The sequence below is a fragment of the Aulonocara sp. 'chitande type north' Nkhata Bay genome, linkage group LG16 (assembly GCF_057382095.1).
Source record: "Aulonocara sp. 'chitande type north' Nkhata Bay isolate Kocher_YH1m ecotype deep benthic linkage group LG16, A_spYH_male_GT1.1, whole genome shotgun sequence".
Classification (NCBI taxonomy): domain Eukaryota; kingdom Metazoa; phylum Chordata; class Actinopteri; order Cichliformes; family Cichlidae; genus Aulonocara; species Aulonocara sp. 'chitande type north' Nkhata Bay.
This window is the reverse complement of record NC_141359.1, coordinates 33,225,831-33,368,298: the sequence shown is the minus strand read 5'-3', so window position 1 is coordinate 33,368,298 and position 142,468 is coordinate 33,225,831. Positions and strand designations below refer to the sequence as shown.

The window sequence follows — 142,468 nt, the reverse complement described above, 5'->3', positions numbered from 1 at the left end:
ATTTTTAAAAATGCAATATTTATTCATCTTGAGGGCTGTATACAGAGAGAGCAGCTACTCCTGAAATATTAGATCTGTTCACTCTCCTGGACAGAATGACTCCAATTTTCCTAGAGACTCTCTGGATTTCAGCAGAGGTAGTTTGGGGGAAAAAAGCTTTAAAGGGAGATCTAGCAGAAAACTTTTAAATGTAGGAAAATCCATCACAGTACACGAAGCTTGAATCTGTACTGAAAGAGAGCTGAGGCCGTCTGGCACGTGGCGAGAGACTGGGACTTTCAAACTGGGCTGTAATGGAATTAAATTACACACAATGGTGCAAAATAAGAACCAGAGTTAAGTGTTTTTGCCTGATTCAGTGCTGTGTGATTGTATTCTTCAACTTAATCTTCTTTTTCCAACACTCAGTATGATTTGAAAAAGAAATGTGGAGACATTTTAAAGCAATAAAAATGTTATTTTTTTCCCCTATCGGTCAGTAACCAAGTGTCAGCTGTACTTCACAAATGAGATCCTTGAATTAATCTTGAGATCTGACCACACAAACTGAAATATTTGGAATCGCGTTAGAAAAACACGCACTGAAACATCAAATCCAAAGACCTCTCTGAAGTCTGTCACACTAAAAATGTGACAGGGCAAAGATCAGGATGCATTCCTAAAGCATTAAGTGTTCACAGGAACACGGTGGCTTCAGTAACTGTGAACTGAAAAACTCTGAAGGCCTCAAGACTCTTCAGAGTCTGATGCTGCCCCTAACATCAGCAATCCAGCTAATCAGTCACACGTTGATGGGACTCGCTAAATCAGTCGGGGGTTTCCCAGTCTGGCACTTTCACATCAAAGAGGCAGAGCTGCATATTTTACAAAGGAATAGAAATTATGATGTTAGAAAAACGAGGTTAACCAGGCGCGCGCGCGTGTGTGTGTGTGTGTGTGTGTGTGTGTGTGTGTGTGTGTGTGTGAGAGACCAAAAATTTACTGTGTTACTATACTTGTTGGGATCAGGGCCCATAAGTTTGAAGGCATTTTTGAGGCTCAAAATTTGGTTTTAGTGTCAGCGTTACAGTAAAGTTATGGTTTAGGTTTAGGCATTAATTTTTGATGGCTAGGTTTAGGGTAAGCAGCCAAGGGAAAGCATTATGACAATTAGATGTCCTCACAAGGATATAAAAGGCAAGTATGTGTGTGTGTGAGAGAGAGAGAGAGGAAAGAAATAAGTGCTAATATTGAAAAACACTGTATAAATGTGTGTGTGCACTTTAACCATTTGGAGAAACACCAAAGTCAGTTTAAAGGTACCTTTAGTACTGACACGAATTCTGCAGAATTCAACTAAACTTCTCACCACCAGAGGGCAGTGTTTTACCAGTGGGTCTGTTGAGATGTTTTCAGATACGCACTTTTAACTTTTGATATTTATTTTTGGTCTTAAGGTTTTTACACACTGGACACATAAAATTCATACAAATATTTCTTATGTTAAAAATATTTTTGTGACTCATTATTCTAAATACAACCTTCACACTGCCTCACAGTCTACTTATATGTCAAGTTGCGTAATTTCGCAGGATGAATTTGCGATTTTTTTTTTAACCAAACTCAATTTTTTGGATCTGAAAAAACAGATATGACCAATCAGGTCAGTGCATTTTTGGCAACAAGTTCACTGGTAGTGAATGTACAATGATATGGAAACAGTAAAATGATAACATTTTAGTGCATTTTAGCGCAGAAGCACAGCTGCTCTCAGTCAAACGTTTCTCTGAAATTCCCTGAAATTATTTCTCTGCCTCCGCAGATGTGATCGCAACTCTTCTCACTCCCCACTGACATCTTGAAATATGTACGAAAGCATCCGTGATACATCTTTAAGTCCCAGATCAAACCATGAAGTTCTCCCTGCTGCTGCCTTCTTCTGACAGATGAACTCAGAAACTCCTTTTCTTCCTTTTGCTGGTCTGGAAACATCTGGACCAGCTCTTCGTGGCTTGATTTAAATTTCATCTTTTTTCGAGGATTAATTTTCTGTAACAAAGCAACGATTTCAGTGTCTGTATATGTAACACAACTAGTTTAACATTTGCATCTGAAAAGTTCTGAATTTCCTTTCACTTTTTTCCAACACCATCGGTGTGTAAAGGCCTTTAACCTCTTTGCAGTGTGAAACAGTCTAATTTAAGCAGGCTTAGGTCTCAGTTACACAGACCTAGGGACCAGTCAGCGACTATCAGAAAATCCAATGCTCACTAGTAAGAACATGACCGGCAGGCGAGTGGTTGCTGGAGCTGCTGCACTGTTCCACTGGTCGCTCGGACATTAGCTTGGTCACCCATAGTTTGCAGTGAAGATATTGACTTGTCCAATTCAATTCAATTCAATTCAATTCAATTCAATTTTATTTATATAGCGCCAAATCACAACAAACGTCGCCTCAAGGCGCTTTATATTGTACAGTAGATACAGAGAAAAGCCCAACAATCATATGACCCCCTATGAGCAAGCACTTTGGCGACAGTGGGAAGGAAAAACTCCCTTTTAAGAGGAAGAAACCTCCGGCAGAACCAGGCTCAGGGAGGGGCGGGGCCATCTGCTGCGACCGGTTGGGGTGGGAGAAGGAAAACAGGATAAAGACATGCCGTGGAAGAGAGACATAGATTAATAACGTCCACAAATATTCACCATTTGCTCTGAGTTGAAGTGAAACTTGAAAAAGTGGGACGCAACAGAAACATGTAATATTGTCCTTCAAAGTAAAAGCTGTTCATTATTGCTCCCCCCAAGAAATTTCAAAAGGCACAACCTTTACTTTGAAGGAGAACGCTCTATCGCAGTGATTTGTATGTGTTTATCTACCTCAAACATACCCTCATCCAGAGCAGACTAAGTGTGCAGCATTAAGTTACCACGGCAATGAATCCTGGTAAGAAACCTAAAGTTACCTTAAATTCTGCTTCATAGTTGAAACTTGTGATGTCGGTCCTCCTGCATTTATAATGTTTTTTCAACAAGACAGTAACCATCAGGGCCAAAATCACCCCTGACTCTGGATTGAGTACGTTAATTTCTAAGGATGTGTTCAAACAACACTCTGAGGATTAATCTGACCTTTCCACTGACAGTCACTGACTCTCCTGATTTGCCAAATTAGACAGGAAAGCTGTGCAGTATCACCCCACTTCTTTGTTGCCGTTTAGCCAGTAGGTATTGTAATGAAACTCTGCTCTGATATTACTCTGAAGGACGCTATCATTCCTGTCATGATGACAGTAATAACTATAAAACATCCGCTGCAGAGCTGCACAGCTCTCCTGCACCTTCTTGCTGATGCAGGCTACAGTGACCAACCAGCTGTCACCTACATGATGTCTGATTTCATATTACGGTGTGAGGTCTGTCAGCCTTCATCCTGTGATTGGCACTCACTCAAGAGAGCCAACATCTGATTTCTGGCCAGTTATTGAAGATAAACGGATATTACTTTCTTTTATGAAGCAAAGAGACCGGCAATCACTGCAGTGCGTGTGTCATTAGCCCTCAAATGAATCAGGACAATGGCCGTGCCAAGTGAGAGCGGCGGCAATTTAGGCTGCAAAGAGGAAATGCCCTGTCAAATCGATCTGCCTGCTGTGACATATCAGTATTTAACCTTCCTGCAGTCTCTATCTGAATGGTGTCGGCACATGATTTTGCACACCGGGCTGCTGTGGAGAATTGTTCCTCCCACTCCTCAGACCTTTCACCTGCTGCAAAGGAAAAAAAGTTGCTCAAAGCATGTCTTTACTGAGCAGGGTCTTCATTTTGCAGCGTACGTGGAGCATTTAGACCCAAATGGATTGCATGTTCATGCAAAGGCATACAAGAACAGTTAGGAAGGAAAAGAGCAACCCCCGGGATGCAGGGAGAGTGACATCTGTTGGGCACATGGGGAACTACGTCTCTGTATGTTATTTAATGTTCCTGAAAGAAAGACTGACACCACTCAAAAAGCTCAACTTCTCCAAAGACATTTTTTCCCAACTCCAAACACAGTAAAACACTGCATATTTTATCACACAAGAATTCATTTAAACTTTGCCTTAGGTGATGTGCACTGTAAACAAAAACCCTGTCCGGTTAATGCAGATGTCAGAAGCTTGATGCGTCCTTGCCTGCTAACAACAATGCCACACAAAAACCATTGCAAAGCTCTTTTTTTTTTACAAATTGACTTCCTGTCAGGGGGATTAGTCCATTTAAATGCAGATTTCTACCTGGTGTTGTGCCGTATTGTCTGACTCTCAGTGAGAAACGATTAAGTGCATGGGCGGGGTGCGACACCCCCCCTCCATTTAGATGAAGCTTTTGCCTCCAAGTTTATTTGTCATTCGCACAGAAGAGATCCAAATGCTGAAGACAAGACTTTAATAAGTGGTTCCCAAGGACCAAAGTGACAGCTGAGAAAAACCGCTGAGCCGTCTGGAGAAATAATAGAGGCTGTTGCGTTATGCGTAGATTTCACACATTTTTTTGGAATTTGAAGAGGACAGATTTACAGCTCCGGTACACAGTTAAAAGTGCCCAGACACCTGAGCACAACACACTGACACTGATGTACCAAAACATTAAAAACACTCAGAAATGAAACCAGTATTGTTGGTTATTTTGGCAAGTGAGCAGTCAGTTTTTAAAGTCAGTGTGCTGGCTGCAGGGAGAATGGCCTTGTGCAAAGATACTGGGGATTTTAACAAAGGTCAGATTTTAAAAAAGCTGAAAACCATGAACCCAAAATACGCCCGTAACCTTTTGAAGGTTTGCTAAAAGAAGATGGTACATTTGAAAATCCATCCATCCATCCTCTTCTACTTATGTGTCAAGTTGCAGCAAGCTAAACAGGCATCCAGACATCATTTTTCACAGCAAAATGGAAGCGATAAAGTGCTGTGAAAAGTATGTGCCCCTTCCCTGCTTTCCTAGCTTTTTGCTTATGTCACACTTTCATGTTTCAGAATATCAAACAAGTTTCAACACTGACATATTTACTGTGGTTATCTTTGTCTTATGTAGTCTTTAAATGATGATTTCATTTTTTAAGAAGTGTGTGAAAAATTAAACACCCTCTAAACCCAACACCTGGTTGTGCCATTCTTGGCAGCAAGAACTGCAATCAGACATTTGCAATGGTTGCGAGAGAGTAATCTCCTGTTTGAGGTCACACTAAAGAATTCAACTGGATTTAAGTTTAGGCAATGACTAGGCCGCTCCAAAACCTTCATTTATTTATTTATTTATTTATTGAGTCATTCAGAGGTGGACCTGCTGGTGTGTTTCTGATGATTGTCCAGCCACCAGTTTATGTCCTGAAGCAAAATAATCTCCTTCAGGATTTTCTGGTAGAGAGCAGAATTAACGATTCCACCATTTACAACAATTCATCTATATCCTGAAGCAGCAAAGCACCTTCAGACCATCACACTACCACCACCATGTTTGACTGTTGCTATAATCTTCTTTTTATGAATTGCTGAGTTACTTTTACGCCACATATAATGAGATTCAAACCTTCCAAAAGTTTCAGCTTTTGTTCCATCAGTCCGGAGAATATTTCCCCAAAAGTCTCATCTCACATTCCATCAAGCAAATGTGAGATGAAACTTTTCTCTTTGGAAAATACCTCAACAAAACAAAAAGCGCAAACTGTTGCTGACTAAAAAGAACACAAACTAAAATTGAAGAGGCATGATAAATAACAAGAGAGATGCAACTCAAAACAAACTTGACTAGTTTAAAAGCAGCAAATGTGATTAACTTTATGAGGTGTGCTAGCACTTTATCAGTGCGTCAGCAGCAGTTGGTTAAATGTCAGCTGTACAGGGTTGTGGAAAGTAAAAATCTAAATAACCAGCCCAAAGCCAACCAAATGAAAACATGGTGCTGGGAGTGCCTAGCCAAAGACAATGACCAGTTGCACTAACTAACTCCGCCTACCAGGAAACTGCAAGACAACACAAATCTTATGACCATAAGTGAGGACTGGGATGTAGCTGGACTGGTAAAACAAAAGCTTTGCCTTTTTTACCACAACCCTCCAGTACAATGCCCACATTCCTGCTGATGCTCCACCAATCTGCCAGTCATCCAGCATCACTCACCATCAATCCACAACATTTAAACTCCTTTGCTCGGGGTAGCCTCACCCCCACAACCTACAGGAGACAGAACACCATTTTCCAGCAGAGAACCATAAATAGCCTCAGGCTTGAAGGTGCTGGCCTTCGAAACATTTCTGGTAAATGTCGCCCCCTGGTGGTGACTGTAAGTTTTACTTAGTTTGTGCAGAGGGTAAATACAACAAACACCTTTAAGATGTTCTTTTAAAATGAATAATTTAAATAAAATCTTTTGCTTTTTACTTTTTAAATGTATTTACTGAAAGTTATCTTCTCGTCATCAGGTATCGATAAATGTGTGCAGTGGGCTGCTGAGGCAGGCGTGTGATTTTTTTTTTTTATAATCATCATGATCATCATGAAAGAAAAAGGCAAAGAGTTACTTGGGTGTCCATCTTGTGGACTGATGAGGGATGTTGCACACAATCAATTTTTGATGCCGTTTCAGCGACTCCGTAATCCCTCTGCATACCCCCGGCAGGGGGCTCGTTGCCCTGTTGGGAATTCTTGCTGTGCAGGTCTGCAGGAGGCCAGAGTCTATTCCACCTAAAATTGGCTGATAGGAAGGATGTGTCAGTAGTCAATCTTGGAGGCAGCAGACTGCCACTGACAGACATTAACCACGTGTCACGTTTTATAAACTTTTATAAACTGCTGCAGTTTCCTCATCACGCGCCGCTCTGTGGGATTCGTGCTTGGAACAACTGCAGAGTGAACCTGACTTTTTCTGCCAAAGGAAGTTTTGAAGGTCAGAAGTTCAGAGCGATTTTTTTAAGGATATTTTCTGGGGTGTGATTTACTGAACTTTCTATTTCCTGATGTTTGATGGTAATAAAACCCTCAGACTCTGAGGTGGTTTGTTCTTATCATGAGAGTCATTACTTCTTATAGGCCTCAAAATGGAAAATCAGATCCTGGATTTTATGATCAGGTGAGGTCTTTACTTAATCTTTTGGCTTATAATAATTCCATTTCCATCTCTTTCCATCCTACCTGATGGGATGCTGCTGAACAGTCACTTTTAGGCTTTATTTTCTTCTTAGAAAAAGACTTGACACTTGGTCAAAGACTGACACCATCACTGATTCTCATATTGCCGCCTTCATTAGAGGTGCTAGGACATGGGGCATATATGTGGACTCCATTTACATATAGGGGATTTTCACATGTCACCCTCCCTAGTCCTCCCTTGCCCCCCCCATGTAAGATTTTATAGATCCACTACTGGATTTAAGGAACCTCACCTAGACCATCCTGGAGCTGAGCCTGGGGAGGGGCCTGTTTGGGCCCACAGATGGAAAGCCTTGGGGGACTGTTGCTAGTTGGATTGAGCAGTGATTGAAGGCGGGTGACTAAAAGACTCCAAAACCTGAGAAGACTGTGGTCAGTCGAGGGTTTGTTTCTATTACCACTCTATTTCGACCGATCTGGGATTAAAAATAGTTTAACATAGTCACCTCTTAATCTTGAGATGGATACTTGAGCTTTACTCTAATAAGGAGTCACAAAGACGACAGCGGGGCTTAGAAACAAATTTGAGCCTTTATTGGAATGTTGCATTAAATACACAAATCCCATTCTTTTCATAATTTGGTATTTAATAATAAAAAAAAAAAAAGACTTCTAGTCTAACAATACTGATCTGACAGTCATCCTTATTCAGTTTCACTTCTCTTTCCTGGAAACCTGACGTGGTCTGTGTGTGAAGAATGAGAGGGCAGACAGCGAGGACGCGGGGAATAAAAGAACAATGCCTACTCGAATTCAGTAAATACTGCGTATCAAAGCTGCACTGAGGATTAAAACAGTCTCTCGCTGGCACTGATATTCGTAACATTATTTCAACCCCTGATTTCCCCAAGTTTTACATATAAAAACTTTAGTATGAAATATAAACAAGCTCTTCCCAGGATGCAAACAGACAGGCAGATGCTGAAGCTGAAAGAAAAAAGGACAAAAATATGTTCTAAGCGTGATCTCAGAGAGTCACCAGATCTCGCCTGGGCTCGCGTTTTATTCGCATAAATAATGTTCTGGTGTCAGGAAAATACCATCCCACCAACATCCACCAACACCGTCATCATCATCGCCACTCAACAGATCCAGAAATTGTCTTAAAATCATTTTGGCTTACAGACTGTTTTCCCTCATTATGAAAAGAACAAAAAGAAAAGAAACAAGAAAACGGAAAAACATTCACAACACGTTTTCCAGCCCGTCTGTTTGGTCTGGGCTCTTTTTTTTTTTTTTCTTTCCTCCTTTTCCTGGATTCTTGCACACACCTCCACATGCCACCAAACGCTGCCTAACATCACTGCCTCAGACCCACCCGCACCCCACCCCACCCTCCTACTGCCAGCAAAACTCCAGAAAGTTAGGACATGACTCCGAACACGGGGTTGTGGCGGCAGATGCTCGGCCCGATCTCTTCGTAGTCCTTTTTGGTGTGGCACACCTGGTAGAACTCCGGCTGAGGAAACACAAAACAGGAGCTTGTCAACATTTAAAATACTGCAAACAATCAGCAGCCAAAGATCTGAAACAGGAGGCGTGGTGGAAAACTAAACAGTTATCGCTGAAAACATGGATGAAACACGGTGCTGAACTCATGTGAAACATCCAGTAGCACAAAACACAAAGCTTCCAAGATCTAAAAGTAGCTTATCGTGACAAAAGTATGAGATTTTGGGGGCTTATTTCTATAACAGGGAAGTACAGAGAGTTGACAGGAAATGACACGGTGACCTGCTCAACCAGGCGAGTTATGGTACCGTCCATTCTCCTTTAACTGAAAAACCATTAGCCAACTCTATGGATGATCTTCGCAGACTGTAATAAATGACCATACTACTACTACTACTACTACTACTACTACTACTACTACTACTACTACTACTACATCTGCTGGAGCAAACATTTCCTAAATTTGGGATGAATAAAACTGTATTTTTATTCTCTTACACAACTGGAAATCTTTATGCAAACAGAAGTGTCGCCCCCTGCTGGTCATTATAAAGAATGCTGTTGTAATAACAATATAGCAGACGTGTAATAAATACACAGAGGCTGATGGAGGACTTTACTATGTTTGGCAGAAAGATTCAAACTTTTCAGGGAGAGATCAGAGTGCAAATTATTTTAAAGTTCAAAACTCAGGTTTCACTTTACAAACCTGAAAAGTACTTCCATCTTTTACATACAGTCTGTGGCTTTATCTTAGTTTAGTTTTTCTTTAATTAACTGTTTGAGGTTTGAACTGTACGTGTGCTGGAGTGGGTTTGAATTGGAGTGTATTTATTAAAAGCACGACTCCTTTGTGATGTTTGATTGATTGACTGATCGATATATTGGTTCTAAATTTAGACCAAACCGCGGGGGTAAACAGGGGTCGAGGTACAAACTCAAGATGTTTGCGATTATCCGACAAAACTTTCTTTAACTGTGAATCCTGAGACATGAAAAGGATTGTTATTCTTATCGGATTATTCGATTTTTAACATCAATTAGCCTTTGGTGAATCAGCTGTCAGACCTCCGCTCCCACTCACGTTTCCTGCTGATAAAATTATCCGCCTCACTCACACAAATAACTCATCAAGAGACAGGGGAGGAAAAAGAATAATGAAATGTCACAACCACCCACAGCACTCACTTCCACTCAGAGGGACTAAAAGAAACGACACAATAAATGAGGGCTTAACTAAAGTGCGTGTGGCCTTAAATGCCACACGGGAGCAAAGCCGACATGCGGGTGAATCTAAAAGCAGATTTCCTTCTCCTGCAATAAAGTTTAACCACATGATGATGATGATAACATGAGAAATACTTACAGTTGATGCTAACATTGATCCACCAAACCACACTGCGTATCTCTGCATGTGATGAGTGATGACCTGGACATCGATCGGTTTGGGCTGCGGAGGAAACACAGAGGAAAGATTATTTCAGAAGTTGAGAGAGCTACAGAGTGAATGCAGCCAGGGGAGGACTCTGTAGTAGTGACATTACAAGAATTAGTCACTTTGATCACCACAGATTATATTTGAAACCGTGCAACCGTGCACGAACCCTGACTGACAGTTTCTCAATGTTTTCAAAATCTAAATCAGTGTTTAAGACTTTGTTTTTGGAGCTTAATAAACCAAAGAAAGTGCCGCCTTATATTCAGACCTTTATGAATTAGCCAAAGTTACTAGTACTTAAAAGTTACTATACTTAAAAGTAACTGATGCTTTACTTGTGAATATTTTCACATTTACTGGGCTTTTCTGAGCAGAACAGGAATCCATCAATAACATACGGGTGTGGTTTCTACGGTGCGTCCACCACTAATCAACCCATGTAACAAATAAACCAGGTGATGACAACATCTACATACAACCTGTGATTGCTGGTGCCCCCTAGTGTGTCAACTATATCTTAATATAAATAAATGTGGGATAACGACATCGAGCAAGTGACATCAAACTGAAACAACTTCACAAAATCAAGGCCAAGAAGATCCTATCCTGTTTTCCTTGAATGTAATTGTAATTCCACCTTTTAATGACAAATAGCTGTGAGGGTTCACAGGAGAGGAGAAGAACAGAGTCCAGCTGAGGCGGGGTGGATGGAGAAGAGAGTCAGGAGTACCTTGTCACAGATGAGTAAAAGGAAGAGTTTGCTGATCTGATATCTCTCTAATCCTGACTCACAAAGCCTGATCCCACCAGCTGTCCAGGACGGTGCAAAATTATACTTAACAAGTTTGCAACCGTGTGGCCTGGAAGGGTTTCAGTGTAAAGACGTTAAAATTAGGGACGGATCGCTCTGATATCAGCACATTTATTCACTTAAGTGTAGACTGTGGTCACGTGAGCTGGCATGACTGAAAAACTCCATTTCCAACAGTTATTGGAAAGCTTTTAGTACAGTAAGAGAAACCTGAATCAACAGTTAGGAGGTTGGTATTACTTAAAACTTAAAAGTTTATCTGCATGTGATTTAAATAAGTGTTTCAAGAAGGTTCTGGACATTTCTGCTAAACCTGAACCTGCTCCTGCTCTACTTACGCACACCGAGGAGATTTATTCTGAGGTTCAGAACATTCTGGTCCGCCTTAAATTAGCTGCAGTCGCTGCTTGCTGCTCCTCTACCGTCTGAGGTAGATTTACAGCTGCAGGTCCGCTCGTAACGAATCACCTTTATGACCTGAGCATCTATGGAGCTATAAAAAACTGTGCCCTGCATACCTGAGCCTGAAATATTTCTAATCTTTTTAAGCCTCATTAGATTTTTATAGGGAGAAATTTGCTGTTGAAATCAGTTCATCTACTTTCAATAAACCTGTGTGCCGTTTTGTAATTCAGCTGATTGAGAACTATCGATCCGTGCCCAGTGTAAATTCATTTTTTCTGCTCACCTTGAGCTTGCCTCCGCTCAGCTCCTCACTCATCTTCAGGCGGGCATCGACCGTCCTCTTCAAGTCTCTCTGCAGACGGCGCCCAAAGTCCCTGAACATGGTGGAGCCTCCCGACAGGACGACGTTCTGTGGAAGAAAAAGGACGCCGCTATTACAGAGCTACGAAAAATCACACAAATGCTTAACACCAGTGACCTGCAGCCGACCAGCGGCCTGTATGACTCTTACAAACTAAACTCAAAATGCATTAAAACCCAACAAATGATCACGTCACATGATTTTGTTTTAATAAAAGCTTTAAAAAAGAAAAAAGAAAAAAAACATTTCAAGACTTGTGATTCTTACTTTTTCACTCCTGTCTCTTTCAAACTAAACAAACATTCCCATGAGACCCTTAAAAAGACTGAGTAATACTGGCTTTCTAAGAGATATACCTGTACTCATGCCAATGTTGATATTTAAAGATTAAACATGGATATGGTGTTAATGAAGACGATGATCCTATAAACAGTTGCGTAACTGAACTTTTTGGAAACTCTCCACCTTAATTTACGTCATTTTAGAGCGATTTACCAAAAAGAAAACACACACATGCTGAACAAAGATGATTTTTACTAATAAAAAAAATAAACATTAATCACACTGTTGCTCAATTTTCTATAAATATACAAGAAACTATTTATTGGATAATTTTTTGGCTATGATAAAATGGAGTGAAAATGTAATGTGACAGCTGTGAGTCTGCTAAAGCTGTGCCGTGCTCCTGTTACCTCGATGGTTTGGTGTCAAATGGTCGTGTTAAGTCTGTCTTTTTCCCACTATGGGGTTGGGATAATATCAAACATGTTTTATTCCATGGGCTCATGAAAACAGTCGAGCTCAGCATGGTGAACACCATCTGTTCTGTCAGCCAGTGTCATGTCCACCTGTTGTAATCTTTTTATTTTGACCTGTTTTTTTTGTTGTTGTTGTTGTTTTTTTTTACCTGAACAATCCATCAAACGCACAAACAGGAGCGTGTGCTTCAGTTCTCCCCCCAACAGCAGCATGATGTGAATAAGTCTTACAAAAATGCAGATTTTTTCACTCTTTGAGATGTTTGGTCTTCATGCGTGTCAGCTCACCTTATAGAGAGGACGCCTGACATCGATGGGGCAGTTCTGGATGACCTCGTCCACCACCTCGGAGATGGGCTGGGTGAAGTCCGGGTTGGCAAACTAGGAGGAAGAAACAAGGTTGACATGTCGTCGGGTGCAGCGTGGAGGTAGATACTAAATGTAGCCTTCAAACAGCAAAGTATAAAACAAAGATGTGCAGTTAATTACCACGGGTGGTTCACTGAGGTAACAGCAGAGCCACCTAATCAGCATTTATGAGCAGCAGAAAACATTCACAAGCCACCCTAATTCAGCCATAACAAAATATCAGAGCTTTGTGCATGCCTAATAATGTCGTGGGACTGGGGGCGTGTGTTCATTTGTTTAATTTTTGGGCTCTTTAATAGTTTATCCAGCAGAACACCTCAGACTTGTTTCTTTACAGTCCTGCAAGTTTGCAGCAGAGCAGCATAACAGCAGGACACACACTGGTTTCCCCACAGCTTTGTGTGTCAAACTAGCTGCTTACTAACTTGCAAAGTAAAGTAAACAAACTCACAAATTCCCTTTAATTTAACATTTTGTCTTTAAGTGCATGTGTAAACAATCCTGATAAACTCCTATATTGACACCACAATTTCCCACATGTCTCAGCACCCAATTGCGACAAACAGCAGGTCAAATTTGCGTTTCATGATTTGCACGGCACAGACAGACCTCTGGGTGGAAGAAGATCTCGGGTCCCAGGAAGCGCTCGTAGCCCACGTCGATGGTGAACTCCTTCTTGCTAATTGCGTTGATGCCGGTGTACTGCTTGATCCACTTGGAGCCGTCCGTGTCGTACTTCTGGAACTCTTTGACTAGATCCGGGCACACGTAGCTGAACCGCTCCTGGTGGTCAGAGCAACAGGAAAAAGTTGTGTTATATCAGGTCACAGAAAGCAGAATCTGCCAACTTAATCATCGCGGCTCTATTTGTGTCACAGCTTCTATTATCATGGGTTGTAATGCCGGAGTGATAGGAACATTAGGCACCGACACATTTGAATCGTGCAGCACTAACAGCGCCCCATACTCATTATTTTGATTTGCAGGGACTGGGGTACACAGTGCCAGCACACCAGGAGGCACCGGAATTAACATTTCCAGACACGATAGGCAATATGCACGACAGACAGTGCTAATGTTAATTATTTCAGTTCACTTCATTTCTTGTTTTCTGTTTCGGGGTAATGAAGAATGGCCCCTGACATCCAGAACAAAGTCCTGGATAACAAGCTGTTTAATAAACATGGAGGAAACATGGAGAAATGGGGCAAATCAAGAAAATATAGTGACTGACAGAGGGAGGAAAAATAAAAGAAAGAGCATTAACATAAAAGTCACATCAATCCGTGACCGGGAAAGTTAATTAATTGGAGGAAAAAATAATGAATTCTTGAGACACGAATTTAGCTGCAAAAAACAGAGAAAATATTGAAGTGTGCCGTCTGTGTCCCACAAGGAATCGTCTCAGGCTGAGTTTCAGGGAAACTGTGTGTGAAGGACGCCTGCTGCCTGAGACAGACTGATGGCGCCACCTGCTGTCACTGTGAGATAAATGCAGTGCAGTCCCACTTTGTTCCCTGATTTAAAAAATAATTCAGCGGAGTCCGGTGCTGTCACTGCAGCAAACGGAGCTCGAGTGCCCCGGCTCTTTTTCAGCTGAAGCATTTTAATCTAAGGAGTGAAATTAGTCTCATACTGTTGTTTTTTTTTTTTTTTTAAACAGCGTTCAGCTTCTGTTGTGCACAGAAACAGAAAATTCGGGCTATACAGATATAACACTGCCGATCCTTTTACACTAAAACACAATATTGCATTTGAATGCTGCAGTTTGTCTTTGTTGTAGCTATTCAGCAGTATGACAATGATATTTTAATGACTGTCAGTAGAACATTCTTCAATAACATTATCACCACACTGAGCGTGTTGTTGTGTGTGAGAGCAAAGAGAGAGCAAGGGGATGCTTTCAGCCTCTACAGCCACAGGAGACCAACATGTTGCATGCCACTGCTGACACATTGAATAACTATAATAACAGCCTCCCCCGCAGAGGCGGCGGTGGGAGCTGGAGCTGTACCTTCACTGCCTTGGCCGTCTCCAGCGACTGCTCCGGCGGGATGCCGATCTCTCTCTCCCTCAGGAGCTGCTGGGTGAAGTAGGTGATGTCTCGCCCTGCGATGGGAATGTGCTTTATACAGCTGCCAATTACATAACCTTCAGCCTAAGAGAAAGAGACAGGTGGAGAAAGAAAGACAGAGGATGTCATACAATCTGCAACCAAACAGAGATTCCAGCGGCTAAAGCTGGATGTGTTTTTCCATCACATCTGCGAGGCCCCACGGAGACGTGAGCGTGCTCAGCAGACTCGCTGATTCAGCCTCAGAACGAATTCTGCAAGCACATTTCCTCAAACTGAGTAATTTCTTCCAGCCTCCGAGACACTCTGCCCTACTTTTTAAAATCGGCACTATCCGGTTACTCAGCAAAATGGAAAAATATATAAACACTGCACACGGTCTATAAGACTTCAAAGAAACATACACTGCTGCTCTGCATCACAGGTAAATGAAAGCCATCTGTTTTTATTAACAGTTACAAATGACCATAATGAAAACAGCAATCAATTAAAACGCTGTAGAAATAATTGATTAAAATTAGCACAGGAGCATTTTTTAATGAACAAAAACAGTGTACTTGCTTCCTGTACACATGACATTAAACTCCATTTAACTCCTAAAGCACACACTAGAAAACATTTGGTTTGGTTAGTCATTGAACCAGGAAGTAGATGCATGTGAGTGGTTAGTTTCTCCAAAGGTTTAAAAACGCATTTCCGAAACTGTTTGCTTTTTTAAGATATCAGATTAAATTCTGGACTTTTGTTTTCTGATTTATATTAGAAACTCGACATTTCACGTCTCATATACACATCAAGATGGATCGTTTCAATAAAAGAGGTTCTGCAATAAGGTAGTAGTTCAATTCAATTTCAATTTTATTTATATAGCGCCAAATCACAACAAAAGTCGCCTCAAGGCGCTTCATAGATAGTAGTGCACACTGAAGGCAGAAAGGGGAAAAAAACAGTTAAGGAGCCTGGTGAAAAGGGGAAAACAGGGAAAAGCTACGAGGAAATGCAAAAAAATATGTTTAATTTTCACATAAACAGTAAATTACAGAACAAAAAAAATGATAAAAGGTACATTTATAAGAAAAGAGCAGAGCTTTCAGGCACGACTTCAGTAATGAAAGCCACATGTCGAAACACACCAATCATATAAACTCGGTCTATAAACAAAAGTGTTGCTGGTTCTTCGTGCACATTGGAAGTTATACTAGAACTCTGCTCTGTTCCCATTTTACCTTCACTGAGCAAAAAAGAAACACCAGACCCTCCACTGCTTGATTTTTAAATGTTTTTTAAATGATTGTCTTTACTTCAAATGAACTGAGGTGGGTAAACAGATCAGAAATGAATCAGAAATGTTTTAATTTTAAGCTTTCAAACCATCACTTTCATTTCATGTTTCACAAAACATTTCTCGGTTGCCTTGTCGATTCTTCCCCTCTGAAACTTTCTATTTTCTTCTAATGAACAGAAAACAAAAATAAGTGCAGCTCAGGGATGAGTGTCCTTCAATGGCGTGATCTGTATACTCACCACAGGGATGACGTGGGTGACGCCGTCTCCGCTGTCGATGACGGTACCCGTCAGCGTCCTCTCCCCGACCTGTCTGGATGTCCAGGAGGCAGCTAGAGCGAGCACAGCCTGTCGCGCACACATACACACGGGAATGTCACACACTTCACAGTATGTTCACACTTCAGCAGTGCTAGTGATCGTGACACACTGCTGTGAACTAAACATGGTCACATGATCACATGATATGAAAAGTTATTCACAACAGACATGCTATAACTGAACCTTTCAAATTCCTCCATATACATTCATATTCTGTTCACACACGGAGGCTCGTTTGTGTCTTTATAATAGAACATACAAAACAAACGCTACATTAAAAGTATTTTAAGTAAAATCCATTTCAGAATCTCAAGTTTTGCTTTATGTTGAACTGAATCTCACACTGAGATATCAGTATCAGTATGGGCGCGTCACACAGGAACAGATACCTGCTAATTAGTGCAAATAAAACTCCAGAATTTCACTCAGTAATCTGAAGCACAGACTTTTTATACGGTCTGTTAGTACAATTAACCCCACAGCGGCCTTTTTGTTGATGAATAACATCATTAAAAATGTTCCAAATGGTTCCAACAGCACACAGAGGCCAACTAGCTGACAGCTACCAGCTAGAGCCACCTGCCCTATAAAGTTTCCAGGACCCTATTATTGCAAACTTTACACTCCTATATAAAGTTACCCCCTGTGCAGTTGAATTAATTCTAGTCTTCACTGCAAAATAAAGACACAAACATGCCTCCACAGTTAAACAAACAAACTAGAGCTCTAGGGTAAGGGAGCCTGACCTGCACAGCGATGTAGAGCCCCGGTACGTTGAAGGACTCGAACATGATCTCGGCAGTGTACTCTCGGTTTTCTGGTGTGTTCAGTGGAGGCTCCGTCTGCAAACACAGGATGTGGTACAGTTAGACTCAAGTCTGGACCTAACAGTAAAACTCTGCAGATCAAAAACACTAACACAGATCTACAAATACTCAAACATATTCATGGCAGAGCATTAAATTCATTTATCTTTATCTTTCTAAGAAGTGACTGTTGCAGTTAAACTGAATGTTTAACATCACTGGAGAGGCCCTGTGTTTAAGACTCTTACCAACAGGAAGTAGTGGTCCTCAGGTTCGGCCCTCAGGTACTTAAAGATGATCTGCTCCATGAAGCGCTCCATTAGATCCCAGTCCTCCACAATGCCGTGACGGATGGGCCACTGTTGCAACAAAGCTCAGTTTAATGAGTGACATTAGTGACTTTACAGAAACCTATTCTGGGAAGCTAAAGATGGCAGCTCTCCTTCCTCAGCCTCCAAACACTCAACAGCTGAACCCTCAGCAAAGTCACAGACCATCCACTAAATTTAGATACTCCTACAGTCTCATCTATCCCACTTTTTAGCTCTGGGAGTCCAGCTCAGCCTGCAGTTCTCACAAATTAAAAATAGAAGGGAGCGCTGCCTGAGTCTGCCTCTTCACAAGCTGTTAGTCTGTCTCGGGTACAGAGAAACATCTACACGATGCACCCCAAAACCAAGTAGCCCAGCTTGAGCCTTGATAAAATATCCAATCTCTCCTTGTTTAGATGAAATTCACATCGACCGGGATTCTCTGTATTCCTCTAAAGGTCTCGTACCTTAGTGGAATACGTGGGTTTGTCTATGGCTTCATCTCCGATGTAGAAGTCCAAATCATCCACCCCCTTCATCATCCTACGCTGGGCCTGGTCCCCGACCTTGGCCGACTCTTTGATGGCGATACCTGACGAGAAAAGAGAGAATTAAACAGAGAAAGAAAATAAACTGATAAAATCTGGTGCATTTTATGACTAAAGACATTAGAAAAGTGGAATAATGTCAAACATTTGCAGAGGCCCGTTGGCGGAATTGGTTTAAATACGTAGGATGCAAAATACTCACATGATGGAATGATGAACTGTGGCTCTGTGTTCCCTGCATACCCCAGTTTGGTGTAACTGCAACAGACAACAATCAGTTTCACTACAGGGAAACAGGCTGCACGTCATGGACATCGAGTCTGTTGGAACTGCATTTGTATGCGAGGCCTTTTCCTTCAGTAAAGATTATTTCTGGCCCTATCGTTTTGATCAATGGCGTCACTGTCCCTCAGGCGCACTGGGTGGGTGCCAAAAGCAGCAGCGACTCTGGGGATTGCTAATGGGAGCCCCCTGAAAGAGCCATTCATGCTGTATTGGTCAACTATGTTCGTCTATGTTTGTCAAGGAAATCAAGCGTCTTTCATATAACTCGGGCAGCTGCATTTGCAGCGTTGCTGCAGTACGAGAGAATCTGTAAGCATGATAAATGACTTAAGATGTTTAAGATTTAAGAATGGCTGATCCTGAGAGAGCACACCTTCAGATTTAACATCAAAGAACTGAGTTTACAACTGTCTCTCCTCTGTTTGAACAATGTTTCGCAGGCACATGTGAACCAGATGTGATCCCGGCTCAGGGCTCCTGTACTTCCTGCACACAAGGCCCGAGGGACCGATAGAGGACCCTGCTGACGAATGCCAGAGCACCGCGGGCAAAACAAACCACATCCTGGTCACAACAGTGGCTGCTTTGAATTCATCTTTGCAAAACGAGGAGCCGGAAGGACATCAGCAGTATCTCAAAGACGCTGAAGTTATGGCACAACAAATGTGCTAAAAATACGACTCAAATACCAACTTTAAAGATAAGATTCATATGAGGCTGCTCGCTTTTGATCTTCTTCATAAGAAATCAGGAACAAATATTATTAAAATATAAAAAATATTTAAATGTAAATAAACATTTAACTAAATGCTAATCAGATGATACCCACCTATATTTACCTACGAGACCAGTTTACATTAATAAATTAGTTTAACTACAGACACCTCTTACAGACATAATGGCCTAATTTTCTACTTCTAAACACCATTGCTAATCATACTGACTCTGGATGGCATGACCTTGGAATCCAGCAATACTGTGAGGAATCTTTTAGTCATTTTGGACCAGTATATGTTCTTCAATGTGTAGATTAATTAAAAATGTAGGACTGCTTTCTTTCATTTGATGATTATTGTTAGAAAAATTAGAAACATCCCCGTCTCAGAGTGATGTTGAAAAATTAGTTTATGTACTTTTTACTTCTAGACTGGAATTCATTCATTCAAACTCTTAAAGACCTCACAGTATCTTATTATCGTAACAGAGCATTTCTCTCTCAGACTGCTGTCTTACTTCTACAGTTTCCAAAAGTAAAATGGGAACTTGCTAAAACAGCCCGAAGCTTATGGCTGCCCCTCTCTGAGCCTGGTTCTATCTGAGGTTTTGTGCTCTTTGTGAAGTTCATCCTCCCCACAGTCACCAGAAGCTACTCACAGCCGATCATCTGATTGTACCGTCTATACCTTACAATATAAAACACCTTTAAGCAACTGTTGTTCTGAACTATGGCTATAAAAATAAAAATTGAACTGTGAACAAAATATGTTCAATGATGTCATCACTTCTCCTCCCATATTTTCTAAATTTTTTCACCTACAGATGAATTCATTAGATTTGTTTGACCTCAAGCTGCTGTAATATTTCACTGAAACTCCTTAAAATGAGACGATGAACCTCAGGAGATTTATCCAGGAACAAACATCTATTTAGAATATTTACCCTGTAAGACAGTTATGATGGCTTTTGAGTTTCCTTTCCAATCACAGGTTTCTTTTTCCTGCACAGCACCTTCTGATGCACAGGAAACGCTGCAGTTTGTGTAGAGTAAATACAGACAGGAAGCAGAGATGTACGATTAAGAAGAAACCGGCTGGGATGGTGAACATAGAAATAAAAAAACCCGCTTTTAACCGCTTGTTTTGTCTGATCTCATTGCCAAAGCCTGTGAGAAAACATCAGCTTTTACATAAACATAACTAAATCGTCCTGATAACTTGTGAAAAATGTGCAAGAAAAATGTAAAAAATAAAAATCCCCGTTAGAAAGCCCACATGTTCTGCAGATCTACGCATGTCTGTGTAGCTGGGAGACAAAAAGGGAAACTCTGCTTCACAGCTAGGCAGATGTGCTCCACCATCTGATTTATGTTTCTGGGGTCAAATAAAGTTAAAGTCCTCTGACAGCAAGAGGTACGAGCTGACAGGCAAGAGTGAAAACACCACCCAGTTCTCTCTTTTCCGCTTCAGCTCAACAACTTTTGGTTATACGGTAAAATCTTATCTGGCATCTTCACACTTTATCTGTACAGCACATTGAAATATTAACAGAGCTCTGGCCAGCACAGATTTTTATTTGTTTTAAGGTGCAGCCAGAAAAAAACAGCACAGCAGAAACTCGGAGGGAAACCCACCAAACCTGTGCTCCTGGAGCCTGGAGACCTACTGTATGATGTCACCATGTCTGCTGTGTCTCTTTTTACTGAATTGTCAGGTGAGACTCAGCAGACTCAATATTTTTACTTAACATGAGCTCAGATTTTTGTACTTTAGACACTCACAGCGACAAACTGAGGCAGAGTTATTAAGAGACCATGCAGCTTATCGCATGAATTTTGGTTTAGTCAAAGTTATTTTAAGCCACACAGAACAGATAACTGCACCCACCAGCCACAGCATTAAAACCACAGCCTGAAACTGAGGGCTGCTTTGCAGACAGCTTCACCTGCACCAACAGCACACAAAGCTAGCAACGAGTTTCTCGGCTGGTGGAGCCCAAACAGAGAAGAAGTGTGAACAGGCGCGGTGAACGCACAGTTTCTTTCTTCGTGATGAAATGTAAGTGTGGTGCTTTCAGTTTGTTTTACATCCTAAATGGCTCCTTTCACAAAAAAAAAATAAATAAAAAAAACAAACAAAAACATAACAATGAATGAAAATTTCAAAATATATTTTTTGCCTTTATTGCATTGTGAAAGTTTATCTCAAAGTCAAAAACAGTGACGTGAGTCTGTGGGAAATCACCTCATGTGAGCTATGACCTCAGTGAATTTGAATCTATAAATAGGATGTTTGTGTTGTAAATTAGAATCATCAGGGTCACAAAGGATGATAAAGCAGGATTTGATTTACCGTGTCGTTGTGAGTGAGCAGCATCCCTCTGGACCTCAGTCAGGCCAAGAAGGAGCAGCAGAAACGCTCATGGAAAGCACTGCTGACATATGAGTGACTGTGAATCAGGCAGCAATGTATCCCATAGCTGCTATGACATCACCCACTGACATCCCGTTACGAAAACTTGAGCTAAGCAGTTTCGTCGTCACCATCTTGGTGTTTTAACATTGGACATGACGTCACAACAGTCACTAGTCAGGCAAGTGTTTACAGAGGTCTTCAGACTTTTCTAGGACTGGAAGTCCTTTTGCAAACACATTTCTCGCCCCCTAGTGGCCATTAAAAAGTGATCGTTTAAGATACCTGGAAGCTAGGTTCATCTTTTCCAGAGTGTATGCTTCAGACAGCGAGAGGAGAAGGCAAACGGTCTTCAGCAATGCAGTAAATTTGAATATCATTCATTACTTTTTGTGTGCTTACAGTGATAATATTTAACTGACACAAAATCCCAAGGGTCGCCATTTGGAAAGCACTGGAGCTGTTTGTCTCTGAGGAAACCTTAAAGATTTATGCTGCTTGATTAAGGAAAAGAGTGAGCTGACAAAAGTTGCCATAAAAAATGTTGTGCAACTTAATTTCCTTCATCAGTGCATAATTAGTCACATTCATGTTGTTAAAGTCACAGCTACAGAGTTATTAATGATGATGATCTGACACATGCTACAAGTGATGGCTTCAAACTTTGAATGGTAAACAGACTCTGTTAATACTGCATTTCTCTAGTTTTTCAAGCACTCAAAGCACTTTATGATACGAGTAACACTCACACAAACATTATTCTGCGACACAAAGAGCTGTTTAAAACTATAAGTGTGTGAATAAACACTAGAAAACTAAACTTCTGAGAAAAATGAGAACCAATAAAACCACTAACCTGATCCACCTCCTAAACCTCAACTTCCCATTTATTTAAAGAAAATAAACTTTCAAAATTTCATCACAAAAATGACCACGATTCAGGGTTTTATTGCCTTGGACACAGCTAAAAATGAAAAACCCTGTGCTGGCAATCGTAAAAACAAACAGCTGTATCACATGTGTAACAACAACAGTCCTCTGAAAACCTTCATTCCACAGAGCCGTCCTAGCTTGCCTACTTTGACCTGCCCGGACACGCTTTTAAATTTAAAAAAAAAGAAAGAAAAAAGCACGTCACCCAGCACGACAGCGGACACATCGTTGCACAGGACAACACGAGCTGCAGGTTTTATGCTGCCTTTAGCTAAATTATCCTTTATTTTTATTGGAAAACACAGTTTTTAAGTCCAGCATGAGCTTTATTTATGACACCGCTGAACTCATGTCAGGAGACCCCCACAGGTTGCTTCAGACAGAAGACTCCACCCAAACTTCAGCTGCAACACCTGCGATTGTTTTTTTTAAGGAAGCTTTGGTGTCCAAAAAAACCAAAAAACAAGTATGACTGTGACTGAGCTTCTTTCAGTCTAATCTGATAATATCATCTTGGCCACTCAGAGGCCTGATGATGTGTAAAAGGATGTGAAGCGGTCACTGTATTAGTCAGAGGCAGCTGCTGAGCCCCATCAGAGCTGTAAAACATCTGCCCACAGCTGGCACTGTGTGCCTCCGCCGCAAAGTTTCTACTTGGAAAAATAGAAAACTCTTCTTTCTTCTGGTCAGAGGTTTGCATGGGTATAAAAGTGGAACCTGAGGGTTATTATGAAGCAGTCTGCTCGCTGAGGAGAAATTAGCTCACAGATTTCGCTGCAGTAGATTGGTTAACAACCTGAGGGGATAGGCAGGCTGCTGATACGAGCTGTATACACTGTGACGAGTTCAAGCCTCCACATGCAAGCAATGCATGGCACGTTTAGCCCAGATTAACAGAGCAAGCACACCTATCACACCGGCACCACCTTTTAGCCAGGGCTGCAGGTAGTTAGGATAAAAAAAACACCTCCCTCTGTTTGTTACTGTTCACGTTCTTGCAGCGTTTGAGCCTCTGAAAATGGCTGCACAGTCAATTTTAATATTTCAAACAAGCCATTACATAAAGCTGCACTCCTATCACGACTCAGTTGGTGCATTTTGAATGCACTGTGGTGCCCACCAAAGATCTTTTAACCTTTCACCAGTTTGTAATCATTTTCTTTTCACATTTAGATTCATTTTGTTCATCAAATGACCAGAAACATTAGATCAACTGTTGTGTGTATAATCACACACACAAGATGCTTCCAACAACCAAAACCTTCACCTCAGAAAACCATCCTAATTTCTTTTTTTATTTTCCCCCCTAAACACTTTTGTGTATTTTTTCTATCACCTTTAACTGTAAACCTGCAGCATGTCCTAAACAGGAATATTAAAGAACATCTGCCCTTAAATGCATCATGCAGCATTTATGAAGCAGCATTATGGAAATGATGTCAGCTGTAATGTTGTAAACATGTTTTTAGGGCACAAAAAAAGCAAAGGTTTAAAAATATAATTCACAGAAAGACTTTTTAACGCCTTCCTTCCTCATTCATAAAAAAGAAAACAGTCCTGCTCATCTTTACAACTCATCGCGTGGTTCAATCATTAAAAACAATCCTTTCATTTATAGTTTTTGCAGCGTGTGAAAGGGGCAGCAGTTCCAAGGGAGTTAATGCAATAATTTCTTCAGATTTGTAGAACTTTCAGCACATCCTGACTGCTTCATTTCACATGAACTGGAGTGGCAACAGTAACAACGTTTTTAATAAAAACTTTCTCCAAAGTGTCCTTTCAGGGTGGCCATGCACATGAGTATGACTTCAGCTTGCGTAAAAAGGCTACATTTTTCTCACAGTCTTGGTGATTTTCCTTCTGTGAAGAGCCAGCATTTATTTGGTGGATGTCAACATTTTTTTAAAGCAGGAAAAAACCCTGAAGTTGTTTTACTGTCCAAATACTTATGGACTGACCTCATTTCCCCCCCAAAGTCCCCAAAAGGGAACAGTACAGCTGAACAATATCTTTCAGAATCATCCCTTTCCAAAACTTCAGCTAATTGTTAACATTTTATTTTATTTCCAATTACCTATGAGCCTGGAAAATGACAAAACATTCTCATATCCCACAAGACTAAAATAAATTTGACCATGTTTCAATACTGACTCTAACTCTTTCCTTCCTCCTTCATAGAAAAGGAAACAGCATTTTTCAAATGTCATGCATGGTTTAATGCATCATCTAACAGAAAGTCTGCACCCAAAATTAGGCTGTTGACACCTAACACAGCATTTCCATTAAAACCACGCATACAAAATCATTTCCATCATGGCAGCGTTGAGCTACAAATTCACAAAAAAAACTATGTCGCTGTCCAAATATTTATAGACATGGCTGTAATACTTAGATAGCATGTGAGAAAAATCTGTTAGCTTCAACCAAATTAAAAAATAAATAAATAAATCAGAGAGTGATTGCAGGATAGGGGAGAAAGGTGTGTTTTGTTCTGTTGTAGCTAGTTATTGTGTAAAGTAAAAATGACAGTGATTTGGTGGTGATTAAAATACGTTCAGAATTTGCAAATTAATGATTCATCTCATAATGGATGACAGACTGCTCTCCTCTACATAACCTGGCTTTATAAGTTAAAAGTATCGGCATTAATATTTGCAAAGCTAGCCCTGTATTTACTTTATGGGATTGATACCAAAATTCCAAGAGCATTGCACAGCAGTACTCTGATCAATGCAAGGAGCTGCAGGAGGAGCTCAGATTGTCTTTCTCTGTTTTTTTCCCCTCTGTCCTCTAACACAACATCCGATGCCAAAGTTTTAGATGTTTTTATCTGCGAGATCAAGTCGTTATGAGAAGAATCGTCGGACCGGTAAAAGAGGCGAAATTAGAGAAGTTAATAAAAAAAAAACCACGCTCGGATGCCGAGAGACGACCATATATGGACTAAAAAACGTGAATGAGGAAGTGTAGGCTGTGTAGGAAGTAGTACCGCGCATGCTCAATCCCAAATTAGTGAGCAAAGAGATTTATGAATTACACTCGTTTTTACAATCTTTTTTTTTTTTTTAAAGTGGGAGCAAACACAAGCAAAGAAAATTTTATCTTATTAGCATCAGATATTATCATGAGAGCGGAGGTGCAGATTTTCCAGCTCCAGATGAATGAGGGGAACCCTTCCTGCCTCAGGTCTGCACCAGAAAACACCACCTGAGCGGCAGGAAGGAGAACCAGAACAGGAAGGCGTTTAAACTAACCCTGAAGCTCCCGATAATAAGCAGTAATAAGTCGCTGTTAGCATGTTCGCTCGCTGCCCAGCTGTGAGTGTACACAGACACACACCCATGGCTGCTGCCCCTGCTGACACTGACAGCCCCCTCAGCCCCCGGGCTGCCCGTCTGCCTGCACGGCGGTCCGAACTAAACAGCTTACCCTGTGCCGCAGTCGACAACACACGCCGGTAACCGTCCAGCCATCTCTGCCCCCCGGGTCTCTGGCGCGCTACGAAACCGTTAAGATATGATGGAAAGCTGGCTGTGTCGGCTGGAGGATCTGGCTGGCCGTCCACAGGCGGAACCCTAAGCCCCGCACACTGCCGTTTTCCACTTCCGCACTCGGCTTCTGGCAGGCAGGGAGAGGCAAGATGGCGGAGGCCGGGCAGAGCGACGCAGGCAGGGACGCGGAGCTGTCAATCACCGAGATAGGGCGGGGCCACAGTGTGGCGGACCAAAAGTGCCAAAATCAATCAGCAATCAATCAAAAAATAAAATAAAATAAAATGAATGAATTATGTTTAAGGGAATTTTAAAAATAAAATTGCGAGTAACAAATGAAAACTAATATTTCTATGAACCTAAAATTTACTTAGTTAAAAAAGGTAAAGTTAACTTATTTTAAGGTTTTATACATATAAATATATATAGTCAGGTTTGAAAAAAAAACTGAAATTAAAGTTGCAAAAAAGCTATAAAAATCTCAAAATTAAAAGAGAAAACAAAAAAAAATAATTTTCTCATCAATAAAAGAATATTTACTGCATCAGTTTGTCTTCATTTTATCTGAAACACACAAGGATCAAATCTCTGACTTTATTTTGGGGATATTGTCCTTAAATATAACTAAAGCTTTCACACAGGAGTCATAAATGATATGAAATAGAAATAAATACCATCCATCCATCCATCCATCTTCATCCGCTTATCCGAGGTCGGGTCGCGGGGGTAGCAGCCTAAGCAAAGAGGTCCAGACCTCCCTCTCCCCAGCCACCTCCTCCAGCTTGTCCGGGGGAATACCAAGGCGTTCCCAGGCCAGCCGAGAGATATAATCTCTCCAGCGTGTCCTGGGTCTGCCCCGGGGCCTCCTCCCGGTGGGACATGCCTGGAACACCTCGCCCAGGAGGCGCCCAGGGGGCATCCTTGCCAGATGCCCGAACCACCTCAGCTGGCTCCTTTCGATGTGGAGCAGCAGCTGCTCTACTCTAAGCCCCTCCCGGATGGCCGAACTTCTCACCCTATCTCTAAGGGAGAGGCCAGCCACCCTTCGGAGGAAGCTCATTTCCGCCGCTTGTATCCGCGATCTCGTTCTTTCGGTCACTACCCACAGCTCGTGGCCATAGGTGAGGGTAGGGACGTAGATCGACCGGTAAATTGAGAGCTTCGCTTTTACACTCAGCTCCCTCTTCACCACGACTGACCGGTGCAGCGTCCGCATTACTGCAGCCGCAGCCCCAATCCGTCTGTCGATCTCCAGCTCCCTTCTCCCATCACTCGCGAACAAGACCCCGAGATACTTGAACTCCTCCACTTGGGGCAGGAACTCATCCCCGACCCGGAGTGGGCACTCCACCCTTTTCCGGCTGAGAACCATGGCCTCAGATTTGGAGGTGCTGATCCTCATTCCCGCTGCGTTACACTCGGCTGCGAACCGCTCCAGTGCGAGCTGGAGGCCCTCACCCGATGAAGCCAACAGAACCACATCATCCGCAAAAATCAGAGATGAGATTCTGAGGCCACCAAAGCGAAAGCCCTCCGCCACTTGGCTGCGCCTAGAAATCCTGTCCATAAAAATTATGAACAGAACCGGAGACAAAGGGCAGCCTTGGCGGAGCCCATCACCCACCAGGAACGAGTCCGACTTATTGCCGGCAATGCGAACCAAGCTCTTGCAACGGTTGTATAGGGATTGAATGGCCCGTAGCAATGGGCCAGACACCCCATACTCGCGCAACACCTCCCACAGGACGCCCCGAGGGACACGGTCGAATGCCTTCTCCAGGTCCACAAAACACATGTAGACTGGTTGGGCAAACTCCCATGCACCCTCAAGTATCCTCGAGAGGACAAAGAGCTGGTCCAGTGTTCCGCGACCAGGACGAAAACCGCATTGTTCCTCCTGTATCCGAGGTTCGACTAGCGGACGAACCCTCCTCTCCAGCACCCTGGCATAGACTTTCCCGGGGAGGCTGAGGAGTGTGATCCCCCTGTAGTTGGAACACACCCTCCGGTCCCCCTTCTTGAAGATGGGGACCACCACCCCGGTCTGCCAGTCCACAGGTACTGCCCCTGATCTCCACGCAACATTGCAGAGACGTGTCAACCAAGACAGCCCTACAACGTCCAGAGCCTTCAGGAACTCGGGGCGGACCTCATCGACACCAGGGGCTCTGCCACCAAGGAGTTGTTTAACTGCCTCAGTGACCTCGCCCCCGGAAATCGGTGGGTCACACCCCTCATCCCCAGACTCTGCTTCCTCCCCGGAAGACGTGTCAGTGGGATTAAGGAGGTCCTCGAAGTATTCCTTCCACCGCCCGACAATTTTCTCAGTCGACGTCAACAGCGCTCCGCCAGCACTATACACAGTGCAGGTAGAGCACCGCTTTCCCCTCCTGAGACGCCTGACGGTTTGCCAGAATCTCTTCGAGGCAGTCCGAAAGTCTTTTTCCATGGCCTCTCCGAACTCCTCCCACACCCGAGTTTTTGCTTCAGCCACTGCCCGAGCCGCATTCCGCTTGGCCTGTCGATACCTGTCGGCTGCCTCCGGAGTCCCACAGGCTAACCAAGCCCGATAGGCCTCCTTCTTCAGCCTGGTGGCTCCCTTCACCTCTGGTGTCCACCATTTGGTTCGGGGATTACCACCACGGCAGGCACCAACCACCTTGCGGCCGCAGCTCAATGCAGCAGCTTCGGCAATGGAGACGCTGAACATGGTCCATTCGGACTCAATGTCCCCAGTCTCCCTCGGAATGCTGTTGAAGCTCTGCCGGAGGTGTGCGTTGAAGATCTCGCGGACTGGGGCCTCTGCTAGACGTTCCCAGCACACCCTCACTACGCGTTTAGGTGCACCAGGTCTGTCCAGCGTCCTCCCCCGCCACCTGATCCAACTCACCACCAGGTGGTGATCAGTTGACAGCTCAGCCCCTCTCTTTACCCGAGTGTCCAGAACATATGGTCGCAGGTCTGGTGATACGATTACAAAATCGATCATCGACCTACGGCCTAGAGCATCCTGGTGCCACGTGCACTTATGGACACTCTTATGTTCGAACAGGGTGTTCGTTATGGCCAAACTGTGATTAGCACAGAAGTCCAATAACAAAGCACCGCTCGGGTTCAGATCAGGGAGGCCGTTCCTCCCAATCACGCCCCTCCAGGTCTCGCTGGAGGGGCGTGACCTGGAGGGGCTTAAATAAATACCTTGGACTGAAATGTCATATTTGATTCCACCACTGAGCTTTCTTTTTTCCAAAATAGTGTGTATATAGTAAAATATCAATAATGTCACTCCTGTTACGTTTGTACCATCAAACTGAAATGAGACTAGTGTCAGCAGCTACACTAGCAAACTGTTTTACTAGCTAAACTTAGCATCATTGTTGTCTATGGGACTCAGTTCACAGTACATGATTGCCTTTAAGTGTTGCTCCACAGCTTATAAATAAAGTGTTGTTATCACATTCATAAGTGTCTCAGTCTGCATTTGCATCCGTTTTCCTGATTCGGCCGTGACAAGTTCCTCCCAACCTCTCTCTCACACCGAGTCAGGCTCTGACTGACGAGAAGTTTAAAGTGTTGCTCGAGAATCTTCCTCCAGGATATCCACTAACCGCCCGCTCCCTCCATCACTCCGAGGACAAGGATGGCCGGGAGGCTTACGGACACTACGTCAGCGAGCCGTGGTGTCAGGTGGGCTTCTCTGTTCCTTTTTCACTTATAAAAACAAGAAAAATGAAGGAAACCAATGAACAGATGCCCAAGAAGCTGTTTAAAGTTATACATTCAGGCACAGTCGGTATAATCAAAGTCATGACTGTTTGCATAATCAGCAGGAAACACTTTGAGTCCATTCCAGCTCCTTTGGTGCAACTCAAAGTGACGACAGGTAACCTGGATACCTGCAGCTCATTCAGGTCGTCCAGCTGAAGGTTTCCTGTGTCTGACATAGTGCAGCAGATCTACTCCAGCCTGATTCTTTTTTCTACGTTATCTTTAAATTCCACCAAATACTTAGATGTTATTGTTTAAGTAAAACCAGTGAGCGTACTTGAAAAAAGCGTGGTTGTTACACACGTTCTGTTACTGAACTCTTTCAATTTCTATTTCAAATGTAATAAAGCAAATAAAATGGCATAAATTGGCTTGTTTCTCTCGGCTCTTCCGGCTTCCGGCTCTTTTTAGAGAACCGGTTCTTTTGGCTTGGCTCACTAAAAAGAGCCGGATCTTTCGGCTCCTAACCGGCTCTTCAGGTTGTTTTGTTGCTTTAATTAATTTATTATCAATAAAAATATGAAATTATGCACAAAAGGAATTACTAATGTAAAAAACATCGTGGTTTTATTTATCTATGTTTACATATAAATATATACAGTGGCCCCTCGTAAAAAAAAAAAGTGCGTCGATGCGTCATCACTTTCAAAACAGACATGGCGGCAGTGAGTAGTGGCAAAATGAGTGAGGCAGCCACAGTTGACTTAAATCACTCCACCCGAACACACAGTTCTACATTATGGGGATATTTTAACAGAAAAGGAAGTGATTCAGTCGTTTGCCGGCTTTGTAAGGTGGAAATGGCCTATCATAAAAGCACGACGGCTATGCACCAGCACCTCAAACAACGGCATCCAGGAGCAGCTTCTGCAAAGGATTAAATGTTTTAAATGTTTTGTTAACTTTTCCTTAATTATATATATGTTTGCACATTTCATTTCTTGTTAAATGCTATCTGTAATATAAGATTGTACTACTACTACAACTTTATTTTGCAATTTTTTTATTAAAAGGTGTTCAAATGAAGAAATCTGTGCTTTTCATTGAGATATATAAATTAGTAAATGTGAAATTGCTATACAAGTCAAATAATGGGGAATTAATCGAATCAAATCAAAATAGAATCAGATTGAAAAATTAACTCATTCACTGCCATTGACGTCTATAGACGTCAATTGAAAAACTTACGTTGACTGCCATTGACGTCTATAGACGTCAATTTCGTTTTTCAATGGGAGGGGCTAGAATACAACCTCAGGCAGCTTGTCAGTGAATTTTATTTTTTCATATATTTGTAAATAAATTGTTTTGATAAAACATAACCTTTCTCAGTGTTATTTCTGTTTTATAGAAGTGAAAAACTATTTTATATGTTAGAGGTGTCACAAAGCAAGAAATATTAGTGTCAAAGGCACTTTTCTGCTTGAAATGTATTTTTCACAAAAAGCTCATTTTCTCCCTTTTTTTGGTCAAAACAGGCATTTTTGGTGGAACCCACCTCTCTTCTACAGCTGATTACTAACGAATGGAAAATGGTAGAAACAAGCTTTTTTTTTTGGATGAAAGAAGAGAGTCTGTTCTTCATTTTGGTAGGTTCAGCGTTTATATGATCATAACACACAGTTTTCTGTGGCTCTTCAAAAATGAGTAAAAATGCTCAAAAACCCTGGCAGTGGGGAGTTACCTGATTTGAAAATGGCTGGCAGTGAATGAGTTAATCGCTAGATTCATTGATTAGGAAAAGCCCAGCCCTAGCCCCTAGAGACAAATCATGTACAAAGCTCAACACTGCGCCTAGCATCCTGGAGTACTTCCGTTGTGTTTTGTACGTGTTTTGGAGTTTGTAGGTGTTTTGTCTCTAGGAGTCACCGTAAATATACTTTTATTTATTCACTCCACATAAAATGTAATAAATAAATAATATAATACAAAAACCAACTATTTACATTTCAACTTTTAACTAATTAAATTTTCAACTTTTTCTTTTAAACAAATGTAAAGGGAAACAACACAAAACACTGCAAACCACAACACAATGAAATATAAATTAAAATATGAAAACAAAAAGAACATGCATATTCTCTGTCATATGGACCTGCATGAATAAACTTTCTGAATCCTTTATCATCTGCAACTGAAAATAGTTGTGGATGATTACTATACCTTTCTAATGTGACGTTGTTGTCCCTGGCTCTCTTTCTCTGTCTCTCCCTCCGGCTGTGTTCCTGTGCTACTGCGAGTGTAACTACCGCCCCTCCCCCCCTTCCCTCGCGTGCAGAGTGAAGCGGAAAAGTGCGAGAGAGAGGGTGTCGTTCACTTCAAAGAGTCGGCTCTAAGAGCCGTTTCGTTCGCAACCGACACATCACTATTTGAAAAGACCAAAAATCATTATTTCCATACTGGGACAATATTAGGACATGGAGGGATTTCCATAAATTCTGGACTGTCACACACCCATAAAACATGTGCTCTGTTGTTTCCAAAGTTGTTTTACAAATATAACAGTTGTCTGACACAAATTTAAATCTTTCTCTCATAAATTCATTGGAGGGGTAAATATTTTTTTTATTTTTAAAATTGACTTCTTTAAGTTTGGGGGGGATTGGAAATTTCAAATATTAATATCATCAACGAGATCTCAGATTTGTTATAATCTTTAAAGATGAGTGAGTGTTTTGACCTACTTTGATATAAAGTGTTAACCAAATACCTCCTCAAAAAGTGATTATTGCATTTTTCATTAACCAAGTCAAGACCATCTAGTTTAATTGTATGTAAATTTGGAGTCGGTGTATTTGAAAAATTGTTCTTTATCGTATTGACAAGGTCTGTTGGGATATTCTGTGAAACCTTTTTATAGAGCTCGAACGAGCAACTCCTGTCACATTTCTCATTAAACCTGTTTAATTCAAGTATATCTCCATTTTCATCCATTATATGTGTCACAGACCAAATTTGTTTTGTCATCCATTCTTCCACAAACGTAGATTTCCCCCGATTCAATATCACCCTATTATTCCACAATGGACCGTTGTGGGGACTAAAGTTATTGAGATCCCTTCCCAGACGCCTTAACGCCCACTCACATCCTGGGCCATCTGACCTCAGGAATTCGCATGATAAGGTGGGGCCAGGTTTCACAATGAACACACCCGAAACTCTGGCTGATTGGGACCCACGCCCAGTTTCCCACCTTGGCTCAGGCGATTAGAGGATCATCAGGGGGTCCTTTTGTCCCTCTGTGGGGGGTTACTCCCACTAGGTTTATATCTGGGACTCTCCACCATTTGACCTTAGAACTGAAGAAGCTTCTCGGATGAGAGGTGAAACGTCTTCAAGCAACTTAAAGAAGTCCAGACGCTTTTCTTTGCAAGCTCCTTTGACTACGATGACCTGGATGACTGAGAACCTTCACAGACAGACTAAAGTTATGTTTAAACATTAATTTCCAATTTAACAAAACTTTGTGATGAAATTTGGAGAGTTTTATGGGCAGTTTAGAAATTTCAAAATCGCATACTAATAGGAATTGGATCCCCCCAACTCTGTTGAAAATAAGAGATGGTATCAAGAACCAGATCTCATTATCATTTTTTAAGAAAGATCAAGCCAATAAATCTTTAACATGCCATTCATTATTTCAAAATCTATTGCTCTTAAACCCCCCTCTTCATAGTCTTTTATCAAGTCCCTGTTACTTATATAGTGATGTTTATTTTTCTATATGAAATTAAAATTCACCTTATTGATGTCTTTTATAATCCTTGGTGGGATGGCTAGGGAATAAGCTGGATAGATTAATCTGGACAAAGATTCAACCTTGGTTAACATTATCCTGCCGAACAACGTTAAATCTCTCTGTAGCCAATGGTTTAGAGTTTATTTTGCATTTGCCAATTGTATTCTGAATATTCTTTTCTTCACTATCAGCCATGCATTTAGTTAACCAAATTCCAAGATATTTGATTTCATTTTTGACAGGTATATCGTACAAAGAAGAGTGAGAACAATTGTGGATACTCATGAGTTCACATTTGTCCAGGTTCAGGCGTAGTCCAGAAGCATCAGAAAAGATCTTTATTGTATCTAAGGCCAATGGAATTTGTTCTTTATTTTTTAGAAATATTGTTGTATCATCTGAAAGCTGACTTATTATTAATTTGTGGTTATTTATGTCTAATCCTTTGATGTTTGAGTTTATGACAGTAATAGCAAGTAGTTCAGTGGCTACAATGAATAAAAGAGGTGAGATGCTGCAGCCCTGCCTGATACTTCTCTCCACCCTGAACCTGGAACATGTGCCTTCTGGAAGAGAAACACAACTATTAATATCAGTGTATAACATAGTGATCATATGCAGAAATGCATCTCCAAACCCAAAATGGTTAAATGTCTTAATAATAAAAGTGTGTTCGATAGAATCAAATGCTTTATGGAAGTCCAAGAACAACATAAAATCATCATCCTCAATTAGGTAATTGTAATCGATAAGGTCCGAAACCAAGCGGATATTATTTTGGATCAACTGTCCTTTGAGAAATCCTGATTGTGTTGGGCTAATTATTTCAGAAATACCCGTTTTTAGTCTGGTTGCTAAAACTTTTGTAGTCCCTATTTAAGAGTGTTATAGGTCTTAGATTACTTAGTTTTTTCTTATCTTTTCCTGGTTTTGGAATTAATTTTATAACTCCTTCTTTCATTGTTGTCATAAGCTCCTTTTGATTAATACACACTGAATAATAGTAATTTTAAATCTTCCCAAAAGTGCTTATAGAAATTAGTTGTTATTCCATCTGGTCCCAGTGAGCGATCAGATGCCAAGCTCTTGATAGCAAAATCAAATTCTTCTATAGTTAGGTCTTCATCACAAATTTCTCTAAAATTATCATCAATTACTGAAATCCAAATACTGATTTTGTCAAAAAAGGAGGTGATAATTTGTTCTGAGTATGAAGACTTATAAAGGTTACTGTAAAAAGTAAATACTTCATTTGAAATGCTTTTAGGGTCTGTACATTCCTCTCCGTTGATTATTAGGTTACATACTGAATTATATTCTTGTTTACGTTTTTCTAGATTGCAAAAATAGGCAGTGTTCTTTTCACCCTCTTCTATCCACTTGGCTTTGGATCGCAAATAAGTGCCGTTGGCTCTATGAAGGTATATTTTGTCCAATTTAGATTGTAAGTTGTTAATTTTTCCTTTTTTTTCCTCAGTCCAGTTCAATTTGCCATAAAGATTCATAAGTTCTTTTACTACGTTTGATTCCCCTTCTTTCCTTTGTCTGTTTAACTTTTTACCGAATGTGACTGAGGTTTTTCTGATTCTAAATTTAAGATATTCCCATTTGAGTATCGGTGTATTGATGGCTTCGTCATTCTGGATATCTAAAATTATTATTTTTTAATAGAATTACAATACTCCTCATTTCTCAGCATCTGAGACTTAAATTTCCAATAATCCTTAAATGTGTTGTTTTGGTCTTTGCTTTATAATCTTAGCATAATGGTGCAATGGTCACTTATGGGGCCATTAGAGATAACTGTTTCCTTAACCTATTGTAAAATTGAGTTGGATACCAACCAATAATCAATACGTGACCTGCTTTGACCATTAGGTTTGTGCCAGGTGAATTGTTTGACATCTTTGTTTAAGTATCTCCATACATCTATTAATTTAGTATCATTAGCGAAAATTTCAAATATTGGGTTTTTATGTTCTCTTGAAAATTTTGAAGGCCATCTATCCAACCATTCATTCGGGAGTCACATTGAAATCACCTCCAACTACAATATAATCAGTGGGGAATTTGGTATTAAGTTCCTTTATAACTGTAGAAATTTGATACAAAAGGTTCTTATTCTCTTGATCATTGTTGAATCCATAAACATTGATCAAAATAATCAGAGTATTATCAGTATTTAACACACAGGCAACCCAATGTCCATCTTTGTCTGCCATATTGCACAAAAACCTACCAGGACATCTGTTGAAACAACCCCAGCAGACCTGTTTGTACCATGATTAAAAAATTTTTTTATCTCCCCATTATTGTGACCAAAACTTCACATCAGATTCCTCAGAATGAGTTTCCTGGAGGAAAAAAAAAACAATTTGCCTGTCGCCCCTTGCAGAACAGAAAACAGCTTTATGCTTAATTGAGTCTTTAAGTTCCCTTGTGTTAAAGGGAAAAAAAGAAATGTTAGTTTTCAATTGGAACACGGAACACATGAACAGCTTTAAAGAACAGGTTTAGGAGGTGGAGTAGGAAAGTCTTGAGGTAAAAGTCCCATCATCCGAAATGTTCCACTGTGTATTCCTTTTTTAGTCAGATGTCAGCCCGTACCTGGGTTTCTACCATTGACTGTAGAAAACACTCACTGGTTCAGACAGATGCCACTGCTCAGTCCGCCATCTCGCGAGCCTCCGTCAAGAAGAAGAAGAGCTTCTGGTTTACATGTAAAGTCAACTGAGGACACTCCACACCAGTTGGTGGTGGTAATGCACCGTTTTGCTGTTTGCCAACCGCCAATAAACCCTATACAGAAAAAGAAGAAGTAACTGGAGGAGCGCGAGGAGCGCGACTGGGGGTCCCGCTAAACTTCACAAGTAGATTTGCATTGCGAAATCGCTTTCTGCCTGATTCGCGCGACCAAGTATCGCGACTGACGCAAAATAAAATACACGCTGCATTTTATGCATTCGTGCTTATCGCATCTGCCGCTCAAGTTGGAAAAAACCGGACCCCAGCTTCAAGTCGCGCCACGACAACCAATCAGGAACCTGGTGACGCGACGCTCTGGCCTAGTTCAAAGGGGCAGGTCCAGCCAAAGTCATTTGTTCTTCATTCAATATGTGGGAAAGGCTCATCAAGGCAGTAGCCAGCCACCCAGAGCTGTATGACATCAACTGTGCTTTCTACCGAGACAGGAATAAAAAGGACCTAGCTTGGAGAAAGATATGTAAAGATATAGGGCAACCTGGTAAGTTCATTAATTTCTCTTTTTAAATTTTTTCACTGACCCGGGGAAGCCGCGTCAAAGCTAGCAAGCCCGCCTACTGTCCCACTATTTCCCACTGATGTACAAATACCTTTCCGCTAACAAGAGAATGTGTTTATTCAGAGGACATCTGCAGGAGAAAGTGGAAGAGCCTCAGGGACACATACTCCAAGGAGAAGAGGGTAGTTAAGGAGAAGAGTAGTGGGTCTGCAGCAGTAAAGGGGAGGAAATGGAGGTTCTACACGGTCATGGGGTTTCTGGACCCCTTCCTCACCCCGCGGGAGACTAGCTGCAATATGGTGCGGACCCTGGAGAACATCCTTCCCGAGGACCAGAGACAGCCCGAAGAGGCAGCAGCGAAGTCCCAGTCAGAAGGTATGTTTACAATGAATTAATGTAGGCAGTTAATTTATGCATGTTCTCATATAGGTATATATAAATAATTTCCCCCAGGGATCAATAAAGTATTCTGATTCTGATGCTTCTGTCGCGTTCGGTGTGTGTGCTCTAGTGATGTGCGAATCATGAACGAATCGTTCAATACTCGAGAAGCACTTTACTGACTCGTGAATCATGATTCACAAACCCAACTGACTCATTCACTGACTCATCCCTGTTGCTGTTAGCAAACTAATTTCATTAATACAAATATATCTAGCTTATAATAAAAATTGCGGGGGGGAAACAACTGCCAGTTTCTTAACAAAAACATTTCTGCTCTGAATTGTAAGAACAAACTCTGAGTAGAAGCATCGCTCTGCTAACATGCTAACAGAACATTTGAGTCACTCAGGCCCCCCCCCTTTCCTGTGCTGAATCTTAGCATGAACAAATCGATGGCTGTGTCCCAATTCAGGGTCTGCATGCTTGAAGCATGCACACTATAAGTAGGAGAAGTGCGGAAGTGAGAGGCCTGTGAAATGGGCCGGTCTAGCCCTCTTTGCGCTGCTCAGGTTGCCTAGCAACCATGATACTAACTGCGAGAAACGTTACATACAGCATTGTGTGTCCTAAATGAAGGAGAAAAAATGTTTTGTTGGTCATTCATTTTTGTCATGACATCACTTTGATTAGTTGAATATCTGAGGCTAAGACCACAGGACTGTAAAACATGATAGTTGGGTTTCATTTCTGTACTGAACAGTCATTTCAAGATTAGTTAGTAAATAACAATTAGCTAATGTTGGTCATGAGACTAAAGTCATCTCACTGTGGTAATGTAAAAATAAAATATACAGGATATATTACAGCAGTGAGCTTGAACTCTGGGTCAAAGATTCAAGTTGCAGTTATTTATATTTCCTATCACCTTAAATCTTCACTCAAAGACAAGTATCTTTGACAGTGTATATATAGATGTGTTATACATAAGAGACAAATATTGTTCATTTAATATGTTGGCATTATTACATTTGGCTCAATGCTCACATATATGTGTAAAAAGGAAAATGTACAAGCTGTGAAAACTGTTTCTGATAGAATGAAGAGTAGACTGATATATTAAATATTCCTTTATTGGGTGAGAAAATCACACCTCGTCATAACTGCTTAAGTCATACAGAATAGATATCAGAGCCTTAAACAGGCTGACTTCTGCTAAATGGGTCAAACTGGGCAGAAAGTATACAAACACATAACATCCATATAGAATATGATGTAACACTATAGATCAACTTACCTCAGAATATATAAAGCATATAAACAATTACAACAATATGATGCAACAAACACAGCAGTGCTACTAATCCAAAATACTCAAAGCTTCATAGAACTGAAACAAACATTTATTTTTAGGTCCATTCTGCTGCTGATACATACTTTAGGTTTCTGAATATTAAACTTGTTTCAGTCGGTCTATTCTCTCCGTCTGTCAGCTGCTGCTGGCTCTTCCTCCTCCTCTTCCTCACACACTGCTGAGTTTATCCTGGTGGATCATCAGGGGTGCAAAGCCTCACAGATGATGTGCTTAACGAGTAAACCGTCAGCTCGTTCAAACACACGTTAAAGTCCGTTTGGCTCGACACCACCGAACAGAGGCAGCAATATAACATAGCTAACATTAACAGTGCGGTGAATCCTGCTTGTGCTGTGATATTCAGGACTGCAAACCGAGCAGCATCACTGACTTTCAGCTTGTTGTGTTTGTGGATACATGACTGACTTTAATTATCCATAAAATCATCACATTCTCTGTAAGATTAAGGTCAACTGTATGTGTGTATGTATGTGTGTGTGTGTGTAGAGGCTTTAAAACCAAGTAAACGCTGAAAGTACAAACATCACTAATGTCACATAACTTTGCCGACCTGTGGCCAACAGTAATGTTTTAATGTTCTTCATTATTAAACATTTGCACATATATAAGTGACATGATATTCTGTACTTACTTTTGACAGTTCACTCTTCGGCCGCTCCCTTCTGCCGTATTTTGCGGCAAAATTATCCACACCCACCGCCGTGCTATGAATTGTGGGATATATGGGACCACGAAGCGTGCACCGGACCACGCTTGATATTTGGGGAAATCGATGGTGCATTTGGAGTATGCATTTGAAGTACACTTCAAATTGGGACAGCCGTCGTCGCGTGGCGGTGATATAATCGCACTCAAAATGCGTACTTCAAGCGTGCGGTCCCTTAATTGGGACACAGCCATTCACTCACCCTCTCCCTTGTGGCTCACAGCTTCTTCTTCTTGGTTGGCCACCAATGTTAAGGCGCATTACCGCCCCCTGGCTCACAGCTCTGTGGACATTTAGATGAGAAAATATATATTTGACACATCTGAGGAAAATACTAATAATATAAAAATACATGTTCCCTTTAGAAATCTTAATTTTTTTTAATGCTTTATAAAAATAGTTGCTTATGGATATATATGAAAAGAGAAACAAATTAAGTTTGAGTGAAAATGTAAAAACTTTTGCACTCTCTAGGCAACTGACTCAAAAAATCCGATTCATCTTGGTGAGTGACTCATTCAAACTCGATTCAGTAAGAAGAATCGCATTTATCGCATTTGCACTACTATTCTTATTGTGTATATCTTATTTATCTGTTCCTCTGGCTCTCCTGCTACTTTGAGCATGTACATGACAAAAGAATTTCACTCGGGATAAATAAAGTTATTCTTATTTACCATAACAAGTATGCACCGTTAGGCACTCTCACGACTGCATGTGTCTCGTGTTTTCTCCAGTGTCTGATGTGGAGAGGAGGACCAGGTCTCTGCGGACACAGTACAGGAGGGTGCTGTATCACCCGGAGAAGCTGAGCGCTGGAGAGCAGGAGAAGCTGTGCGCTGGAGAGCAGGAGAAGCTGTGTGCTGGAGAGCAGGAGAAGCTGTGCGCTGGAGAGCAGGAGAAGCTGTGCGCTGGAGAGCAGGAGAAGCTGTGCGCTGGAGAGCAGGAGAAGCTGTGCGCTGGAGAGCAGGAGAAGCTGTGCGCTGGAGAGCAGGAGAAGCTGTGCGCTGGAGAGCAGGAGAAGCTGTGCGCTGGAGAGCAGGAGAAGCTGTGCGCTGGAGAGCAGGAGAAGCTGTGCGCTGGAGAGCAGGAGAAGCTGTGCGCTGGAGAGCAGGAGAAGCTGAGCACTGGACAGCAGGAGAAGCTGAGGGAGAAACTCTGTTTCTTGAGGCCTTACATAGTTCGCAGGAAAGGATATTCATCTCTGGTAAGTCTGCAAAGAGAAAAATACATTTCCTAAATATTAAAGAAGGTCCTTATCACAGTTTAAAGAAATAACAACATCAATCGGTGAGAAAATTGGGGGGGGGAGACGTTAAAGTTGCAGCAGCAAGTCCTTTATATTTAGAATAACTCAGAGGGCTGTGTCTAATGTGAAATTTTTGGAAGACTTCATGAGAATGATCAAGCATTTTTTTAGCATTTTACATTTTTGCCTTTAAATGTTTTAATATAGTTTTAAGGACTTTAACTGAAACATAGTCAACAGCAAAACTGATAAATGCAGCAGACGACCTCCCGCTGCATTGAACAGCAAATGAACATCGAAACCGGATAGTTTCTCAGATGGTGGAGCGCAAATATTCAATTCAAAATAAGTACTTAAGTTGTTCTGGGTCTGATGTGTTTGCAAAGCCATTTTATTTCTTTTAATATTAGAAAGAAACAACAAGATTCAGACTACCCTCTATGAGCAAGCACTTGGTGACAGTGGGGAGGAAATTGTCCTTTTTAACTGGAAGAACTAGGCTAAGGGAGGGGAGAGGGAGCTGGCTGAGGAGAAGGAGACAGGACAAAAGACGCACTGTGAAAGAGTGCCAGATATTAATAATAATTAATGATTAAATTCAAGGAGTTTTGAGGACATCCTGATAATAATGAGTCAAAATAGTAATGCCTGTAAGAATTAAATAATTGAACTAGTTTTTCAGGGTCAGATATAAAAACAATTTTGCAGCTTGTTCTTCTTCTCTCAAACGACTCATTTTCTGAAAGGCTGCTTGCAGGTAGGAAGAGGAAATTCTTTTCAACAAATCTGGCAGAAGAACGCTACCCAGGAGGGTTCGTTCCCAGTAGGCAGATGCTAGCAAGTATACACGGCTTTGAATCATGAAACTTTGTGCAGAGGTTTTCACACAAGTCTCAGTTAGAGGTAATCAATGGTGCTGGGTATCGTCACTGATTTCTAGAATCAATCCGATTCACAAGGTCTCGAATCGAGGAATCGGGGGAAATTTTGCCCCAGTCAGAAATATTACAATTCAGATCATGCATCTGTACATTTCCATATTTTTATTTCTGTAAAAAGAAAGATGACACTTGCGAGACTTTATCAAAGGTGTAAGCATCATAGAAGATGCCTTTGTGTCAAAGTAACTGAGGATAAAACACAGAAAAACGTGAAGGCGACTTTCCTGGCCTGGGATTTTATAAAAATATTCTGTGTGCAGTAGATCAAAAACGAAAGAAAACCATTAATCAACATATGAACATTGCCTGATGCTGCTGAAGTGAAACAGAGCAAAGTTACAGAGGTTTTATTAGAGACATAGCTAAGAGTTTTGCAATTTTGCATAATTTTAAAAAGTTTAAACTTGTTCAGTAGCCTATTGAACAGCATAAAAGGAGGATACAGCTGGACAGCTCGGACTGATAGCCTGCTCCATAGCGACTGACGCTGTCATCATCACAGGGTAGCTTTATCTATATATCTATAAATCCTCTAAACTGCATGTTTTTTTTTGTTTGTTTGTTTTGTTTGCAGGCGGACAACTTTGTGGATCATAATGAGAAGGATGAAGAGGAGTTGAAGACTGAGGGGAACATTGATCAGGAGATGGGCAGCTCAGTAAGCAGCCAGCTGGATGCAGATGGAGGTGGCCAAGACTTGGATGAGCCCCAGTCTATGGACTCTGCCCCGAGCTTCGCCCCACTTCAGTGTCCACAGCCTCGGGTCACAGAGGTCGTGTCTCTGAGTTGTCCGCATCATCGCGATGAAGACAATCAACCTGTTAAAACGGCACCCAAACACGACGTCCTCAACCAGTTTGCTGAGGTCATGCTGGCTGACATGCGGCAGGTTGAAGACCCTGTGCTGCTTATGAGGCTCCGCAGAGACATCACTGACCTGGTGTTCAAAGCGGTGGAGGAGGACATGCGGAGGCGGTGTGTTCAAGCGCCATCCTCAGTGACTGGGAATGGCACGCAAAGCTGCTGCAATCCTCTGCAGCTGTATTCAAACATCTCCTGGAGCCAGAGGCTTCTGAGGAAGAGGAGGAACAAAGGGCATAGGACTGGAAGCAGGTCGCAGAGGCGGGAGGAGAATAGGAGGGTGTCCAGGAGTCAGTTAGCACCACCTGTCGATCCAGGGCAGTCAGCAGAGGGGTTGAGCGCAAACGGGCCTCAGGTTATTCTTCAGGTGTTTGAGATTAAAAAAGATGGGGAGCCAGATTTAGTAAAGATTGAAGATGAGCCTTTAGCCATGGACTGACTTGAGAGTCTGTCGGGGCAAGATGAGCAGGGTTTGGAGGGATGGAAGAGAAGGCTGTCATTTTTTTTCTAGTTTTTCTTTTATTTTTGGATCTTTCACCTCAGGGCCACCATAGCTAGAATTTAAACTAAAGACACATCTCTGCCTTTGCAAAGTAAATGTTTATAAGCCTGTAGTTGAACTTTTGGATGGTCTTCATTCAGAAAACTGAATAAGATGAGGAAATTAGCTTTAAACACAAGGCAGCTCTCTTTGTTACCCAGCTAAAAGAAGAAAAAAAAACTTGTCTGAATCTTGTTTGGATTTTCTGTTGTGAATAAAGAATCTCTTGTTTTCAGCCTTGTTGGCCCTTTTCTTTATGGATTAGTAACCTGTCCAGCTCTAAACACAGCTGTGATGGATTTATGAGGAAATATTTGCAGTTTCCCCCCCTGTCCTGCAGATGGAAGCATGGAAACCCACCACAGACCCTTTCCCAAAAATTCAAATATCATGGAAAAGTTTATTTCCATAATTCTATTCAAAACATTAAACTTTCATAGATTATAGATTCAGAGCCCACAACTTAAATGATTTCAAGTACTTCAAGTAGTGTTTATTTGTACATAATTTGGGCTTCCAGCTCATAAAACCCACGAAAACAGGATTTCAAAAAATTTGAATGCTGTGAAGACCTCACCATTAACGTCTCATTTTTTGCAGGAAAAAAAAAAGTGACTGAGTGAAGCGATTTAATGACACCTGGGGAAACCTGTGCAGGTGCTTTCAGGTTAGTAGATGAGTTATGTGTGAAACTCCGTTTAAAACATTCATGCCCTGTAAAATTTGGGCTGATGTCTTCACAGTATTCTAATTTTTTGAAATCCTGTTTTTTGTGGGTTTTATGAGCTGGAAGCCCAAATTATGTACAAATAAGCACTTGAAATCGTTTAAGTTGTGGGCCCTGAATCTATAATCTATGAAAGTTTATTGTTTTGAATAGAATTATGGAAATAACCAAACTCTTCCATGATATCCTAATTATTTGGAAAGGATCTGTAAGTCACAGCTCCTCCTGAACTAACAGGACTGCAAATTAAACCCCAAATTTATGCTTATACTTTTTAAAAAGGCAAATTTCTACCTTAATCCTAAAACAGTATTTCAAGACTAATTTATTATTCCAGCATTTCCACCCTGCAAAATTAACATTAAAGAAATTTAATTTTTAAAATGTATTTATTTATTTTTTCTTAATAGCGTCTTCAGTCATTTGTGCATACATTCATTTCCATCAATGTATGCAAACTTCCTGCCACAAAAGAATATATCTTATTTGTTTATTTAAAAATAAATAATAAAATCAATTAAAAATTGTAAAAACAAAAAAAAAACGGGGAAAAAAGTTTTTGGTGATTTATAAGTAAAGCTTGCTGATAATGTGTTTTAGTACCCTAACTGTAGTGCCTTAAATGTTTCATATTATTTAATGATTATTACTCCACACTTCAGTGTTGATTATCTTTATTTCATTATTTTTCCCGTGTTCAGGTGTCTTTTCTTTTAGGCATTATCTCGGTTGTTTTCACAGCACGCGGGGTCCTTTTTGATTTTCAGTCAGGCGCTGCGGGCCGCTATCTGTCTCTGTTCCACTGAGGGGTCCTGAGCGTCATTCACATACACACGTGTGCGCCGTGTTCTCGGTAACCATGGCGGACCTCCAGATGAAGCTTCTCCGAAAGAAGATCCAGAAGCGAAACGAGAAGGACAGAGAGCGCAAATTGCAGAAGAAGAAGCGGGAAGACGAAGTAACAGGAGAAGATGGGGAAGAAGGAGAAGATGGTGAGTGTTTGATGGCTAGGTAAACGCTGATGTCGCAGGCTAAGCTAACAGGTAGCGCTCTTCCCTGATCCGTTTCTAACTTTTTTTACTCTTCTAAGGTTTAAATCTGAGTTTGGGTTCACTGTAGCTGCGCATGCAGGTATATTTTCTCTGCTACACAACTGCATGCGCATTTCGCCGCATACTAGCTCAAAAGATTAGTATACAAAACAATTTAGCTAGCACTGTGCTAACCAGGCTTCCAGAGTTTTCCTTTGGGGTTTATTAGCAACAAACTTTGATCATACTTCCAGTGAGTCTGACGGTGAGCTCAAACGGCCTCCAGGAGGAGGTACCCAGAGAGCTAAAGAAGAAACAGAAGAAGAAGAAGAATCAGGAGGAGGAAGAGGGACCAGTGGAAGGGACCAGCACAGAGGAAACTCAGATGAAGAAGAAAGCGAAAAGGAAGCAGCTGGCTGAGGGTGCTGAACCTCCAGGTAAAAACAGAGCCCTTTATACGGGTAACACACTCAAGTTTGCTTTGTTGGTGCTTCGGTTAATGTCCGTGTTCTGATTGAAGCCGTGAAAAAGAGCAAAACTGCAAAAGAAGAAGAAAATGGGGAGGAGGACACGGAGGAGGAAGAAGTAGCAGATGACAATGGAGATGCAGCTGCTGACAAACCACAAGAAGAGGAGGAAGATGAGCCTGAGCTGCCGTGTGGACTCACAGGTACTGAGTGAATCAGGTTAATTGCATATGAGGCGGTTAACAGGAGAGGCCGGCTCTGCCGTGCTGCCTTCATGTGTTGCCCGGTCGCTGCTTCCATCATGAGCCGGGTGTCAGCTGAGGCATACAGAAACTCTTACGGTGGTCTTTGTGGGCGGCGTTTTTAGTGACGCCTCTGACAGGAACGACTGTAAGGACACGCTGAATCAAACCGTATCTCTGCTCTGTTTATAATACACACTGGACACTTCCTTACACCTGTTCAGCTTGGGCTTGCTGATATGGAAGAAAAATTGTATCACAATTTTTACATCTTAGTCAATAACTATATCACAATATTATAATATAATAATATAATAATTCAAATCACTAAAACCACTGTCAAGCTTAAAGATTCCTTTTTGCTCCCAAGTGAAGTTGAGGTTACTCTTGACTTGAATATTATTTATTTTCTACTGGAAAATGATAAATGTACTGTAAATGTGTTTTCAAATAAAATAAACAGTATTTATAAGAAACTAAAATCTTAATTCTGACCAGTCAAAAGCTTCAAGATTTATAGAAGAACACAAACAGAAGAGAAAATAATTTTTTCTTTGGTCAGTTTCAAGTGAATAGTAAATGGCCTGCATTTGTATAGCGCTTTACTCAGTCCCTAAGGACCCCAAAGCGCTTTACACTACATTCAGTCATTCACCCATTCACACACACATTCACACACTGGCAATGGCAAGCTACATTGTAGCCACAGCTGCCCTGGGGCGCACTGACAGAGGCGAGGCTGCCGGACACTGGCGCCACCGGGCCCTCTGACCACCACCAGTAGGCAAACATGGGGTTAGTATCTTGCCCAAGGATAATAATAGAGATATTAATTATTAAATGATAATAAAAAAAAATCTGCAAGGTCTTTCATTCGTACAGGGTAAAACAGCTTTAACTTGTTGGGAAACAATTTAAATCATTAGGCGGCAAACATTGTGTATTTGTAAATAAACAGATCAGCTCCTGGTGGAGATCCACTCCTGCCTTGTTCTGCATGTCAATCTGTTTTTTAAGGACTGAGCGTAGATTCTGGATCAGACTATGTTAATCTAATGACCTCTGAGTCACTTTGCCTTGTGACATGGGGCACCGTAATGCTGGAAATTGCACAGAATGTCACCAAATTGCTCCTGGATCACTGGAAGAAGTTGATCTTTGAGACTGTTTCTAGTCTGGTCAGTCAGCAAAACCTCACAACTGCTTTTATCTTATGTCTTTTTATGATGACATTCAAGTATTGTACTAAATACATTCATGGCAGAAGCACTATAAACCTGTGCATAATCAAACCATGATGTAATATGAAAAATCCACAATTCTCCGTCTGTTTCAGGGGCGTTCGAGGACACATCCTTTGCCTCTCTCGCCAGTATAGTTAGCGAGAACACGCTGAAGGGAGTGAAGGGCATGGGCTTCGAGCACATGACCGAGATCCAGCACAAAAGCATCCGCCCTCTGCTGGAGGGAAGGTGGGTTGGTTGTCCACTTAGACTCTGAGCTGCTCAGCCGAGGCGGCGGAATAACATGAAATCGTTTGCTCCACTCTGCAGGGATGTCCTGGCTGCGGCAAAGACAGGCAGCGGTAAAACTCTGGCCTTCCTCATTCCGTGCATCGAGCTCATCTACAAACTCAAGTTCATGCCCAGGAATGGTGAGCTGCCGTCTGAGTCTCCTCGTCTCCTGCTTAGCTTCATCCTCCTCTTTCTCACTCGCTAACTCTGTAACTGCTCTCTTTCATCTCAGGCACCGGCGTCATCATCCTGTCTCCTACACGCGAGCTGGCCATGCAGACCTACGGCGTGCTGAAGGAGCTGATGACGCACCACGTGCACACTTACGGTCTGATCATGGGAGGGAGCAACCGCTCAGCTGAGGCCCAGAAGCTCGCCAACGGCGTCAACATCGTGGTAGCCACACCCGGACGCCTGCTGGACCACCTGCAGGTGAGCAGAAACAAAGTTCTCTGTTCTTCATTCTCATTTTTAATACTTTAAGAAGAACACCGTCTGAGTGGCTTGTTCCACATCTACAGAACACGTCCGGCTTCATGTACAAGAACCTGCAGTGTCTGATTATCGACGAGGCCGACCGGATCCTGGAGGTGGGCTTCGAGGAGGAGCTAAAGCAGATCATCAAACTGCTGCCGAGTATGTATCAGTGAAAGTATCAATAAACCCAATAGTGAGAAATTTATGAACATTGATTTAGTTGATGATTTGGCACAAAAAACTTTTAGTTCTTTGAAGAAGCGTTTTGATTTCCAAAGCAGCAAAGTAAAACCAACTCATGAGCATTTTTGTTCAGTCTAAACGTATTTAAATCATGGACCTTAGTGACATCAAACACTGTGGAATCAGTCCAGTTAAAAAAAAATGTTTCAGGTAGAGCCAATAATGTGTCATCGTGACCTTTTGGCGTAACACCAATCGTAGTTTTGAGAGAGAGGTGCTGCTTCTTTTTACTCTGACTCTAAAAGAGGAAGTGAATCACATGTAAATAAAGAGAAATGTGGGGTTTCCTGTTTTTGTATTTAAAAAACTGACCACTAACCTGTGACATGAAGCAGCTTCCTGTTTTATAAAGACTTGTATTGTAAATGTTTTATTCTCATTTCTTTGATGTGCCTTGGCTTTCTCTGAAACAGTAAATGAGCTCTCCACTGCCCTAAGCGCGTGCTTTTAGTTTAATTCATTTTTAATTCAGCAAAAAAATTCCGAACATCGTCACAACCCTCAAACATCTGTCATTGGCTTTGAAGAGCTGAAAAAACCTGACCAGTGTTACCAGGATTAGCTGATCTTGGATCAAATCCTAACCCTGAGTGTAAAATATCCTGAGAGAGTCCTTAAAACTCCAGATGTTGTTAAACCCTCTCACCTGTTCTGTTTACTTTCTCTCTTTGATGTTTCTCAGAGCGGAGGCAGACGATGCTGTTTTCAGCCACTCAGACAAGGAAGGTGGAGGACTTGGCTCGCATCTCCCTGAAAAAGGAGCCCTTGTATGTCGGGGTGGACGACAACAAAGACAAGGCCACAGTTGACGGCCTCGAGCAGGTACTCAGTCATAAACTGTTGCATACAGGCCAAATCCAAAGAAGCCAGTTTCCCTTTCATCCTTTTTACTGAAATCCTTTCAGTATTTCATGAAATCACATCAGTTTTACTAGATGGTCTGAAATCACAGAAACAGCTAGAACTCAGTCTTCTTTCTCGTTGCTGATGCAGTGATCTCTCTCTCTCTCTCCTGTTTCAGGGCTATGTGGTGTGTCCATCAGAGAAGCGCTTCCTGCTGCTTTTCACCTTCCTGAAGAAGAACCGCAAGAAGAAGCTGATGGTCTTCTTCTCTTCCTGCATGTCTGTGAAATTCCACTATGAACTGCTCAACTACATCGACCTGCCCGTCATGGCCATCCACGTAAGTTCTCCAGACGCAGCTTACATGAATCTTATCTAAATATACAAGTGGTCAAAAAAACTGAGCCTCTAAAAGTTAAAGTTCTTTGGTTGTACCTGTGAAAAATAAGTTGGCTGATGTTAGAAGCAAATGGTTTTTCTTTTGTTTTATTTTATCCTTTGATATTTGAAGGGTGACGGTGAGCAGATGTTGACCTGCAGCTGCAGCTGTTCTGAGCGTTCCTTTGCTTTGTATCATTTCGCAGGGCAAACAAAAGCAGACCAAACGTACCACCACCTTCTTCCAGTTCTGCAACGCTGACTCCGGCATCCTGCTGTGCACAGACGTGGCAGCTCGAGGGCTGGACATCCCCGAGGTGGACTGGATCGTGCAGTACGACCCTCCAGATGACCCCAAGGTCAATAAGTTTTTGGGGTTTTTTTTATTGCATATGCAGCATTAGTTTGTCATGTTAAATTATTGAGTTTGATCAAAAATTCCCAGAACAGGACTAATCTTAAGGTTGATTTTTCTCCCACAGGAGTACATCCACAGGGTGGGTCGGACTGCCAGAGGCATCGATGGTCGAGGCCACGCCCTCCTCATCCTGCGCCCAGAAGAACTCGGCTTCCTGCGGTTCCTCAAACAGGCCAAGGTGAGCTGACCACCTGCCTGGTCATTTCAGTTGTACGAACACATACAGACTTTTAAGCAGGATTTGCCTTTAAATTTTACATCACATATAGTTTTATAGTCACTGTTGAAGGTTTTGTATCTAAATCCTCCCACTGTGCTGTGGTGTCCCACAGGGCTCTGATTTGGGGACCTCCTGTTTTAATGTTTTTAATGGAAAAAATAGGACATGCCAATGAAAAGATATTCATAGACACTGATTGTCCCTTTTTTGTGTTGATTAGTTTTCTTTAAAGTCTGCATTATCTGCTTTATCTCATCTAGGTCCCACTGAGTGAGTTTGAATTTTCCTGGAGTAAAATCTCCGACATCCAGTCTCAGGTGAGAATTAACGTGCGGTTTACACTCAGCAATGCCTCAGATAGCAAAGGCAGTTTTGTGACTTGAACTCTGTCCTCCCTCAGCTGGAGAAACTTATCGAAAAGAACTACTACCTCCACAAGTCTGCTCAGGAGGCCTACAAGTCCTACGTGAGGGCTTATGATTCCCACTCGCTCAAACAGATCTACAACATCAACACCCTGAACCTCCCCATGGTGGCGCTCTCATTTGGATTCAAAGTTCCTCCATATGTTGATCTCAGTATCCTTTGCTGCTTGTTTTTATTCATTATGCTTGAAAACATCTGAATGTTACAGAATTGCACGTTCATGTAAAAGGTTGTAGCTCTCCAATAGAGAGGATCATTTTTAAAAAGAAAGATGTTCTCCTTAATTAAATGTTTCTCTTCAGACGTGCACAGCAGTAAAGGAGCCAAGCTGCAGAAGCGAGGTGGCGGCGGTGGTTTTGGATACCAGAAGTCCAAAAACGTGCAGAAATCGAAAATTTTCAAACACGTGAACAAAGGAAAGAGCGACCGAAGGCAGTTCTCCCGCTGAGCCTTGGATCCTCCCCCTCCTACTTTAATCCCATGAACTTCCTGCTTCAGAGCAGTCGGACTAACCCTTCTCCCTCAGATGTCTTTTATCAGTTTTCATGCTGAAACATTGTTTAAAGATATTTTTGTAAATGTTCACATTTAATCCCTGTATCGGCTATCAATTGTCCTTTCTTTCTTGTATTTGCAGCAAATTAAACCTCTAACAGATTAGTGTGTTTTGCTCATATCATTCTTTTTGTTAGTGCAAAAAAGCACCCGGCTGCAGGTTGATCAACCCAAACGTCCCAGAAAGACACATGAACTGAAATTTCTGCAGGATAAAAACCTGTCACTCCTGCTGTTCCTAAAGATCTACAAGAGTTTAGTCTTTAAGAGTTCTTCCTGCTGTGTGTTCAGAAAAGACATGAAAAGTACATTTTGTGTTTATTCTGACTTGGACAACTTTTTGAGGCATCCTGGTAATATGAAGGGTTCAAACAGCAGTAATAAATCAGCAGGATTTAACAGTCGCCACGTTTTCCCCCTTTCACAGACAAGCTTAAGTCTCATGGAAAATGATCCTCCAGGTATTTATGGCTCGTGCCACAGCTCAGATCTTCAAAGGTCATCAAGTGTTATAATTAATTATAAAGGAGTCAAAGTCCTGTTTCTTCAAAACATCAATTGATTAAAAAAAAATGTTTTCCACAAACAGGATAAATTATAAAGTGCTGTTAAGAATTGGCTGGCTTTCAGATTGTAGTTAATGAAGTGCAGTAAATTACAATGAATTTTCTTTTTTAAAAGGACTGTTTTCTGACTTAAAAGTACTCGTCCCCTCCATGAGTGATTTCTGTTCCGTGTTTGGGGGTTAAACATCAACATCATGTACAGAACACATTCAAAATAAAGTCCAGTGTTCCCTTTGGGTGCAGTGAGGAGTTACAGCAGTCTCTGTGTTGAAGGCATGTTTGTTTTAACTGGACGGTGTAGAAACTGTTCCTGGCTGCATGTGGTGTCGTTCTTCGTGAAAAGCTCGCTGGATGTTCAGAGCATTTGAGAGGCTGCACGTCACTGCAGATGACCGCAGGCTGGATCGAGCAGTCGCCAGTCCCGTCTTCACCGTACTCCACAATCATGTTCCCCCCAAAATGTGGCTCCACACAGTTTAAAGTTACTGCGAGTGACCTGTGAGGCGAACAGAAACGAGTCTAAGAGAGCAAACAAACACTGACAGACTTTTGTTTTCTGGAAGCAAAGCAGTTAGTTTAAAGAAAAGGATTAAAACTAAACGTGGACTCAAAGGAGCTCTGTGGGACACTTAGCATCTTAGCTGCAGATTTAGAAGTTAAAGCACAAACCTCTTAGCGATCTGCAATCTCCTGATTTCCACACGTTTTAAAAAGTCATAGAAACAATTGCGGTTTACCAGCAGGAAAAACAGAGCATTGTGAGAATGTATACCTCCATCAAGGCTAAAGCTGGGACAGGAAGTGAGTTCCTGAATACCACCTGAAAGTATATGTAGATCTATCTGTAAACAAATGAAGCCAGCGTTTTAACTTTGACCTATCTTGTTTTAGAAAAGAATCCTAAAAGACTTCCTTGGTAGAGGCATACAAGAATAACTACAGTCGCATGCCCACACACAACCAGGCTGGTCTGACTCAGATTTAATTTATCTGAAATGTAGGTTTTGCAAAAAAAAAACCCCAACTTTGTCAAAGACTCTAAAACCTTCTAACACAAATAAAAAAAACAACAGAATGTGAAGAATTAACCGCTAAGACATTACGTACGAGACGACTGTGGTGTTGTATTGCAAGAATATCAGGTGAAATTGAAATGTACTGTCATGTAATACCACTAAGAACCACAGGGTGGTGCAGTGAGCCAGTGTAGCACGTAATTCCTGTTAACATGACAGAAAAAGATTTATGGAAATTCAGTTGTAGCGTTGTTTCCTCACATTCTGTTTACAACTTTAGGAAGGATTCAAAGTATCATTAATTTGACCTATTTTGCTTCAACTTATTTCATGTTATGCAGGCTGTTTTAAACAGTCAGTGTCACACAGTTTTTTCTATTCTTTGATCTCTATGATGTCAGAGAGATGGAAAATCAGAAGCTCTGCTCACTTGTTGTTCAACCATTCTGCTTATAAGGACAGCCAGTAGGAAGGCAGCTGGCTTAAAGGGGGAGGGGCTAAAACAGCTTGTTGTCCAAGCATGAGCTAGAGAAGGATTACTTTGAACCAAGAATCATGCAAAGCTGCTCTAGCAGAATAAATATGAACAGAACAGTTCCGCCTTAAATTAGTTTCTAACGAGTGAGGACATCTGCGTCGGTTAAAGCCGTGAACACACCGTGTTAGTAAAGCCTTTAATATGTAAACATGCCCCAAGTCGAAACTCAAGTGTCACACACGGCATGCAGCGGCAAATGTCGGACCTTAGTGGTCCACTCTGCTGGGGGGAGGGCTGGGATGGACCCCCCAGGGTGCGCCGTTCATATTCTTTCCTAAACCTGTTGTCAGTAAGTGAGGAGATTGTGAGTGAGTGAGGGGGAAATTCTCCAACAATGAAACAGTTAACAGCTGAAGTCACTTCCTGCATGCAGTGGCTTACCGCTGCAGTTGTAGCAGGGCTCTGTGGTCTCCCAGTTCATGGCTTTCTGGACGGCCTTCTTCCAGCGAGCGAAGCGGTACTCGCTCTCTGTTTGTGACGAGGAAACAAGTGTAAGTCATGTCGTCATAGTAACATCCACCAAATGCAGCAAATTACACCTAAAAGTCACTGAGTGGAAAACACTGAGATTACAGATTCAGTCAAAACTGATTTAAAGCTGAAGCTGTGTAAAAATAATAAGCTACACAAATATTTCTAAGATATTCACATTTGATGCCATTGCAAAGCAAAGACCACAAAACAGCACAGAGAGACACTGTTTTGAATTTTACTGCCCAGCAAATAACAAAAGAACATTTACATTACTTGAAAAATAAACACATCTGAATATATCTGCTAATTTTAAAGCTGATGGTAAAATAAGGAACATTTTCTCTGCACAAAGAAAAACACCATCATGCGCCTGAAGGGGGGAGGAGCCAGCCAATCAACCATCAGTTATGTTGACTCTTGCAGCATGTTGCTGTCACAGGATAAAAAACAACTTTAAGTTCACTTTAATCTATTAAATGGGAAATTAATGTTTTACACAGTGTTTTATTTCACTGTAAATGTTTAACAGCATCTGGACAAACAGAAACAACGGCTGACACTGTAAATTCTAAATTACATAGTGCTGCATAACATTAACCAAAACTCGAGGCCATCCTGCTCTGTGTTCTATTATCTGCTGTATGTCCTGTGTCATGTATGTCATATGATCCCATTGCAAGCTTTTCACTCTCACAGTCTTACCCTCAGGGTTTATCTGAGGCTCGTATCTCTCAGATGTGACATGTGGGAGCTGACCGGGACTCAGGCTCCATACGCCTACGCCCTCTGCTGCCCCCGCCGCCATGGCTACACCAAGAGCTGTGGTCTCGGACATGGTGGGTCGAACTGGAGCAACGTAAGACGGACGGTTAGAGAGTGACAGAGAGACATGTTCCCCCTGAGAGCGATCAGGCTCATCACTTCCTGTATTCTGGTTGCTATTTAAATGCAAAAATTCTTCATTTTCATAATATTTTTGGTGAAATCTTCAAGTCAGTGATTTGTTTTTTAAATTTCTTTAAAAGTTAGTTGCAGGAAGTCATCAGGTTGACATCAGCCATGTTGTATTTTCAAAATAAAAGCTTCCATGTAGTTTGAGGACTTCAGCCAGACTTTTTAAAGAGTCATTTTCTTTAAAATAAAATCTTCTAGTCAGCTATTGGAAATTAACTAGGTACTTTGACACCTAAGTTACAGAAATTAAAGCAGAACATAGGCAAATGTTCAAACAAAACCAAAAAACCTTTAGTGCTACACTGGTTTTTAATATATCTTCAGTTCATGAGGTCATGTTGTGGTTTTGTAAAATGTCCAAACTACTCAGGGGAGTAGTGCTGCTGTTTTTGTTTTTTTGTGTGTTACTAGTCAGATCTATCATCCAGATAGTGCCTGATTGTTTTTTCAAAAGTGCAGACTGTGAGTAAAGAATAATCTTTACCATCAGACAGTGAGGACATTTTGTCATTTCTACATGTGACTAAACTTGTCACAGTGAACCAAACGGTCATTAGAGTCTCTAGTAAAGTCTCTAACAATCAAAAGGAGCAGCTGTTCAGCTTTGATGGGAAACATCTTACAGGTGATAAAATCATCCACTTACACAATGCTGGCAAAGTATTCTAATGAACAGGAAGATATGTGCGTGTAAAGTCAATTCATGTTTAACTGGTTAGCACAGGTACATTTCTGCCTTTACCTTCGACCTGTATATCAAAGTGTTTGTTTTAAATGGGTCAAATATCAGAATGGACAGTTTAGGGTTAAGGTTCAGCCTCGTGTCACCAGTTCCTCGATTTTAAAACACAGAGTTACTCTGAGTGTGTGTGCGTTTAGTAGTCGTACCTACAGGGATGCAGAGGATGTCGGCCTGCAGCTGCATCAGTAATCTGTTTGACGTCATCCCTCCGTCCACCTTAAGCTGCGTCAGAGGGACCCCGCTGTCCTGATTCATTGCATCAAGAATCTAACACACACACACGCACACACACTTCAATTCAACTACGATGAAACCCGTCTCTAACCCCTCTTTATTAACTCTTGTTGCATCTGAAATTCAGCCTAGCTGAAATACTACCATGCTCTGATATAGTGTTCAGTAAGCAAACCTGTATGTATCATAAACTCACGTTACACCTATGTGATCAATGCTTAGTGATAGCCCGGTTACACTCTTGTGTATCTTCTCGTTCTAGAGATGAGAAGAGGAGGCTCACCTCTCTGGTCTGGAAGCAGACGGCCTCCAGAGCAGCGAATGCCAAGTGGTTCCTGTTGGTGAACTGTGTGAGCCCACAGATGATGCTGCAAAACAGAGAAAGCAAAACTTTAATACTTTAATACAGAGACCAAACATTAAACTGTTCCACATTTACTACTGTGTTATTGGGCAGCACAGCAGAGCTCTGTTATGTTTTTGTGGCCTTGTGTTTTGTGTTTTTTTGTCATTGAATAGATATAGAATCACATGATCTTAAAACAACCTCTCCCCACATGTTCATACTTTGACACAGATTTTAAAAAAGTAAGAAGCAGACTGCTAATCTGATTGCTAAACACCGGATTTACATCAGAAGGAGGAAAAGCTTCATTTAAGGTTTTAAAAAGAGTCCAAATGTGCATCCTCCAAACTCTGTTAATGTGTCTTTTGAGGAACTGAAATTGAATGTGAATATACTAAATGTCTTTAAATATCGAGCAGCTGAGATGTTTTGTAGAAGCTCATCTCCATAAGTCACTTAACAGATCCTGACAAAAAAGCCCACCTGTTCGATTACCAGTGAGGGTGTCATCTCAGAGTTTATAATCAGCTTCCATCCTGTTTATTATTAATGCTGAGTGCACAAAATGTGGGTTTGGATTTTCCTACATTAGCTTTGGGGTTCCTCAGGGCTCAGCACCAGGCTCATAGCTGATCTTTTAACACATGCACTGTTATACATAGAAATATAGCCATTTCAACAAGCGTTCAAGCATAAAGGATTTCCTCAGTTTAGAATGAGCCTGGGCCGACTCGCTCACCCTCTTGCGCTGGGCTCCCAGTAGGGGGCGTAGAGCCCCGAAAAAGCTGGCACGAAGTAACAGCCGTACGACGTTCCTACTGCCGCTGCCAGTTTCTCTGAAAGAGAGGACAACAGGAGACGGAAGCAGACGTGATATTCAAGCACAAACCCCAGCGCCGAGTCCTGAATGTAATCAGTGGTGAAGTGCACGTACCGATCTCTGAGGACGACTGCACCATCCCCATGTTGTCCTTCAACCACCGTACCACTGCTCCTGCTATGGCCACCGATCCCTGCAGGAAACAAGAAAAAAATAAGCAGATCCCAAAAATCAGACCAGAGCACAGACAGCCGTCACCGATCATAGTTATTTAATAGAGGCCACCACACACCTCGAGGGCATAGCAGGCCGGCTCGTCTTTTCCCAGTTTGTAGGCAACTGTGGTGAGCAGGCCGTGGTCTGAGATCACAGGCTGACAGATCACATGAAAATTATTACTGAGAGGGTGAAATATTTCTCACTAAAATTGTTATAGCAATAACTACTGTATATATTTTAAAAACAACATCTTACCTTGGTGCCTGTGTTTCTGAGCAGGAAGCAGCCAGTCCCATACCTTTACATGAGAATAAAACAGAAGCGTTAGACACGCGATTGGTTTATTGGTGACGTTAACTCATCTACAGTGTGGGTGCGCTGGTGTTTTGATTTTTGATATTCGCCACACTTAACAGATTTGCATAGTCCTCATGAGGAGGACAGAGAGCCTGTAGTGTCACATTTTAGCAGGTTTACAGCCAACCTGGGTATATTTGTTTTACGTTTCATGTCCACTTCCACTCGCTGGTTAGATTTAGAGAAAGCAGGTGGTTTGGGTTAAAACACACCTTAGCAACAGGAACAGAAATCGGGGGACAAAAATAAAGAAATGAGTACTCTTTCTGACTCCAATCAAGCACCTTTCTTGGGTTAGTTACTGTGACTTCTATCTCACAGAGTTGGTGAATCAGGAGGTGGGGAGATTACTCAGTTGATTGAGCAGGCACTGAGCGATGATTAAATCCACTGACTTAGCGTTTTGTTATAAACTGATAGATTTGTATGTTAACTGCTACAGTTTACTAAGTACTACCTTTCTTTAGAGTGAAAATAGCGACTTTACAATTTACTGAAACACAGTAGAGACACATTTGAAGAGAACTCAATCGTATCAGTGTAGTGCAATTTAACCCAGTCCACATATCCCTATGATGATATTTATTAACAGCCTCAAATGTCATGTAATGTATTTTGTCAAGTTGAAAAAACACAATCTCTGTATTGAACATAGAAAAACAATGAATTGACGTCACCGTGATAAAGAAGGGAGCAGAGTGCTTACGTGTTTTTGGCCTGGCCTTCGTTGAAGCACATCTGACCAACCAGAGCAGCCGACTGGTCACCGAGACACTGACAGATCAAGTAGGACGTGTAAACAGTCATAGATGAGTGGATACAACCGCAAACATATCTGCTTCACCCTGGAAGCTCCAACCCAGCAGTTAACATAATTTTAAACCCACAGCCAGAAAATGACCTTTTGAAAAGGGGACCTTCCATATGCTACAGTGTGTTTCTGATCTACCCCACTAAACTACATAGTGATATGACCATTAAAATGTACCCAGGATGCACTTTTTAAGTTTCAAGGGAATTATGAGAAAACAGATCAAACAACCAGGATACCAATGCTTGTTTCTGTTCCTCTACTCTACAGAGATGAAACTGCTGCAGCTCATTCAAACTACGACAGACCTCAGATGATGCTGATGCTCAGAGACGGTTATTTTCCTTTTAAATTGATTTGGTTGCAGCTTAAATGTGTTTTGCAGCCCTGAACTGGTCTTGCTGACGTCTCCTGTACTTATGCAGCTAGTTCAGACCCGCCCACGTGTACTTGGCGGGCCTGAACTGTGAAAGAGAGTGTGAAGATACCGCTTTTGCTTGGCTTCATTACATACAAAACAAATCAGCTGATTCTGAGGTGTCACAGGGCAGATTTTTCATTGGTCGAGCGAAATGGTCTCTACTCAGAAAAAAAAAAGTGGGAGGGAGCCATGCGTTGCTCCAGCACAGCGACAGCCTCGCAGCGGAACACAGACAGATGTGACTCATTAAACAAAGTTGCATAAGAGGGAAAAGCTCTTACCCCTGAAATTGGAACTCCTGCAAGTGAGCCGGATTTCTGGTTAGGAGACAGAAATGTGGACATGTTTAGATTCTGGATAAATGACCGCTGAGCTCAGTGCGACACAAAGAATGATATGAAAACCTTTAGGATGAAGCAGGAGGCCGTTTGCTGTGCAGGGAATCAGACTCGTGGCCCTGTAGCCAAGTATGCATCACACTGAGTTATCAGTGGTAATTACAGTTTAATAAAAGCTCCACAAGCGTCAAAGTGAGCATAGGATACTTTTATTATTTTAACCTAACTGAACCCTTTCTAGTTTTATCAGAACTGATTATTTATTCATTAATTCCAGTCATTAAAGAGGTCGGTCCTGCATGGAAAGATACATGTAGAGGCAAAAAAAGAAAAAGAAAAATGATCCGATCAATGAGGCAGAGAGAGAGAAACAAACAGCTGCTTCAGCTGATCTCTGGACCTCAGTCCATAGAGCACGTTGCATAAAAAAGCTTCGACATTAAAGTCAATGATGTTGTCGGGAGATGAGATAAGAGCCGCACGGCTTCTTATCAGGATGTTTATCAGGGAGAGGCCACAGAATGGGATTTTAAACAACTCAATGAACTCCTACCTACACTCCACAAATATACTATATACACACACACGCAGAAAATATTTCTGTGTTGTGATTCACAACACACATGTAACACGTGCATTTGCACAGAAAAAAAAACTATTACTGATGAGGAGTCCATGGGCCATGGACGAGGTGCCTGCACCCCTGAAGGGCCATGGACAGGGTTTAAAATGGACCTCTGCAAGTGTGTAATTACACAAGCGGTCCAAATATATAGAAGAAATACTGCGTTACCTTATCTAAACAGTTTGTGCTCTGGGAGCTTTTTGGAGTATTTTATTCCAACTTTGTTTTATTGATTTCAGCAATGACATACAAAGTTAGCAACAGCAAAGTCAATCTTGATTTCAGAACAGTGGTATGTCCATTATACCCTCCAACCCCCCAACCCGAATTCTCCCCCTACCAGGTCCACACTAGACAAGACACCGCAGAGAACCAGTCTCTGCCCACACACACAAAAAAAACAACAAAAAAACCAAAACAACAACATCTCAGGACCCATACACATAACACGCATAACCCCCAAAAAACAACAACAACCACAACCCCCCCGCCCCGCAACCAAACAAACAAACAAAAACAAACAAAGCAAAAACAGAGAAAACAAAAGCAGAGAAAGGACCAAACAAAAGGAAAAACAAATAGATAAGGTATAAATAAGATAAAAAAAAAAAAAAAAAACACATTATAATGTAGCTTCGCTCAGTTCACTTCAGACTCAGGAAGTAAAGTAATGGTGTCCACCAGCAAGAGAAATGATTTCCAGATTTTGTTAAATTCCCTAATAGAACCTTTTAGAGAGAATCTAAGTTTTTCCAGCTTTAAGTTAAAGAGTACATCTCTCACCCAATGATCATGAGTTGGGGGGTGGGGAAGCTTCCACTTCAACAGAATAAGCCTCCGAGCCAGTAAAGCGGTAAAGGCTAGGGCCTGTTTGAGGGGACCAGATAAGTTCAAGTCGGGAGGAATGCCAAAAATTGCGGAGAGTGGGTTAGGAGGGACAGTCTGGCCATATGCTTGGCTAAGTGTGTGTCGAATATATTCCTCCAAAATGCACTCAGTTTCGAACAAGACCAAAACATGTGGACATGGTTGGCAGGCGATAGTCCGCATCTGCTACAGGCATCACTAATGGTTGGATAGATTTTAGATAATTCTGCGTTTGTATAGTGTACTTTATAGACCACCTTGCACTGAATCAAAGCATGACAAGCACAAATTGAGGACGAGTGAATCAATTTCAAAGCAGAATCCCACTGCTGTTCTGGCAGGGTTGTCTGTAGCTTTTCCTCCTATCTCAGCTTAATATGAGAAATGGATTTGGGGACCAAAGCATCTAGTATTTTATACAAGGCTGATATCAGTCTGTTTTGATGAGGGTTCGTCTGCAGGATGATATCCAGATTTGTTTCTGGAGGCCGATTGGGAAAGTGAGGGAACTGCGTTTTTACAAAATTTCTAGCCTGAAGATAACGAAAAAAGTTGGAATTAGGCAGGTTGTATTTAGACGATAGGTCAGCAAAAGATAGAAAGGTGTCCTGACTGTACAAGTCCTTAACAGTCCTAAGTCCGTTATCTTTCTAACTCCTAAAGGCCGCATCAGTGTTTGAAGGTGCAAAATTACAATTTTTTGATAAAGGCGTTAGCAAAGACGGTCCAAGTAGCCCAAAGTATTTTCTGAACTGTCGCCAAATAGTTACCGTTTCCTTAGCTATTGGATTATCCCCAACAAGGGTTGGAGAAAAAGGGAGTGGTGAGCTGAGTATTGATGATAATGAGTAACAGCTAGATGCAGTTTCCATTTGTACCCAGGCTGGTGCAGGGGGGTCGTTATGAACCCAATGTAAAAGTTTTTGTATGTTAGCTGCCCAATAGTAGTGTCTAAAATTGGGCAGACCAAGACCGCCGTCAGTTTTAGAGGACTGAAGAATAGACTTGCGAATTCTAGCTTGTTTCCCTCCCCATATGAAATGTGACAGAATCTTTTCTAACTTGTCAAAAAATGTAGGTAAGAAGAATCGGGACATGTTGAAAAAGATACAAGAATTTTGGGAGGACACTCATCTTTATCAGGTTAACTCTCCCTGCCACTGACAATGGTAGAGAAGTCCAACAGTCACAATCTTTCCCAACATTTTCTAGTAGGGATAGAAAATTCTCCCTCATCATTTTACATATAGAAGAGGAAATAAAAACCCCCAAATATCTAAATCCGGTTTCTGTCCACTTAAAAGGCACTATTGAGTGGGGAAGAGCTCTGGCCAGGGAATTGAGGGGTTGCAACTCGCTTTTTTGATAATTGAGCTTATATCCTGACAGTGTACCATATTGGTCCAGTATGTCAAAAAGTACTGGGAATGAGTTTAGAGGGTCAGAAATGTACAGGAGCAAATCATCTGCATAAAGGGAGAGATTGTGGGTCACACTGAACCTTGTAATGCCTTTAAATCTATCCTCTGAACGCAGCCATATTGCAAGAGGCTCGATAGCAATGGCGAATAGGAGGGGTGAGAGAGGGCACCCTTGCCTAGTGCCCCTCTCAAGTGGAAAAGGCAAAGACAAGTTGTTGTTAGTACGAATACAGGTGGATGGCGAGGAATATAGTAGCTTAACCCAGAGAATAAAGTCAGCCCCTAAGCCAAACCTATCCATCACCTCATAGAGGAAGCTCCACTCAACGCGGTCGAAAGCTTTCTCCGCGTCAAGAGATACCACAACCTCTGGAATTGAGTTGCACGATGTATGGATAATATTCAAGAGGCGTCTTGAATTGTCATATGAGTGCCTGCCGGCCATAAATCCCGTCTGGTCAGAGGCGATAATTTGTGGCAGAACACGTTGTAGCCTAAGTGCGAGGATTTTAGATAGTATTTTAAAATCAATATTTAAAAGAGAAATTGGTCTGTAACTGCTGCACAACAGAGGATCCTTGTCCTTTTTCAAGATTAAACAAATAGTAGCTTCGGACAAAGTCTTGGGTAATTGACATTTTGAAAAGGCTTCATTATACATATCTTTCAACAACGGTGCCATAAGATCAGAATTGGCTTTATAGTATTCTGCAGAGTAACCGTCAGGGCCCGGCGATTTACCTGTGTTTAAGGATTTAATGGCTTCTTGTACCTCTACTACAGTAATAGGTCCCCCTAATCCCTTCGTCAGATCACTATCTATTCTTGAAAAATGTATATTTTGGAGAGTTTCTTCTGATAGAGGGGGAGAGCTTGAAGTGTACAGATTGGAATAGAAACTTACAAATACTTCATTAATTCCCTCTTTTTTGGAGTATTTTAAATACAATTATCTGAACAACAATAATACGACTGCAGTGCATTGATTTGTACTTCCAGACTGTCCAAGGAGGTTAAGCTCCAGTTTTGGTGAAATTCTAGGCATACACTGTACCCACACAGTTTGTGGCTGTAGGTTGCTAACCAAGCCATATAGGTTTAGTTGGAAATGTAGGAATGCACCTTCAGAAGTCCAGCATGGTGACATTTATCCTTTATATGGAAAGAGGTTAAAAACACTAATTAATATGATTTATGTAGGAAAAATATCTACTGAATTAATTTAAATGTAATTAATTTAAAAAATGTAGGATTGGATGAAGTCATGCATGCATCTGGATGTATGGAAAAAACTGTGCAGCATAAATCCATCAGAATAATAAACGTTCAGCTGGAAATCTTCAGCAGACCTTCACTATCTACACTGTCTGTACATTATCACCTCTCCTGATGCTTCTTATCAAGTTTTATAGCCATTACAGTAATAACAACATTTTAACGAGACCATTCACCAGAAATATTTATGGTTCGTGTCGGTATCAGGTTGCACAGATTTCACATATCTCTTCTTTGAGTTGTAGAGGGAAAAAAAAGGTTGTTTCAGGTTTGTGACCTCAAAACACAAATGGTGTCACAGAAACAAACACACAGCGTGCTGTGAGGCGTATCTGAGCTCACCATCCAGCCGTATATCTCAGACGAGCTTCTGACGCTGGGCAGGATTTCCATCGGGATGTCAAAGTACCTGAAAGGAGCATAGCAGGAGTCTGTCATGAGGTTGTAGGTTCATAATAAAAACAAATACAAAGGCACTTATAGTTTTTCTTTTTTTTTGATGAGGTCTTTGTTCTATTTTCTGTCCTGTTGTTCTGTGTTTTAATCCCCAGATTGCTGCAGATGAGGAAGAACAGACAACAAAGGAGAAAGTGGCAACAATGTGACTTTAAAAATGTAGCTTTTCACACGAGGTTTCTTTAAACTTTAAATATAAATCAAATCAATTAAAAACAAGGCAGACATTGATCGGATGCCAAGTTAAGCCCGTCCAGCCCGTCTCCAAGGGCAACCTGCAGCCTCAATGTAGGGGGCAACGAGGATTGGCCTGGGCAAACCACAAGCAATCAAAAGCAAACTACATGAGAGCTCCTCACCAGTACAGGAAGGATGTCCGGTGTAAAATCTTTTACAATCGAATATATGACTCCGATTATTTCGATACTGGGATGGTTAAGTCTGCATGAAGGCACGTGAGCCACTTTAGCAACCTCTAAGCAGAGCAGCAAGATGAAGAAGAAGAAGAATCATGACTGAAATTAAATCTGGAGGAGTTCGACAAAACGGAGCTAAAACAGAGTGTTTGTTTCTCTCTCACTAAAGCTGGGGAGCTGACTCTGAATAATCAGGTGAAGACCAGTCCATTCTTTCTGTGCTTTTATGACTCAAAAGAAATAAAATGTATTGGTGCAGCATTTTTTCCACTGCTTCAAAGCTCAGCCAACTGCATAAAACAAAAGATGGCTCATTAACTCCCTGAATGGGAAGTGAATGAGCTTTTACTGGAGTGTGCAAACAGATACGCAGACGATAACCTTAAATGCTTTATTCTGTGTGTGACAATTAAGCAGCAACCTCCATGGCTAAAACATGAAACCAAAAACTGCAGTTCCTTTAGCCGCCACTTGAGACTGCATTAAAAACGTAGTCCATCCCCAAAACATCCAATTTTACAGCAGAAATAAAGACATAACATATGCATCACTCATCTGTTTAAGTTGCAATAAAGTTTGCATTATTAGGGGTGTGGCGTCTCTGACTGACAGATTTATGGCGACACAGGTAGCTGTAGCTGCTAGCTCTTTGCTAGGCTTCACCCGGCCTGAACTAGACCTCTGTTCTGTGTTTGTGCTGTTGGAGCCTTTTATTACCTAATATTTAATTCAGATGAATTCAGTTGTTATTTAATGTTATTAACACTAATTGGTTGGCTCTCTGATGCTCTTATATAGTTTGTTTGCTAACCTAGCTAGCTAGCATTAGCCAATAACACAGCTTTTCAGGCCCTTCGTGCAAATATGGTCACTCTGGCTCCACAATCCAACATGGCAGTGGCCAAAACATTTGGATAGGCTGTGGCACCCATCCTTTATATACAGTCTATAGTGTACAGGGTATAGTGTGAATCACCTGCAGAGTTCAGGATCCCAGTCCATGGTGTGAATGTTGAAGAGCATGGTGCGACTGGCGTTTGAAACGTCTGTACAGTGGACCCCGCCGTTCTTTCCCCCTGTTAGACACTGGGGGGTGGAGGGGTGGGGGTGTTAAAAGAACAAATCACACACTCATGACAGAAGTAGAGGTACAGGTTCAGGTCTTACCCAGATGATCCAGGAGTCCACCGTGCCAAACATGGCACGCTGGCTCAGGAAAGCCTCATGCACCTCGTCCACGTTGTCCAGCAGCCATCGCAGCTTCACTGCACTGAAGTAAGTGCTGATGGGAAGGCCTGTTTTATGCTGTGGAGATTAAGACAATAGAAACAGAGATCAGAAAGATATTTCAACAAAGAAAGCAAGAGTCCTGCCTTCTTTCAGATTTCTGATTCAAAGTAGATAACAAAGTCACTACTACACCCCCAAGTGTTCCTCTGACCCACACAACTTGCCCTGATTAAGTTGTTACCAATTTCTTATCAATCATCTCTCACCCTGAGGTGGTTCTTGTTTCTTCCCGGAGCTTTGTTAATGAGCCTCTCTACCGTCGACTGAGTACGAAGGTCCAGCCAAACTAAACACAAAGCAGGAGAGGAGAAAGATTCAAACATGGGAACCCAAAACATTGGCATTAGTTTTGTGAGAAAACAGCAACCTCAATATGTAGTTGTAGATCTAAGCTTCATAAAGACTAACTCTTTAATCAGAGGCCAGGCGGTCTCAGCGTAATGAATAAAAACTGAGTAATCAGGAAACATTTTCCTCAGTTTCTAAAGAAATGGCAGGAATGACGAGGACCAGCTGAAGTTTGAGACAACACAAGAACTTTGTTTAACTAATCACGCTCCTTACAGCCCTCTGACCTGATCTTCATTTAAATTCTGTGGTTAAACCTCAAAGAGGATCCAAGGCAACAGAGCTCCAGGTCTTTTTCAGGATGGATGAGAAATGAGACTCACAGCTCAGCGTTCCCAGGGTTTGTTTGAATGGGCATGGGCATAATCCCAACTCTAATTTTACCTTCTTTATTTTTCATCTTTCTGGAAGAACAAGGCCATCCACAATGTATTAGTGAACAATGTCCTTGCTTTTATTTTGAAAGATTGGTCACTATTAACCAGCTAAACTTGAGTCCTTCCTGTCTAAGGTTTCAATGTGTGATATTTTATTATATATACTTCTACTAGCCAGGCTGCTGGTGCAGCTGTGTGGTCGTTTTCACACATGAACTCTGGAGCACGCTGTGGAACCAGGTCGGGATTTTCCCCAGTTGAGCTTCATCACACAAAGCACAGCAGGAAAGTAAAATGCCGCTTTGAAAATACAACTTTTGCTAGAGTGAATCCCGCAGGAGGCAAAACAGGAGACCGTGTGGACTTTGTATGAGCAAACCAGCACGTTAACTTCTGTTTAATTTTCAACCTAACTTGGATATGGGAGTTCTGCACCTCTGTCTGATAATGCTGTGGTGCATTTTTTGAAAATGGCTAACATTAATCTGAGAGCCCGACTTAAACTTCAAATTATTGCAAACTGCAAATAGATAGTAAATTATCCCAAACAGAGCATATCAATAAGATAGCTGCTAAAAACAGTTTGAAATCAGGTTATATCATCAGACCCACTAATAACACCAAAAACCAGGAAAACTGGATTTAACAACATCTGTCTGTCAGCTTCTGGTCACAGCGACAAACTGACACAATGAATTTGGACTTATTTTTACTACCATTCTACACATTGTCATTGTTGTCATGGCAAAAAGTGATTGCTGGTATTTAGATTGAAGAGATTTGTTCCTGTTAAAAGGGAGTTTTCCCTCCCCACTGTTACCATGTGCGTGCTCACAGCGGGTGGTATGATTGTAGGGGGTTTCTCTGTGAGGTCTTTACCTCACAATATAGAGAGATTGAGGCAACTCCTGTGGTGATTTGGTGTTATATGAAGAAAAGTGAACTGAATTTATTTTATATATGACTCCATTGTAAATCCTGTTAACTGCAGGTTATTTTCCAGCATGAACGGGGATATTAGACATAAAAAAGCCACATAAAAACATCTGCGTTCACTTTTTGGCCCAAAACCTGATTAAATAATATGAAGGTGACACACCTTTTGAAGAAAATTGCTTTGCGGTGCCTTTTCTCCTGCTGTGAGAAGTTAAGCACTAACATTTTGTTAAAAAAAAAAAAACTTTGCTAGCTTTTGTTGGCTGTTCATAGCTCAAGCAGTGCTCTGATCAGTGAACAGCTGACACAACACCCCCCAGTCGAATCAGGGGACTGAAGAGCTCGCTGATAAACTGGCTTTTTAAACTGAAAGCCTGTGTGAGTGGGAGTGGCTGCTGCTGGATCACAGCTCTGATGGTTTTTGGCGGGGCAGGAACAGACACGACACAGGATGCTTCAACCTGATGTAATCAAGTCATGCCCCGAGTCGTTTCCCACATTACACAATCCACTTTTTTACAGCTCGGTGAGTCTGACACCGATGTAGAAATCCAAAAATACTGATGCTGATGCTCTCACCGATGGCGTTGTAGAGCGGCTCGCCGGTGTCTTTGTCCCAAACCAGGGTCGTCTCTCTCTGATTGGTCACTCCCACCGCTGAAAACAAAAAAAAGGATAAATTTCAATGAATTTGCCCCGATGCCCTCATTTTCTACCCCGTCTTCCACCGTCAGCGTCCTACCTTTGATGTTGGAGACGTCGATGTTGAGCTTGCAGAGCTTCTCACAGGTCCTCTCAATGCACTCGTGAACAGACTGCATGATCTCCCGCGGGTCCTCCTCCACCCATCTGGCCAACACGCAAACACACAGAAAACACACGCGTGCATGTTTAAAACCCGTTTGAAATCTGCGACAGATGAAGTTTTGAGACTTTTCAGGATGTGAAAATCCAGAGTGCTTCAAATTTTTATGAAAAACATGATAATCAAGATCAAATTAAAATCTGGGAAGCCTATTTACTGCTTTTATAGACCAATAGAAGCATTTTAAAAACTATGATCTGGCACACCAGCCAGACCCAAGCCAATGCAGTGGTTTAACAAAGGGAGTTATCCACTTCACTCTGGATGAGTTGTAGTTTTCTGATTTTTTACTCAGACCTGTAAAGACATTGTTATAACTGTCTAACCTGTAGACGTGCATGTTAGAACTTCTTCTGACAGAAATCCTTAATTTTTTCTACATTTTAAGGTTGTAAAAAGCCGACTTCATTAACAGAGAAAAAGTCTCGCTTGTAGATGTTTCCATGGTTCCACGGCCCGAATGATCACCTGCAGCTTTGTGAGATTTGCATTCAGGAAGAAAACACCTTAAGTTTACAGCCTGCTGTAATTTCTGTCTGGGTGTTCTGGATCTGCAGTACAGCCGGTCAGTCTGTTTCTTGTACCGGGTCACACATGCCAGCTTGTTAGGAACAAAAATGAAATAAAACCTGGACCTTAGACTCAGTTTGTTACATATCAAATAAAGTTATGTGATTAAAAGGTGGTTAAACTGTAACTTAGTAGCCTGTTAAAAAGACACCAGAGGAGGGGGGAGGTGCTGCTGTTACAAGCTTTACAGTTCTATCAACACATATCTGTGCAACTGCGAAAGACTCCTATATAAAGCAAGAGTTAAAATTCAGAAGAAAGAATATTAACAGGTTTGAGCTATTTTCATTGGGTTATATTATATTGGTAAGTGAAAATATGTGAATCAAAGTGATAAACGGTGGCGGTCCGAATGAGATTTTGAAGGATAAGAAACCTGCCGGTCTGCTGACTACAAAGGAAACTCAATGTGACTGCAGGAAGAAGCTTTAGCCTCTATATGGATGAGCAGGTAAACTTAACTGCTATCACATCAAAAAAGTCAGCCAGTGCATTACTGAAAACCAGTATGTGGATGAGACAGAGGTGTTTCAGAGAAGTGGGCAGGAAGTGATGTGGACAGACTTTTTTATTTTTCAACTGTTAGGCATGCAGGTGGAAATATCTGCTGTTAACAAACATGCCCTGCTATCAGACATGCAGGTGAAATAAAATGGACAACAGCTCAAAGGATAATCTGTGAACTACTCCCAGAGAAAGACAAGCTGAAGCTTTTACAGTGGCCCTCGCAGTCCCCTGACCGCAGCGTTGCCAAAAATGAATGGAAGTGTGTTTACTTTGTGCCACGGTGCCTTTCAACAACGGCTTGCAGCTTTCTCAAGAACATTCAAACTGCACATCCCCAAAGAAACCAACATTTAAAAAAATGAAACATAAAAACTAAACTCCTGTATTTCTGCTCTTTATCTTCAGCGTGTGCACATATTTGATTGAAGGCCCAGTGTGATGAATCTCTGTGATTAGTTTCTCTCCTCTGCTCTCTGCTTCACAGCTGAATGAGTAACATTTGATCAAAGGACAGCGTTTTTATCATCAGCTTCCTGATGGCATTGTTTTTTTTGTTTTACCAGCTTCGGCCTCAGTAGACAACTGAGCCGTCACCTGAAAACTGGACTCCTGTGAGTGCACAAAGACTTGAAGTGCAAAGCATCCTGTTATTCCACCAACTATTCAAGCAACACGGATCTCAGGCTGGGTGTGCAGAGATAATAAATACTGCACATAGGTGTGCAATCTGTTGCACCAGGACAATATGGTGGATACACACAGTGTCTAATTGTGATAATTTGAAGTTCGAGTCACTCACCCCTCTTTGGGGAAACTCTGGTTGATCTCTACTTGGTGGTGACTGATCAGTTCAGCTGTTTTTGCGTTGAACACCTGCAGAGAAACACAGCTCATTAGAAGCAGGAACAGAAATATTAAAAGCTTCATTTAATTAGGGAGCAAATTAAAGCTGCCACAGTTTAATTTTTCCAGTTATGTTTTTCCTTCCACCCACTGAGGAGTGGAAAGACGATATTGATCACTGGCTCGATCGCCTCTGGGTGCTGCCAGAGTATTGTAGAGAAGAAGGGAATTAACACGAGGCAGGACTTTCCCTGTCACCTGCAGTCAGACAGAAGTCAGCGTTTCTTCTGATTAAGTAATAGGATAAAGCTCCGTGCAGCACCACCCTCCTCTCACCGTGCGTTCACTCAGCTACAGGAAATCCTTGTTACGCTTTTAGGACATGTGATCCAAGAGTAGTTTCAACCCTAAAGTCTAAACTTTAGACTTCCTGACTTACTTTACACTGGAAATCTAACAGGAACAAACTAAGCCTGTAAAAAGAGAGAGCATTGATGCAAGGAGGATGTCTGATGTCATCTTAGTTCAGTTGCACCATCAGTGTTAAAAGTCTGAATCATCACGCTTACTGAAAACTGATGAGAACTGAACTCAGTCTGAACTTGTTTTTTTTTACCTGCTCCCAAAAAAAAATGTGACCTCACAAATACTGATCGTACGGGGCTACGCTCACTGATTCAAAAACTAATAAGCATATAAAACAACATCCTCTGCACCCACAGACCCAATCTGTGACAAATACACAAATAAAACAATAAAGCTGCTTCTCTTCTGAGTTCCTCATCTTGATTTCAACTCCACTGTCAGCTGCTGACTCTAGGGCTGATTCTCAATCATCCACCCACAGCTTAGACATGTATTCTGCCCTTCTGACTGTTAATGACACCTCAAAAAAAGGAAGGGAACGCTGGATCATCAGAGCATAACTAAAAGTCAGGTAAACGTCAGGGATATCAAAGTCTCCAGGTCTTCTTCTTCTCTTTTTGGCTGCGCTCCTCTGGGGTCGCCAAAGCAGATAACCTCCCTCCATCTCACCCCATCCCTCACCCAACCCTCAGCATCTGTGAACCTCCTCTTCCTCCTTTCCCTCTTCCGCACACATCCAAACATCTCAGCCTTCCCTCTCTAATTTTGCCTCCAAACTGCTCACCCTGAGCGCTCCATCTCATGTACTCATTTCTAAACTCGCGTCCAGTTGGGAAGCCGATTGTTTGCCGTGTCTCCAGGCACAGTGTCAGGAGCGTGGAGTAGACCCAGCAGCAGGGATGGTATCTGCTTATTAATGCGAGGCGGATCAGGAGGAGTACTGCCAGAGTCAGAGGCATGTCTCTGATTGAGATATCAGATACTCTGTGAGGGTCACATGAGGGCATTTTAGTGGGACTTGTGCTCACAGCCTGGCTGGCATTTTCCAGAGAACACCAGAACTGGCAGGTCCACCACTGATGCTCTCTTCTCTTCACAGACGAGAGCAGGTTCACAGAGTCTGGAGACACCGTGGCGAGCGTTATGCTGCCTGTAACATCATCCAGCATGACCAGCCTGGCAGTGAGTCAGTGATGGTCTGGGGAGGCGTATCCTTGGAGGGTCACGCAGGCCTCCACGTGCTAGCCAACAGCACCCTGACTTCTGTTACATGCCAGGTTCTCAGACCTCCTGTTTGTGCAGGGCAATCCCTGGCTTCATGTACCCGGAGTGTGCAGGCAGTTCCTGGATGATGGAGGCGCTGATGCCTTTGTCTCACATTCTCCAGACCTGAATCCAACTGAGACCCTCTAGGATGTTATGAATCTATATTCTGGAGTAACACCATGACGGAGGACCACAAAGTAGCAAATGCAACACCGTAAAGACGCAGTAAAGTTTGTTTTTATGAGATCATTACACATGTATACACAAACGAAGGCTCTGTGACAATTTTGCAGTCGATCCGCAGCCAAATGATCAAGAGTCAAAATCAGGCGTTAGGTTAAAGTTTTACTGCTGCTCAGAACGACCGTTATGTCAGCTGATGATGACACAGGAAAGGCCTTTATTTTCAGAGAGTTCAGCACCTGTGGACGTTTAAATCTCAAGCACCAAAAAGAAATTCATTTATGATTCATTTATGAGTAGAAGCTCTTACGTGTCAGAAAAACCCACAAATCTGAATTTCTCTCTGTGCACTCCAACAGCACTTTTACCTCCTCTGAGCCCCTCACTGCTCATGCTCTGTGCCAAAGCTCGATTTTCCAGCTGACCTGGTTGAGGAAGTCCAAATTTGTTCAAAGTGATCATTCAGCTGGACTGATTTTAGCTCTTTGTAGATGCACCTGAACCCCATCCAAAGCAGGTGGAAGCTACAGGTCAGTGTGCTGCTCCAGTCCACTGGTTGCTTTTTCTATTTAAATCTCTGTTTAAATAGAATCATCGTGATGTTCAAGCTCGTTTCTGAGCCGAGCACAACACAAACATAAGTCACGTGGTGATTTGCACTTCATCCACGATTACAGCTGTTTGGCCAAAGCCTCTGAGCACAGGACAGAGTCTCCGTAGTCTGCTGTCCCAGCTGCTCCCGGGCCCTGAACACAACATGAAAACAGCGAAACTTCACTAAAACTCACCAGAAACCTCGTGGAGCTCGTGCCCTGATCAATAGCAGCAACCAGCGGGTCCATTTTTATTCTCTTCTTCTTTAAAACGAGTGTTAAACACAGCCGGTGAATCTCTGCTTTAATCTAACACGACTCCTCGGTGAGGTGGAGAAGGACAGCTGTGCACACTGACACAGACCTCCTCCTACGCGATCACCGGAACCGGCCCGCAGCGAGCGCAGTCTCCGATTGGCTGCTCGCTCAGAAGGCGTTGGTCACACTCCGACCAATCAGCTGTGAGGGTCAAGTTCACCCAAAACAAACAACAACAAAAACAAAAAACAAAAAAAAAACGAAGACACATAAAACCAAAAGTAACTAAAAATAATAGATAACGGAATTTTAAAACATCTGGATCTTATTCAAAAATGCAAAAAAAACCACATTAAAAAACAAAAAATTAATATCAAATATCATTAAAAAAAAGTTCTACATAACAGAAACATCTTTAAACATCTCCAAATAATAATAATAAAAACAATAAAGTAAATATTTAAAAAATTATAAATTTGGGGCAGATAACCTTCACAGTTGAACCCTCAGACATGGCCTTCATGTCTGTACAGGCGCTGTGGAGAGCATCCTCACACAGAACATGACATCGTGGTTTGGGAACAGCTGTGTGAAGGACCAAAAAGCTCTCCAGAGAGTGATCCGTACAGCAGAACGCTGCTGCAGGATTGCTCTCCCCCCGCTTCAGGACACCTACACCAGGAGATGCCGGACTAGAGCAGCGCAGATACTGAAGGACCCGTCCCATCCTGGCAACAAACTGTTCCAACTTCTGCAATCTGGTAGAAGGTTCCGCATCTTCCGGGCAAGGACAGAGAGACTCAAGAGGAGCTTCTATCCCCAAGCCATCCGTGCCCTAAACACACACACCCGCCCTCTCACATCATCTATAACTGACTGAGACAGGACTCTTCCAGACACTCTAAACCAAGGCACAATGTACATTTCAATTCCTTTAATTTTAAATATGTTTATATTGTCTATCCTGTAAAATAGTCAGATGTCTATTCATATTAATGTACAGAATTCACCTGCTTGCTGCTACTACTGCACATTCACCCAATGTATATACTATATGTGTATATATATATATATATATATATAATGTTTTTCCTCTACACCCCCGCCCCCCCCCCCCCCCCCCCAATTTTTTTGCACATGTCGAGGAGCGTGTCAGGCTACATTTCACTGTGTGTTATACTTGTATAACTATGCATGTGACAAATAAAGAACCTTGAACCTTGAACCTTCATGTGGGCCATCACACTTTTCCAGAGCCTGGTCACCTTTAGTTTTTAGGGGATCACCTGGAGGCAGAGGATGGGGTTTGATTTGATGTGTAATCTGCTGTGGAGCATATTCACAGAGACCTTCAAAGACTGTGTAAAAATGACCTCAGCTCATGCAGCTGGGCTGGAACACTTGTTGTCCTTCCGACAGATCACTTGGAAGTCGAGCAGCTGCAGTTTGAAACACCAAAAACATGGAACTGGATGACCCGAGATTATACGGGGAAGTCCATAGAGTCAACGGATAACTGTCTTTATATTTCTGATTAGCATTTATTGCTCATTCATTCTGAGATTGGGTTTCATGAACTTTACAATCATGCAGTCAGGGTCATGTGTATTTGCCACTGTGGGGCCCACTACCTCTGTACAACCCCACAGTGGATTTTAAACCAGACAGTGTGGACTGAAGTGCACACACAAGCGCTAATTCTCAGACGTTTAGAAGTCACTGGATAACTGTCTGAAGTAGCTCCACAGCCATGCTTTGAATCTTTATGCAGATCAAAGATTCAAAGCTGATTCCAAGTTTTTAAAGCGTTAATCTTTCCGGATTTTATTTGTGTGCACAAATACAAGTCCTCTAAATACTAAATATTTGATTTTTTAGGGTTCTTAGGAGTTTTAATCTTATTCAAGTGGGTTTTGTAAATGGATCATCTCTCAATCTGAGTCCTTCGCTGTCAGCAGCTGTTGCAGCAGCTCTGGGTGACGACGTTTGCCTGCCCTTCTCTTCTTTCACTCAGAGTTTTCCTCTGATTATGAGAAGCCTATAAAAAGAACAGATCTGTATTTGGCTCTGAGCTGTGATGGGATTGCTACCAGCAAACTTTAATAGCTGATTCTGTCATTGAAAAAACGATAAAGAGGAACACTATTCTGGGACTTCTTCCCCGCTGCCAAACTTGCTCCGGGTCACATTGCTTGCTGGCGTTAGAAGAATGAATGGTGACCCCCTGCAAGTACAGAGCACATACCAGCATTCATTCAGGCGAGAGAAGCCAGAGGCCCCACACACCACGGCGTCTTTTGTCTTCCCGAGGGGGAAAGAACAGTCTTAAAGTGATGTCAATACCTCTAAAACAAGTAAACAATCAACATTTTAGAGAAGGTTTATTGTGTAAAGGTAAAAATATATCACACTGCTGGGTAATTCATTCTGAAAGTGCACCAAACTGAATATACATTAAAAGCAGATGAGAAGGAAGCCTCTAACAAAGATACCGGTGGCTAAGAGTTGAACTTCCTGTTGGAGACAAAGCTGTGATTCCCTCTGACTGAACTTCTGGTCCCAGCTGATCTTTCTGAGCTCTGCAGTATGGTGCCACCTAGTGTCCAGTAATGCATCCTGCACCTGCTGATAATCAGGCATTTGTTTCATTCAAAGTCTCTGTTAAACAACAGCAAAACAAGAGAACCAAACTAAAACTTTGATGTTTTATGGTGTTCTTATTCCAACATGATGACATCAGCCTGTTATAGTAACATTGCAACCACCTACGACTCGAAATATTATTTGATATGGTTTCTTTACCAGCCCATCAGTGTCCCTGATAAGGATAAGCAGATAAGATAATGTATGGTTGGATCATTTGTTGACTTTTTTTTTTTCAAGGTCAACTTTGATCTTGAGCGCTAGCAATGATGGTCAAGGTCAAATGTTTAGCTAACCTGGATATTAACATTTCTGATTGGCTAACACAGTTTTGTGGTTAGGGTCATGTCACTTGCTTGATTGGTTGGTTTGGCATTAAATTATCGTCTTTCAGTTTTCAAGTCTTTAGCACTTTTTAACCCATTTTTTTTTACAGATAGAACAATGACAACAATACACAGTACAGCAAACTCCCTGTGTGTGTTTTATTAACTGCAAACTAGACCAAGAACAACTCAGAGCACACACACCTACACACACACACACACAAACAAACAACAGCGGCAGTCATTACAACATAGTGTTTTCATGGGTACTTCAGCACCAGAGTAACAACGCAGTGTTATGATCCTTTACAAATAATGTTTCTTTCATAAAATACATTCTGTGAGAAACAGATTTATTTTAAAATAGACTTCTGTTGAATGTGATGTTATTCTATTCTAGTTACATCAACGCTGCATGCAGAGAAACTACATCACAGGACGTTTAGTCCACCAAATAATCAATATGACAGTGAACTGATATGAAATCATTCATGTTAACTGTGACTCTGGTTCCGAGGTGTCTGGCCCGGCGTCCGTCTGGCTGTCTTGTCGGCCTCCCGCTGCCTCCTTGCTCTTGGCTGCGTTCTCGCTCTGAGCCCGGTTCTGCTGCTCCGTCTCCAGAGCTTTCTCCATCTCTGTGTAGTAGTCGAGAGCTTTCCGGACGGGATCAATAATGTGTTGCTGCAGAATTATTGCAAAAAAAGTTTAAACTGATTACAATTTACCAAAAAACATGGGTTGAATTTAACCATTTATGAGTTCCTTACTGTAGAAAAAGGCCGGCTGTACTTTAACACTTGCTGAGGACGGGTTTCTGTAAAGTAATTTCCTGTTTTATTTTGTAAATCTTACCCTGTTTACACTGTTCACCATTCACTGTTTACCTGTGCTGCCTTTCACACCAATTAGGGTTTTTTTTTTGTTTATTTTAGTCTTTTCTTTTCATCTGAGCCACTTATTTAAGATGTTTTAGACACCTTCCTGTGAAAGTCTTCATTAAATTTTGCAAAGATGCTTTCAAAGAAGTACATACAGTACATTTTCTCCATACTTTTGATTTTAATACCTCCAGGCAGGGGAAGAGGTTGGCCAGCTCGATGAAGAGAGGCAGAAGAACAAATCTGATGAAGCCTGTTTGAGATGAAGGTTTGGTAACTTTGTCCCGGTCCATAAAGGGGGTAACGGGAAGGCCCTCCAACTTCTCCACATCACTCTGACAGAACGACAGGAGACAGATTTGACCCACTTAACTTAGTTTACTTCTATTGCTTTATAAGGGGTGTTCAGCTGTGTGGCACACCCTCATTACTGTAAGGCCACGGTGGATTTAACATTTGAATTTAAAAGGTAATATATTTTAGTTTCTGTAGCTTTAAAAAGTGAAGTTACTCTGCATTTGTTATAATGAACTGCACCAACAAGGTCAGATCATCTGAAAAATAAATTCTCACACAACTTGATAACAGACTGTGTCTATAAAGAACCTCACAGTTTGTCTCTGCCCTTCAAAAATCAGCTGGACCGTCCCTGAATCTCATGGTAGAGCCAAAACATTTAGAGTTCAGGTCACTGTGCTCCAAAACATCCCTCTTTAAGTTACAGATATCTCATCAAAAACAGCATCATATCATATTGTCACTTTGAAATGTCTTGACAAAGTTCAGCAGGAGTCGGTACCTGGTTGAAGAATTCCTGTAAAAGACAATCCAGCCAGGGCTCAGCCACCTCCATGGGCCGGGCCTCGTTGGATATGTCGCTCACTTTGATCAGGATCGTCATTAGCTGCACAAACAACAACAGTAAATAGATGTATACATGCTTCCAAATTTTCACGGTGCTCTGTAGTCTTACCACGTCTCTGTGGTCCTTGTTGGTGAAGTCAAACACTGGAAGGATGGACTTGAACTTGTTGAGAACCTCATTGTGCCTCAACATGTCGGTGGCCAGAATGCATCTGAAACAATCAGTGCTCATTATAAACTCTGTGCTAAGATATCATGATGAACAAGAGCACTCAGAGATCACAACTTCCCCATAGAAGGCAAAGACTACACTAACACATTGATGGTTTTTTTTTTGTGTTTTTATTATAAAATACTGATGTCATCTTATGACATCATTGTGACACTGTAGGGTGTTGTATTGACAAAATAAAAAGTGTTTTGCACTGCTCTCTGCGTGCCCTTTCTTATGATATATTACTCAATATGGTTTCTACAAAGTTTTTTCAAGGTCAACTTTGACCTTGGACGTAACAATGAAGGTTAAGGTTAAATGCTTAGCCAAACTAGGTACACATGTCCCTCAAGGTCTAGCATTTTTACACAAAATTAAATCACCTTTAGCTTGGTTTCTACCGGCACACAGAATTTGAACATGATATCTTGAAAATTGTGGATGCTAGACTGCTAACAAACAGACAGACAGGCAGACATATTCCCTCCTTTTGGGGGGAGAAAAATTAAAAACATGACTATTGGAAGATGATCTCACTTGATGATCCCCTCTCGTATCCGTTTGTACTGATCCGTGGACAGATTCCTGAAGATGTTGCTCTCTGTCTATGAAACAAAGACTCTCGGGTCACTGTGGAGTCATCCATGCATGTACGCAGGTTAATGGAGGGTTTTCATTCTTACCGTCTCCAGTATCTCGAAAGCTACAGCACAGTGGTGGTTCTCCAGAGGAGAGATGTCATTGTAGCGCAGAGCGAGTTCAGTCTGAGCGTTTATCTGAAGGACAGTCAGACATGAGATTCTTACCAAAGTTCAAGCCTCAACCTTATTTTGGAAAACTGGAAAATTCAGATGAATAAAACATCACAGAGTGTTGTAACATCATCTGCACTGAAGTCCCAGCAAAACCTGTGTTGGCTGTTCTTCTACAGTGCAAAAGGTGGTAGTTTCGAAATAACTGGTATAAAAGATTTTAAGCGATGAAACTACACAGAATTACATGGACTGGTTCTCAAAGAGTCTCAAAGAGACTTTTCCCTAATCTTAAAGGAGTTTCATTATTATATGAAAGCAGTAAGTGCCATCCATTACATGCAGAAAATTGTTGCCATATCACAGTTTTACATCATCTAGTGAGAAAATGTGTACAAAAATCGCACCGAGCCAAATTTTCAGGTTGAATCAAAATTCTGTTCTCATATTCTGATATGTAGGCCGGGAGTGCTCTAACTCCAACTGGTACAACAAACCACAATGCAGGTCTGAGTTTCAGTACTAGGGAAGCCTAAAAAGTGTGCTTTGTGTACCTGATAGGCATTGTTGTATCCCGTGTGGTCGAGGTCGTGGCAGACTGCAGAGGTCAGCATAATCAGCAGGTCAATGCTGTCCATCTTACTCCTCAGGTCAGTCAGCCAGATCAAACCATACATCTGCTCAGAGGGAAGACAAACAAAGGCAACAACACAAATGGAGAGAATGAAGAAGAAGGATTTACCTGCATTTATTGGTATCACTTTATAATGTCCAATTTTTATTTCAAATTAAAATCTAATTATATTTACCTACAAATACTTAAAGATGGGCACACTAGAATAAGGGGGAACAAGTCCCGTTCTTAGAGGAAACAAGCAAACAATTATACCGTAAGTAAATTTGAAAACTGTGTAATTTCATGATAATTTTGCAGAAATGCCAGGGTGCTAGATAGGAGAGTTCATCCGTTAGTCGAACTTCAGAGAAAGGAGGAACAATGTGATTTTCGTCCTGGTCGTGGAACACTGGACCAGCTCTTTATTCTCTCAAAGATACTTGAGGGTGCATGGGAGTTTGCCCAACCAGTCTACATGTGTCCTGTAGGAGGTGCTTTGTGAGCATGGGGTGTCTGGCGTATTGCTTCGGGCCATTCGATCCTTATACAACCATTGCAAGAGCTTGGTCCACATAGCTGGCAATAAGTCGGACTCATTCCCAGTGGGTGATGGACTCCGGCACAGCTGCCCTTTGTCACCGATTCTGTTCATAATTTTTATGGACAGAATTTCTAGGTGTAGCCAAGTGGCGGAAGTCTTTCACTTGGGTGGTCTCAGAATCCCATCTCTGCTTTTCGCGGATGATGTGGTTCTGTTGGCTTCAACGGGTGATGGTTCGCACTGGAAAAATTCACAGCTGAGTGTGAAGCAGGGGGAATGAGAATCAGCACCTCCAAATCTCACCTGGAAAATAGTGGAGTGCCAACTCCGAGTTCCTTCCCCAAGTGGAGGAGTTTAAGTATCTCAGGGTCTTGTTCACGAGTGATGGCAGAAGGTAGCGGGAGATCGACTTTCGGATTGGTGCTACAGCTGAAGTGATGCGGACGCTGTACCGGTCCGTTGTGGTAAAGAGAGAGCTGAGTGTAAAAGCGAAGCTCTTGATTTATCGGTCAATCTAAGTCCCTATCCTCATCTATGGTCCCAAGCTGTCCGTAGTGACTGACAGATTGAGATAGCAGATACAAGTGTTGGAAATGGATTTCCTCCGAAGGTTCGCTGGCCTCTCCCTTAGAGATAGGGTGGGAAGTTCAGCCATCCGGGAGGGGCTCAGAGTAGAGCCGCTGCTCCTCCACATTGAAACGAGCCAGTTGAGGTGGTTCGGGCATCTGATAAGGATGCCTCCTGGGTGCCTCCTTGGTGAGGTGTTCCAGGCATGTCCCACCGGGACACACTGGAGAGATTATATCTCTCGGCTGGCCTATGAACGCATTGGTGTTCTCCCAGATAAGCTGGAGGAGGTGGCTGGGGAGAGGGAGGTCTGGGCTTCTCTGCTTAGGCTGCTGCCCTGCAACCTGGCCGCCGTGGATAAGTGGAAGAAGATGGATGGATGGATGGATTTTGCAGAAAAACACAATATTTCTTACATATGCGTAAATATGCTGTACTTTTCGGGGTTTGTGCTATATTTAATAATTTGTAGACCTGTGTGAGCTTTTAGTGATGGAGCCAAAATATGCCTCACAACCTGAAAAGTGCTGTGTACCATTATTACCATGAAACTACACAGTACTTAAAATTACTTTCTTTGTTTCCTAACTAACTTTTTACCCTCTTATTCTAGTGTAACTGCCTTTAAGTATTTGTAGGTAAATTTAACCACAGCGTAATTGGGAATTACGCCCTTAGTTGCAGGCGTTAAACATACTCACCATCTGGGTCACACAGAAGCAGTGTTTAAAGTTGTGGAAAGGGATGTTGTTGTATCTGCGATAGATTTCGAACAGAAACTGCTGCAAGACTTCGGGCTCGATGTTGAAGGTTGGTATAAAGTCTAAATCTGTGTACATGACTTGCAGGAGCACCATAATCTCTGCATCCTCCCACTGCCTGCACATCACCAGAAAAAAAAATCAATAGCCAACCAGTCAACATTTGTCCTTCCACTCGGATTTCCAGGCTAAATGTGACCTGCCAATTTTCAGCTTAACAAAAAAACCTTGAATGGTGAAATGTTTTCTAATGGACACACAGATAATGTAAAAGACATAAATTTCCCATTGCTACAAAGTCCAAGAATGGATCTTTCAGCACATCTTTCAAGACAAGATTTTGAGGAAAGACAAGCAGACGATAATTATTCAACACAGAAATGCAGAAGCTGTGGAGTCAGCTGAAGTGTTGAGGAAGGAAAGAGGACAATTATTGAACCATTTAGACATATTCAACCCTCTGATGCCAAAGTTGGAATAGTGAGGACCATAACCATCTGTCATGAAATTCTTTTCTTTTAAAAAAAAAAAGGTGAAAGTCTTGCAAATCCAGAAAGAACAAAAAATGTTATTTTGACTGACACAAACAAAAAAATATTCTAGTGCTGTCAGCGTTAATCTCGCTAAAACGAAATTAACGCCATAACCACATTAACGCGTCAGATCTCTGTTAGCGAGTTCTACTGAACATCTACTTTTGCATTTTTGCTTAAAACTCATGTGTTTTTTTCTTTTCAAACACATGTTGGACTGTGCTCACGAGGAGTGGTTGCACTCCTGTGTTGAGAAACATACGAACACACTGAGGGTTTTAGACTTTTCAGTAAATTTGTTTACAGCAGCAAGAGTGCAGGATCACGTCAGAATTATTCCTGATAATACTGCACTGGCCAACTTGCAAAAAGCACATTTTATCAGGTCTTTAGAGGAATCCTGTAATTTAGCTCCAAGCTTTAGGTGTGTAGGTTGAACTTAACCTCATCGATGCTCCTCTATTGCTGCAGGTTTGCTTTAAAAGCTTTTGGACAAATGAAAAGATAACCGAACCTTAGTGAATGCATGGCGCTCACTTCAAACGCGGTGTGCATATTAAGGCTTTTATAAAGACCTTCTTTTAATTAGCGAGTCCTCATCCAGGCCTATTCATATTGAGATGAGTGTGCGGATCAGAAGAAAAGGCTGAGGGCTTCCATCCTCTTCAGAAACACATCAGATGTGTTTGTTGGGCACGACTGTCATTGGCTGACCGCCTGCCTCACTGTCCACGGAGGAAACAGGTGCGCTCGTTTATTTAGGATCACAAAGACGCATCAGGGTGATGAACACAGATTCAGCAGGTGACATTAAAAGCAATTGGATTCATGCATTTTAAAGCAAAACTTACCAGTTATCAAAGGTTGGCGTCTTCAGGTACTGCCTCACTTCCTCAGATACCTCCAAAGTGCTGCAAAGATTGTGGCATGAGGAGTAAGAATAGCAAATTATTCCAAACATTTTAATGTGAATTTTTACAAACCTCATTTGCAGGAACTTTTCCCGCACATGTTCACACTCTTCCCTGGTTTTACGCAGCGTCCTTTTGTGGTAGAACGGTGAGGGCTTGTGGGTTCCCTCCGAGAGATCTTTGAACAGCCCCAGCCAGCTTAGATGCTCCACACTCTGAAGACAAATGAGCACTGAACACAAACCTACTGGAGCTCACACTACAAATTATTACTGACTTCTTCCTAAGTGATTATTTCCCCAGCCCTGCTGCACTGTGACATCTAATCATAGGGTTCCCCCACCTGCCAAACCCACTTTATCCCCATGTTTGTCTCTAAGTTTTGAATTTAAAAAAACTTCTGGTATTTTTGTTCAGTTATTTGAGGCGGAACAAGCTTAAACAACACAACACTGGATGTGGGAAACTTTGCTGGGATACCTCCAGTTTCTCTCTGAATGAATCCACCTGCTTCTTCATCTCATACACAACTGCAGGCGTCTCGCCAGCCTCGATGAGGATTTTCTTCTCCAGGCCCTGCAGTCTGGGATCAGTGAAGCAACCATTCATGAACTTTTCAGCTGTACGTGTCATGGCTCAGATTCTGGTCTTTAATGCCTGATATGAGACTTTAAAAAGCACACTGATGGTAGCATACCTAAGAGATCTTTACGCATGTTCTCTCCTTTAATACCCAGCCTGCCCCACCTACCTTTTTTCCATGGATGACAGGTCAAATCCTAGTGCACCAGCAAGCTCGGCACCTGAAATGACATAAAAAGATGGAGACTGTCAACAGTTTCCATGTGAACTAGATCACTGCCATTCCCACGATGCCTAATTAAAGATACCTAACAGCTCACTGTTACAGTCGGCAGCCACCACCTCCAGCTTGTAGCACAGGTTGGGGCTGTTGGGTTCAAGGCTCGGAGAAATGTTGATGATGTTGCCTTTAGGGTTGTACAGTTTCAGGATGTCATGGGGTCCGGCCTCGGCAGCAGAGCGGAACAGATCTAGAAAGACCAGCTTGAGGTTTATTTTATAGAATCACTTGAGGAAATCCAGGAACTGTTATTCAAATGAACAGATATATATAACCACGTCCAAATTACTAACCAACTTTGATATGAATCATTTCATTTAGACTTAGATTTTTTGTCTGTTCTGAGCTATTTTGAAAGTTTTCTTGCATTTTGTTTTCTTTAGGTTATTGGTATCATTTTTGTGCTAACACTTATATAATATTTGTAAAGTGCTCAGTATCTAAACAACCCATTATCGTCAAACAACTGTAACAACCAGCAACACCAACAGTCACCAACAACAATCCACAACCAGCAACAATCAGCAACAATCAGCAACAACCACAACCAACAACCACCAATAACAACAATCAGCAACAACAACCAACTATAACAAAAACCAACATCAACAAACAGTTTATCAGAAAAAAGTAAAATCTACTTAAGAGGGGTGATTTACACAAATTTGGTTAGTGTGGTTGTGCTATACTCATACTTGGGTATTCAATATGAACTTCCATAATCATACAATGTATATTAAACTAAAAGAGCTCTATTATTTATATTCATAGCACTTCATCTAATATTAGTTTATAAATGTTTTAATATACCCAGTTCTCAGAGAATTACAGTACTTAGAGGGCTGAGGGGGGTTTTGCCTTAATGTGCCCCATACACCGTAGTGTCTCAGAAACACGAGCAGCCCCGAACATGATTGGGAGGCATTAGGCACTGCAGGAGTCTCTATTATAATTATCAGTCACAAACGCTGAAAAACACGCATCACACATGTAAAGTTTTCTATAAATGACTGCACTGAAATATTAACCAAAAAAAGATGTAAAGGTAAACATTTTTGACAGTGACTCGATTCTGAGCTTCCCACTGCAGAACTGTTTAGAAAAATCTAGCACAAATTAAGTGGAACGAGTGTCTACAACTATGCAGGTACAACGTTCAGATAATTCAATACAGGAAAGTAAACTTCAAAAACTAGTACAGTAGAAGTTAAATGCAGTCATCTAAATTAAGTAAGAACACTGCTTGCAGTTACAGCCCTGTTCTAATGAGTAAAATCTGCAGTATGTAATGTGCGTGGAGACCATGATGCCAAAGGCTGAAGCTGCTGTGAGAGGTGAGGAGCTGTCAGTGGCAGCTGTATTTGCAGCAAAGACTGCTTTGTCTTATGTTGATCCATTTATCAAATTTGCTTTATTGATTTTAGTCACAAAAGAGTATTTCCTGAACTCTAAGCATAAGAATATTCCACTTTAATTCATTTGTCCAAAACAACACGTTAGAATGCATTTGATCATATGAAACATAAACTTCAGCTTCGGCTCCTACCTTTGACGTCCTGAGCCGGACAATCAACCGGGAACTCCGCCTGCTCCGGTCTCCCGTTCACCGTGAAGTAGATTACTTTTGTTTCCATGTCATGAATCTAAACCCACTGACGCTGCTGTGCGCACTGCTGATCTGGCTCTGATGTCTATCTCCTCTTATTATCTTAATGATAAACACTCCACCCCCTCTCCACCTCCTCCTAAGCTCCTCCTCCTCCCCTGCCTTTGGACTCCAACATTTCTCAGAGCAATAGCCAACTGTCTTCACCCGAAATTTAGATTTTTATGACAATTACAAAGGTTATGAGGTTTTTTTTTTTTTTTTTCAAAAAATGATTACAGTAGTGGTTCTCAAATTGCGGGTGACAAATTAAGGGCACAGAGGTGAACATGGTGTTGATTTTTAATACAAATATAATTACAGTTCTACAAGAAAGAGAGAATGGTCTTTATAGAGTCAAACTGAGAATGAGATAACCAATCAGAGTGTTTTTGGCTGATTTTTAAGTGCTGTAGCGAACCTGCTGTTTAGTGCACGTTGTGCCCCTATGCTGTGATGCTGTGTTCATAGGCACATTGCTATGAAAGAGTATTAGGACCATGTTAAGAATTTTATAGAAGGTACAGGAGCCATTGCAGTTGTTTGGTTGAAACAACAACCACAATCTCCCCATTTAGACTTTTATTCTCAAAATACTAATTAAATTTAATGTCGAAATTTCAACTTTAATCCTAATATGGCCATTTTTTTTCTAAATGTGAAAACTTTTATATGTGCTTTTTTTGTTTCTTGTTTAAAATTTGACTTTTATATATTTTTAGTTCATATTTTTGTATTTTTGCTTTTATTCTCCACAGTTTTAAGTTTTCTTTCATTTTAATTTTGATATATTTCATTTTTATGTATTTATTTATTGCATTTGTTTTCAAATTTATTCAATTTTCTTTCCAGTTTTTGCACAAATGTGTTTTTCTTTCCTTGAAATATTTATCTTTTTTGTAATTTAAACTTTAAGACTTTGTACCAAAATATATGAAATCTTATAAAATAAAATATGATGCCTGCACAATGACTTTTTTCAGTTTTACACATTTTTATATTTCAATTCTTAGGATTGGTGATTGGAGCAGGAATTTTTTATCATAATTAAAATGTTATGAGATGTTTCTTATGAATAGAAATGTAGAGGTTCTCAAACTTAAGTAAAGATGCGCACAGCCAGGTGAGACATAAGAAGTGATAATCACATAAGAAAATGAGATGTTGATTTCCCCTAAATATAGCTTCTACTACTACTACTAATGATAATAATAATAATAATGATAATAATAATAATAATAATAATAATAATAATAATAATAATAACAACAACAACAATAATAAAAAAGAAGAAGAAGAATAAACTAAAAACAAGATTTAGCCCAAGATTCTGACTTTAACTTAATTTAATTTCAATTCAATTACTTTTTTTTTTAATTTTCCATTTTTTGTTAAATAAACACGATATAAAATGTTAAATTTAAAGGAATATGTTCAAATTAAATGTACCAGGAACATTTTCTAAAACATTCTTAAAGAGGAATAATTTTAATAAGTACCTTTGTTTTGTTTTACTTTCACTTTCCTTTAATTAAAACATTGTTTAATTTTTTTTACTGAGGTTTTATTTTCTTTCTTTTTTGAGCGTACTAACAAACATACCTCCGCACCTGTAGGTGTCGCTGCACAGAGCGCGGAGCTGCAGACGTGACGCGATTCTCCGGCACTCGTTGGTGTTCAGCGCATGTGCAGCCGGATGTGGGTCATTATCAGCAGCAGCATCGTGGTTTATGGACGGCTAAGTGAGTGTTTGTCTCAGTTTATGTGGCGTTTGTAGCTTCCAACAGCGAAAAATGAGTGAAAGTGGCGCCGAAGCGGCTCCTGCTGCGGCCAAAGAGCTGCTGGCGCTGAATCCTGCACAGGAGTCCGACTTCAGAAAGAAGGTTCAGGAGGTGAAGAAGAAGAAATCAGGCAAGGTGGGTGAGACATGTGGCCTTGAAGGAGACCCGATAGTCTGCAGTTATTTTTCTTTTGTTTACTGTCGCTTAGTTTACTCTAAGACTGCCTATGTCTCTCTCTGTAGTCTGTGTTTAACTCTGGTTCAGGTGCCGTGACATCTTTATAGGCTCGTGGTCTTTACTCTGTCAGTCGGCCCACGTGCAGCGTATTTACTCAGGTTTACAGATGTAAGGCAGGCCCATTTAAAAAAAGAAGAAGAAATGACATCCTGTCTCAAGTTATTAAGTTTACGGACTGAGAAGAAGATTAATGTTATTACAGTAAAGAAATAAAGAGAACTGGCCCCAAAGAAACGTGACCAAACTGAATGTAAACTGATTTAAACAAGAAAATCTGTAAATGAGGCGAACATCTGTATGTTTAATATATATAAAGTGTATTTATTTTGTACTTTTATTTTGTAGACGTTTTAAAAGCCGGCCTGGGAAAAATAAATCTTTAAAGTTGTTTTTTCTCATAATTTAGTCTGTGCATTATATTGTATTATAAATCACAGGTGAAGGCCCAGCTCTCTGTGTAATGTGGTGATCTGTCTTTCCCCCATCACAGGCAAACCGTCTGACCCCAGGAGTGATTTACGTCAGCCACCTGCCCCGAAACCTGGTGGAGCCTCAGCTCAAATCTTACTTCGGTCAGTTTGGGAAGATCCTGCGGCTGCGGCTGTCCCGCAGTAAGAAGGTAACCCTGAACATGTGGAAACAGACGTGTGAATGTGTGAGGGGCGATCAGAATCTTCAACTGCATCTCTAAAACTTTCACAGCTATTGCAGCGATGTATCACTTCCTTAAAAACTTCACTTGGAGTCTTTTTATTTTTATTTTTGATAAAACTTTAGAGGGAAATGGTCACTGTGAGGCTGATTATAGATTGTGTGGTTTGAGGCCTCATAGCCAGAACAGAAACTTCCAGATAAAAAATCTCAGGTATAACTCACCAGAAAAGGAGCCCACATGTTGCATCTAAGCAAAAAATGACCTTTGAACTATAACTTGGTAAAAAGTTGCAGGGATTTGTCTCCAGTAACAAAGTACTGACTCCCAACACCTCCGTGTTTAGCAGGAGCAGTCGAGGAACTTCTTGATTGCTATTCTTGAATCCAGCACGCTCTGCAAACATTCCGATTTCTTTATTTTGGTTTAAGTAGTCCAGGCAGGAGCCTGTTTGAAGCTCCACTTCTTAAAATCTGGAGTTTTGGCTGAGACTGAAAATGATCTCAGATGTAAAAGTGGTCTGAGGTCAGATAACTGAGCCTAGAGTACTCTGGTACATTAAGCTTATCACCTGCTCTGCCTGTTATCAGAGTGATAAAACCCATGTGCCAACAAACATCTGGAGGGAATGAAAACATCTGAGAGTCTGTGACTGTCACTTTATTCCTCTCTCTGTTTGTTTGCAGACTGGTAACAGCAAAGGTTACGCTTTCATCGAGTTTGACTGCGATGAAGTGGCGAAGATCGTTGCAGAGACGATGAATAATTACCTGATGGGAGAGAGACTCATCAAATGTGAGTCAAACCTCATCTTTTAGATCCTGATTCACAGGAAGTTTTCCTCTAAGGGTCTTATTTCCTACCTGATGTTTATATAAATGTATACTTTTTTTTCCTCCCAGGTCAGGTGTTTCCTCCCGAGAAGGTGCACGAGAAGCTGTTTGTCGGCTCGGAGCGAGGGTTCAAAAAGCCGACGTATCCCGCGGTAACGCGTTACAACAAGAAGCACACAGAGGAGGAAATTGCAAAAATGACCGGCAAGCTGCTGCGCAAAGAGTCGAGGCTCCGAAAGAGGATTGCAGCATACGGCATCGAGTACGAATTCCCCGGATTCGTAAGTGTTTACACGCTGGAGCGGAAACATTAAACGGATTTAGGTTTTAAAAACTGGAAATGTGCCGTGACATGGCGGCATATTTAAAGGCGTCTGATTTAAGTAATGGATTTCTTCCAACTAAATTCCAAACAGCGTGCAGCTGTGATCTGTTCAGAAGCTTCAGTTTTTACAAAAAAGAAAAAGGATCTTCAGAGAATTACAGCGATTTGGAATACTGCTGATTCCATATAAATTCAACTGAATCTGGAAAGACTTTCCCACCTGTCCCCCTCAGAATCATCTGGTTATTTACAGAAACTTTAGATTATTTAATGAAGCCATGCACACTTTTACCCTCATGCTTTCTTTCCAGTCATTCCCTGCAGGAATCTCCCCACTTCAAATGCAAATTCCACAAACTAAACTCAGGGCTGTTTGTAGCTTAATAAAAAGGTTTTCAAAGTATGAAATCCTGTGATGTGCTGCGATTTAAGCCTGCGGGCTGCTGGGACTTGCAGTAGACTCCCTGCACAGTAAACAGTGAAAACTACAATCAGTGTCTTCATACTCTTTATTCTGTCTGAGCAACAGTCCAGAAAGTCAAAGCAGATTGTCTTTAACGTCAGGCCTCAGTTACTGTGTGCAGTCAGGACTGTTACACTGTCAGCTCGGCTTGGTCAAAAAAAAAGTGAAATTTTTTTTTTTTTTTGAGATTGTTCTTTCTGAGGTCTTATAAACTTCACCTTCACTGCTCTCTGTGCTCTTCCAGGCGGCTCAGGTTCCTAAGAAGAAGTCATCCTCCGATGCCGGGAACGTATCTTCGTGCACTGACGTAAGTCTTGTTGTCATGTTTGGTTTTATGTCGGGCGCAGAGTGAAAATGGCCCCGGGTCTCTCAGTGGTCTGGGGTCAGATAACTGCGCCTAAAGAACTGCGGTGCGTTAAGCTTATCGCGCGTGTCTGATAGTGCCAGCGTGATAAAACCCATGTACCAACATTTAAGCCTCTTACTTAAAATAGATGCATTTAACAACAAAATCTGCAAAAAAAGGATTGATATCATCCAGAGAGACAGAAGAAAGGTGTTGAATTTGATGCCTGAGCTTCATGCTGTACTTCCATGCAGTACTGGTTTTTACCACAAGGTGGAGCAGTGAGTCAGTGTAATCTTTGCTCTTCTTTAGGACAGCACACCTGTCTGCACACCCTCTTTCCTCGAGAGAAGGAAGTCCACGGCGGCGGAAAATGATGCTGATGATGAGATCGTCATCAAGATGCCAGCTGTAGACAAAGAGGAAGACTCTGAGGAGGAAGACTCTGAGGAGGAAGAGGAAGAAGGGAGTGACGATGAGGAGGAAGAGGGAAGCGAGGAGGACTCTGAGGAGGAAGCAGAGTGAAAGTCCTGAGTTTTGTTGTGGACTCTGAGAGCAGAGAAACGAACGTCAGGATCCTGAACTGAATCGTTCTGTGTTCAGAAATCGATGGGACATGTTTGTGTGACGGACACCGCTGAAGGCGAGCTGCGGCCGCGCGTGTACGACACACGAGGCTGCGTTTAGATTTTTTTGCTTCGTCTAAAAATGTGTAAACTATAATTCTTCAACAATAAATGTAAATATGGAAGGAAAGCAGGCGGGAAGGTAGATCGCTTCACATTTCAGCCACAGACTGTATTTAAAAGATGGTCGCAACCAAAGGGGCGTCACCTTTGTTGAGGATACCTGCCACCATTTACTTTTCAAATTCTGAAGAGTGTGTGTGTGTGTGTGTGTGTGTGTGTGTGTGTGTGTGTGTGTGTGTGTGTGTGTGTGTGTGTGTGTGTGTGTGTGTGCGCGTGTAATACACTTTAACTGCCGTGTATTCATCAGACCTCTGATAACTGAGGTAATTTTGATCGCAGCGCATCTGTGAATTTATTAAATATTTTCCCAAATAAAATTAAGTTTATATTAAAACCAACCAGAGATTTCCGATTTGTTTTATAGCCTCAGATTTTCCAGTGTTGCACTTTTAGACGTCGTCTAAACGCCCGTTCACCCTTACTGGAGATTTGACTCGGTGGAATTCTACATCATAACCACGAACGCCTCTGAAACCCGACCCTGACTAAATGGCATGTCGACAAAGCTCACGCCTCTTGTGATTGGCCTGTTGAGTACCATCACCTCTCCTGTTTCCAGTTATGTTTTTGGGGCAGTTCTTGAATTTAGCCGTCAGAATAAAATTATTGTGTCAGTATAAGGAAAAATAATCATACGGTCAATATAAGGACCCAAATGTCTGCAAATTCATGGTGGGAGATGGCTGAGTCCTTCAGAATGAGCAAAGAAGTGAAAAAACTAGAGGGACAAATTTAAGAGTGAGAACCTAGAGGAAAAAAATACCTGGCTTTTTGATTGTATCAGCTGTCAAATAAAACGGGGGCATAATCTCACCATAAATGCCGCTGCTAACATAGGCTACATTATTGACTCTGCAAAGACTCATTGCAGAAGTCTAAATCAGGTCTCTGATGAACACTTTTTGAGTGAAAGTTGTTGGAAAAAGGTGCGTCTGTGTTTCCTGAAGTCAACGCACGTGGGGTCAACTTGTGTGTGGACTGTTTTATGGACAAAAAGATGTGACAACATGTACAGGCCAGTGTAGAAACATAAAAATGGAGAATCGGGGTGAATCTGCAGTCCCTCCTGTGTAGCCTCATCTCATTTTAGTCCGTTTAAAATTCAAACTTCTGACTGATAGTCTGGCTCTTTAGGAATTGAGCAAGCATCTGATGCAGCAGAATCATCAGATTATTTAAAAACTAAGTCGACTAATGAGGAAGAGCATGCTTGTTAGTGTGCAGAGTGCTTCAGCATTGACAGATTTCTGCTTTTAAAAATGAATGATGTAAGCGTCTGAATAAACAGAGGGGGCAGAGAATAAGCTGTACTGTAGTGAACTTTTAAAAGAGCTTTGGAAAAACACACAAAAAACTAATTTCTCTGTTGAGTAAAATCTGAAGCTCGCACACTTTGCGGTAGTTTCCCGGGAGAAACCAAAGCTGGAGGCAGTGCAGAGAACCTCAGCAGGGGAAACAGGAGTGCTGAGCTGGTGAAGTTTTGAAGACTGAAAGCTGAAAGTTTTTCTCTGAATCGAGGGGACGATGTGACTGCTCCCTCGTTGACTAACAACTAATGACAAGCATACGTGTGTTTATCTTTGAACTTTATTTAATTCAGCTTAATAAAGTGTGACTTAATAATGCATATGTCTCTTTTTGAAATGAAGCTGTTGAACTGATTTGTTTTTTAAAGGTGTTAAATGTGTTTAGTCTTTCAATTTAAACTTTAAGTCGAAAATTTGCTTTCTTTTTTTATTTTTAAACTGAAAAAAGGGTGTCCCGATAAAACCCTGCAAAACCCCCGCATTATAAATAGAACTTCCCACTTCCTGTTTGACAGATTGGACCTTCGGTGTGGAGCACTTCTCTGTAACAATATGAAAGTTTTGAGTGTGTGGTTAGTTTTTACAGCGAGAAAAAGCTGGCGAGCGGGGAAAATCCTTGCAGGAGAGATCAGAAACTCCACACAATTCGTTTTATTACCAGTAAAAGGGCTGAAAAAAAAATTCCGTACTTCAGCATAAGTAATGTGACGCTCCTGAACTGGCCTCTGTTTACTATTAATTTACAGGAAATCTGAGAAATGCAACTGACTCAGTCTTTGTTTTTTCTGTAAAACTTTTCTCTAAACTTTCTATGAGTAACAGCTGTTACACAGTTGTAAGTATGATTTGGTTCCTGAAAAAAATTGCAGCAATCGTTAAGTCCTGTTGGGTAAAACTAAACGACGCCACTTGATACTGATGCTCACCCGTAGAGACGATCCATACCAATGCTGGGATTGGTATCAGATCGATAATCTGGCTCTATCCTCCAAGTTCAGCATGTAGCCCACTGAATTGTTTGTTTTTTTTACAAATTAAAAACTGTACTTCAAACATGCACAATAAAAAAATCTCTGAATCTTTTTGCGTTGAAAGTCACATCTTTTAATAATAGCCTACAACACATTTAAACAACAGAAGTTGACCCAAAGACAGGCACGTATACCTTCCTCTTCTCAAAACAAAACCGAAAGGTGTGTTAACTTATTATTGTGGAAAATGAAAGTGATTTGGTGGTAATTGAAATGTGTTCAGAATTTGGTGAACTGAGATTGATCTCTTAAGCTATGAAACACTGCTCTCCCTTACATAAGCTGCCTTTATAGGTTAAAAGTATCAGTATCGGTATTGATATCAGCAATACCTCCCCTGTATTTACCGGGTGTTTTTGACCTTTCAGACGGGGAATGTAGACTATTAAAACATTCCTCTTTCCGAAGAGTTTAGAAGAAGGTCTTGTATAGAGGTTATCCTGCCTGTAAACACAATAGCTCAAAAAGTTTTGAATCAATTCCAACAAAACTTTGCAGGGGTGTAGACCAGCGGTCCCCAACCAGATCGGTTTAATGTCAGACAATATTTTCACAGACCGGCCTTTAAGCTGTCACGGATAAACAACAAAATAAAATGATACGATCAAGACAAAAACTGTGGTGTTTTGTAAATACAATAATAAACGTGAATTCACTGTGTAATTGTGTAACTTTATTAGCAGAGTCCTCCGAAAATGCTGCAACAACATTAAGAGCAACATCCTCCGCTCTGCCCCTTAATGCCCTCTGGTCACTATGGTAATGCGTAAATATTTCTTTCAAAATAAGACGCACAACTACAACATGGGAAAAGATCCAGGGAAACCGAGTTAACGATAAAAACCCTGAAAACCATGAATTTCACACCTGAGCCTCAACTCTCGTGGCCCGGTACCAGTTCGTGACCCGGGGGTTGGGGACCGCTGGGGTAGAGTGCAGTGATGTTAACAGTCTAATAAAATTTGGCCTACATCTACTGAGGTCTTGAAGGTCAGCAGATTGATCTTAATGTCAAAGTGCTCTGTAGACTTAAACCTATGATTCTTCCTGCCTTTGTGTTAGGGAAAATATTCTAAAACACTTCTTCAGTAAAGACTCAGAGAAACACACAGAACTTCTTGCTAGCAAGGGCAGCCTCCAGACTGAGACTCGCGCTGAGCACTGCCCCTGGTCTTTATTTTATACTCCATTGAACGTGTGTACGTGTGTGTGTGTGTGTGTGTGTCCTGCTGATCAAAGGGTCATAAAAGGTACATCCTTGGTCAGGAGAAGGGTGAGGAAGTCCAGCAGTTAAAGCACTTAGACTAAAACAAACGTAACTACGTTAATCCTGCCATAAAACAATAAAACCAGGTACAAGCTCTCTCGTTCTCCCAGGACGTGGGGGTGCATTCCTGGGGTGCACGCCAAGCCTGCAGCCTGCTAGAGATCACACACAATTAATTATATGCCTCTAAGTATACATGGTTGAATATTTCCTAATACAAATAACTACATGCAGTATTCTACCATATGCAAACTTATATCACTAAAAGATTATACTGACTACTAAATACAATTTTCCATTGACACTTTGTCTGTATTAACAACATATAGGCATGTAGGGGATGACAGACGGGGATTCTAAGTATCTTCCTCTGGAGGTCAACCAGGGTCAAACTTTCATAAAATGTCTATTATCTTTAAAATTATGTCTTTTACAATTCTACTGCCTTTGTTTGTATTGGAAATATTTATGAAATGATGCTGTTATGCCTGGGCTGAGGTAATAAGGTAATAGGCTTCGTCTGGCCACGAAACTGCTTGTCAGTCATCTATCCCAACAAAAACTATACAGAACGAAGATCAGTGATCACAGGGTGGGTGGAAGACGCGATGAAGCACCTCGTGATAACACCAAAATAAGATAAGATAGAACTTTATTAATCCCTCGGGTGGGTTCCTCTGGGAAATTCGATAATTCGAAAATGTGCAAAGGATGAAAAAAAATGACGGGAAACCGTGCAAAGTTGTGCAGTTTATGAAGACGTGCCAAACGTTTTTGTCTAACCTCACACCTCCGTTTAATTGTCTTTGTGACCATTTGACCTTTGACCCTACAAATGTCACATACTCCATTACACATAATACGCATTGCAAAACCTGCATAACTATTAACAAGTCAGCCATATTCTTGTGAATCAGAAATAGCAAAGAACTATTAGAGACATGCGTCATTACTTTAAAATGGTCATCAAAGCGAATTTAGGGGAAGTCCCGATGACGTCTACCGCATCTCATAAGAGGAAGCGGAAGATGCACCATGCCTGGGCACCATGCGTCTAAAATCAGTTTTGTCATCTCGATTTATAGGAAACATCCTCACAAAAATGGCTATTCTGCTTGGACTTTTTTCTGCTCTCCTGTTTGGTAAGCTTTATATATTTTTATGCAAAGCCTGTGTGTTTACATTAAAGAAACAAAGTCAGCTGGTTTCTGTGGGATTGGGTTTGAAACTCATATTAAACATGGCTGTTTGTTGCATCATCGAAAAGTCCAATACCGGTGTTTGAGACTCATTAACTGCTTTCCTTTTTTTTTTTTTTACATTTTAGTGTCTGAAGCCATATTTGTGTACAATGTCAACTCAACCATCATGGACTCAGCACTCCTGGGATGTAGCGTGCCAGTTAAAACAGACTTGAAAAATCTTCGCTTTTACTGGCAGGATGAAAGGAAGGCTGTTTTGTACTCTTTCAATAAAGGAAAGACAATGTTCACGCATGTAAAAGACCCTTATCTGAACAGGACCGCGGCCTTCACCCAGGAAATGACGAAAGGAAATATTTCAGTCCTAGTCAAGAATTTGACTCTTGGAGATAATGGGAGGATATTTGAAGCTTACGCTGCAGTTTTTAATGGTTCGGAGACAGTGATGCAGACCTCAAAAGTTTGCCATGCAAATTTGTATGTAACAGGTAAGAGAGGAAGTTGGCTTTGCTGATGTTTATGTTTTATGAAGAAGTGAGTATACCAGCGAAATTTCTGAAAAAGGCTTTTTTGAGTTAACACTCAAAGTTCACACTAAATATGCATAAGTTGTTTGGGATTAAAGAGAAGATATGTGAACTCTTTTCTTTTTGTGAATTTCACTTTAGTTAGAGCACATGATTTTAAATCATAATGGATTGCATAACTAAAGACGCAACTTCCCATGTAATTTATTTTTAACTCACTACATGTAAGAGTAAGAGAGAAAAAAATGAGAGATTTAGCTGATTTTGAAATATGTTATTAGCTGTGGAATACAACAGGCTAGCTGTTAGCTTTGGATAAAACTGGGTTTATGGTTAGTTTTAACGATCAGAAGAAATTACTTCTACTGATTTAAAGGTATTAGTGGATGGATATTATTAGCCATGACCATGCAAACTATAGTTGATCACAGAGGGTTTTGGGAGCCGGTTGGGGAATAAACGCTTTTCTCTAGCAACAGATCGGTTGCTAGGGAAAGATTCAGGTCACTGATTGGTCGGTAGGCCTGTGTGACTTTAGCAGTCATTTTCCCAGCAACTACCACCAACCAGTCAGGAATTATTCATTTCCCCTCATGACCAGTCTCGATGTCAGACAAGTTAATGTCATCACGTGTCTGCAAAACCTCAGTAGGTAGAATGATGGTATCAGTTTGATTAATCTAACTCTCACTCGAAACCGAACAAGCATTCTTAAAGATGAAAGGGACTTTTTTTTAAATTGACTTTAACATTCTTCCCCTCTCTCCTCAGTGCCTTACAAGCACCTCAAGCTGGCTGTAAACACTAAAACAATGACTTCAGTGTGCACGCTGCATGGTGTATTTCCAGCTCCTGAGATACGCTGGACCATCCACTACAACCACTCTGAATCCTTGGTTGAGTCGAAGCATGTCCACACTAAGACAGAGCAGGATCCTGAAAACTATTTGTACACCTCTAGCAGCACTCTCCACATCCCTGCAGATCATTACCGAGCCATTACCTGTCTGTGCCACAACCCCACTTCAAATACGACTCTGAACGCCACTTATACTTTAAGCAAAGGTAGGTTAAAAGTTCATAATGCCCTGTTTTCAACATGTTGAGTCAGAAAACAGGAAACAGGAAGAGCTTTGTGGATACAGACTGTGTCTTTCTGCTTCTCCAGGTGCAGCAGTGTGGAGTTTACCTGGCCGGACTGCAGGTCTCATAGTGGCTGCTGCAGTTCTTCTAACAGCTCTGCAGCAGCTGTAGTTCACACATGATGTGAGTTGATCGACAGAAGAAGCTTTTTTCAGGTTTATATATGTTTAAAGGACGTGTATGTGTTTCTGTCTCTTGTGTATGTGACACAGCAACATCTTAGTGCCTTTACATTTTGAATACAGGTATTAGAAATAGATTAATCTGTGTATTTTGTCCACCTGAAGATAGAAAAATCTGTTAATTTATTTTCTGTTCCTTTCTCAGGGCCTGGTTTTGGTGGTGGACGACTTCAGCTGGTCTAGGATATTCAAAGTACACCAAAGTTTGTGTGACTTTTGATGTATTTATAAGTGTATTTATGCCACACTACTCCAGTCTTATTGCAAGCCCAAATCAGAGACTTTTGAAAATGCTGCTTATCCAGTTTCAGTCTGGCCTGGACGGGAAAACACAGACTGAGTTTCATGAATCAGAAAAATGAAACCAAAAGATCACACCCAGGATCAGGTTCCCTGTGTGGTTTCATCCATTTCGTGTCAGTAGTTACTTCAGGATTTCATAAAAGGAACAATTGCGCACACATGTGGGTCAAAAACCTCGAGGTGGATAATAATAGTCCTGCTAGTTTTGTGTTCAGTGAAGGGAGTGCGGGCAGAAGATGAAAGGAGTAGAGATTGTGAAGGTGGATGAGTTTAAATGTTTGGGCTCGACCTTCCAAATAGACAGAGCAGACGAGACGTGAAGAAAAGAAACAGAGGAAGACCTCGGAGATTCATGGATGTAGTGAAGGACTGGTGATGGGGGAGGGTGCTGGGAGTGATCTGTTTTGAAAAGCAGCAGAAATCTCCTTTTAAACTTGTTTGGTTTTTTTAGCACTATGATTGTGAAGCACTTTGTTATATTTATCTATATGAATAAAATGTTATTTTACTTATGCTTCTGTTTCTTATTTTACAGTTTTGCCATTAAAGTTTAAAGGTTTTTTAGTTCTTCCTGATATTTCCTGGTGGTTCCTGTAAAGTTTTGGAAATCCATTCAGATTATGCTGATGGCATAGTGAACTACACTCACCAGCCTTATTGTGATTGGCTCATAACTTTGTGGCAAGATGTAAACATAATGGTCTCCCCCTGCAACCCATAATAATGGCAGAGGAGAGCGCTGGACTGCAAACAACAAAGCACCTTTACAACCTTACTTTTTATGCTGCTGGGTGGCTTCATTTACAATAATACATGTTTTTTAGTATATTTATGTTTTATATTATAAGCTGAAAAATGTTTTATTCAGACTTCAAGAGAAATATGGTGAAGGACCCCCCCCCCCCCCCCCCCTTTTGACTCCACCCTGCAGGCTGTACAGAAAGCAGCCCTCAGTCATCAGTTGTGTGACCAAAATACAAAACACTCTATTTTTTTTTCAGTGTGAACCAAAATAAGCGACTGAGTCCATGAAATCAGAAGGAAAGAGATTACAGAGGTCAAGATGACCAAAGCTTATCGCCATCTGGTGGAGAGAAAGCAGATTTAAGTCACGTCCACACTGGCTTCAGTTTACTGATCTTGAAGATATGTCCATGTTTTTTGCTGTTTGTGGATGTTATTATTCATGAACATGATTAATAACCCACCATGAATTTATCAACCAACCTTCTGCATCTTTTCATAGATTTTACAGGACCTGATTAAACTGATTGAGGCTAATGGTGCGGATAATGCAGAGCTGTGTGAAATATGCGTCTCTCTCTCTTTAATATTGCAGTCTTCTGATCTTATTGTAATTTCTCTGTAGTTATTATTACATAAATAAACTTCTCTTTTAGCACAATTTTCAGATATTTCATGAATCTAAATATTTTTTTCATCTTTTTGCACAAAAATCTTGAAGACTTCCACATCTGTAAACCAGATGTTTGTTCACATTTAGCTTGAAACTGAAGCATGGAAGTAATTTGTTGTTGATCAAAGTATTATGGAGTTACTGGTTCATCAGTGTTTTGATGTTAAAATAATACAAGCGTACTGGATTACAGAAAGCACAATTTGTGGGGGTTTTAGCTTATTTTACATGATTGAAAACTGTGATTAATTTTGCATTAGAATATTTTAGAGTAACCATCACAAATAAAGGACAAGGTACAGGTGTGAGAAACCCAAACAGCCATTAAAATAAAGTAGCTCGGTCACTTGTGAGTTAAAAAAACTGGTTTATTGGATTATTTCTTCAGTAATTGTAGGTTATAGTTCTCCTCGGATCAACTTTTTTTTTATTGGTATTTATGAGCCTGTTTGAGCTGGGCGTACTGATTTAGTCATGACACGACAGGAAAATCAAATTAATCAATTATATTTTCAGCTCATTTTGGTTGATCTACTGAAGATGACACCACTTAGGACACAAATGTGGGACCCAAACCCTGCAAGAGACACCGAATCTCCTCACTGTAGGGTTAAAAGTTCAAGTTTTTCCTTTAATTTGTCCCTCGTCTGCAGCTGCGAGGTAAATTGGGAAAAATGAAGAGTGTTTTTAAGATGCCGCCTTTGTGGCTGCTTTAATGAAGTGTGTGTCTCTAAGGGTCCTACAGGGTTAAGCCCATGTTTGTCAAACAATGTGAGAGAAAAGGTGCTGCTGCACAAGTGGCATTAGTGGTATTTGGTGTGTTTTTACATACGTGTGTGTGTGTGTGATGGGTTCAGACGCCTGACCTTCTGGGTGGGGGGTGGAGGGTGAAGCCAGCCAAGACTTAAAGCTGTTGGACAGACGGGCTCACAGGGAACAGAGCGGGAAACAGTCGAACAAGCTAAGCAAACAAGGAGAGGATTTTCCGCTCGGCCTGATCGTGTGTGGACACATGACGCCGCTGGAATCACGCTCAAAGGTCGGAGGTCAGACTTTAGCAAATACCAAACTAGTAAAGACCTCATGTGTTCAGTCAATGACATTTCCATTCATTTAGATCATTATTTCGTCTCCACAGTGAGTGGAGGGCGACATGCTGAAGAATCACAACACCGAAAGACCTGAAATATGTTCAATGCAGTTCCTTTTAGACACGAATGATTGTTTCAAAGTAGGTCTGAGTGTTTTCTGTGTCATTCTTTAAAATTGAAACGCATCCGTGCATCACTGAATTAATTCAAGCTGGCTTGTGTTTACTTTTTATGGACATTTGTTACATATATGTAGAGTTTCTTTGGCATTCTTTCAGTTTTATTTAGTTTTTTTCATCTGTCTGGAACAACAACATGAATACTTCAGTAGCAAACAATCCCCTGGCATTTATTTTGAAACTTCAGTTGCTGTTAGCCAACTAGCATGCACTAGTTTGCTCTGGTTTCTCCTCCTTTCCCCTCTAATATGATCAAAATTTATAAAATAAAAATTGTATGGCATTCATTAAGACTTAAAATTAATGACTGAGCAGGAAATAACTGAGGTTATAAGCTGGGTGAGAAGGAGGTACATTTTTTTCAGACTCCCATAGAATCAGACAGAAACGCCCCCTGCTGGTCATTGGAAACACTGCAAGTCTAAAGCATTGATTTCACTTTTCAGACCCAAAGACGCTGCAGACCTCTGGTTTCAAAAAGCTGAGAGCCAAAACGCTCAGCCTTCAAACGCACAACCTCACAAACCATTCGGTGATGTCACACAGGTTACATCTTTTAAATACAGGCTATGACAAACACTTTATTCAGTTTCAGACTTGCATGTTTCTGCAGTTTCCCTGAAAATGTTCTTTATCAGTTAGATCCAAACTAATTTAGAACAATCAACTGATCATTAAATGAAAAAGTCAATTTATGGGGCCAAACTCCCAGCATGCACTCAGGTAGTGCAGCCATTCTCGGGAGCCTCTTGTTCCTGGTTCCCATGTCTCTGCTGGGATTAATCCCTGAACCACAGGTGTGATAATCCCAAACAGAATGGCCCTGCTGAACACAGGGACTGACGGTGCTCAGGCCCCAGTCTGCTTTGATCAGAGCCAGCAGCAGCTGTTCCCGTCGGTCCACAAACGGAGCCGGGAACGCCAAAGATACAAGAGGGCTAAACGACCCAACAGGGATCCTCTGTGACAGACACTGAGGGATGGAGGTGTTGGACAAACTCAGGACAAACATCACCCTGAACAGATTTAGCAGCAGGAAACACAGTAGAAGAAGCTTTGCACAGCGACCAGGACACTGATGATGAGTTTAAATCAGAGAGAAGAGTCTTTGATAGTTTTTATCTGTCACGGTGCTGAGGAGACCAGTCTGAAGGTCTGCTACTCGGTGTGGGCTTAAATGGGAAGAGGTTCATCAAGCTACAAAAAGAAAACTGTGTCTACAAAGTCTGAAATGCTCTGAACGTGGACAACACGTCCTCTGGACCCTGCCTCTCTGATAGTAATGGGTTGCATCAGTGCCTGTGGAGTTGGTAGGTTGCACATCTGGAAAAAGACCATCAGTGCTGAAAGACACGTCCCATTGAGAAGACATGTTTTCAGGGAAGGTATGGCATATTTCAGCAAGACAGTGCTAAACCACATACTGCATCTATTCCAGCAGCATGGCTTCACAATAAGAGTCTGAAAACATTTTGAAGCTTCATAAAATGACTCAGTGGGCCCAGCAGCTCGAATCCTCAATCACCCAAAACGTCAGCAGCCACAGCAGCTGTGATGTCATGCACGGGTTTCTGGACTCCACATTCAGAAGCCTCAATGGTAGCATTTTGTTGCTATTGATTGCTAAATACAGATAATTAATAAACAGATAATTATTATTGACCAAAAACAACACTGATAACATGGCAGCAGCCATAAAGCTAAATTCAGTGAAATTAACATGTTTTTTTATGCTCAGCTCTAACCTGCTGCTAAGAAACTGATTTTGTACTCTATGTTGTGTTAGCTGTAATCAGACTGTCTGTCAGTAATTTATCACAGAGGTTTTTTTTAACAGAAAATTTTCCTTTTTGCATTTTTTCTACTCGATAGCACAAACTAACATTTCACATATGTCCAGATTTTTTTTTACTGTTTTGCTTCTGTTGAAATGTGTCCACATCCTCATAGTTCCCAGTTTCCACAGACTGTCTGTTAATCAGGGTTTTCTCTCCATTCTTCTTGAGTTTTTTTTACCTTTACCTTTCCTTAGAAACCACAATGAGATGCCTGTAGTTGTGAACTCTGGCTGTATCGATTAGCTTCACCTTAGCGAACTACAGCAGCCGATAACAAGTGCTCAAATTATCCCGAGGCATAAAGAAATCTTATATTTTATGCACTCAGTTCTCAGAGCTGCTCCAACATAAAATACTTCTCCAAAGAAAGTCAGGAAAACGTCTTGCAGCAATTTAGAGAAATCATGATGTCATTAGGGGTACGATTTTGGGTGGTTTTACCAAAATATCCCCAGCGTTACCTCCACATGTTGCAGTGCTGGTGAAACATGTGCATTAGTCAGTAAGATCAGAAAACATCCACATAAAAGCCATCCTGTTCTCTTCCACATATCGTGGCTCTGAACATTTTTATTCATAAAATGTGTTTATTCTCTTTTGTTTGTGCTTCAAGATGATTGGGATCCAATCAGACGAGGACCAGGAGTGTTTCTGATTTACAGCAAAGACACTGATTGCACTTTGGAGCTCCTACACAGCATTGAACCAAGTCCAGGTCTTGATGGCAGATGGAAACCCCTCAGGGAGAGGAGGACAAGATCACGGAGCGACAAAAAAGCCCAAGAAAGATAATAAAAATTATAGATAAAGGGTAGAAAACATTCAAATTTCATTCCAGAGTAAATGTACAAATCAGAAAGAAAAAATGAAGAAGATGAAGATCATCTCCATACCGCTCGAATGTTATGGCAAAGAGTGACCAGCTGAATCTTACGTAAATTATCAAATAATCAACAAGGCTGCGGGTGGAAGTTATCCATTGATTTCTTATCTGTCTGTGTTTCGTTGCTGTGGATAGATATAGTTACAGTTTTATTCATAATCTGATTTGTTTTGTTTCATAAATGGACCCAAAAAGTCAATATCTAAACAAAAGCATCACAGAAGCTGATCTAAAGTTTAGTAAAATAAGTAAAAGAGGCAAAAGAAAATCATCCCAAGTTGAACAGACTGATCCCGAAACCCTCAGAGATCAACGTCCTTCGAGGATTTAAAAAAAAACTACTTCAGGACTAATCAGAAAATTATTTTAACCCAGAGGAAGCCACAGCCAGAAGATGAAGCCGGTATTAAAAGTTTGCTCCTGTGAAGGAGCCGTCTCATATGAACTGACTTGTTCGGAGTAACCATCCATCCCACACGGCTTAAATGAGTTTTTCAACCCTGAAAATCTGGCTAGCTCCTATTACGAGGTTACGAGGGATCAGAAATGCCAGAAAAATTGCATTTGATCCCACTGATATGTACTTCAAATATATTCACGCACTCAGTATGAAGGTACCGTTTTGCCTAGTTTCATTAATGCTTTTTTTTCTTTACTTTTTTTTAAAGCTCTTCTCAGATTTGTCTCATTTTATGTAGAACGGCTCAATTTGTTTGATCCGCCGTCCATCCTATGTTAACCAAGGATGTGCATGACTCTTATGAGTGTTTATAAAAGTTAAATGAATAATTTTTGAAAGAGAATCTTCCATAAAAATATTTAGAAATAAAGATTTAGTTTGCAGGACTTTAAAAACCGAATAGTTGACAAGATAGTGCACCTGTTTCTCCACTGGAGGGCAGCCTTTACCAGCGAATTCCCAGTTGTGTGTGTGTGTGTGTGTGTGTGTGTGTGTGTGTGTGTGTGTGTGTGTGTGTGTGTGTGTGTGTGTGTGTCTGCTCTTACAAAGATTTGTTCCCTTCCTGCTGAAAATGAAATTTATTCTCTGATCCTCAAAAAAAATATCAGACCCAGATTCTGAAGTAAATTAAGAGTCTTCATTGTATTATGTTGTGAAATAACATATTTTAGTGATGTCAAAGCATTTTATCTTAGTGTTTCACCCTCGCCTGCACCTTCCTGCCTCTGTGACCTTGACTCAAAAAATACAGGAAAAGTGTATCAAGATTATACTTTTCTTCCTCCCTTCTCAGCTCCTCATAGTCTCTGCTTTGCTTCTATTTATGTGTGTCTGCTTCTACCTCTGCAGGCCTGTGTGAGAGCTTGCAGCACCGAAACCTCACAGCCATGAGAAAGTAGCCATACGTCGCCTGTTCCCATCACTCAGCGGCAGCGTTAAGGTGTGTGTGTGTGTGTGTTGATGAGAAGTCCTCTGCTCTAACTTTCCCACTCTGAAGTCCCGTTATGAGATCTTTGATTTGCAGATGTGTTGTTACCTGCTATCATTGTTTGTGTTGTCACTCAGATGTGGGTGAGCTATGTCCTGCAGTGACCAGACACGTACACACACACACGTACACACACACACACACACACACACACACACACACACACACACACACACACACACACACACACACACACACACACACACAGAGTGAAACAAAAATACACAGTGAAACACACATGCTGTGGAGACTTTGTGGTAATATACCCTCCCTGTTGTCCTGTCAGGTTGCGTTTCACACTGTCAGGGTCACCCACCGTGTCCCGGGCTAAGCCTCGTCTCCCTTTGATTCACTCACACACACACACACACACACACACACACACACACACACACACACACACACACACACACACACACACAGAGTGACACTGCAATCAGATTAAATGTAAAACGCATGTGCTCCACATCAAAGCGCAGCCGACTGTGCGTGTCCTTTGCCATGTGTTCGTCAACAATCGCACAACATTCAGAGAAACTCAGACTCAGCAATGATTCATTTTCTTCTTTCTTTTTCGACGTGTCAACACCTTCTCAGATCTCCGGAGGAGGAGGAGGGCCCGGCTCCATCGAGTTACGGCCCAGGTTATAATAAATCAGAAAGAAATGATTAAAAAGGACTTAAAGCCCCTCTCGGTGGACTCTATCTGAGAGCAGTGGGGTTACCACACAAACAGAGCGCGGGCCTCAGCGCCGGCCGGCCCCGCTGCCCCGGGATCTGCCCGCTGACCTTTGTATGAATAGAGGAAGATATTGACTGACAGTGCGGCCTGAATAGGAAGCCTGGTTAGCTCCCAGTTGAGCAGAGGGGTAAGTTGATATCCTCGTGTTCCCCCACTGCTTGAGTAAACACCTCAGCCTCAGAGCAAAAACTGCAACAGTGACGAAGAGGTCAGACCTGCAGACCCTCCTCCTCCTCCTCCCCGCTCGGTCACAAGGCCAAATCGATGCATCTGACCCCGCTTTTCTTCAGCAAATGAACTCTCACCCTGAGTCTAACAAAGAGAGAGAGCGAGATAGGACTTTGTTTTTGGTGTGCACAAACAGAGCTGTCCACTCGAGGGTCCGTGTTAGCGGTGTGTGCCGAGAGAGTGAGATGGATGTGCCCATTGGAGCACTAAGTGGGCCTAAAAGTGAGGTCTGTGTGTGAGTGTGTGTGTGTGTACGCTGAAGGTGTGTTACTCCAGCTCTGTGGGCCTCAAACTTATTCTAGCAGGCGACGCACTAATTTAGTTCAGTTTTATACCTACAATAGAGAGAAAATCCCAACAATCAGGCGGGCCCCTTTGAGCAAATACTTGGTAACAGCGGGAAGGAAAAACTCCCTTTTTACAAGAAGAAACCTTGAGCATAACCAGGCTCAGGGAGGGCCAGTTTTACTTCCTGTTTTTCCCTACTCTCTGAATGTCTTCACCTCTTCTTTGCTTTTAATTGTACCTTGTTCCCTACCTGTGTCTTTATTAAAGTGTTTTGATGAGCTCCCTCGGCTTGTTTTTCAGTTTATCTGTTTGAACTTTGCTGTCAGCTGAATTAAAAGGCTTGATTTTTAATATTTCGCCTGCTTGAGCTCTTCATTTAAATCCTATCTATACCTTCACCTGGACCTTTAGTCTAGAGGTGCAACTGTACATCTACAAAAAAGTTATTATCTGCTCCCTAAAACACTGGGAACTCAGACTCTTTACTGGGATGCAGACTTTTAGGATCTTGCAGGAGTGTACGAGCACAGCACTTCTATCGCATATGCAGGTGCACGACCATTTTACACTCGACTCTAATACACAGGGATCCTACACGAGTGCAAACCTTGGAGTAATGTGATCTTTTGTCTATGGACCAAAAGAGCAAAAGATGATTTGCTAAGCCCGGCGTTCAGTGTGTTACACTCGTCCAGTAACAAAGCTGCAAAGGCAAGCACGACTTTCTCGAGATCTGATGGAAAAAAAGGATTTTAATCTGTTTTGCACAAACAAAGCTGTCCTCCAACATCCACTCGAGGGTGAGAGTGTGTCTTGAGCTGGGTAAAAACACGGTAACCACAATATTTATTTGCTTATCAAGTGTCCCTGTATGAAGTTAAACAGGAAAAAGTGAAAGAATAATAATAACCAGTTTGGTAGCCAGCTCAAAACTTTACTAACAGCTGTGACGGATCTTCAAAACACGAGGACAACGGCTCTCTAACAAATGACAGATCGTTAAAGGTGTGACTGTGTGTGAGACGGGACACCTTTCTCAGGTGTAGGCGGTTAGGTCCTGACGATCCTCTCTCTGTGAAGTCACAAAGCACGGCTGTGCCTCCCACTTCAGAGATGCACATGTGGATCGCATGAAGCTGCAGGTATTTAATAAACTCACCAAGCACATTTTCAGACCCAGGAGTCACGTTTTTAATTCATATGGATATTTACGGAGCAGTGTTGATGGCAAACAAACTCTAGCTTCATGTTTTGCCTCTCCACCACCCCACTCTGTCACTACTGCTGACCATTACTGTAGCTATTATTATCATCTGCTCTTACAAAGATTTGTTCCCTTCCTGCTGAAAATGAAATTTATTCTCTGATCCTCAAAAAAAATATCAGACCCAGATTCTGAAGTAAATTAAGAGTCTTCATTGTATTAGGTTGTGAAATAACATATTTTAGTGATGTCAAAGCATTTTATCTTAGTGTTTCACCCTCGCCTGCACCTTCCTGCCTCTGTGACCTTGACTCAAAAAATACAGGAAAAGTGTATCAAGATTATACTTTTCTTCCTCCCTTCTCAGCTCCTCATAGTCTCTGCTTTGCTTCTATTTATGTGTGTCTGCTTCTACCTCTGCAGGCCTGTGTGAGAGCTTGCAGCACCGAAACCTCACAGCCATGAGAAAGTAGCCATACGTCGCCTGTTCCCATCACTCAGCGGCAGCGTTAAGGAGCTGGGAGCAGGGAGAGGCATCATTCCCATCTGATCCCTGCAGGGAGGGAAGAGGACACAGAGAACAAGAGGAAACTGGGCTGAAAACTCATGTTAACAGGTGGGAACTGAGGCAATTTCACAGCAGGGGGGTGTTTGTGAAACCGGCAACTGACAACAGTGAACCAAGTGAAAAGGCTGTAATAGCTTTAATGTAGTAAAAGCCTATTGATCTGTGAAACAGAGTAAAATCCGGGCCTTTCATAGCTCTAATTTTAGGGCAGTCCTGAATGCCTCATAGCTTCAGTGCTTTGGCTGTTTATATGGTAATCAGCATTTTAAGGCCACAGACATCCCAAACAGCCCATGAAATAAGCAAGTAGAAATAGTACTCCAACAGTATTTAGCATGAAAATTAATTAACTGTGCCAGAATCGCAACACTGAACCAAAGTATGGCCACTGTGCTAACACCGAGCCAGCAATCAGCCAACGTTTAGCCACAACACAGCAAACTACACCAACGTTCAACCAGCTTAGCCAACCTTGTAGACACAAGGGTTAAACGGTTAAGAAAATGAATGGATAGGCTTCCACCTACAGCCCACTCGGGACTTTGGCTCTTACTCTCCCAAAGGTTGATGACTTGAAATCGGACTTTCATGAACAAATCTACATCAGCTAAAACGAGAGGATAAGGTCCACCTTCCCTGAGCTGGAAAACAGGCTCATGTCACTTCTATGTGTCACACTGCTCAAATGTTGGTCTGAAAATAGAGCCAGACCGTCTCTGAGGGTCACAGGTCAAGGTTGTGGGGGTCAGCTGGTAGCCCAGGGTTTGTGTGTGTGTGTCTGCTGGAGGGACTGAAGCACATCTGTCCAAACAGTTCAGCCTTGGTTAGTGTTTGCTGCTCTGTCCGAGTCCATGAATAACAAAAACACTGCAGTTTACCGGCCTCTGGCATGGCCGGCTGGGCATCTGTGTGTGTGTGTGTGTGTGTGTGTGTGTGTGTGTGTGTGTGTGTGTGTGTGAGAAATTTACTGTGTCTAAGGAATGCTTTAAATGTTTGTGTGTAAATGTGGTTTCATAATCAGTGTAGAGGTCAAAAGGTTGAAGAAAGCGGGGGGGGAAACCTTGCTCGCTTCACAGCCGCCGGGTGAACGACAAGTGAAGAAGAGGGGAGCAGCCAGGTGGATTTTACCTGACCAGGTGTGACACCCACCCACACATCTCCCCTTGGACTTCTATGTGTGTGTGTGTGTGTGTGTGTGTGTGTGTGTGCGTGCGTGCGTGCGTGCGTGCGTGCGTGCGTGTGTGTGTTTGAGCACACATCTTTTTTGTGTATGTGAACAGCAGTAACTTTACAACCTGCAGGCTCGGTCATAAAACAGCAGTAGCAGTAATAGTGGTAGTCACAGTAGTAGCAGTACTAGCAGGAGTGGTAGTCGTGGACTTTTATGGCAGCTTCAGGCTCTTTCAGTCAATAAAGCTGAGCTTAAACACTCCTTTCACAGATAAGTGTTGCTGCCACAAACAAGCTGGATGCATCCTATTAAACCTGCTCCTTCATGTCCAAGTGTACTAGTGCCATCATTTCAGCTTTAAGGTGGATCCATTCAGCTCAATTCCAGCTTAATATTTTTATTCTTGGACTCCACTAGAGTAGCTCTGCATGACTGACAGCTTAAAACCTATATTCTGATCCTTACATGGAGAACAGAGTCTGCATTTGTGACACCCCCTCTGATATCAGCGTGCAGATAGTAAGAGGGTCCAAAGTCTTGGTCTTTATCTGTTGAGCATCAGTAAGAAATACAGATTCCTAGTCAAACTTTATTCTTGCTTTTTTTTTTTCTTCTATTAACGGCAACTTTAAAACATTTTTATTGTTCTTTAAGAATTAATATATGCTCCTAAAACAGGAAAACTGTTTGTACCTGCGGACTTTATATCAAATCTGATCGCAGGCGAAGCCTTCAGGGCAGCAGCTGGAAGAATAAAACTGTCTTGCACACATCTACATATTATGTTAATGGTATAAAAATTGTAATCTGCCAGATTCTCCTGTGTCTTAATTATAGAGCTGTGACACTGAGACGTGTTAATTTTCCTCCTGGCTTCAAATAAACTTTATTAATGCAGCTCCTTTCCAGTCTTAAAGCTGTTAAACCACACACACACACTGCTGCTGTGAGGTATTCAGTCTGTATTATGTGTTTAATCCCTTATTTTTCTCTTACCAGCTGCTCTGCTGCCAATAGACCTGTACAGTTTTCTAATAGGTCAGGTGCTACAAACCCCGCCTCTTTAATATGGGCTGACGTTCTGGGTTGACCACAACTTCACAATAACTTCACAAACCTATAGGTGGCATTACACTGGCTGCATTCATCTGTTATATGCAGTCTGCTGAAGTTTGGTGAATTACCATCACATATGAACAGAATTATCCCTGTTCAGGAAGCAAAGAGGATAAGGAATGATTAATGATTTAAGACATTATTTTTGTATTATTGTGGGGCTTTGTGGCTTTCTTAAATACACAGTGGCCCAATATGACTCCATCTGAAAGCTGGCACCTGATAAAACTGATGAATTATCTCAGTAGGAATTAATCATTTTCACATTTTCTGACATTTTAATGCAGATGCTTCACCTCTCACTGCCTTAGAGGACATCTTAATGATGGAGAAAGCCTCAAATGTGCACACAAAGAGATCAATAAAACAGTCTTTTAGCTCTGCTAGACCCAGGAAGCAGTAAATACCAGACATGAACTTTGTGTGGGGTGAACATGTGTAACATTGTGTATGTGAGTGTGTGTGTTTGCCCTGTTGACCATGAAATCCTCTGCTTTCTCCCATCTCTATCTCCTCCTCTCCTCTTCCTCCCACTCTCCCTCATATCTCTTTATTATTGAGCTCTTGTAGGAAACATAAATCAGGGAGTTGCAGAAGCAGTAATCTCCATGGGAAGGAAAGATTCCAGCACTGAGGAGGATTGGTCTGAGAAACAGGTGCTGGTTTTACTCTCTGCTTCGGATCACTGAGGTGAAACAAGCTTGGCAACGTGAAAACCTCCAGTAATAGCTGCAGGATTGTAGGAGGTGATGTGTGCTCAGATTCTTTAAGATCTGTATTTGTGCTGGGGGTTTTTATAGAAAGTAAAGTAGAAAGCTGTGCCTGCTCTGACTCCAGGTCTGTTGCTGTTTGCACTGTAACCCCTGTGATTGATCACAGAAACATTAAAGAAACAGGACCACAATGCCGGTTTAACAATACCCACAATGCTCTGTTAGCATGAAGCACATACAAGACAGTGATAGCATTGTGAAGAGCATCACTGTTCATTGATCCCCCTCAAATATTTATTTAGCTCCTCAGTAAATTGAGGAAGGTTTGATACATGCAGTTTGCTTTGAAAACAGATTAGAAGACACACTCTCAGACAGGTGTGGTTCAGCAGGTAGAGTTCACCTTTTGTTTTTTAAGGAAAATAAATTTTTAAGGAAAAATCCAAATTAAGCATGTATTACATAAGCATTGAACACGCTTTAATCCCAGTCATTTAGTGGTTGCTATATAAAGGACTCAGGAAGGATTATCCCTCATTTTTTCCCACTCCCAATAACAACAGTGAGGAACATTAGCTAACATTACCTTTGAAATCTTCATATAATTAATAGCATTAACAAACACTGACAACTGATGTGGTTTCAGATAGTATTTTGCTAATGCTAGGGTTAGCCAGTTAGCTTTTACATATGGTATCAAGCTATTTGTTTGTATTAGCTTGGAAGCTAATTATAGGTAAAATTAGATTGTAAGCTAATATTTAGCTTGAAAGGTAAATTAGCATTTACCAGATGAAATGAAGCCCTCCTAAACAAATGGCAAAACTGTTCATGTAGCAGCACTTGATAGTAAGAAGACAGTTATGCACTCAAACTAGTGGGTGTAAAAACAGACGTACACAGACATGAAAAATATGTTCATTTGATGACGTTAGAAAATTCATAGCATTAGCCAGTAAAAAAAGCATGTTTTTTTTTTCTAATAAAGGCTAGAGAGGGATTGTTTAGTGCTTCATAATCAAATCCAGCCCTGAGTTATCTTTTTTTCTGTCTAATGTTAGCTAATGTTAGTGTGTCTGTGGACACAGAAGCACACCATAATCAGCAAAATCCTATCATTGGATAGCTTAACAGCTAGCTATAGAGGCTAGTCCGGCTTTCTGACATTTAATTGACTGTCAGATGGACCTAATGTTTTATTCATGAGTATCTGAGTGCATAAACTCATCAGGAAAGTCTTTATTGGGTTCATATCTATGGGAAGCATGGAAAAATTGACTATGCAACAGGTGTCTGGCACTTACGTTTGTGTCCAAGTCATCATAACATATATAATAAACAAGACTTTAAAAAAAACAAAAAAAAAAAACAGATGCTGTTGAGCCATAAAATGCTAAAGACAGCTCAGTTAACAGCCGTGAATGTCATTCATAGCAATTAAGAGAATATTTACCTTTTCCTAGGTCTACAACTGATTTTAAAGTCTTCATGATCCAATCTAAAGTGTAATATAACATTAATGCACCTCTTTCTGTAAGAGTCCTGACATTTCTAAGTAAAACTATAGGAAATATTATATTTACAGTCTGTAACATTACACTATCAGTACCTGAACAGGGTTTAATCAAAGGTGATTTACAGGAGTGTTTATTTTGACTATGAACCATCAGTGATTTCTGCTCACATGCCAGACATAAACCACTCAGACAAACAATGCCCAGGCTGCCCTCGCTGATGCCTGTGAACCCTCAGAGGCAGTCTCTCTCATGCCCGCCTGTTACTCCCTCCTCGCCTCTGGCCGAGTGCAGGGGGATCCAGTGTTAAAGAGGCAGTGATCGGAAACAGGATATTGTGAGAAACCGTCTGTGTGCTCGAGTTTGAGGGAGCGAAAAGGAAAAGATGGCGGTTTCTCACCTATTTACCGCCATGCCAGAGGGTGCAGTGATAAGAGGGCTTATTTATGTGGCTGTTTTATGGGTTAATTCACTGTGTTTATGTATCTGACACAATGCGTACAGGTACTTCCTGCCACTTTCAATCAACAACTGGTTTCCAGTAATATTTTTGCTCCTTGCTTGGGTTGTGAAATATATCATGAAGGCATTAATCTTAGTCAAACTATAAGACACACTTCATTGCACAAAAGTAATGATGATCTCACATCAGTCTTCAGTTTGAACGGCCGGGTTATTCTTCAGTGAAACTGGTGAAAGGAGTGTTGCTGACCGAGGCCTGAAATGTGCTGTTGTTACAGTCGTATAAAGGCTCATATACAAGGAGATATTAAAGGTCCTTTTAAGGGTATATAAAGAGTTTACACCTGATTCACCCTGGTGTGCTTTTCTGGAAGTCTTCTATGAAGCAAACATGGAAGTTACAGAAAAGTCTGTTGCCCTCTTAAACTGTTAATTACACCGATATCTCCTCATACTTGAGCTGAACCAAACTCAGAGTGGGTCTGAGCATTGAAAGCACATATTGCAAAACGAAAGGGGTGTGCTTGATTTAAAGCACGAGATAAAGCAAAATAATTGTTTTATCCCCTTTATCTTGTTTCCGTAATCTTTGTTAGCTGAAAAAAAAAAATCTAATAATCACCCAGCCCTGTCATTGTTTAGTCATGGTCTTAGACTAACTTTCCATTTGGCTAACATTTCCACTAAGAGAATGGACCACAGCCCCCTAAAAGGCCCCTAAAAACTGGATGCAGACATTCAATGAACAATGAAATCACGTGATTAGGAGCAATTAAAGCATCTCTGAGTGTATGACTCTCAAAGACTTCACAGACTTGTTCAACTTCATTAATCTGACCTGCCAGCTTCTTTGTCCTCTCACGTTATCCATTTTCTATTGTCTGGCTCTCTTCCTTGATTTCTGTCCACCGTGAATTAACATTCTTCAGACATATAGGCACAAAACACACACCCGTCTGAGGAGTGCCAGCCTACTCAGCAGACGTAAGACAAAAGTGCAGGCTTCTATACACACTGGCTGTGATAAGAGCAGTCTGGTTCTCAGCTGCATATACACAACCAACAGATAAATAACTTCTAAACTTGCACAGCTGCAGAAAGAATGCTCGTCATGTTTAAAATAATGATTTATTTGACCTGTGAGGTGGGTCAGTACTCACACAGAGACCTGAGCTTTGTTACAACCATCCCCTTGCTCCAGTTCCCCACATTTGTGCCAAAGCTGGGCTACTTTCAGCACTTATGGCTCAGCTACAGCACTGGAAAAAATGGGACAGATGTGACCCAAGTGCCACAACACACCTGACATCTTGCGCTCCCCTAGTCAACTTGGCTAGTCAAGGCCAAAATGTAGCACAAAGAAAATTCCAGGTGTCAGCAAAACAATCATTGCTATCTAGATGGAATCCATTGGGGTTAAATCTGGGCTAAAGTGGACCAAATCTGGACCATATTTGCCACAAGGCTAAAATAAGTTAGCCCACCTGAATGGGGTAAAACCACTCTAGTTAGCAAACAGGTTAGGCCTAATAGGGGCTACTTTTGGGGCTCTTTGTGACTGAATGTTGACCCTCTGTTCAGAGTTGGTCCCATATGGGCTAAAGTGTGCCCAAAAGGGGTATTTGTTCATTATATTAGAGATTAGAGAAATGCAATACTACATTAGAGATTGGCTGTGATGTCATGATTTGGGGTCTTTATTTCCGCTTTGGGATTTGTGGCCACTCCATTCTGCTTCTTAAGCTGCTGAATGCACTGCTATAGCCAGCTCTGGCCTGTTGCTTGGTGGTGGCCAGAAGATTTATTTTGGCTTAGCTTTATTGCAATGATTTGGAGGAGAGAATGTGTCCTTTAAAAGTATTTATATACACTTTGCTATTTAAGTCCTTACATGAACACAGCTTGCTCAAGCTCACTGTGTCACTGCGTCATCACATTCACTGTAAGTGAAAATAAAAAGGCCATTATTACCTCCAGCATCTCCATCTTTGTAAATAAATTTAAAGCAGTCGTAAAGAAACACCTTCTACCGTTACTGCTCCTCCTTCCATTTCTCCCCGGAAGAGCATCCTGAGCCCAACAAAAGTCCCAGGAATGTCTCCTCGTCACTCCCAGGCAATGCGCTGCCCTCAGGAATGCAGAGGAGGAGGAGGATTCAATGGGAAGAAGTGGAGAAGTGATGATCTCGGCTGGTCTCAGCGTGAGAAAGAACAAAGCGGTGGAGGAGGAGAGCACCTTGGTTCTTTAAGGCCCCACGCTTCGCGTCACTAATTCCAGGAATGACAGGAATGGGACGATGGAGTGTTGGTGGGCTGTGGGACTTTATTTAGTCCTGCAAACAGAGAAGAGCTGCATACTTGAAGACAAAAAACAGTCAGAGGTGCAGACAGTAATGGGAACTATTTTATAAACTCAAGAACTGATCAGCAAAAGGAAGTCCAAGTCTTAGGCAAACCCAAGACTTGGACTTGACTGCTGTGAAATCTGGGTCCTCAAAGCCGACTTGAAATCTGAAACATTTGTTTTAAGAAGAAAGTTATGAAGACCTAATAATCACCTAGAGATTAATAAACATCTGCGATTAGAGTGACCAGATCAAAATGAACTAAATGTGGGACATGTTAACGAAGCTGGGAAGATTATAACATGAAGGGTAGGGTGACCTTACGTCGCTCTTTATCTGTGATTGCACAGCATTTTTATTACTGAGACAGTGTCATATCTTTTAAATGGTTCTGCCAGACATGCACTTTTCGAAAGTCTGGCTTTTATCCAGTTTATATGAAGGGAAGGCTTTTCATGGTAGAAGGAAGTCAGTCTCATCAGGGAATGTTACAATGTTACAATTCACCAAAAGGTTACAAGATTTGCAGATTTTGTTGAATGTGATGGAAACCACTCCAAATATAACGAAGCAGTCGAACATTCTGAGAGTTTTATCTTTTTGTCCTATTTTTCACTTTTACACAAGGGGAAAACATGGTGTGACATGACACAGCACGCGTGTGTCATAAATGTATAAGGTTATATAAAGAAAGGCTAAAAGTGTCAGTCTGAAAAAGCATATGCTAATCTGTGGATCCATCCAAAGTGAAACACCAAACACTGTTACCAGGCAGAAGAGCAGCTGAAATCACAGTGCTTGTTGATGTGTCCTAAGTGTGTAAATACTTAAGTAAATACTCAAGTTTTCTCTATTTTATCCCAGTAACCTTTAAATAATAAACAGGTGTTAGCTGTTGCAGCAGTTGCTGTCTGTCTTTGGGTTTCAGTAGGAATGCTTTCATCAGCTGGTACATCTCTTTTTCAGCTACAGGTTTGAGCCTCACAAATATCTGAAAAAAAAACACCATCGTGTTTTGTGCACATGTATGAAATTTGGTGCACACGTGTGCCTCCTGGAACCATGCCCTACACCCAACATGAAGCCTGATCCCTGACTGGGAAAGAAAAGGGAGGATACTTGACATTCTTTAAAAATACTCTGTATAAATTACATTTTATCACCAAGCTGGACAACAAAAACTAGAAATACTGAAGTTTTTCCACAAAAAAAGCACATTTTCTCCAATAAAATGACACAGAATATGGTCAGCTCGACCCTGCCTTTCACCATCACCCTCTCGTGTGTCACTTTTTTCCAAATCCTTCCATTCCTCTAATCTCTCCTTTTCGTCTCCCTCTCCATCTTCCCTTACAAATCGACTGATTTCTACCCTTAAAACCTGTCTCTCCCTGTCTCAACTGTAAATATTCCTTCAACATCCTTCAGAGGATTTCTCCACAGGGTCAAACTAAAAGGCTAGCGAAAAGCCTGAATTTAAACATGACCTGCCACAATGAAAATTTTACTGACTTAAATGGAGGCTATCACTAAAACCTGCAGTTCAGCTCAGGGACGGACCAAATACAGAACAAAACACGGAGTAAAATAAAAATAAAAAGCAGACTCATAATTTAAGTTCAGAACAAAAGGTGAATAAATCTAGAGGTACATAAACAAGGCAGGGAAACTCTGGAGAGGGTAACAGGTGAAACAGACAATCCAACAAAAACAATCAGCAACCTGGGACTTTTAATGCAGTGAGAGCAGAAAGTAATGCAGACAATCATAAAGGTGGAAGAAAAACTAATGCAAGGCAAGATCAGCAACCTTCAAAGTAAACAGGAAATCACTGAAAACAAACGCTAAACGCAGAGAGAAGACTCACCTCAGACATAACAACAGAGGCAGGCACAGAGAGAAAGATGAGACAAGGAAACACTGAAGGAAGACAAAACCTGAGCCAAAACACACTTTTAGTTCAATTCAGTTTTATTTATATCACACCAAATTACAACAGTTGCTTCAAGGCACTTCATATTGGCAGGTAAAGACCCTACAATATTACAGAGAAAACCCCCCAAATCAGAAGACCCCTCGCACTTTGGCGACAGTGGGAAGGAAAAACTCCCTTTTCAGAGGAAAAAAATGTCCGGCAGAAACAGAATCTGCTGCGAGTTGGGGGTGAGGTAAAAAAACATAAGAGCTTGGATCTGGCTTGTATCAACAGGTCAGGCTGCTGGTGGTGTAAATGGTGTAGAGGATTGTGTTCTTGGCACACTTTGGGTGCCCTCAGTGCCAGCTGTATTGTTGCCGACCGTGTCCATGGTTTTATGACAGTGTACCTGTCTTCTGGTGGCTGCTTCTAGCAGGATATCACATCATGTCACAAAGCTCAAATAATCTCAAACTGGTTACTTGAACCAGATCTAAACCCAGCAGAGCACCTTTGGGATGGGAACATGGACCAACATCTCTGAGAAATGTTTCCAGCACCTTGTTGAATCTATGGAATGAAGAATTAAAGCAGCTCTGAATGGGAAAAGTGGTTCAAACCAGGGACTAAAACCCAAAATGCTGCAAAACTCAAGGACTGTCACAAAGGATATTTGTACTTACACAAGTAACTCAGATCATCTAAAAAAGTACATAAGAGTTTATTTCCATTTGTCTGATATGCCAAGCATAAAGATGGTTTGAAAAGCTTGTTTATTGATTTATCTTCATGGCTGCCTTCACAGTTTATTTCTGTTTTAATACCTGCCCGAACCCAAATTAAGTATTAAAAAAAAAACACTAAAAAGTAGCACTGAAAATAACCACAACCAAACCAAACCAAGTAGACAATGTATCGAAAACAAGAAATTTAATTTAAAAAATATTAATAACAAATACAACAGTATAATAACTCTGCATAAAACAGCCATCCTTAACATTCGTTTCTTGCTCCCGTCCAGGCACCATGATGCAGAGCTGCTAATGCCTCATTATAGGCTAAGTGAACTGGAAATCCATCACAATAATAATTTTGTTCAAGGTCATGTGATCCAGACTGTGGTAAAAAGATTTTATGGCAGTTTTAAAAAAACATCCCATCTAAAGAAAAGCTGACGTTTGTATCAAACCTGGTTTTCGAGAAACCACCTGTCATGGTCCTGGGTCGTGCGACCCAGTGTTTTGTGTTTTAGCCTATTTTGATGTTTATTCTTTGTTTAGGGTCACTAAGGCAGTCCAGCCATTTGTACATATTACCCGTGTATTAAGTCTCCCTTGCCCTTCGTGTGTTTATGTCTGCGTGTCTTATATTGTCAAGTCCATGCTGTCGGTTATGTCATCTCCCCTGTACTACGTCTCCCCGGTTCATGTGTCTTGTCTAATCTCCATGTTTCCTGTTTTACTTTGAAAGTCTGTATTCACGGTCAGTGTATTCAGTTTCACTCCTTCTGTCCTGTCGTTAAGTTCATGTGTGTCAGCTGTGTTCCCATGTGTGGCCACTTCCCCTGATCATCCCTCATGTGTATTTAGTCTCTGTGTTTCATACAGTCTGTCTCGCGTCGTCTGTGTTACCACCTCCTGTGTTCTGTACCTCCAGCCATAGTCTTTCCTTAGTTTTGTCCAGTTTAGGTTTTCTGTTGAGTACTACACGTATGCTGCCCTCATTCTGTTTTTGTTCTTTTCATCAGCCATAATAAAAGGCTCGTTTTGGTTGGAATCCACTCCTGCATCCTCGTTTGTGTTCGCACCTGGGTCCACCACACACCTTTCCGCACGGTCTGCCTCCACAGACCTTGACACCACCATCACTGACTCCCAAGCAAACTCGTCACTTTGGAAAGGAAGGACTGATCATGTTATTCCAGTTCAAGAGAAAGAACGCCTGTTTGTGTCGTAACACATCAGCCTCATCTGTTTCTTCCCGATTCATCTTGTGTTTTGTTCATTGGATTTCCTTCCCAAAGGTTAATTTAAAACGATTAATCACTCAGAATAAAGATTGTCAGCTGAAGGGTATTGGAAGCGTTTGCTGGGTCACTAACCACATTACAAACATCAGCACTTTAAAAAGTTAAATCTGTGCAGACACAATGCAGTCATTAATGCTGAGGTTCCTGTGTGTAAAGCTGCCTTTTCCCTTTTTAAGATGTTGTGGGTCAGATGGAGGTGGCTCCATTTCGGCCGTGCGTGCTTTAGATAAAAAGAAGCTGTTGCTTTTTTCCTCCTGTCTGGCTGCTCTCAGGGATGAAGATGAGAAATATTTGGATCAGCGAATGATTATCTTCGCCACTTGGCCTTCCCCGTTCGCTGGAAAGTCGGGAAGATGAAGAAGGTGCTCGTCGTTTAAAACATTAAACCTGCCTCTTTTTTACAGGCCAACTCCAGGGAACAAAGGCGGGTGTCTTTTCTACTTGGAGGCCTAACAAACATTCGGATCCGTCAGGGGAGTTAGACGTGAAGCGGGGAGATGGGTTTGATCTGCTCTACATGTGGACTGTGTTACAGGAGATCTGAGCTTCATCTCTGGCTGTATTTCACCTTCTAATGGTGGAAACTTCCCCTGAGAGTGGAGAAGGTGACTTTACTGTCTGCGCCTCCAGGGACCACTTTGCATAAGAAAAGCTAAGAGGCGGCTAACAGCCTCTTTACATATATGTGTGTGTTGGTTTGTGAGGCCAAAGAGAACACATCTGATTCATCTGATCTCCACTCCCTTTCCTCTTCTGCTCGCCTTCCGGAACACATTAACCATCAACACACACACGTTCATGCTCTCGAAAATCACCTGAACTGCAGGAGTCAACTTATCTCTGTGTGTGCATGTGTGAGAGGTCAGAGGTCGTGATAACAGCCTCCAGGTTCAGGGGTTCAGCCGAGGTCCTGAGACAATCCGCTCAGCTGCCCTATCTCTGCCCGATAAGACTGCACAAACAGCACAAATACAGCGGATGTGTGTGTGTCTGTGTGTGTGTTACTATTTAGCTGCTGTCCTTTCCTATTTGTGTACGCTTGGCTGAGAGACAGATGATGGTGAGGAGGAGGCTTCTTGTTTCCCACAGTGATGCTCTGTGAGGTGTGAGGACAAAGAAAACACCTCAAACAACATCACAGAAGGTAAAACATAAAGTTTTACTTTGTGAATCTAGTATCAGGATTGCTGATGGTTTGGTTGGGGAGAAGTTTGAAATTTAGAAGAAAAAATTAAAGATATAAAATTGCAAATTTATGAGGAAAACTCTGGAAAATCCTGCAAATTTCTTTAAAAAAAACAAAAAAACAAAACACCTATTTTTCAAACAAAACAAAACAAAAACAATGACAAACCAGTGAGAAAGAAATTACAACATTTACAGAATTCTGGAAAAGAAGAAAAAATAGACGTGCCCACTTTTTTTCCCCCATGCAGTGGCCCTAATCATCTTCTGTAATTTCTGTAATTTTGAATGAAGAAATACAGAATTCACAAATAGCAAATTTAGAAGTTTTTCCTTAGCAAGTTTTAGTTTTTGTGTTCTTTTCCTCACCATTGACATTCCTCTCTCACCCTTATTTTTTTCTTAAATTTCAGACTCTGTGCCTTTAAAATATCGTTTGAAATCATTTATAATGACTGAATCTCAATCTTTCAACAAATTCCAACATTAATTGTGTAATCAGATTACAATCAGGCTGCATTTAGAAGCTCACTTTAAATACATTTGGTTCCCTTTTCATGTCTTAAAGAGATTTCAGCCTGATCTTCAGTCAGATATTCAGATGATGTCCAAGATCCAACTGTGACAGACTTTTATCCATCACTGTGAGCATTTACAACACAGCACATGATTGATCATCCACCAGTTTTTTTTTTTATATCTAAGCCTTTATGTATGTCAGTTTATTATATTATCAGTAATATTCAGTTTATTCTGATGACATTTTACATTTACTATAAGTCTCTTTTTTGGTGGGAACTTCAGTCTTTGTCTTATCCCGCTGTGCTGTCTGCATGTGACTCAAACCATCTGTGCTATTTCGTTATTGCTGCTGTTTAATTGTGTTTAATTTTACCATTGAATTTCCATCTTATCTCTGTGTTCGCTCACAGCTCGCCGTCAGCTGAGGATTGTTTCTGTTCCCCAAAACGTTTACATTCGCCCACTAAAACCAGGCGCAAACACTGTCGAGGTCTTTTGTGACCTTATCAACAAACACGAGCGTGCATCACAATCAGAGGCATGGTGCCACGGGAGAGAAGGACCTTTTCACTCTGCCATGTTTGGAAATTAAAATAACTCTCAAACTGGCACTGAGAGAGGCTGTTTCTTTCTCAGACAAGGCCCAAACAGGGACTTAGCACGTTGAATTACGTAGCAGACCGGGTCTGCCATTGTTGGACATGCTGCTTCATTTACATTTTCACCTTGTCCCATGTCCTCCTGCTATGATTTAAAAGTATTAGACCCACAAAAATTATTCTATTAATGACACCTGTGGCTGTCGTGACTAACACAATGTTCCAGATACCTCGGAAGATACCTCGAAAATTTCAAACTAGGAATTCAGAATTTCTGACTTATTCTGCAACGCAACTCCTATTTTTGTGGTTTTGTGGTTTAAGAAAAAATCACACATTAGGGTGATTATGGTGATGTTTATATGCATGCATGATGAAGAATTTAGTATAATGTTTGCTCAGGACCACAAGAAATTAAAAATTCATAAAAAGCTCAAAAAGAAAAACAGCTACATTAGCAGACAAGCTAGTGTTAGCTCACATTAGCCAGAATAAAGAGTTTGAGCTTCTTTAGGTAAAATCAAATGTGTATAAACGTAGCTTCTGTATCTGAAAAATTATTGATTGATTAAAATGTTAACTCAGCTTTTTTAAATTCTGGTTATTCTGAAAGTCAAAAGGGAGGATTATGCACAGTAAGCTAACTGGCTAATTGCTTGTCAGTTATAAATTGTTAGCTTGTAGTTCCATAATTTTGTCCATCCCTTGCTCATCACATCTGGTTTCAAAACACCAACATGTCGACAGTGAAAACACTCGCCTGAAATTTCAAACAAACAGCCGATGTCACAGCTACATTACTGATTCGTGGAGTCCATTTCCAAACTAACTTTAGCTATTACTGCTAACTGCTGGCACACTAGGGGAGCAGAAAAGAGGCACCAGCTGTGAAGTTGGTATAATTCTTAAAGTCCCAAACTGTTCAGGCAATGGCACTTTAAAAAAATATTTAAAACATGAACAATGCTCCTCAGTGCACTCTCAGACCCATGAGAATTTTTTAAGAAAGCGCTCCCACACAGCGAAACTGATGTGCATCAACAAAATGTAAGTGCAATAACCAGCAGTCTTTATTTTTCTTGGCACCTCCCCTCCTGTGCCTTCATTATCACAGCAACAGCCAAACAGGCTGAAAACAAGGTTTATACAGGAGGGGAGGGATGCAGTCATGTGTGATGCAGAGCTGTGAAGCTAACAGAAGGAATGAGGGGAGGAAGAGGGGGGAGGGCAATCACAGATGAAGATAGCAATCAGTTATATGAAGAAAACAAAGGCATAAAACAGATGTACAAGGAGAGAAATTGAGGCATCAAAGGTCCTCAAACTTGTTTCATTAAATCTATGGACACATGATTATGTTTTGGGTTGTTTTAATGATATTTCAGGTTGGACTAAAGTCACAAAAAAGAGTTTCAGGCAAAGATGAGTTGCACTGTTGTCTCACATTACATCTATCCACATAGCTAGATACAACACAAAGATTGTTGTTTTTAAACAAATGCTCTTTCTGTCTCTTTCTGTATTTTGTACAAAGAATCTTTTTCCTTTTTTTGCTTGTCACGATTTAGAAAAGGCCAACCACCCGAGAAATGATGAAGTTATTCATCTGTATGTATGACGGATGGAGTTTTTGGAAAATATAAGTATGTTATAACACGTCTAACTGTTGTAGTTACGTGCGGTTACACACATTAGTTATGGAATTTCTCTTGGCTGTACATGATGGCATAGCCAGAATGAAAGAAATTTTTTATGCTTTTTGTTTAAAAAAAAAAAAAAACAGCTTCTGAAATGTGACACTGTCCTATCATTACACCTTGAACATACAGAAGTCATAGCTCCTCAGACCAGTATTAATAGAGAACAGTCTAGAAACTCCTACAGCTGCTGATGCAGCACCACAACACAACACAAAGTCTTGTAAAGAGGCATTGTACCATAATAAAAAATATAAAACTACTTCACACCTGAATGACTTTTAAGACTCCCAGTAGAGCTGCAACTACAAGTCAGAACAGGTGAGATAGTATTACAGTAAAATGTTGAACACCAAGTAATGCTTTATAAGTGTGTATGCAGAGTTGTGAGATGTAAAAATCTAACCTGCAATACAAAATTAAAAAATACTAAAAATATTTAAGTACAGTATTAAATATTAAGTCAAATGAACTGCATTTAGTTAGTTAGTTATACACAATGTGCTGCGTTTTTGTGGAAAATTCAACATCAAGAAATGATGAGCTGGACCTGATATTTCTAAACAAGAAAAGGATCAAAGTGAAGATTCTGGAAGCTGGAAAAATTTGGTTGTTTGATCCAGGAGTTAAAGTTGTATCCAAGACCATTCTTTGTGTTCATATGGATCTGTCCCTCATTAAACCATTACTTTGTCATAATCAGATACGTTAACATAGCCTTTGTTAGTGCTATTGTCAGGTAACTAAGATCATTACAGCAGTATAACCTGTAAAAATGATGCTATCTAACAACAGGAAAAATGTACACCAGTTTAGCTTGTCTGTGTTTTATATCAGGCTGCTGTATCACTCACAGGTTATTTTGGTGTTTTTTCAGTGTCTATTAGTGTGGTAGTGGGACTACCCAGAATACACTGCGATTCCTGAGCTGTATTTGGAGACTCTGGAGGATTTTTCCGAAAGTAAGTAATTGTGTTTTTCTTTCTGATTATATAATCACTATTGCACTTCTAATGTCCACTAGAGGCTGAAGCCAACAGCGAGTAAGTCCCCATAGGCTCTCATAATAAAATGTCCAGCACAAGTAAACACATTTACAGCCTGCTGCCATAGCGAGGTTCTGTAAACAGCAGCAGTGCACACCATCCTGATATTGTGGGGGTTTCTTTATAAATTACTGTCTGTAATCTATATTTAAATTGGAAGGAAGGCTCAGATCAGCCACCACTTTACACTATAGATGATGGAAAAAGTCATATTTAGTGAGGAATCCCAGTTAGAGACCAGTGACACCCACAGTGAAATAAATCCACAGTAAAACACCATGAAGGAAACCGACTCATGAAGGCCGAGGATTGGCGATCAGCTCGGACTCTCCCCTCTTTTATGGGCCATTAGATCAGATAAGTGGGCAAGACTCCAGCTTCTTGTTCTTTCCTCTAATCTTTTTCCATCTCGTGCTTTGCTGGTGAAATATTGAAGAATTAAACCTCTTTGTTTTCTTGTTTAAGTCATTTCTTTTCTTGACAGTTTACATTTAAATTGAACCCAGAGTTTAGAGGGGAAATGTCTGTTTGGAGGAAATGTCAACATCTCATAGACATCAGAAACACGATCAGGAGCCCAGGCTAAACATGGCTTGTTTTTCTGAGAGGGGTCACAACTGGTTTACTGTTTAATAGTCAGATAAACCACAGAGAGTAATAAGCTTCTCAGAAATATGATGCAATGGTAGAATATTTGTGAAAAAGCTGTAAAACTGTATGTTTTTGGACCAGTTGATCACTGCACTGTTGAAAAACTGTACATGCTCTATATAACCTACCTACCTACTATATTCATACACTGTATTACCAAAAGTATTCACTCACCCATCCAAATCATTGAATTCAGGCATCCAATCACTTCCAAGGTCACAAATGTTTAAAGTTAAGCGCCTATGCATACAGACTGCTTCTGCAAACATTTGTGAAACAATGGGTCTCAGGAGCTCAGTGAATTCCAATGAGGTACTGTGGCCCATGCAACAAGTCCAGTTGTGAAATTTCCTCGCTACAAAATATTCAGTCAGATGTTAGTGGTATTATAGCAAAGTGGAAATGATTGGGAACAACAGCAATTCAACATGAAGTTGTAAAATCAAAGAGCGAGTCGCCAACTACCTGAAGAGTCAGTTGCTACAGACCTCCAAATTTCACATGGCCTTCAGATTAGCAGAGAGCTTCATTTAATAGGTTTCAATGGCCAAGCAGCTCCATCCAAGCCTTATATCACCAAGTGCAAAGCAGAGCGTCAAATGCAGTGGTGTAAAGCGTGTCGCCACTGTGCTCTAGAGAAGGAGACGTGTTCTCTGACAAATCCCGCTTCTTCGTCTGGCAATCTGATCAATGAGTCTGCGTTTGGTGGTTGTCAGGAGAAACATACTTGTCTGACTGCACTGTGCCAGTGTAAAGTTTGGTTGAGAGGGGGTTATGGTGTGGGGAACTTTTTCTTGTTCTTCTGGGAGAATGATCAAAAATTTCTGGAAAACTTTCATAAAAACTTTGGAAACCCTTCCTGGAAGAGCTGAAACTGTCAAAGCTGACATCATGGGGGTGATCGTGGCTCAAGAGTTGGGAGTTCATCTTGTAATTGGAAGGTTGCCGGTTCGAGCCCCGGCTCGGACAGTCTCGGTCACTTTACCCGTTGCCTACTGGTGGTGGCCAGAGGGCCCGGTGGTGCCAGTGTCCGGTAGCCTCGCCTCTGTCAGTGCGCCCCAGGGCAGCTGTGGCTACAATGTAGCTTGCCATCACCAGTGTGTGAATGTGTGTGTGAATGGGTGGATGACTGAATGTAGTGTAAAGCACTTTGGGGTCCTTAGGAACTAAGTAAAGCACTATACAAATACAGACCATTTACCATCATACTGAATGCAATGGATCAAGATAAGATAAGATAACCTTTATTAGTCCCACACGTGGGGAATTTGTTTTGTCACAGCAGGAAGTGGACAGTGCAAAAGTTATATAGCAATACAACTAAGTAAAAATACAACTTTGTCAGAAAAGAGTATCAAGAATGAGATTTAACTCAAGTTCATATACGCATGAAGGCTGGCAAGCGAATACTCTTATGACTCTGTACATGTGCATATGAGCTTTCAGCTTCACGTCCACCAGGGTTTACAGTCACACGTGTGACATTTGCTGCTCACTGCGGCTCCACCATGAACACCAACGTCATTTTCACTGCTGCTGTGTTATCAGCCACTTTGTTAAGAAAAGCACTAGTCTGTACCAGTAATCAGAAAGAGTTTCATAATTATTATTATTATTTTGCTTACTGGTTTATGTGGCCTAATCTGCATATCAACAGGCTCAACAAGAGCTACATTTCCAATTAATTAAACCATGGCAGTAAGTGACAGACGCCTGGCCCTCAATGGGATTCTCGTTTCCCAGTGAGGCCCTCAGAGAAAATGAATCTGACACCCTGAGATACAAAGATAGATATTTACTCATACAGACAGGAAGCCATCAGCGGCTCCAAGAGGCCTGAGAAAAAAAAAAAGAAGTTAGTAACTCTATGTGTGTGTTCGTAGGCCTTTTGTCCCTTCACTGATCCCACACTGATAACGTAGGCCTGGTCAGGAAGCAGCACAATGCCAGGCAGACCCTGAGGAAAGGCTGGCCAGAACCACACACACAAACACAAACACACACACACAGACATGTTTATACTCAGGTAGATGAACACTTATCCACTTCTGGCTTGTGTGGTCCACTTTGCACACACACCACTCACATGTTTCCGCTCCAGTCTGCAGCACAGTTACAGGATGTGTTGATAGACATTTTGACCTGCAGCTACCTGCTAAACTCACAGACTGTATATGTAAGATGGACCTGAAAATGTAATATCGCCTACTCATTCTCTACTCAACACTTTGAAGCCTTGGTGTTAGCGCACTAGCCATGTTGGTTTTTTCGAGCCAGAAGTGTCCATATCCAAACATGTGACATCAAAATAAAATCCTAGAGTTGGACATCAGAGGCACTGTAGTTTGTTTTCTTGCCACCTGGACAAACAGTGCAAGCATAGTTGCACAGATATGGCTTCTCCCAACTATATTTGGGATATAAATGATGGTTCTGCTTACCTTTACATTCATGATGGTTTGCCTGAAGTTTAAAAACTAATCAGGAAATTAGTTTCCAACCTGGAAACTTCGCATTGATGCCTTCAGGAGACACATAAATATGGCTGATTACAGGAAACACTTGATTGTTGGTAAGAAAATTAGCATTAAGGTGCACATTAATGCAAAAAGAAGCTGCGGGTTTCATGGTTCCTGCCAGGTGACCTTACCATCCTCATGCTCCTCTCTGCAGGATTACATCATCTCAGGAGGCTTTCTGTGGATTGAAATGCATAATGAACAAGTTCTTTAAAGTTATTCAGCCAACAGAGGCAATTAGCTGATGTGTGCATGTATCTGGTTAGGGAGCTCTAATCTTCACTCTTATAAAAAAAACAGAAGCAGCCACTTTCCATGGAAAAGGTCAAGAGAGGACACAAAAAAACGAATGGATTTAACACGAGGAGGAAGAGGCGGTGAGCACGGCGTTGATCCCAGATGATCTCATGTCATCCAGAAAGACAAAGCACAGCCCCGCAGGGAAGAGAGGAAGAAAGGGTTAATCCATCTGTTAAAGCCTACAGAAGCCCTGCAGAGAGAAGAAGAAGTCAGACCAACGAGTTTGTTTCTGCACAGCAGTGAAGGCTAGGGTGCAAACGAGCTGACAACAGTATTTTGTGAGCTAAAATATGTCACATGAGAGGAATTTAAACATCCACAAGAAAAGTTTTCGATGCCAAAGACTTATGCTTTACTTTCTTTTTCCTCACTTGATTCATGCCAGCGTGTTCTCATCTCAATTTTTTCTGATTCTGTGTTTCAAAAATCCTGTGCGTGTGCAAAATAGTTTTGTATAAGGTCATCCAATTTTTGTTCAATTCAAGTTCCCACCTTACACTTTCGAAATTGTCTGACAACTCTAGTACAATAATTTTGCTAATTGATATATTGCCAAATACTGTACATTATGCTGTACATAAGTTCATAGTATGGGGAGAAACCAGGAGCCTGTCCTCTGCTGGTTTTTCTCATTCACACATTGCCCAACACTGATTTTACATGTCTGGTGCTGCAAAGCTCAATGTAAGTGACTAAAACAAGGAGAAAGTAATTTTAAAAAGCTAATTATGAACACACATAAATGCATTATAATGAAACCGTAACTCACAGTTGTCTCCAACATATAGGTAAGACGTGATGATTGGATTGGATTAGGCAAGTTAGTTGATTCAAAGACTTCACAAACTTCACGAAGAGCAACACTTGTGTAGGAGGGATGGTGGAAAATTGTGTTAAAATATATATATATTTGGACTGAATCTTATAGCGCTTTTCTACTCTCCCGGAGTACTCAAAGCACTGTACACAACATGCCACATTCACCCAATCACACCCATTTTCACAAGTACTGTCTCTAAACTGAGTATTTTTCTAACAACATTCACACTCTGATGCATCAGAGAGCAACTTGGGGTTAGTGTCTTGCTCAAGGATACTTGAGATGCAGACTGGAGGAGCCAGGGATTGAACCTTCCGATTTTAGGTGACCTCCTCTACCTCCTGAGGTACAGCCACCCGTTTGTTTGCATTATAGGCTATCATAGGTCATTTTCAATTTCTAATGTTTTTAGTTCAGTTTGTGATGTTTTTCAGTTCAGCCTGGAGGCAGATACAGCTCAAATATTTGTGTTTTTGCATAAAAACGACTGAAAACCAAAATGAATATTTTAGAGCATCTATTGTGGGAAAACTGTTCAGGGATGGTAAACGCGAATAAAACCTTTTTAAAAATGTGCAAAATTAATGACCCCAGTCAAACATTTTACTTGATTAAATGATATTGTCACTTGATGATTTACAATATCTTAAAACATCCCAAAATTAACTAACGCTACACAGAATATGAAGAAAGACCTGCTATGATTTTAACACAAAACATCTGTGGAAACATCTGTGACTGAAGTTAAACTACAAGCAGGTTGTACTTTAATGTAAAACTAGTTTGGAACACAAAATGGCAAATGGGCTCGATAGGAACTTTATTTAACCAGGTAAGTCATTACGGATGTGCTTATAATGCAAAAACAAGCAGATAATAGGAGTTAAACAATTATCATAAGTTAAACAAAGACCACCCACTGGTAAAACAATGTCACCTGACCTGGTGAGGGTCATTACAAAAAGTACCTTTAAGCAAATGTCTTTTACAAGCTCTCACCCAGAATGAATGAATGAATATACAGATTTTATCGCTTATCTTTCACAGTTTACGCCCATTCCACAATACATAAAATCAATAAATGGCAATCAATAAGTTTTCTTTCTATCTGTCACAGGCTACTTGAAAACTTGATTTGAGCTCACCTGGTGAAGCAGCTTCTGGGAACAGGTCATGAACAGTTCATGATGTCTGAATCCTCTTTTAAATTCAGCAGCAGAAATTTAATTTAAAGACATGAAATGAGCTTCTCAGACGCTTCATAGTGGCAAAAACTTTCCTCTTATTAATTCTACTCCATTTGGACTTTTACTGGATTAAATATCTCACAGCAAACAGAAGACCAGCTTTAACAGCATTAAGCCGTTAAATTAAAAAATGTATGTTCTTGCCCCCAGTTTAAGCCCTTCATCCAGACTGAAACTGTAGTTTCATTCCCACAAAGTACAGCAGTTGGCAAAGTGTTTACATTTCAAACTTTTATAACACCATTACATTAGCCAGGCCAGCAGTTCTAAAGTGCTGTGTGCCAGAAAATTAGCTCAGGACCTCTTTGTCAGTATTCTTTGTCCGTTTTTACACTGACTCAACCGTCTGATAACAGAAACTATCAAAGAAGTACATCAGTAGGAGCAGGTCTCGCGGTGTGGCGCTGATGCTTACTTCTTGCTTCTTAATTAGAAATGGAATTCACTAATCACCAACATCACCAAACAGTCGTCTCCAACACTAAACGTATTCCACACAAGGACAGAGATAATATAATTATAAAAACAAAGCAGACAGCAGGCAGAAACACAGGAAAATGTTGTTTTATAGATTTATATGTGCTTTCTGTGCATTTCTGAAAATATATTATTAATTTTAGGGGGAGGTTTGATGTCTTTCTTTTAATCAAGCATTTCAAATTTTGTGGGACCCCAAATTTTTTTTGGATATAAACGTTTGCTTATATGTATTATATATTTGTTATATGTACATTAGGCTGGTTTTGCTAGTCTTGCTTCGGTTGTTTGCTTCCCTCATGAATGAAAACACAGACATGTTTGTTAATTTATCATATTATTCTTTTCATCCGCATTATATCACAGTATTGCTGGATGGCTGTTAATAAACACCAAAACAATGAATGCAAATATCATATCACATGAAAACACATATTTATTGTTCTTCTTCTTTGCAAGCTAGACATTCATTATATAAGACAAAGTAATCAATTACAGGCACTATAAGCCTGTTTGATGAACACTTATTTTACAATATGTATAACACATTCTCTGGTCATCCCAACGTTACACTGGACTAAAAATTGCTCGGCAAAAAGTATTTACAAAGGAAAATGTACACTTAACTTACATGCCAATAATGTGCATATATGTAGACCTATGAAGCGCCTTGAGGCGACTATTGTTGTGATTTGGCGCTATATAAATAAAATTGAATTGAATGTAGACAACGTTCACGAACACGTGTCGTACATGTTATGTCAACAATGTACATTTAACGTAGATGTAATGTCACGAATTTGCTCGTAATGTAACACAGACATAATGTCAGCAATATAATTTTTGGACCTGTACTCAAAAGTACTTTTCCGGCCACTGTGTGCATTTAGTACAGTGGTTTGAACGGTTGATTTTTATTACATTCATTTAACGTTGCAGAGTTCCAGATGTTCACGTGAACCAGCCACAGTGTGTTAGTCTGACACATGCAGTCACCATGAGTTACAGCACAAGCTCATTTCCAATCCTCTGCTGTTATTTCACTTTTAAATCTTTAAACGGACTCTAAAACTCTGAAATGTAACAGTGCATAAAGACAAGCAACGGAATTAGACTGTAGTTCACGTAACCAACACGGGTGTCATTATTAACAATAGTTTACTGTAAGTTTTGCCGAACTCTGTTAATTCAAAAAAAAAATCATCTGGCTCCAGTTCTTCTTCCTCTCTGTTAATTCGTTGGCCTTTGGGGTTCAGGACCATTGACTAGCGCAGAGTTAATGGCACATTAGAAACAGACAAAGACGCCCTGTGGATGCAGAGGCCGAAGAAGTGCAGGATGATTCCCGACTGTATTGAAGAGAGCTGGAAACAGTGTGGAGAGATGCAGCGTGTTGAATCGAGAGAGAGAGAATAAATTAGGGAAAGAAGAGAAGCGGAAATTAGGCGAGACGGTCGATGAAGAGAGGAAAACAGAAAAGAGTCCTTTATCCCGGACGCCAGTGTCCTTTTATCGATCGCTAAAAGAGAAAAACTGAAACACTATGCATCCCGTGAAAGTTACAATCCAATAAGAGCTAATGAGATATCATTTGAATCCCAAAGGAGCTGGGAGATAGTGGTGCGTAGAGCGGGGAACAGGCCTGAAAGAGTCAGAGTGGATTCCCAGGGAGAGAGCTGCTGAATGGGGGTCAACCCCCCATGGGTCAGCCCTATTTACTCTCCCTCTTTCCCCTCTGTTTGCTCCCTTTTCACCCCTCTGCTGGTTTCCTCTCTCAATCAGATCCATTCTGCTCATCTGAGAGCTAATCCAGCAACCGCAGGCTGAGAAACACTCTCATTAGCACACTGTGTGTCTGTCAGTAAGACCAGAGAGAGGTACACTTTCACATGTTGGGCACAAACTGAACAAAAGCCTCAAACTTGAAGCTCCTTTGACTTTACTGCTGTTCATTTCCATTATGTGCATCACAGTATTTGCTGCAGTACAGTATGCTGAATAAATAAACGTCATGAATATTTATGAAATATTTCCACAAAATTTTTGTGTTTTTGCAAGAGCAAATCATTATCTGACAGCTGTAGTTCCTCTAATGTCCACTTGAGGCAGCAGGTCATTCCCTATAAACAAGTTTACAGCCTGAGAACTGTTTTAGTCGCTATACCAAATTTTCTGCTACATAATACCTGTGTAGCAGGTCAATCTTTTTAAAACTCAAATGTTTGATTTTTATGGATGCTGAAAATTTGCATTATTAGGTACGTTGCTCCTTTGACTGATTGAACTGTTTTTGCCTTTTGGAACATTTTGCAATGCAATTATTTGGCCAATAATATGGCTGCTCAGCAGTTAACTGTACTCACAACCGTCCAAGAAGTTCTTTTAAATTATTTTTTATGTGATGCATCCATACACAGTTAGCTGATAACTTATCACACCACCCTCTCATCCAAAAATGGTCACGTCAAGCTTCAAATATGCTCAGGCTCCTTGAGTTGCAAATCAAACTCTGAGGCATCACTGAGACTTAAAAAATGATCCAATAAAAGTTTACCATCAGTCTAGTTGACATATAATGACATTCTACTTGGTGAGCAGCCACAGAGCTATGGTGAGGCTAATATAAACACAATAAGGTAAATATGGAGGATGAGAGTTAACTATTTTACTCTCAATAAAAGTTAGTGAGGGTGCAGGATGGACAGAGACAAATACAATCATATGGCAGGGAGATGATGCTAAAAATGGACAAACGTGTCCCAGAGAATGTCTGAGATCACCCATCTGCAGTTGGAAATACTCGCTATGAACCCATTGAAATCCTAGTTAGCCTCAGAGTGATTCTTTTCAGGAGTGTTCAAATAACTGACGATTGGCAAACTGACCCATGGGCTGTAGTTACGTTGTCAGGTTTTAAAAACTTAACTTAAAGACGTGCTGCACATGAATAGTGTTAATAAAAAACCAGAGAGGACGACTATGACCATGATCATTTTTAAGGGTATTTGTTTATATGAAATAAAACAAAATACAAAGCATTACAACATGTTAGTAAGATGACAGGCTTAATGAACGCAGTAGGAGCTCGGACCTAGAAGCACGGTTGATACATCATTCCTTAACAATCAGATAGTTTGAGTTTTAAAACATGTTGTGTCTATGACACCGTGAGTCCATGGGCATTTGTTACACTGACAGTTTTTAAAAACGTAAAAACATACTGCATATCATCACTGCTGGCAAAAATCTGTATGGACGAACGCAGAACTGAAGCAAAAAAACAAATAAACTTCGGCTTCGTACAACAAAGAGGAACAGTCGTTACTTCGCTAGCTAGCTAGCTGCTAGCATCTTTGGCTGATAAACAGATGCTTTTTATTCAGGCTGAACTCGGGTGGATGAAGAGATGCTGACCTCACACTGAAAGTTTTTACACAGCAGCACCATTTGGACGACTTTCCTCACTTAAGCAAAGTGCTTTTGGGCTGATTAGCAAGCAGTCGCAGCGATCCATTAATCACCATCAGCTGAGAGGAGGGAGAGAGAACGGATCGGTGGGAGGATCACTTAAAAGAAAAACAGCCTAATAACAATGTGCATTGAAGGGCTGTGCGGCTGCTTCCCCTGGGAAAGCTTAACAGTCCTTTCCTGCTATACAACGACCTGCAACAATGTGTGTGTGAGAGAGTGTGCGTGTTTCACTTATTGTTTCTGGGAGGGTTTAAATGGCTGTGTGTTTTTATACCTGCAAAACGCGTTAAAAGGGACAGAAAGAGCAGTGTGATCAAATTTCAGCTGCAGCTCCAAGTCTTCATCAGTCACTTTGAACAAACTCTCTCTCTCACGAACGCACACACACACCCAGAGCCATCCAAAACACATTTATTCCAGTGACTTCAAGGGCATCAAAAAGTGTCAGAACTTAAAAACCTGCCGGAGGTAAACTGCTCTCCGTTTGAAGCCGACACAGCCGGAAACCACACACACACACTCGTAAAAAAAAGCTTTTAACCAGAAGGAAACCCAAGTCCTGAGATGTGCCCCTTCTTCACCCCGGCTGGCTGTAAGAAATGTTATGACATGTGAGGACAAAAGGCCTCGTCGCTGCTTCACGCTCACACACCGAGATACAGAATAGGTGCAGATTGCTTGTGACAGTCATGAATAACATACCAGAGCGATTGCTGCTTCTTCTTGTTCTTCTTCTCCTTCTGTGGGTTATCTTGTTTTCATATTTCGCCACAGTGAATGCATCACACTGACATTTCAGTTCGACTGACAGTAAAACTCACGCGGTTGAAATGAAGGTAGGAATTCCTGCAATGTTCAGACAGTAATGTGTTTAAAGCATCAGACAGTTGGGGTTAATTTTAATTTAGTTTGTTTGCTGACCGACTAATCTCTGGCATCATTAACAGTTTCCAAACGCTCCTTTAGTTCCACAAATCAGTCAAATACTGAGGCACTGATAAAGTTAATATCCAGGAGTTAGCATGAAGTTAGCCATCTTAAAATGATGTTCCACGCTCTGGCTGAAGTATTTCTAAAAATCTAAAATTTACAGCTCTCCTATAACTTTGCATGTAAACATATATATATATATATATATATATATATATATATATATATATATATATATATATATATATATATATATATAAACTGACCTCCTCCTGAAATACGGACAAAAGCGTCGTGATTCAGCTTCAACTCTCAGATCAAACCATTCAATTCTCCCTGCTGCTGTCTTCTCCTGAGAATTGGATGAACCCAGAATCTCCAGTTTCTTCCTTTTCTTGTTTAGAAGCATCAGGACCCTCTCATCATTGCATCACTGTGTGTACACGTTACACGACAAATCTGTATATGAAAATTTCTGAATTTCGTGCTATTTTTGCAACGCACCTGATGTGTGAATGCCTTTAGACTTACAGTTGGAAACCCTTTAAGTACTCAAATTTGAGTAAAAAGGTGCTCTGTACTATAAGTACCATTTCAAGGGACGTAGTTAGTAAGATCAGAGCATACTGAGAACAGACTTATAAATAAATGGTAAATGGTCTGTATTTGTATAGCGCTTTACTATAAGAATATTAATTCTTATAGTAAAGCGTTTAATAAGAATATTAAACCAATAGAGCCCCAGGAAGGGCAAAGCAGACGATACAATCGAATTATATAACTTACAATGGTGTGTAAGGGCTTTAAGGGTTGTGATGAATTTCGCATAATGGGCATTTTTCAACTATGTTTAAGCACCATTAATGCTATATGTATATAAATTACAGCACCATGGAGTGGCTGTACCTCAGGTGTGTATCAGGCATGTTGTACCAGATTCCAGCATTTTAAATGGAATTCCTTATTTTTTAGTGCGTTGGTGCACCTTTGAATGTTTGGAGATAATGGTCTTCTTGTAACCCTAGTTTTGTATCACTTTCACTTATGCTGGGTATATTTTACCCACTATAATATACTCAAATTAAATATATCGCATCAAAAACGATAAAGTATTGGACTCTAAAAGTTTTGAATCGTTAATGAAACTAATTTAAAAAATGGAACAAAGAAAGAAATGGTTGTCCAGTCCAAACAATTCCTGGGAAATGTGAGGCTTGTCCAGTGAGGACGCAGTCTTCCTGCATCACTCTGACAACTTTAGGATAGATTCTTTGAAAGTGCATTATGTGAGAGGAAAAAAAGACTACAAAATTTTTTGACCATAGGAAATTACTGCTAAGTGACACTTACTCATCCCGTGGGTGAAAACCTCGGGTTAAGGAGCGTGCTTCTTTATATTCTCTATTTTCATGTCCTCCTGGATATAAATTAAATTGACAAAAAGGGCGATAAAGCAGGGGATGACTGAAAAGTCAGTGCGAGTATTTAAGACTTCACTAACCAAACTGTGATTACGGCGTCTTCTTTTTTAAACATCCTGGCAGAAAGTGGGGCAGCGTGAGGAATGAACCCCTTCAGGCTGCCTGAAGCAGAGACAGTCAGTAATAGCAACATTCAATTTATTAAGACGTGTATTTTAAGCGTACATCAGTAGAAATAACAGGACACTTGAACGCGTGTAGAATCCAGATGGCAGCAGCGGAGCACCGTCTGAAGCTGCAGATGTTGGTCTTTGAGTGACTGGAGTGTTTTTTTGCCACGGGGGGGGGGGGGGAATCTGAGTGGAAAAAAAGCCCTTTAAAGAGAGAGCGCCTCTGCAGCCACAGAGATTAATTTCATCTCTGAAGCCCTTAGTTTTCACCTCCCTCTAGCTGCTCTCTCTCACACACGTTTTACGCGGCCGAAGCTGAATCATTCCCAGCTTCTTTAATAATTTTATTATCTCTTCAGACTTTCCCATAACCTCTGCATGAGTGGGGAGTTTGTTCTTTAGTTTGCTGTGTTTTGTGCTGTGAGGAGTTTCTTATTTCACAGCTTCTTAAAGATGCTCAAAATCTTCAGAGTGAGTGTTTTTAATGCCACTCTGCAGCTTTTCTGACATATTTACTGCTTGTTAAAGATCAATTATGGCCTTTCTCATTATGTGGCTGAGTGATTATAAGATAATAAAAACTGAGCTTTAATTCATTCCAAGTGAAGCAAGTCAAATGAAATACGTCACACTTATTAACCTCTTAAGAAAATGAACTTGTTCACTAAGGAATTCGTCAGCGTGACCGCCTGTAAACACTTCATTTATACTTCATTAAGCGGGGGGTTTTATCCAGTTAAATATTACACACTAATTCATGATGATTGTTGCTGTGCTGGTCTGCAAAATGCAGAATAAACAGATATAGGAGACATTTTAATTCAGCAGTCTCCTTTCTGTAACACACACAGGATTAGATGAATTTAGATTCTCCACAGAGTTCATTTGTTATATAAATTCTTAAATAATGACTCGTTATTATCGTCTTATTTCTTCACAGATTATTTTTCTGTTGTCTTCACAGGAATTCTCTAAAACACTTTAGATTAGGCCACCTTAGATTCAGGAGTGTAAAGCTCTTTGTCACCAAGAAAAAAGGAGAGTGAGAATTTTCAAGTATATTTTATTTTGTCCAAATTTCCAATAAAGTTAGAAATGTAGGATTTTTTTGCTCCGAATATGACCCCCTCATGTGTTTCACATTATTTAAATTTTCTTATCAACACTGGTCCTAATATATCACTGAACATGGACAATGGCATTGCTCATAATTCTCTTTTTTTCTGAAGTCTTTTTTCTATGAATTAATTATTAACATAATAAGAACAATATGTACATATATTTTATATATATTTATACAATTTTAAATAGGCCAAAAGTGTCTTAAATGACAATTAAAATGTTTTTGGAGGGCGTTTTGTAAAACATAAATATTACTTGTCTACTATGGAGCCATGCTGGTGGATTAGATGAAGTGCACAGTTTAGCATCGTCTTGCTGAAATATGGAAGACCTTCCCTTCCTCATCTGGATGGGCGCATATGATAATCTAAAACCTATATATATACTTTTTCCCGTGACACAGCTTTAACCTTATTTGTGGACGTCACGGTTCACAGACAGTGATTTCCATAACAGAATCAATGGTGTCTGGGGACCTGAATATCAGAAACATCCGTTGCTGATTTTCAGCCTTGTCCCTTGCACACAGAGATTTCTCCAGATTCTCTGAAGCTTTTGATGATATTATGCACTGTAGATGACAAAGCATTCAAAGTCAGCACAATTTTAAGTTGAAGAACTTTATTCTGAAATTATCTTACAGTGTGTAGACGTAGATCTTTTTCCAGATTGATGAATCTCTCCCCAGCCCAACTTTTTCTGAGTCATATGACATTGATTTCAAGATGAGCTAACATAACATTTTCTCTATGTTGACTTTTAAATCATTACATTCTGTTGTTACCCTTTACACACTATTCGAACTTCTGGAAATTAATAAGATGACATTATATATATGTCATAACAACTTGTTCCAAGGAGATAACTTTTTTTTGCAGATGACCTACTTACATGAGATAACTTGTTGGCATGAGATTATAATTTTTTGCAAGCGTGCATGAGATATTAACATGTTTCCATTTTTTTTACAAATTATTTGTAAGACATGTTGCCACATAACTAGTTTCACAGGAGTTATAACTTGTCTGGAGATAATTTGCACAAGATAACTGCTTGTTGCCGAGAGATAGATTGGTAGGTACTTCTTATTGTTGTTGATGTTTCTAGAATAAAGCAGTTTGATCCTGAATGGGTTCTGGCATGAAAATGGGTGGAATAAATGTCTTAAAACTCACTGTCATAATTTCACTTTAAGCCTGATTCAGCGAGCTGTGCATCCATGCACTTTTCATCTTGCACACATACCTGAGGTGCAGTGAGGAGTAATCTGTGACAGATGCAGCGGGGAAAATGAAAACACTGGTGCATTAGCGGGGGTTGTGGGACCTGTCAGAGCTGCACTCATTGTGCACAGCCGCGAGGACAGTTGTTCCTACAGGTTAATTGTCTGCCCCCTCCCCCAAAACGTCCCGTGTAGGAGTGCTCGGTGCCGTGAAGACATCTTGTGACATCCAGTGTTCCACGCCGCTGACTTTCTCTTCCACCCCCACCTCCTCACAGCGAGCCGACGCGCACTGCCGACAGGGTCCACTCTATCTGGCCCCCAGCTGTTTGGCCACAGATGGGTGGCTTCCTGTCAGAGTCTTTTCCAGATGTAAAGGGTCTCCCCCCCTATTCTTTCGCTGTCTTTCTTCTCTTTCCCTCTCCTTGAGTTTTTGTGTCTGTCCCAGAACATCAAAGCTTACGTTGAGAGTCCAGCAAAGGCTTTTCTGACTTTCACTCACTGTTTTTACCTTCTCCACACATTTTTTTTAAATTCATCATTTCATATTTTTTTCCATTAAAAAACTTGAAACACGCCAAACAAAAGCATTAAAAAACTAGATCATGAATACTACATTAATAGTTCAAGTAGTAATTATAAGGTTTTATTACATTATAATTAATGTTTTTCAAAATCTGGTAGTAATTTTGGTAGCTCCATAAAATCAGTTTCATCAATCCGCTACAGAACCTCTGAACACCAATAAAGTCAGATTATATTACTGTTTACTATTCTTCAGACACAATAACTTATCCCACAAATTAACATTTTTCCCCAATGCCTATTCCCATTTTAGCTGGAGAACTTGTTCTAACAAATTTGTTCCTACTAAATATTAACCTGTTCCCAAAATAATTTATTCCTACTAAATATTAACGTATTCCCACAACATATTAACCTGTTCCCACGATAACTTGTTTTGTAACACATTGACTTGTTCCCACAAAATATGAATCTGTTCCCACAATAATTTATTCCTACTAAATATTAACGTGTTCCCTCAATATATTAACCTGTTCACACATTAACTTGTTTCCATAAAATATTAACTTGTTCCCACTAAATATCAACCTATTAGTCAAACAATCATTAATTCCTGTATTTATATATGAAGGCTGGACAGCCGACTATCAGTTTTACTTCACCATTGAAAGATTAAAAATGTTGCTACCCCTGTTTCTCTCTACGTTACTGTTTTTAATCTACCTCCCTCTTCAGAATAAGGTGTCACAGACAGGACCTCTCTGGCATATGGCTTAACAATAGCCACACGTGTTAAAATATTAATTTGCTCCACCTCATTAAGGCTCTCTCAGTAGTAAAACCCTTCTGTGAGGTGGCAGTATAAACCGCAGTCCAACCCCTGGCCTCCCAGCCGCGATGCTCGACGGGCTAAAGCACCAGCAGGATGCGGCCCCCTTCCCGAGCCTTCACAAAGGCCAGTATGGCATCGTTAATGGTGCATGTTGGCTTAAGATCGACCTGCAGCATAGCAGGGGATGCTCTACGAAATGGCGTCTATAGAGTCGACGGGGGGTTCTAGTGCTTTGTGCGTCAGCATGGCGAAATGTGTGCATGTGTATGTTCTGGATGGGGACGTTTGGAGTAAAGTGGGCCTATTGTGCTCCTGTTTATTTTCTGCTATACATATTTAAAGTTAACACTGTGCATATTAATTATGGCCAAAGTTTCAAACAGTAAAGTCTGAGTATTACAAGTGAGCCAAAAGCTCAGCTTCCAGTCCTTAATGGTGGATGGGTTTTTTGGAGCCCCACCTACCTACCTTCTTTTTATGAGGGGCAGCCAATCAGAATGAAGTTACAGTAAAAGAAGCTAAAAAGGCTTGTTTAGCTTAAAAGCTCCTCAAAGTCAGCGCTTTATCCTAAGATAAAGGCAGTATTAAACCTTCTATACCCATCTGGTCACTGGTGACCTGCTTAGAGTTAAGGTTCGGTTCACATCCACCCATTTAAATGGAAGCTGATTTCTTCTGTTTTCAGAAAATAGGCCTGTTTAGCCTGTGGATCAGATGCAACCTAACTGTAAGTGGTTTGTCAGCGAGGTAACAGAAACATCAACCTAAGCAAGCAGCTGGAATTACAGTATGTTAACAACAGGAAATCGGTCCACAAGGAGGAGTTAAACATGACAAGAACATCCACCTTCCTCCTTTGGAAAATTCTCCTGACTTCCCACTACAGTGTCTCCTGGAACAATAAGTTGGAAAGAAAATTCCCATCATAAACATTTTTAGTCTGACCTATCAATGACAGACGTCCTCAGAAAGTGAAATATATTCTGCTAATCCTCACAGTATGGGTTTGGGCTGTGTCTCTAACACAACAGCTGTTCTCCCAAAGAAAAGCTCCTCCACCTCCTCCTCCTCTGTCTCTGCATCTTCTCCACCCTCACTCCTCCTCTCTCCTGTCACTGATCTCTGCCTTTTGTGAGGCTCCTTCCACTCTTTCTCAGACGTTTCTAGGGGATTAACTCCCCAAGTGTCAATCAATACTGTTTTTCTTTCTCCTTTAACTCTCCTCCACCACCACCGCCACCCTCCACCTCTTTCCAGTCTTTTAATTGAACATCTAGTCTTGCACGGAAGGGGAAGATGGCGTTTCTTCCCTCTTCCATTCCAACACTTGATGCCGTTCTCTTGCTCCTATTCCATCACGTTGCCGAATTTGGAAATGGAAGGAGAGAATAAATAGAATTAAGATGGAGAGGAAGGTGTAAAAGTTTCATAAACATTAGATATCTGACTTTTCAGAGAGGGAGATGGAGGCTCTCTGCCTTGTTTATTTTATTCCCTCTGTCTGTCTGTGTTGCCCAGCGCCTTCACCTCTCCGCTCGCCTCCATAAACATCTTTTCTGGCACTCAGACTTGTTTTCAATTATTCTCAGAGACTGTCTCTGTTAATACGCCTCTGATTTGTTCGCACATATTTTCTCATATGCGGATGACAAGGTGCAAATCCTGCCCATGTGATAGTTTAGTATACACAAGGTGAGCAGAGCCTGGGAGACTCAGAGACCTGAACCTTTATCTCTGGCATAAAGCAAAAGAGACAAGGTCTAATGCCGAAAAACGCCGCCTGTTGAGTCAGTCGGAAAAATGCTTGAATGCCCCGTGACCCTTTTATGTTGTTTTCAAATATTTACTTTCTGCTTTCCAAAAGCGATTTCATTTTTCATTTTCCCACTCCCCGACATCTTGTGTTTGCGTTGGCCTCTTTCTCCTTTCTATATGAGCAGGAGGGAAAGTGTGTCGTTGTGTTTTGGATTGAAATAAATACTCATTTGAAACTAAACAGAGGTTTACAAAGGCCTTTCAAACAAGCGGCGTCTCATGCCTGCATAAAATCAGGTTTATCTTAGTCATTGCGGACAAAGACGGGGTGCTTGGTCACGTGGTGAATTTAATATAAATCTAACTAATCTGCTGCCACTCTTCCACAGAAATCCGTTTCATTTTATTTATATAGGGCCCGTTCAGAACAACAGTGGGATAAACTGTTGAAAACTCCCTTCGCCTAGAAGCAAGCGGCAGAACTGACCTAAAAATATTTGAGTAACCTGTTTTTTTTCTGCTTCTCCTCCATATTTTCATATTTTTGATTCTTTTTACAGTGACTGGTCGATTTGCGTGGCAAGAATAACGTTGTGTTTTGTAAAAAAAAATTGTTTATTAGATCATCTGTAACAAAAACAAGAAAACAAAAATTCTAACTGAAAATGATTGAATTCAAGTGTTCATAACATTTTTATTGAGTCAACAGAGAAGTTGGAAATGAATCAAACATAATATTTAATCATTAAAACTCATTTTTATGTTCAGGAAAGCAAAAAACATATGAATAAAATTAATTAGTAATGTTTCATTATGTTTAACTGGTTTTTTGGGGGGTTTTTTTGGGTGAGGCACATATTTAAAAATAATTAAAGAGCTGGTGCATACATTCCAGAAACATAAAATGTTATTTTGGCAATTATCAAGTTAGGACTGCTTTTGTGGTCTAATAAATTGGATTTTGTGAACATTATAAGCTTCGTTTTGAGTGTAATTTTTCACTTCTCATCAATATATTGTGATCCTTTACAGTAAAACATGGCTAACAGAGCAAGAGTGCAGAAACCGACAATTATCAATGTTGGTCGTGGTATTAAAGAACTACGAAAAAACCCATTTTGTTTATAGTTTTTAAATATTTAGTTCTTTTTGCAATTAAAATTGCAATTAGTGACATTACAAAATCTTAGAATATGTGTCATAAATGAAACATCAGGTATGAAAAACAGCGGAATTAAAAAATATATACCCTTATAAAAATTTCAGTCTCTAAAGTACTTTGGAAAGGTCTGTCTCGTGGGGCGCTGAGGTAATCAGTTTTATGTTTTTCTGGCATTTCACCTTTTCTGGATAAAGTGACAGCAGAATGTAGAAGAGGAAACACGGGGTTAACCCTGCATACAACATGACGGACATACCAAGCTGCTCTTGTATATCTGAGTACACTGATATCTGCTTTTTGCCTCAAACCTCTTATCAGTCATCTGACCTCCTGAGGGAATCGGTTTTTATCCCCCTTTCTGTATTTCTATCCATTTCCAGCTAAACACAACTGACGGCCATCACGTAATCTCAGTATCGTGTTCTCCGTCTGAGGAATCTGAGGTCAGCAGCAGCTACACTAACAACACTCCGAATCAGCTTTATCACAGCACATCTAACCTCGCCTTTGATTCTGGACATTCGCCCGCTCGGTCTCGTGTTACGCCGAGCAGAAACACGCTTCCAGCCTCGGCTCCCCTGCAGCGGTGACAGCCGGCAGCATTAGTGCTAACGGGAGCTTAGAGAGACACAGGATTCAGGCTTGGCTGAGCTAAAACACTGCCTGGTTAGGGTCCAGCCTGTTAGGAGCAACTGATAACAATCAATGGAGGATCAATAAAAATCAATGGAAGCTAATGGCGAAGGGCTTTTTTCCTCTTTAAGGTCAGTTCAGGTTGCGTTTTAGCTATCAGACCATCAGCAGCGTCACTGGACCATTAACCCCTGCAGGGTGTCCCAGGAGACCCCAAATCAGAAAACAGATGTGTGAGCTCATCACCTGCTGGAGGGAAGGAGCAGATATACACAGCACAACGTGGGGTTGAATAATGGGAAGAGTTCATTTTAACACCAGTAGTCTAAAGTATGAAGAGGAGTTTGTTAATTATAGGAACAACCAAGAATCATATGGGCATCAACTTCAGGATCTTAATTAAGCCAAGTGCCAAAAACTGCACGAGGGAAGGAAAAACTCCCTTTTAACAGGAAGAAACCTTTGCAGATTCAGGCTAAAATGAATAGAGTAGTTTTATTCAAATGCCTAAACCTAGCAGAGTACATTTTTAAATGGAAAAGAGATGAATGCACAAACACACAAACTGCTGCAGCAGCAAAATACAAAAAAGCCAAGAACACAAGAAAGAGAAACCACTCAATAAGTGGCAGAAAGAGGGAAAAACAACACCATACTCTTCTGAAAGGCCTGCATCAAGTTTCCAACAGCGAGGAGACATGAGAGGACTTCAGGTCAGGCTGTGAGGATGTATCTGCCAGTAACAATGTGCTACTTCAAAGTTCAAAACAAAGTTGGGAAAAGAAGGAACCCCTCTGAGTGATTTCCTAATTCAAAGAGCAAACTTCTCTCCAGGTCACCTCCGAAGCCAAAAGGCCAGATTAAAGGTGGACTTCATTAGTGATATGGTGATCTGACAGCCTCTGTGTTTGTGTCCTCACTCATTCTGTGTGTTCATGTGCTCAGCCTGCAGTC

General features: G+C 41.1%; 7 protein-coding genes, 1 long non-coding RNA gene and 2 other non-coding genes across 11 annotated transcripts; 7 read left to right on the top strand and 3 right to left on the bottom strand.

Annotated features, from left to right (window-relative positions):
- Positions 1 to 7,672: 7,672 nt before the first annotated feature.
- Positions 7,673 to 26,095, bottom strand: LOC147311904 (actin-related protein 3-like). The gene is made up of 12 exons (XM_086267638.1): positions 25,874 to 26,095; positions 18,301 to 18,356; positions 18,018 to 18,142; positions 17,488 to 17,598; positions 17,180 to 17,275; positions 16,353 to 16,460; positions 14,769 to 14,912; positions 13,364 to 13,537; positions 12,674 to 12,766; positions 11,550 to 11,675; positions 9,979 to 10,062; positions 7,673 to 8,619 (listed from the first exon to the last, which is right to left on the bottom strand). Exons 1-12 carry the CDS (start codon positions 25,915 to 25,917, stop codon positions 8,524 to 8,526), a joined length of 1,257 nt encoding a protein of 418 aa, XP_086123764.1. The 5' UTR covers positions 25,918 to 26,095; the 3' UTR covers positions 7,673 to 8,523.
- Positions 26,096 to 36,253: 10,158 nt separating this feature from the next.
- LOC147311903 (uncharacterized) lies at positions 36,254 to 42,993 on the top strand. The gene is made up of 4 exons (XM_086267536.1): positions 36,254 to 36,686; positions 36,828 to 37,079; positions 39,904 to 40,373; positions 41,931 to 42,993. Exons 1-4 carry the CDS (start codon positions 36,557 to 36,559, stop codon positions 42,654 to 42,656), a joined length of 1,578 nt encoding a protein of 525 aa, XP_086123662.1. The 5' UTR covers positions 36,254 to 36,556; the 3' UTR covers positions 42,657 to 42,993.
- Positions 42,994 to 44,287: 1,294 nt separating this feature from the next.
- Positions 44,288 to 50,404, top strand: ddx18 (DEAD (Asp-Glu-Ala-Asp) box polypeptide 18). Its single transcript, XM_086267635.1, has 14 exons — positions 44,288 to 44,477; positions 44,771 to 44,953; positions 45,037 to 45,186; positions 46,562 to 46,697; positions 46,779 to 46,879; positions 46,972 to 47,171; positions 47,261 to 47,375; positions 48,142 to 48,281; positions 48,481 to 48,642; positions 48,887 to 49,039; positions 49,163 to 49,276; positions 49,579 to 49,635; positions 49,719 to 49,896; positions 50,047 to 50,404. Exons 1-14 carry the CDS (start codon positions 44,345 to 44,347, stop codon positions 50,190 to 50,192), a joined length of 1,968 nt encoding a protein of 655 aa, XP_086123761.1. The 5' UTR covers positions 44,288 to 44,344; the 3' UTR covers positions 50,193 to 50,404.
- A 793-nt stretch (positions 50,405 to 51,197) lies between these two features.
- Positions 51,198 to 71,704, bottom strand: LOC147311901 (glycerol kinase-like). 2 transcript variants are annotated; one of them, XM_086267636.1, is made up of 20 exons: positions 71,535 to 71,704; positions 68,888 to 68,961; positions 66,889 to 66,995; positions 66,726 to 66,803; positions 64,692 to 64,771; positions 64,363 to 64,500; positions 64,172 to 64,281; positions 62,666 to 62,732; positions 58,079 to 58,114; positions 57,272 to 57,339; positions 56,464 to 56,506; positions 56,282 to 56,362; positions 56,104 to 56,182; positions 55,909 to 56,005; positions 55,107 to 55,191; positions 54,736 to 54,856; positions 53,596 to 53,739; positions 52,801 to 52,887; positions 52,625 to 52,699; positions 51,223 to 51,361 (listed from the first exon to the last, which is right to left on the bottom strand). In XM_086267636.1, exons 1-19 carry the CDS (start codon positions 71,586 to 71,588, stop codon positions 52,626 to 52,628), a joined length of 1,623 nt encoding a protein of 540 aa, XP_086123762.1. In that variant the 5' UTR covers positions 71,589 to 71,704; the 3' UTR covers positions 51,223 to 51,361; position 52,625. The 2 variants fall into 2 exon arrangements, with proteins under 2 accessions (XP_086123763.1, XP_086123762.1); XM_086267637.1 differs by lacking the exon at positions 52,625 to 52,699 and having other exon boundaries at positions 51,198 to 51,361.
- A 3,104-nt stretch (positions 71,705 to 74,808) lies between these two features.
- On the bottom strand, positions 74,809 to 83,731 carry LOC147311900 (high affinity cGMP-specific 3',5'-cyclic phosphodiesterase 9A). Its single transcript, XM_086266596.1, has 14 exons — positions 83,612 to 83,731; positions 82,094 to 82,255; positions 81,955 to 82,006; positions 81,684 to 81,786; positions 81,276 to 81,418; positions 81,144 to 81,203; positions 79,700 to 79,877; positions 77,829 to 77,951; positions 77,206 to 77,298; positions 77,060 to 77,127; positions 76,418 to 76,520; positions 76,244 to 76,348; positions 75,633 to 75,779; positions 74,809 to 75,247 (listed from the first exon to the last, which is right to left on the bottom strand). Exons 1-14 carry the CDS (start codon positions 83,697 to 83,699, stop codon positions 75,056 to 75,058), a joined length of 1,617 nt encoding a protein of 538 aa, XP_086122722.1. The 5' UTR covers positions 83,700 to 83,731; the 3' UTR covers positions 74,809 to 75,055.
- Positions 83,732 to 85,394: 1,663 nt separating this feature from the next.
- nifk (nucleolar protein interacting with the FHA domain of MKI67) lies at positions 85,395 to 90,721 on the top strand. The gene is made up of 6 exons (XM_086267279.1): positions 85,395 to 85,626; positions 86,219 to 86,347; positions 87,067 to 87,175; positions 87,283 to 87,494; positions 88,246 to 88,308; positions 88,660 to 90,721. The coding sequence occupies exons 1-6, from the start codon at positions 85,504 to 85,506 to the stop codon at positions 88,870 to 88,872; spliced, it is 849 nt and encodes a 282-aa protein (XP_086123405.1). The 5' UTR covers positions 85,395 to 85,503; the 3' UTR covers positions 88,873 to 90,721.
- On the top strand, positions 86,867 to 86,997 carry LOC147311899 (small nucleolar RNA ACA64). Its single transcript, XR_015125551.1, has one exon. It is a non-coding gene; the product is annotated as a small nucleolar RNA ACA64 (small nucleolar RNA).
- LOC147311898 (small nucleolar RNA ACA64) lies at positions 88,345 to 88,475 on the top strand. Its single transcript, XR_015125554.1, has one exon. It is a non-coding gene; the product is annotated as a small nucleolar RNA ACA64 (small nucleolar RNA).
- Positions 90,722 to 93,862: 3,141 nt separating the features above from the next.
- Positions 93,863 to 96,448, top strand: LOC147311896 (putative selection and upkeep of intraepithelial T-cells protein 1 homolog). Its single transcript, XM_086267233.1, has 4 exons — positions 93,863 to 94,391; positions 95,202 to 95,495; positions 95,599 to 95,696; positions 95,901 to 96,448. Exons 1-3 carry the CDS (start codon positions 93,863 to 93,865, stop codon positions 95,682 to 95,684), a joined length of 909 nt encoding a protein of 302 aa, XP_086123359.1. The 3' UTR covers positions 95,685 to 95,696; positions 95,901 to 96,448.
- An 8,828-nt stretch (positions 96,449 to 105,276) lies between these two features.
- On the top strand, positions 105,277 to 118,318 carry LOC147311895 (uncharacterized). Its single transcript, XR_015125499.1, has 4 exons — positions 105,277 to 105,314; positions 105,800 to 105,992; positions 108,802 to 108,887; positions 117,613 to 118,318. It is a non-coding gene; the product is annotated as an uncharacterized LOC147311895 (long non-coding RNA).
- Positions 118,319 to 142,468: the final 24,150 nt, after the last annotated feature.

Excerpts from the sequence above, each read along its gene's own strand:
- LOC147311903 (XM_086267536.1), top strand. The coding sequence starts at position 36,557 with ATGTGGGAAAGGCTCATCAAGGCAGTAGCCAGCCACCCAGAGCTGTAT. Across the intron at positions 36,687-36,827 it reads TAAAGATATAGGGCAACCTG|AGGACATCTGCAGGAGAAAG; the intron begins GTAAGTTCATTA and ends GTGTTTATTCAG. Across the intron at positions 40,374-41,930 it reads GGAAAGGATATTCATCTCTG|GCGGACAACTTTGTGGATCA; the intron begins GTAAGTCTGCAA and ends TTTTGTTTGCAG.
- nifk (XM_086267279.1), top strand. The coding sequence starts at position 85,504 with ATGAGTGAAAGTGGCGCCGAAGCGGCTCCTGCTGCGGCCAAAGAGCTG. Across the intron at positions 86,348-87,066 it reads GGCTGTCCCGCAGTAAGAAG|ACTGGTAACAGCAAAGGTTA; the intron begins GTAACCCTGAAC and ends GTTTGTTTGCAG. Across the intron at positions 87,495-88,245 it reads AGTACGAATTCCCCGGATTC|GCGGCTCAGGTTCCTAAGAA; the intron begins GTAAGTGTTTAC and ends GTGCTCTTCCAG.
- LOC147311900 (XM_086266596.1), bottom strand. The coding sequence starts at position 83,699 with ATGGAAACAAAAGTAATCTACTTCACGGTGAACGGGAGACCGGAGCAG. Across the intron at positions 82,007-82,093 it reads CTGTAACAGTGAGCTGTTAG|GTGCCGAGCTTGCTGGTGCA; the intron begins GTATCTTTAATT and ends ATGTCATTTCAG. Across the intron at positions 75,248-75,632 it reads ACCTCTTCCCCTGCCTGGAG|CAACACATTATTGATCCCGT; the intron begins GTATTAAAATCA and ends ATAATTCTGCAG.
- ddx18 (XM_086267635.1), top strand. The coding sequence starts at position 44,345 with ATGGCGGACCTCCAGATGAAGCTTCTCCGAAAGAAGATCCAGAAGCGA. Across the intron at positions 46,698-46,778 it reads CGCCCTCTGCTGGAGGGAAG|GGATGTCCTGGCTGCGGCAA; the intron begins GTGGGTTGGTTG and ends TCCACTCTGCAG. Across the intron at positions 49,277-49,578 it reads GGTTCCTCAAACAGGCCAAG|GTCCCACTGAGTGAGTTTGA; the intron begins GTGAGCTGACCA and ends TATCTCATCTAG.
- LOC147311904 (XM_086267638.1), bottom strand. The coding sequence starts at position 25,917 with ATGGCTGGACGGTTACCGGCGTGTGTTGTCGACTGCGGCACAGG. Across the intron at positions 14,913-16,352 it reads TCACCCACGTCATCCCTGTG|GCTGAAGGTTATGTAATTGG; the intron begins GTGAGTATACAG and ends TCTTTCTCTTAG. Across the intron at positions 10,063-11,549 it reads TGAGCGGAGGCAAGCTCAAG|CCCAAACCGATCGATGTCCA; the intron begins GTGAGCAGAAAA and ends TTTCCTCCGCAG.
- LOC147311901 (XM_086267636.1), bottom strand. The coding sequence starts at position 71,588 with ATGGACCCGCTGGTTGCTGCTATTGATCAGGGCACGAGCTCCACGAGG. Across the intron at positions 64,282-64,362 it reads TGGACTCCTGGATCATCTGG|TGTCTAACAGGGGGAAAGAA; the intron begins GTAAGACCTGAA and ends TCCACCCCCCAG. Across the intron at positions 57,340-58,078 it reads CAGGAGTTCCAATTTCAGGG|TGTCTCGGTGACCAGTCGGC; the intron begins GTAAGAGCTTTT and ends TTGATCTGTCAG.
- LOC147311896 (XM_086267233.1), top strand. The coding sequence starts at position 93,863 with ATGCAAAGCCTGTGTGTTTACATTAAAGAAACAAAGTCAGCTGGTTTC. Across the intron at positions 94,392-95,201 it reads TGCAAATTTGTATGTAACAG|TGCCTTACAAGCACCTCAAG; the intron begins GTAAGAGAGGAA and ends CTCTCTCCTCAG. Across the intron at positions 95,496-95,598 it reads CACTTATACTTTAAGCAAAG|GTGCAGCAGTGTGGAGTTTA; the intron begins GTAGGTTAAAAG and ends CTGCTTCTCCAG.